Source organism: Suricata suricatta, chromosome 13 (assembly GCF_006229205.1).
Source record: "Suricata suricatta isolate VVHF042 chromosome 13, meerkat_22Aug2017_6uvM2_HiC, whole genome shotgun sequence".
NCBI classification, from domain to species: Eukaryota; Metazoa; Chordata; class Mammalia; order Carnivora; family Herpestidae; genus Suricata; species Suricata suricatta.
In genome coordinates, this window is record NC_043712.1 from 18,350,015 (window position 1) to 18,494,193 (window position 144,179).

At 44.9% G+C, this 144,179-nt stretch overlaps 1 protein-coding gene and 2 long non-coding RNA genes across 5 annotated transcripts in view; 1 reads left to right on the forward strand and 2 right to left on the reverse strand.

Moving 5' to 3' along the window:
• The first annotated feature begins 25,308 nt into the window (after positions 1-25,308).
• Positions 25,309-117,068, forward strand: TNC (tenascin C). The gene is made up of 28 exons (XM_029920877.1): positions 25,309-25,536; positions 53,358-53,949; positions 56,741-58,150; positions 59,458-59,721; positions 60,727-60,842; positions 61,783-61,939; positions 64,332-64,601; positions 65,578-65,763; positions 66,008-66,097; positions 67,634-67,897; positions 74,289-74,561; positions 75,346-75,618; positions 76,220-76,492; positions 78,909-79,181; positions 81,466-81,738; positions 88,909-89,181; positions 90,746-91,018; positions 97,006-97,128; positions 98,456-98,599; positions 100,957-101,076; positions 103,100-103,243; positions 104,010-104,140; positions 107,343-107,475; positions 109,121-109,272; positions 110,023-110,119; positions 111,035-111,196; positions 113,673-113,836; positions 115,831-117,068. The coding sequence occupies exons 2-28, from the start codon at positions 53,493-53,495 to the stop codon at positions 115,939-115,941; spliced, it is 6,606 nt and encodes a 2,201-aa protein (XP_029776737.1). The 5' UTR covers positions 25,309-25,536; positions 53,358-53,492; the 3' UTR covers positions 115,942-117,068.
• Positions 51,904-57,372, reverse strand: LOC115276772. Of its 2 annotated transcripts, none has more exons than XR_003902085.1 (3): positions 56,568-57,372; positions 52,809-52,900; positions 51,904-52,019 (listed from the first exon to the last, which is right to left on the reverse strand). It is a non-coding gene; the product is annotated as an uncharacterized LOC115276772 (long non-coding RNA). The 2 variants fall into 2 exon arrangements; XR_003902084.1 differs by having other exon boundaries at positions 56,564-57,372.
• A 21,423-nt stretch (positions 117,069-138,491) lies between the features above and the next one.
• The window catches only part of LOC115276417, a 45,254-nt gene continuing 39,566 nt past the window's right edge, over positions 138,492-144,179 (reverse strand). The window contains exons 6-7 of one of the 2 annotated variants that reach the window (XR_003901930.1): positions 139,736-140,244; positions 138,492-139,285 (exon numbers count right to left, since the gene is read on the reverse strand). This is a non-coding gene — a long non-coding RNA (uncharacterized LOC115276417). Of the gene's footprint in view, positions 140,245-144,179 lie in introns of both variants that reach the window. The other variant, XR_003901929.1, reaches the window with a different exon arrangement.

A 144,179-nucleotide genomic window follows, 5' to 3' on the forward strand; every position in this document is an offset into this window, starting at 1 on the left:
CAAGTGATTATTCGATGAAAAGTGTAGTGGGTACAGACTCCACAGGAATAAGTTTAACAGAGCCTGACACACAGTATGTGATCAGAAACATGGGAACATGAAAAGAGAGAGAAGGATACAGGAAAAATAAAGAGAAATATATATCCCAGGATGAGAAGAAAACACCATGCAGGGCACAGCAGAAGGACAACGAGGCTAAGGTTTCTATGTAACTCTTTTAGGTAAATTGATAGTTATGTATTATTCAAAGACATGTATCCATGAGTTAAGTTACAAGCCTGAAGAGAACAAAGAGAAGGTCTCTTCTCCCTCTGGACAGATTCTTTGCATCTTTGGCACATTTTCTATTCAGTCTAAATATTTATGGACACAGCTTTACTTGGACTTGCACCATCTCCTTTAAGGGATGTTAGCAACATGACAAAGAGCCAGAGAGAGAGAGAGAGAGATGATACATGTAGGATGCAAGTGGATGTGGTGGGTGTGGGTGCTGGGGACAGGGGTTCTGATCTCTCCATTTTCCAGAGAGATGTTTTGATGGAATCTGACATATTAGTTATAATCATAGGATGGATGATTAGAATGATTAATTTGCTGTTAGCTTTACCTTTCTCTGTGGTGATGTCATGGCATTGCCAGTGATGCCCACCAAGAAGGAAAAGGTTGAAAAGCCCTTCCCCATTTGACTGCGTATCCACTTACCTGTGATCTGGTCCTTTCTTGCATCTCTATCTCCATCTCCTCCAACAGTAACCTTCACCAGGTCCACTCTCCCCACACTGGCTTTCACCATTACTCAAATACACCAAACTGGTGCTGACTTAAGACATCTGTCCTGTGTTTTCCCTTTACCTGGGAAGCAGTAATCAAAGATAACTGAGATACATCTTCATCAGTTCTCTGGCCAAAAGACATCTCCTGAAGGGGCCTTCACTGGCTACTGTTTTGTTTGTTAAATCCCCAACCCCATATCATTGTCTAAATCTTTGCCATGTTATATTTTTCTTCATGATGGCTACTTTAAATATTTTCTCTGTTTACATGTCCCATCTCTCCCATTACATACAAACATATTTTGACTTTCTTAGTGCTGTATCCCCTAATATTTTAAAGAGTCCCTGACATAGAAGAGAGACTATTGAATACTGAAAACTAACCGTGGACTGAAGGGGGAGGGGGAGGGAGGGAAGGGGGGTGATCATGCTGAGGGGCACTTGTGGGGAGAAGCACTGGGCGTTATAGGGAAACCAATTTGACAATAAACTCTTATGAAAAAAAAGAAGAGATACCAAAAAAGTATTTAATGGATGGGTGAAATCATTAAATCAATTTCATTCATTAATTCTCCAAGAAGACCCCTCTGTTTTCCCAGGCTGGGGAAGGTGCCCTTCATCTCTGCTTCTATAAACCCTAGGTGTTTATTCCATATAATTATATAATGAATTAAAATAAAATGCTCTCATGTCTGGCTCTCCTACTTGTTACCAAGTTCCTAAAGCTCACAGCTGATTTTCCTTTCCCTCCCCAATGTGTTACACAGCATTTTGTTCACTAGACTAAAGGGGAAAGGTTTTATACACTACATGCTGAAAACTACCAGCCAGAAAAGGAAAAGTGGTACAGAAGGTGGATTCTTGAGATTTAGCAATGACTTGCCTAGGAAAAGGAAAGATTGTGCTGTCACGAATTACATTTTTAAAAAATCAACCAGCACAATACATTAAGTATCCATCTAGATTGATGTTCCTGTTTCAAAGGGAACATTTCTTTTTCTTTTTCTTTTTAATAGTTTATTGTCAAATTGGTTTTCATATAACACCCAGTGCTCTTCCACACAAGTGCCCTCCTCCATTACCACCACCTCCCTTCTCCCTCCCCCTCCCGCTTCGACCCTCGGTTCATTTTCAATATTCAATAGTCTCTCAGATTTTGCATCCCTCTCTCTCCCCAACTCTCTTTCCCTCTTCCCCTCCCCATGGTCCTCCATTAGGTTTCTCCTGTTCTCCTGTTAGACCTATGAATGCAAACCTGTGGTATCTGTCCTTCTCTGCCTGACTTATTTCGCTTATCATGACACCCTTGAGGTCCATCCACTTAACTGCAAATGGCCATATGTCATTCTTTCTCATTGCCATGTAGTACTCCATTGTGTATATATACCACATCTTCTTGATCCACTCATCAGGTGATGGACATTTAGGCTCTTTCCATGATTTGGCTATTGTTGACAATCTCTCCTAAAATTTTTACAGAACCACAAAAGACCCTGAATAGCCAAAGTAATATTAAAGATGAAAACCAAAAATGGGAGGCATCACAATCCCAGACTTTAGCCTCTACTACAAAGCTGTCATCATCAAGACAGTATGGAATTGGCACAAAAACAGACACATAAACCAATGGAATAGAATAGAGAATCCAGATATGGGCCCACAAATGAACTGCCAATTAATTTTCATCAAAGGGAACATTTCTTAGCTGAAGGTCAGCCAACCTCTATTCTGGCCGTGGACTTTGTGTGAGGATGGACAAGGATGATACCCGTCCCTTCAGGCTCATTCTCATCTTCGTAGTGAGAAGATTGGACCATGGGAGGTCTAAAAATGCTTTTAACCTTGATGTTCCAGGATTCTACACACCTTGGGCAGTGAATATTGCAATTGAGTGAGAAAAATACGTAGAATGCTTAACTCTGCTCTCAAGAAAGGCAACCATGCACAACTTGGAGTCAAATACACTTGAGTTTGAACTCTGACTCTGAACCTTACAACCCTTGTGAATTTAGTCAATTTTAAAATCGTCTAAATATCTATAAAATTGAAACAGTAATTCCTAGCTTACACGCAGTAGACTGTAGCTTGCTTTGCGCTTCTTCATATATCCCACAACTAGTCTTTTAAGTGGAGCTGATTGAAGAACTAGAAGGGTTTGGTTTTGTTTTTTGTTTTTTCAAAACACCTTCCTAGCTGGTTGGGTAACTCAAGCGCTCCTGCAGCTTTGAATGACCCCCGCATTAGAGTAGACAACCTCCATCGCGTGGCTCAAGTTTTCCAGGTCCCCCTTGGGGCCTCTGAGCAGACTCCATTTGTGTACCCAGGAAGTTTCTTGAACCATTTCTTTTGCTAGAATTCCATGGTAAACATTCTTACAGATGATTTACCGTCTGTCACAACACTCTGCAGCTCCCTTTCCAAAAGGAATTCCTACAGAATGAGGTCAATCACTTACTAACGTTGACTTCCTTTTTTTTTTTTTTTTCACTCCTTTTGGTCTTGCTTTTAGGATGCTGAGCAACTCCTCTGACTACATCGACAGGTCTCTATCAACAGCTGTGGAACAAAATGTTCTGGCAGTGTATGACAGGAGCCTGGAGGAACTGAGGAGATGAAGCACAGACTCTGGATTCACAGGGGAAAATTCCAAGTGAGTAGATCCAGTAAGCATGAAGTAGAGTTAATGAGAAGTTCTTAGATATGCTGTGAGAGGGTTTGGAAGTGGGTAAGATGTGAAGGTATTTGTCTTTCCGTAGACATACTTCATTCCTCAATGGTCCCATAATGCCAGGAATGATGTTACTTCTTATTATGCTTCCAAAATGTTGGAGACACTTTAAAGAATTGGGCCAAGGACACAGTAGAGGGTATGGAACTCCTTACTTGGCACACTGCTGACAGCTCCCTCTCCCCAGGCATGTGGGAGCACAGGCCAAGGGCTCTCAGGTAAACATCTCCCACTGCTCTCTTCAAGAGGAGCATGAATGTCTCCAGGAACATCAGAACATGTACACAGGCATGTGCTCACCCTCATGTGCTCATATAGCTAAATTATGAATAAATTTAATAAACCACTTTATCTTTCATCTCATATAGTTAATGCTTTTGTATGATGGGTGCAGAGGTAAGGGTTGAATAGATTGAAATGAAGATTCTTGGTCAACCTAATTTAGGAAACTTCTATTTCTATCTCTAGCAGATAATAATTTACCTATGACTTCTGATTAAAATGACATTTCAGAATCAGCAACAGAGGAACTCAATTTCAGTCAGTCATTCAACAGATCGTTGTAGACCCTCTAGAGAAACATAGGCTCTGATGCTGTATTACCTGCATTTCAACCCCAGCCTTTCAAGCAAGTTACTTAATTTCTCTGAGCCTCAGTTTTGTAAATCATATAGTGGAGATAATAACAGAACCTATCTCCTTGCCCAGAAGATTGAGTCCATGATGTAAAGTAGTGCTTGACCTTGAATAGGATCTCAACAGGTATTAGCTATTATTTCTGGGAGTTGCAGTAGTAGCATAAGAGTAGTAGTTGTAAAAACACAAAGGCAGCAGAGAACACGATGTATCCAGGGCTTTGGCTTTCTCATATGGTTGGAGGAAAGTGAATCTGCATGGGTTTGAAAGGGTAAATGGCAAGGAGATTCATAGATGACTTTCAAATATCCCTATAGTCCATGGGAAAGAATACTGGAGGGGGAGTGAGAGGACTGGAATTCAAGACCAAACTGACAGTTACACTTCAGGTGATCATATGTGGGTCACCTCACTTTTCTTGACCTTAATTTTCTCACATATATAATGTGGGCTGTGCAGCAGGTGGGTAATGAGATGAGAATAGTGGTGCCAGGAGGGAAGAGCTGTTCAAGATGGACTCACAGGTAGGGGTGGCCAGCAGGGAATGCTCTGCAGTACTCATGTGGCTGGTATTATAGACCATGAGCTCCCAAGAAGGGGATTCTATCTAATTTACTATTATGTTCTTCATACTCAGCATCATGTCTAACATGGAGTAAATACTTAATGAGAATTTGTCAAATTTTGGTTGAATGGACAAACAATGAATAAAGATCAGAATGCTTTGGAGAAACTCCCATTTATTTATTTATTTATTTATTTATCTATTTATCTATCTATTTATTTATTTATTTATTTTAGGGTTTTTGTTATTTCAGATGACCATTTCATCTCCAAATACTTCAAGTACCTCTTTGGGGCTGACTTTGTCCAAAACAAAATCTATAAGGCTTTTTTCTAAGGAGTTTTCCAAAGATTCTCAGTTTCATGGAGTCAGACTGGGGACATGTGTTTGGCATTTTATAGATGAGAGGGGCAGAAAGCAAATTCCAGAGAAGCACCAAGCTGAGCCCAAGTGATAAGAGAAATGACTAGAGAGGAACATTAAAAGAAACTTTTTAAAAATACTCAAAGTACATAAATCATCCCATAACCATGCTGTCCTGATTAGAAACCCAAAGTAGGGGGAAAAAATCATTTTATCCTCTGCTAATATTTCATTATAACTGCCAGCTCAAAACCCCTGGGAGCCTGGAGTTTGTGGATCTTTGAGTTGGGAGCTGGAAGGACTGATCTCAGAGCTTTACCTTACAGCCAGTTCTCAGGGAAAAATCCACAGCACTGAGTGTGGGCTTCCAGAACCCTTGTGGAGATCTCTCATTCCAGCACAGGGTTTCAAGGAGGAGACAGGGCTCCCTCCAGGGTCTGGCCAACAAAAGAAACAGTTAAAGGATAAAGTCATACCAGGCATGATGCCAAACCCCAAGTAGCCCTAGGGATCACTGGCCGAGGAGCAGACTGTTAGGGGTCTGCCAATGAGTCATTTATGCAGTACCCTCTGTGCCTATGACTGTCCTTGGTCAACTGAGACCATAGTCCCTGCCCAATACTCAGTGGCATGGTGAGCAGAAAGAGAAGAGGCTCTACAGATATAAAGCTGTAGGTTCAAGTGTTGGTCCTACTGTTAAGTATTGCTTACCCAACCTAAATCTCCAAATTCTTGTCTAAAGGAAGAGGAAGAAGGAATGAAAGAAGGAGGGAAGGAACAAAAGAGGGAGAGAAGGAAGGAAGGAAGGAAAGAAGGAAGGAAGGAAAGAGAAAGAAAAGGAAGAAAGAAAAAAGAAAAGGAGAAATGCTGTTGTAAGAACTAAATGAAATCACATATTTAAAGCATGACTTCTTGCACACAACATAACTTTGTAAAATATTGGTGCCCTTCATTACAGTCACTCATTGTCAACATAGCATCTTTTAGAGTGTCCTTGTTACTCAGTTCAGAGGTCCCAAACTCGTGCAAATTCATATAAATTAGCCCTACTGTTGTCCCCAAATGAATATAGATTTAATAAACACTTAATGTGCTGGGAATTGCTCACTGTGGTGAGGCCAGTGAGGACTATCTGCTTCATCATATTCACCTGGCAATGTCTTCAATGACCATGTCCCTTATTGCTTCCAAATGCCTTTAATGTTTTTGAGTTTAAACTTTCAAAAGTCAGAATCCCAGTGGCCTAGGAGATAGGTTTCAGGTCAGTCAGGACTAAATGAAAATCAGTTACCTACCAATTACCAGTTATGTGTTTCTGGAAGTGTTATTTAATCTCTGAAACCCAAAATCCTTAGTCACAAATGAAACTATTTAGACCTTCTTAAGTTTAAATACTAAATGGCATCACATGCCCAAAATTATGCAACACAGGAGGTATTCATTTGATTCATTTATTCATTCACTCATTCATTCAGCAAAGACGTATCAAGCATTTTCAATGGGCCGGGTGGTACTCTCGGGACTGATGATACAGTCATGAACTGAACAGGGCCTTGCCCCCCTGGAGGCTTTACTCTCATAATGGATCCAATCGATAAAAAGATAAACAAGTGATTTCTTTCAGCTGGAATGAGCACTGTGGAAAAAAAAGGCAGAAGGGTAATAAGATGAACAGTGATAAGGTGGTGGTGCTAGATATAAACAGTAGATTCTTTCCTCTGTTGCTCACATAGTTCTTTGAATCCCAAAGTCTGAATCCCACTGACCACAGGCCTCCAAAAAGGATAAACAAGAGGTTATAGTCTGTTGAATTGAGTTATCTGACATCCTTTAAATAAAGTTGTGGACACCAATAGAAGAGTCCGTGGTCAACAGGATGGACAATTTTAGTGTTGCTTTGGAGACCCTTGGAGACTCACAGCTATGCTGTCTCCGGGCTTGTCATGGTTGACACTGCGGAGGCAATTCTTGGGGAATGACACTTCCCCCAAAGGAGGCAGTCCTCAATAATGCCATTTTTGTTGCAGCAGAACATCAGTGACCTTGTTCTGAGCTGGGTCCAAGCTGAAGGGAAAGGCCAGCTGTGAAAAGATCAATTTGTTTCCAATCCACTCTTTCTCACCGTCAGAGCGGCTGGCTCCCCACATTGGCTGGGTCTGTCAGGAACAGAAGCCAAGTAGGGCACAGTGTGAAGAAACACCCCCTGTTCCCACTGAAGCAGGAGCATTCAGCCCTCTGAGCAGAGGCTGTAGCATTCACCATCACCCGTCCTTATTGCTTTTGGGAGACACAGGTTGGGGCAGCCAAGAGGGATGCTTCAAGTCTAATTCAGAACTGTTCAAATCCTCTTCTTCACATTTGAAAATACCTAGTGTTGGCTGGATGTGAGGGAACTGGCACTCCTATATACCATAATTTGGAGTGTAAGTTGGTATCACCTCTTCAGAAACCCATGTGACAATATGGGTGAGAATTCTCACCCATGTGAGAATTGAAAGCTTTGTTGCACCCAGTCCACGTCTAGGAACTTATCCTTCAAATACATTCTCAGAAACTCACCAAGATGAAATCACATGGATGTTTACTGTAGCACGGTTTACACTGTCAAAAGTCTGGACTCACCTGAATGTGATGTTATTGCTAAAAAGAATGGGGCACGTGGCGATTTATACGGAAAGAGGTCCAAAAGGGAAAGGAGTAAGGCAATATGCAATTCAGTATGTATGGTAAAAGCCATTTGTTATATGTGAAGTTAATCCCCCCATCAGGGTATAAATCCTGCTTGTACTTCTGTCTACTCTCACCCCAGTCCTATAATTTGATGATACTCATCTGGCTAGAGGACTTATCTGGAACACTGTGAGTGTGGGAGATGCTGGGGTGAGTGGAAACCTTCAGTAAAAGGCCTTGCAAGCCTGTGTTACCTCTACTCTGTGCCTCTGTTTTCCTGGGCCAAGGTGACATAAGGACAGTAGCCAGTTGAGTGGAGTGTTGCTGATATGGTTTTGATTTTTCCTGAGCTCCTTCTGGATGGGCAACTAAGACCACCCTGTATTTTCAGCATCCTCATAATGGTTGACCTATTTCCTTCTCTCAGCAAATAGCCATAGAGAACGAAATGTGAAGGAACCTAAAAGCTCCCTAAAAGAAACAACAGATCATATTTTCACAATAAGATTTTCTCCCTTCCAGGTTTAAAATATCCACTTTCCAGTTGCAAATACAACTAAATTCACAATAAGCACCAAATGATGAAGAAGAAATAACTCTTCCCATCCTGCCACTAGTTAGCTGTGGAATTCTGGCTTACATGCACTGTGTTACTATCCTGGACTATGAGAATAAAAGCATATCAAACCAGTGAGAGAACCCCTCTAGAGATGATTTTGGCCTACCTTTGGCTCCTTTGAAAGTGAGAGGGCTCTACATACATGCTCATAGACAATGTCTAAAGATGAATGACGCGGGCATTATGTCCTGTTGAGGCCAGGGTGACAAAGGAGTCTTTTTGCTGCTATTGTCTCTGTCCCTGAGCTGAAACTGCCAGGTTCAAATGGTTGTCATCCTCATTCTTCTCCTGGTCTCACTTCAGTAAATAGCATCACCATCCAGTGGGCACCCCCTCCAGGATGCTGCTTCCCTCTATTTTGTTCCCCACATCTGCTCAGTCACCAAACTCTGGCAAGCTTGTCTTTAATATCACTAAAACCTTCCACTTCCCTCCATCCCCACAGCTCCAACTCTGGCCCAAACCACCATCATCTCTTGCTTAAATGACTATGACAGCCACTCAGTGGTCTCCCGGACTCCATTTTTCCTTCTTCTTAACTCCACTTCACACTGTGACCAGGATGATATCTCGAAGGCATGAATCTATCCTTTTCTCTGCCTTATTGACATCCCAGAATGGCCTCCCATCACCTAGCTGGTGGAGAGATGAAAATCCTTCACATGGCTTTCAAGGCCTGCATGAGAACCTACCAACCTTGCCCTTCTCACAAGCCCACCCCAAGTTCTCCCTCTGCCACCCCACCAGCATTTCCAGAATGCAGGATGCCATTTCTCATCTCCACATACTGAGAAGGCAGATCCCTCTGTCCCTCTCCAACTCCCTTTCTTCTTTCCTTCCCTCTCCTCTGTAACTCTAAAGTATGTCCAAGACTCTATTCAGGTGTAACCCTCTCTAGAAAGCTTTCCCCACCTCCACCCCCGTAGATCATCTGCTTGCTCTATCAGGGCACTTACCACACTGGATTACAATTGTCACTTTACTTTTCTCTTCCCTTCTCCTCCTCCTCTTCAGGGCAAGCCCTGTGGTACATCTAAATTCCTCAGTTTCCAGAACAATACTAAATATAGAGCAAGTGATTATACACACACACACACACACACACACACACACACACACATATATCCTCATTATCATCTCCACCTTGTAATGGACACTATATGTTCTCATAATAGATGCTGTGTTTGCAAACCGAGTGATCACAGAAGTTAAATGAGCTTGAACTTTGTCATTAACTCATTATGGCCACCTCCAGCCTTCCTCTCCTGGGGGTAGTAAAGATGGCTTCATCATCTCTGTGAGACCATGTTCCCTTAGCGGGGGAACCAACTCATCCAGTTAATTGAAAACAGAGGCTAACAAATGCTTCCTCCACAATTTTAAAATGCTTTCTCCACAATTTTAAAAGTCTGAGCAGACCTTCTGACCATGGATGAGAACATAATGGATTTTTCACACCTGCTTTTCCAAAAACAGAAAGGAATCCACTCCAAGCTCTGCGAAAGAAGAGCTCTTGTAACATTTCCTTTTTGGGGGGGAATTTTCCATTACGATGGGCCCCAGACTACTGAATGGAAACCACCTCCTCACTTTTGCCTCCTTCCCAAAACACACACACACACACACACACACACACACACACACACAGAAGCAGGTGTTTAAAGATTTCCTTTAATCAGGGATTGACCCAAGGAAAGGTTGTGTTTCATAAGCTCTTTCAAGGGAAAGACACACTGGGCTTGCTAAAGGTCAAGAAAAAAGATGAAAAAGGGTAAGACATAGGGTGGCCCACATGCCCTAACCGTTTCCACATGGTGACACATAACTATTTTGGAGAAGTTTTGTAAGTCTGATCCTAAAATATATCACAACATCACTGAAAATTCTTTGTATCATGATGAAGCACAGAACAATACGTTTCCTATGGTAAATGCCTGGGGCAGAGGCCCAAGATTTAGTGCTCTGACTCCTTGGTTACACTACTGTTAGCGTTCCTAGTATTCGTTTTCTAATATAAAACAAGCCTTCGATGGATATTGCTTTACTTGGGAAGGGAAAAGAAGAATTCCAAGGATATTTGTTCCTACCACTTTCAGGAACTATTAGGCCATAGTGGTGGAGCATACAGAGTGAGATGAGGCATACATCTGTTTTTATTTGAGAGCAGGGGGGAGGATAAGCATGGGAGAGAGGCAGAAAGAGAGAGACAGAATGAATCTTAAGAAGGTCTGACTCAGGGCTTGATCCCGCAATAGTGAGATCATGACCCGAGCTGAAATCATGAGCCAGACGCACAACCAACTGAGCCACCCAGACACCCCTGTTTTTAAATACTCCAGGGCTTGATATCTAGGAACTCCCATTTACTCACTTTTAATATGGAACTAGTAGCATCTGCCCATAGTCAATTGAGAAGATTCCATGAAAAAAAATGTGTAAAACAATTATCCCAGTACCTGGCACAGGCAGGCTCATAATAAATGTGACATTATTTTTATAATCTCATGAGAAAGACACATATGGAAGCAATTATTTAAGATCCTGGCAAAGTGAGTAATCAAGGAACAGAGATACAAGTAAAATGCAGAGAGGCGTTCTGAGCAGAATATCAAGGAATGACTTACAGAGCAGGTGGCATTTGAGCTGAGCATTGGAAGATGAAATGGCATTTTAGATGAGAAAGCTGTTTTCCCAGAAGTCTGTGTGTAAGTGAAGCACATCATTTGAGTGAGGAAAGAAATGTTTCCTGGCTCAACCAGTTACTATTGTGTCATTTGTTAACATTATCAAATCTTTTCCATGTGTTTCTGCTTCCTATCCAACAATAGATTACAAACGAGAAACTGAGATTCTAGGTTCCAGCGCATCCTCATAACTTGTCCCTTTCATGAATACCAATGGCCATGAGGTGTTAAGACACTGTAGAGTGATGATACAATGACTCAATCTTCTTCTCTGGAGACTGGAAACAGTTATCAGTCCCCTGGGGATGGAGCAATGGAGGAAATCCTTTTACTAGAGAGTCCTTGGGAAAACCAAGAGTGGTACCCAAGTGGGCAGAGAATCAGTGCCCTTTCTGGCACATATGAGTCCTACAAGAGGCTAGAAAGTGTAGCAGAGATTGTACGTGGACCACAGATGGAAGGACACATGACTAGAGGAAGTCACTAGCCTAGTGACATGCATTTGAGTGTGCTGCTGGTGCCCAGGTCACTGTGGACAAGCAGCAAGTTCTCACTAGGGCCAGCCATCATGATCTAGTCCGGCCATATCTCTCCCTTATGGATCCTGTATTCATCCTCCTGAACTACTCACTGCTCCTGAATGTTCTTCCATGCCTCCTTGCCTTTGCACATGTTATGTCTTCTACCAGAACATCCTTTCTCAACTGCTTTGCTTTAAAGATGTTTTAAGACTCAGTGTAAAGATAAATCAGCTAATCCTCTGTCCAGCCTGGGTTAGATGATCCTTACCTAGCTTGTACCTACCTCTGCCACAGGACTCACTCTGCTGGATTGTAACAAACCCATTCCTCATCATTTCCACACTTGAGTATAAGCTCCTCAGGAGTGGAGACTGGATAGATATTTAGGTTCCTCACTGCCTAGCATTGCACATAGTAGCTCAAAGGAATGCTTATGGAATGAGTCAATGAATTAATTATGATGCGTAGATTCCCATGGAACAGATATAAGAAGGCCCCACTAATCCTTCTATTTTCTATTTTCTATTTTCATCCTATAAATTGTTCCAACCCCCAGGGGGGGATTTCTCACTACCTTGTCCCTATTGCCACCCAGGAGGGAGGTCTATACATAGAATGAATAGTCAACTGAAGGGTGAGACCTGAGGAGTGTGGCCAGATCAGTTAGCTCCCAAAATTTCTTCCATATCCTTGACCATCTCTTCCAAATGCAAGAACAAGTTTGTTGATCCCCACTGTGGCAGGGACTGTCTAGCTTTTCATAAAATTTGTTTTACTCACTTTGTCACTTAGTGGCTTTGTCACCTAGTATGTCTGTGCCTTTGGGTCACCCAGCTTCACTCACCCTATAAGAGCTCTCAAGCAGAGATGCTAATCCGCACATCACTGTTTCAGAGTTAACATGAAATAATAGTTGTTAAACACATAACATAGTATTTGGAATATTATGATCACTTAATATTAGCACCCATTCTTATTCTTTCCTGTGAAATACAAACTCCTTCAAGATTTCTATCATTTATGTGTTTCTTTTTTAAAAATTACAGACTGCTTAACACCTGGTGTGATAAATTCAAGAAATACACACAGAGAAACATGCAGTCCCCACCTTTGAAAGAGGATTCCAGCATCCTTTGCTTTTTTCTATTTCTTACCTTTCTCCCTTATGATAGATAGAACTGCAAACAGACCCCTCTCCTTGCACATCTTGGGATGCCTTTGGCTTTGGAAGGTCAAAGGCCAGCCCAGAGAGCACCAGGCAACTGTGGGTCTCTCAGAGCCAGAGCTGCTGTGGATGTAATCCGACCTGACCACAGAGAATGTGACTAAGCGAAACCCCATCTGCTGCGAGGCTTCCCATGTTCCCAAGAGGGACCAGAGCAGGATATGAGGCGGCGGCGACCGTGAGGTGAGGGGTCTGTGCGGAAATGGTGAGATCCCCCATGGGTGATGTGTCTCACCGCAGGCCTGTGTGGGTCTCCCCCAGCATGACATCATCCTGGAGCTCACTCAGGCTCAGGTCCCGCACACACTGTTCCCTTCACGCAGACAAGGGGTTTGAGGGGAGTGTGAGCTTCTGTGTGTGCACGCGCTAGAGGGTATAAACCAGGGCTCCTCAGTCTCAGCGCTCCTGGTGTGTTCGTACTGCCTAAGGCTTTGTTTGGGAGGTGGGGGGGACCTCTCCCTGCAGGATGTTCAACAGCACCCCTGGCCTCTAGCCACTAGCTCCCCGCCAAGTTGCGGCAGTCAAAAATATCTCCAGTCGGGGCGCCTGGGTGACTCAGTCAGTTAAGTGTCCGGCTTCGGCTCAGGTCATGATCTCACGGTTTGTGGGTTTGAGCCCCGTGTCGGGCTCTGTGCTGACAGCTCAGAGCCTGGAGCCTGCTTCAGATTCTGTGTCTCCCTCTCTCTCTGACCCTCCCCTGCTTGCGCTGTCTCTCTCTGTCTCTCAAAAATAAATAAAAAGCATTTTAAAAAATGAAACAAAAACTGCTATGGAAGTTTATTTGATAGTTCAAATGATGTTTATTCAATAAAGAGAAAAATCTAGAAGCAATAATAGTTACCAATCAACCCTTTCTATCTTCTAAGCATAGTATTAAGTGCTTTTAACCACAGCCCCAAATGTCAGTGATCTTATCCTCATTTCATGAATGAAAACACTGAGGCCCGGGTAGGTGGCCAGTCTTGCCCAGGAGAATGAAGCTTGAAAGCCATTGAGCTGGGATTTGAACCCAGGTCTGCATGATTTAAAGTGCAAATTCAGAGCCATTGGCTAATCTTAGTCATCATTTTGAAGTCTGTATGCAACATCATAAAAATTTCAAACTCAAAGATTTAAACCAGTGAGTACTTTATGAGAATTTCTACATTCAGCATCAGCTTAGACAGAGGTGGGTGGATTCAAGTGGAACTATCAGACTTCCTAAGCTCTTACTTAAACAAGACTAAACAACCCACATTTATATATCAGCATGAGATAGCATATAATTATCCCCTAAGTCAGCGGTACATGTTAAGGGCATATAAAACAAATAGCATGCTGAAGAGAAAGAGTATGTTTCAATGATTGTGTTTCTAATATTCTGTCCCTGGATGCAGTGGCCCATATACCATGAGGCTCCTCAGTGATGATGTGGAGCTGAAAGCTTGTACTTGGCATTGGACAGTGCAGGGATCTAATTCCAGCTCTGACACTTACCAGCTGTGTGGCTTTGGGCAAAGCACTTTACAATGGGGAGCCTCAGCTAACTCCTTAACAAAACAGAGATTAAAATACTCAGCTCTCGCACCAGTCAGATGGGCACATTTCAGAGCTCATTTGCCTTAGTAATTCCTCAAAGGGCAGCAGGATAGTGGTGATAAGCAGGGGCTCTGGGGACCACATGAACTGAATTGAATCCTGACTCTGCCACTTATCAGCCCAACCTTAGACAAGTTATCTCACCTCTCTGAGTTCCTGAGCTGTTTCCTTAACTGTAAAGTGGAAAAAATGATAACACCTCTCTGATAGGTTATAAGGATTAAATGAGTTACCATATGTAATGCACATAAGTCCATAGCACAAAGTAAATATTATAGAAACAGCTTTTGTTTTTTTAATACTTTTAATATTTATTTTTGAGTGAGTATGAGCAGGGGAGGAGCAGAGCGAGAGGGAGACACAGAATTCGAAGCAGGATCCAGGCTCTGAGCTGTCAGCACAGAGCCTGACGTGGGGCTTAAACTCAGGCACCAGGAGATCGTGACCTGATCCAAAGTCAAAAACCCAACTGACTGAGCCAGCCAGGCACCCCTATAAATATATTTTAAATGAGTCAAGTAAAAATTCACATCTCCATTGTGCAAATTGCAAAGAAAGCCAGTGTCATTAATAAAGAACAGGAGCTTATGTTATTTTTTTCTATAAATAGGAAGGCATTTTTAAGTGTCTTAGTATTTTCTGCAGAAATTAGTTTTGTCTACAAAGAATAATTAGATTATTTTTTATAAATAGAAGTTTTAAAAAATACTCAACCCTCAGGACTAAACTAAGTCCAGGAAATGAGAACTTCACAGCACTGAGTTCTTGTTTTATCACACTCATCACTGTTTTGTCTGTAATTATATATTTTGTGTGTATTTATATGTTGAACTGTCATCTCACCCATAAATCAGAAAGTTCAATGAGAGTGGGGATTGCACCTTTTATTCAATGCTTGTCCAGCACCCGACTTAGTATGTGGCACATAATAAATACTCTATGTCGGGTACATAGAGGACATTGATGCACTCTTTCTCCCTGCATTTTCTCGTAAGATCATGAATCCCCCAATACTGGAAGCATTCAAGCAGTGGAAAAAATTAGGTTCTCTATACCTCTGCATCATTATCATAGCCCCTCACCGTGACTTTCACAACAACACATATTACATTGTTCTGCAATTACCTGTTTCTGTATCTGTCTTCTTCCATGGGGCTATAAACACCTGCAGAACTGGGTGGATCACATTTTAATCCCTGTGACAGAGTCCCATTACCTGTACTCAAGGTGTGATATATGTCTGAGTCCAATAGATAAAATTTGTAAAATAAAGATATTCACATCTTAGAGGCATCATTGACCAAACTAGAACTCAGACAAAATAACCACTCTGATATCTTCCTACTCAATTCATCAATTCTAGGCTTCAGCAGTTCTAACTGCTACCAACTGTGTTCATTCAACATCCAACAATCAGGGACAAAAGATAGCAGTCATTATTTTTATTGCTACAGAAAATCATAGGCAGTCAATAATTCTGTATTAAATTGGCTATTTTTTATAAGGGAAAAGTGTGAGCCAGATTTTTCACATCCAAGCTTGTGCTTCAAAGATAATTAGATTCAGGCATCCATAAAACAAATATCTATAGAGTGCTTACTATGTGCCAGCCACTGGTCAAGGTGCTGGCTAAATCTCTTTGGGTCATTCGAGACCTAGGGAATGATTTTGCCATTGGGCATTTTTCTCAGCTACCCAAAGGAAATCAGATGTTCCTATTGCCTTGTTTGGCTTAGAGAGCACAAAAGGACTCAGAAGTCTTGGAGACAAACTCTCCATTCTCTAACCTCCACACCTTTGGAGACGGGAACACCTGATGCACAAAGGAAACAGTTAATTAAGCCACAGATACTTCATAGCCAGAAGGGTTAGCCTCCAAAGCAGGTGCCTGGGCATTGGGAAGTCTGGCAGACTTACAGGTCTCATCCCTCTGACCATCACACAACTCCCATGAAAAACAACTTCCTTCATTACTTCTCTTTGATTGTTATCCTTGGGAAGGAAGAAGGAGATTGGGATTTTCTGTGGCTGGTCATACACCGGTAGCTTTATGTCTGTAGTCCTGTAGTAGACACAATACTCTGCAATATTGGAGCATAGAAAACATCTCATTTTCTTATTTCTCATTTCTCTTAACTCTACCTTTCTGCTCTATGTCTTCACCCAAGTAACTGGTAAAATTTTAAAAAATAATAATAATAAAATAAAAGTTACCAAGTATTTAGTAAAATTCAATCTCAACTCTGCTGGGAGTTGTTCCTGGTTTATTCAGCAGCGCAGGGCATCTTACAGGTCCCAGAACATCTGGGAACCACTGAATGCTTCCTCCAGCTCTGGTCATGGCAGATATTGTTCAAGACTGCATTCCTATGACTAAGTGGCTCTGCTCTTTGCATCCCCAACTGTGGTGCTGGGATCTTAGCAAGACCTAAGTTCACTAGTTGAACAAATCTGTAAGTGCCATCTTTGAAGGTCAAATGTAGTCAGATACCAACAGTTTCACATAAATCATCTGTTGGGTAATGCAAACAAGATTGCAGCTTGCTCAAGAGCCAAAGTACTTCCGCTTCCCTTAAAAGCATCCATTCACTACGGATTTTTGTTCATTAAACAAGGCTATCAGAAGATCTCTCGTTGGCAACACTATACTAGCATAGACGAGCTACTGGCAGAGTATACTACTTCAAAGTAATCATCCCTCCACTGGTCTTCTACAATGCAGCTGTCCCACTGATTTATTCTGGCTCCCACCCCTCCTGCCCATGGGGGTTATCAAGGCTTCACCATAACTTCCTTATAAAGTATTTTCAGGGAGGAAGTCTTCTATCATCTGTCTCAAACAGTGAGTCATGTATCTATACTTATTGTAGAGAACTCCCTGTGTCCCATCCTTCTGCAAGTCAGGTCCAATCCTGGCCTGGACAGGTGTTCCAAAGAATTTAGAAAGCTTCGAACTTCCCCAACAGAGGCCATTCTCTGAGACAGTGTCTGAAAGATTGGCTTGGCACCTCACTGTGGGGCTCCTTCAGTCCCCAGATACTATAGCTCCGTCTGATGAGGTCACTGAGTGAAATGGACACCTGAAGGAAGCAGATAAGAGAGGACTTGCAGATTGTTGTGCCTGGCGAGTGTCCACTTACTCTTTTCCATCACCTTCTTCTATCTGTTCTTTCGAAGTCTACATAGACTTAGACTTCAAGCTCTGCGTGAAGGATTTTCAAAGATATAAACTCCTCCAGTTTCGGTGAGTCTTATAGATATCCAGACAACTCACTTCCTCCGTGTGAAACATTGCTCCAAGAATAAGGAGAGTTGGATTTTAGCCTCAGCCGACCACAATTCACAATGTGTGGGCAAAGCAGGCCACTGCTCTGAGCCTCCTTTTCTTATCTCTCCCTTCAGCACGATGATCTCTTAGCTCTTTCAACCTGACAAAGTATGCTGCAGACGGGTCCTCAGAGTTATAGATGAGCAGTTACCCAGATAAGCCTGACACTTATTAGGGTCAGGCTGACTCTGGAATGTTAAGGATGTAATGTTTAATTCCAGTTTTACCCCTGTCTCTGGGCTAAATCACTCAACACTGCTAACCCCCCACATTAAGAGGCCACTTCAGAACTGTCAGCCTAATGGGGGAGGTTGAGCTCCCTCCAATTTCCATTTCTTTCCCTGTCTTCCAGACAGTACCTAAAAAGTCATATTAAAAGAGGTGCAATAAGAAGGTATTTGGAAATCTAGTGGGATAGAGTTACCATTTTTAAGGTTCTGCCATGCACAAGGCAGAGACATCATCCCATTGAGACCTTGTGTTAGTTTCATGTGGCTGCTGTAACAAATCAGCAACAATATAGCAGCTTAAAAGCACAAAAATTTATCATCTTACAGTTTTGGATAACTGAGTCTAAAATGAGTTTTATTGGGCTAAAATCAAGTTGTCCACAGGGCTGGTTCTTTGTGGAGGCTCCAAGAGAGACTCTTATTCCTTGCTTCTTCCAACTTATAGTAGCGGCCAGCATTCCTTGGCATGTGACCACTTCACTATCTGCTCCCTAATCACACTGCCCTCTCCTCTTCTGCCATCAAACCTCCCTCTGCCTCCTTCTTAGAAGGTCACTTGTGATTGCATCCAAGGTGATCTCCTTATGACACAATCCTTAATTTAATTACATCTGTAAAGCCCCTTTTGCCATATAAGGTAACATTTATAGGTTCTGGGGAATTAAGTCATGGCTATCTTGGGGGCCATTCATCAGCCTACCATTGTCTTCCTGTCAACCCAATGAAGTGAATATTCACACCCCCATTTTAGAGACAGTGACACAGATCAGGCTCACAGCAGAGAAGGCGTTTGAAACACTTCATGCACTAATAAATGGCAGAACTGGGATTGAACCCATATCTGTCCAGTTTCAAATGATGGGCTTCTTCTCTTTTACCCCTGTACCTCATAAAACTGATAAAATAATACCCCATATACATGGTTTCCACTTTGGAAATCCCAGTATTTCACTTGGAGAGACTTTCTGTCAAACCATGTACTGGTTATAGAACTTTAAACAAGCCTCTTCACCTCTCATCACCTCAGTTTCCCAGCCTGTAGTATGGGGGTAACCTAGGTGTGAAAACAGATGTAACATTAATGCTTTGTAATGTAATTTTATATAGAAAATATAAATGGGTGTATTTGCCACCACTCCTGCTGTCAGAAAACGGTGGCATAGGGAAAGGAACAGAGGTAAGACTGCCCGGTTAGGACAAAGGTCAGCCCACAGATGCTCCCCAAGGAGGAGAGTGATCCCATTACTAGTCTACCAATGTCTAGGTCTTGCTGAGGCAGCTTCCAGGTCCGAAGGCAAGTGATAACCATCCATCCGACTCCAAATAGGGAAGAATTCTATAACATCACTGGGGAAACAGAATATGCAAAGACTCAGAAAGCAGTGGCAGAACAGAGGCCTTAATGCCTACTACAGAGGGGTAGGCAAATGTAGTTCCACTTTTCAAAGGAAGCTGACACTATTTCTCTCAGATAAATAATCTCTCAAATCAACATCAAATATCCCTTCAGAAAATACTCAGTGAACCTGTGTGTGTGTGTGTGTGTGTGTGTGCACGCATTGCATGTGCATAGCAGGAGGAGGGGGAAATCTATACAGACTGTTTGAGTAGAGTGATCAGAGTGCTCACTTTGGTCAACCTGGGAATCTCCAGGTGCATCTCAATCTCTGTATGTTCTTTTTGTTAACCCATTTCATTTCAGTACCTTTCTGGAACATGGCTCTGAGATGATCTTTCTGATAAAGATGAGAAAATAAAGGCCCAGGGTAGGATAAGTGACGTGTCTATAATAGCCAATGACCACCATTTTGAGATTGCTTAGAGTGTAACAAGCATAAACATTTGACTAAGTGTATTTCCTTAAATCCCAAGAATAATTCTGAGAAGTATCAGTTATTATTATACTCATTTTACAAACGAAAGACCTGTAACACATGAGTTAAGTCATATGACCAAGGTCCCACTTCTTTTCATAGCTAGTTAGTGGTTGAATTAGGATAAGAGCCAAACGCATGCCAGATACTTTCATAATTCCATCATTAGCACAGATGGGTGTGAAATTTCCCCTGCACCCTGCTGCTAGAGCACCCAGAGACACTTAACCAAAGCCCTTCTTGCCCCATTAGATTTTTTTGTGCACAAACTCCATAATCAGTCAGGGTGGTCCACCTGAGTCCAAGCATGTCTTCTTTGCCTTTGGGTAATTGTTAACTTAAATACACAAGGAAGCATGCCCAATAATAGGAAGTTGGGGACAGAGTTTACAGGCTGAGTTTGAAACTTTTTCCTGCTTTATTTATTACTCTTGTTTCTGGCACAACATACCTGACATCTCTGTACTTCCTAATCCCTATCTGAAAAGGAGAATAATGACAGTCTCTACCCAATAGGTTCATTGTAAACATCACGGAACTAAATGCATGCTAACTACTTACAAAGTGTCTACATAGCAGGAACTATTTATTTATTTATTTAGAGAAAGCAAGGAGAATAGCAAACAGAAAGACAATTCCAAGCAGGCTCTACACCCAATACAGAACCCGATGTGGGGTCTGATCTCAGGACTGTGAGATCATAACCTGAGCCAAAATCAAGAGTCATACATTTAACTGACTGAGCGTCCCAGGCTCCCCTAATGGGGACTACTCAATAAATGTGACCTACTGTTATCTATCGTTGTCCACAAACAAAGTCTAAGAAAAACCAAGATGCTAAATAAGGAAAAGAGATAAGTTAAACTTCCTCCCAAATGTCTCACTCAGCTGTGACGAATCAGTCAAGATATTCAATCTGCATTAACTTCAAAGTTGTGTATTCCCTCTGTCATCTGCATTGAACCCCAAGACAGTTTGGCTCACTTGTATCTGTCACTGCAGTCCAGGCTCAGACCAGTTAACATGCTCCAAACTGCTTCCCCAAACATCTGTAGGGAATCCACAATTCCAGACCTTCCAATGGGCCAATGCTAACCTTTTGAATCCTTCCTCTTCTCCTTGTGCCTCCAGCTAAGAAACTGTTTTTAGAAAGTGTTAGAAGATAAGACAGTGCCAGGTGGCTTCAACTCTTTTCTCTCCCCTAGTAACCCGGAAAAAAATAATTTAGATAGAAACTGGGACTCATACTTTCATAAGTCCAATACAGAGATGCAAAGTGTAAGCTTTTGATGGGATTTTAGGAAAAAAATCATTCATCATCCCCCAAATCTGCCTAAGTCATTACAGTTTCTCTTCCATTCACCTCCTTAATCTTTAAACCAATGCTGGGAGGTACTCAGGGTAGGAATCCATCTCACTAATGAGGAATCTGAGTTCTGAAGAAGGGACATGATTTCCTTGAGGTAATTCACCTTGTAAATGGTCATGAACAGATCTTTTGATAAGGAGAGGAAAAGTATGGTGCTTACCCTTAAAGTGTTTATGGTCTAATGGGGTTAAAATGCGCAAAAATTAAAAATGAAAGGCTGGATGAGAATAAAAGAGGTCATGTAAGGTTATGGAAATGTTCTTGGACATACAATGAAGTAAATCTTGAAAAACAATATAAGAATTTGCCATGTGGACGAAGTGGGAGGAGGGTTGTTCTAGGGACAGGGAATTCAATGTGCCAAGTCTCAGAGCCCTCTAAATTCTTTGTTTGATTTTTTTACTTAAAATTTTTAAGTTGCTAAGATCCTTAAGGGTTGCTCATTTGGTAACCAGGACACTGAGAGCCAAGGAAAGAAAGGAAGAGATTTACCCAAAGTCATACAGTAAGATGATGCACATCAGGACTTGAAGTCACTCTAAGCCAAAGCTCCATCCACTCTGCTATGCTGACCAGAAATTTTCTGTAGTGATTGATTATGCAGCTGATTTGCCCTATTCATTTGAGCAGGAAAACTTTCCTCTAGGTTGTAACTCATTCAAAGATGCCTTTGAGCTTTGCGTCCTTTGTCGTCTAAGGAAAAATCAGAAGAAATGGAGAAAAGCACTGAACAAAGACTTGCAGACAGCAAGCTGGGGGAATTTTGACTCTAAACAAATGCATCTACTTGAATGACCAGCCCATTGTGTTGGATCAGAGCTCCTTCGTTGCTTTGGGAGAGATTTCTGGCAATTGTAGAGTCACGTGGGATTTTTGGACAGGAATTAGCACACTAGATGAATCCCAAGAAGAGGAGGTTGGAAACAAAGGAGTGGGAAGCAATTGATCCCATGGGAAGTGGGTGCCACACTTCTCAAGGACATGGATACTTGCCTGCCTCAGATAACTCTAGTCCTGGCCAACATGCCATTCACTGGCTGATCTATCTGGAAAAACAAAAAAAGTATTACATTTGACAGACCTTCAAGGAAATGAGAATGATCTCACCTGAGGCAAACACTCATGCTCCCTCCAAACCACAGCCTCCACCAGCAGTGGGTGAGGGAAGGCTATACACAAACAACAACATCGGTCTTTGGCTGAGAACTCCATGCCGACGTGGTGTTTACAAGTGCTCACTCCACCCTCTCACGTGAAAAACACTGACAGTACCAAGAAGGGAAGACCATAAGAGATTTGATGCCAAGAGGTGTGGCCTCTGCCAAACAGGAGGATGAATGGTTATTAATTCTATAAACATCCTCTACTGTAATGTCTAGGGTGGAAAGCAGCCATGGTAGCCTTGGGCAAGTCATTTCTCTGTGGGCTCCCCTTTCTTCATCTGTGCAATGGATGTATTAGACACAACAATCTAGCTTTCCTCTCATGTTCTATGAATGAAAAAGGAAGAGCTAATGATAAAGCACAGCATCTCAAACATTCAGTTGCTCCTCCATTATGTCATGAATTCAATAAACGTTTACTGAGTTTCTGCAATACCCAAGGCTTTGTGCTTAGCACAGAAAAATCAGGTGTGATCCCTCTCCTCTGGAAGCCTAGAGTGAAAAAAGGAAAAACTAAACACACAAGTACCCCATACAAATAACGAGTGTCCTAACAGAGTTCCCAAATGCTATGGTGCATGGAAGCACTTCTTATGGAAGGAAAGTTCCATCATGAAGTTGGATCAGAACTAGATGATAAGCCTATGTGAGGAGGTGGAGATAAGGATTCTAGGCAGAGTACAGCATTCACCAAGGTTCAGGTATTGGAGAGCATATGCAGACCCATTTGCCTGGAATGGAGGCTGCGAAAGGTCCAGGGAGGGATGGAAACAATTTCTTGTCTGGACTCCTCTTAGTCAAAAGCCAAGGTGTGGCTCAAGATGCTACATAGGTTTTGGAGAAAATTCCTAAAACTCCTATCTCTTCTAAATATGCATAAATAAAGCTAGTTATGTCTTTTCTATATTATCAGAATATAGTGCTATTATAGTAACTTAATGCCTAGTAATATTCTTGTTTGTTTGCTCCACTGGCCTAGCCCTGCCTTGAGGGCCAGCCTGGTGATATTTGGCTGTGTTTTCGCTCTAATTGTCTAAGACACCATAGTAGACCCTGGTCAATGGTTGTGGAATGGTACGAGGGTAGGGAAGTCAGGTTTGGGACTTTCCCAGAAATCGTATTCATTACCTAGTTTTCTAGCATGCTCTCTTACCTCAATTAAATACATACATAATTGCAAATCTGTATGGCTGACATATTATATGTAAATATAATCTATATGCCATGTGATACGTATCCTATACTATGCTAATGTTTTAGCCGCTAACCTGGAACATAAACTTGGTAGGATCTGGAACACCAAGAAGCACGGAAGCAGTCACGACTCATTAAAAGACACGGCCTTGTGCTACTGCAACATACTTTGGCTAAGATACAGAATTTAAAACTTCCAAAACAACCAACATTTGAACCAGCCAAAATGTTCAGAAGTTCACATGGCTGTTTTATGACATGACTATTTATGGGCTTTCTTGCCTTCGGCGAACATCACTTAAGCAGAGAATCCTAGAATGCCAGAGCCATAAGGATCATAGGGATGACCTAACCTTGTCCCACTTTTTCCAGATGGAGAAACTGAGGCCCACAGAAATAATTACAACAGGGAATTAAAAATAGGCAGATAAATGAAACTTTCATTATTAGTGATTAATGAAAAAACCAAGGATCTCTTATTTAGCTGTACGGAACAAAGAAATATATTTCCCATATTTAGACACTATTATACAATAAGTGTTATAATTCAGTAGGGTATAAAACATTTAAATATCATCTACAATGTCCCTGGGCAGTGATGTGTAATAGAAAGAACTACAGAGCTCAGTGTTGTCATCTAAACATTTCCCTGGTAGAGTTAAGTTACTCCTTGGAACCTCAGTTTCTCCTATCTGTCAAAAGGGGATGACCGCAGCACCTATTGGACACGGTGTCTGTGAGCATGTAATGAAATAATATTCATAAAGTACCTTGCAGAGCATCTAATACAGACTTCATACAGACAGGTCCAACGATGACCACAGGTTAGGGGATGCCTCATCTCCCTCCACTCTCACAAAACCGCCATGAGTTGTGACAAGCTCCAGCGTGGGTGCCTGCCCTAGCAGCCTCCCCGCTGCCTCGGATGCCTGTGTGTGCCCCGAGGGTACTCAGTGCATGCTAACACCAAATAATGGATGACTCAGAGCTTGGAAAGAGTCCACAGCAGGCTGGAGAGCAAAGGCACGGTTTATGTCTCAAAGATTATGTTGTTCCCTTCCCCTTCCCCGGGGGGCTGGACACCTTTCCACGTTGAGAAGAAACTTCAGTGACCTTTCCCCAGGAAGGGCCATCTAGAAGACAGGCCTACTCGCAGGGCATGGGCATTGTCCAAAAGCTGCCCCGAGGTAGGGCAGTGGGGCCTCTGAGCAGCTGAGCAAGGCTCCCTCCCACACAAGGGAAGCGGGCAGATCTGCGCTCCTAGCGCTGCCCCACCTGCTAAGCACTAATCCTGGGTTATCTCTAGGCTGGTCCAGAGAAACCCCAACACCCCATGCTTCTGGAGGGCTTTATCTCCTCTTTCCAGGAACTGGGCTGGCCCCTTTCCTTCCCGAGGTGCCGCCGAGCAGCTGCCGCCCCGGAGCCCAGGCGAGCTCCGGGCGGCGGTGTCAGCCTGCCCGAGGAGCGGCGCCAGAGCCGAGGATCCTCCTCCCTCTCCCTTCCTGGGCTTCTGTCTAACAATTAGAAAATCCGTTTGGGGAGCACAGCAAAAATCACACCTAGCTAACAGCTGCTCCGGGTCGGCTTGGAGAAGGGGAGGAGGCGAGGGAAGCTGGAATTCCTACTTTCGCCATAAATTGTATGCAAATGGGTTCCTTTCCTGGCAGGGGGCCGGGCGTGAGTGCGTCTTTCATGAGCTAACCCCGTTCCGCTGGGAGGGCTGTTCCTTTAATTCACCAACTGAAAAAGTAGGAAAGGATGTCTGGAGGCGAGGCGTCCCATTACAGAGGAAGGAGCTGCTATATAAAGCCAGCCAAAGCTGGCTGCGCTGGCCACAGCCTGCCTACTGTCACAGGCTCTCCCGCGCGCAGACACACACCGGCCTCTCTGCACAAAGACTGTGCGGCTGGGGGTGACAGTGGGGGCAGCGCACGGGAGCCCCGCTGCTCGGAGCCAGGTACTTATTCCATGGAGCTGGTTCATTTAAGGACCTAGGTCTTTCTCAACTCCGGAAAGGTAAGTGCGTTTCACTCCCATCGCCAAAGATCATTGTGGTTCACTGTTTGCATTCCAGGTACCAAAGATGTTGTGGATTCGTAATTATAACACTTTTGCTGTATCTTCGCTGCTGGCAGATTTGGGGTATTTGTTATGATCAGATACACCTTGACTGTCTTCTACTTGCGGCTTCTAGTCTCGGAGATTTTTGTATGTGTGTGTCTGTGGGTTTGTTTTAGTTCTAGGAACAGCACGTGGAAGGAACTTTTGGTAAAGTTTTGATCTCTGCGTTCTTCAGAGGAAAAGTAAGAGTTTTCTCTTAGCTCCTTGCCTGGCTTTCACCTGTGAGTATTTTTGTTTGAGAGTTAGAGAGGTAGAAGCTGAAGGTGGAGATCATTCATGCCCTCACTTTCGGATGGCTTAAGGGAAGGTCGATAGAGGATTGTAGAGAGAACAATAAGATTGTATTTCTAAATGGCGTTCACCTTACAGTTTACAAAAGTTTGTATCCATCCCTCATTCCAAAGCATCCTCCCTGTGGTTAAGGTGGGGAAAAGGATGAGGGCCAGAGGGCAGAGGGAGGAGGTGACTCCTAGGGTCACATGAACAACTGTGGACTACAAGGTGGGAGTGGTGGACACAAGCTTCTATCCTGAAGGGCAGGGGGACTCCCGTGGAGACCTCCTGAGTCACTGATCCTTGGGCTGGGTACATGTGCGTGTCAGGGGTGCTTAGAGCCAGCAGTATCCTGAATCTTTCTAGGATCACCTCTCCCGCCTCACCTTGGTCACCGAAAGCCCTGACAAACACCTTGTCCCAGGGGTGGGAAGCTCTACCTGGAGGGGTGTGGGAAGAGCCCTGGGGTTCCTCTCTGTCACCAGTGTTGTAAGGGGATTAAGAAGAGCTCTGGATTTTGAAGCGAGGGGTCGGTCACTTTGGTATCCCCACCACCACCATTAAAGATGTTACCCCAATGACAATATATAACCTCTATGAGCCTCAGTGTCCACTTACCAAAAATGGAGACAGTAACTGCTGTTGTCATTATGAGGAGTTAACAAGACATAAAGCGTTTGGGATAGTGAGGGCTCAGTAACTGCAGGTTTGGATAATCTTTGTCATTATCAAAATCAGCCATCACCTTGGAAGTTAAAAGAGGCATTTAGGAAATCTTGGATTGTTTTTCATGTGTTACTCACCCCCTTACCCCTAACCGCCCCCCCCCCCGCCTTTTTTCAATCTCACGGGTCTGAGGGTGTCTCACTAGGCTCACAGATCAGAGAGTTGGCAGTCTTTTACAATCAGGACGTTGTTTTGGCCCTGGTCGGGAAAGGGAGCAGCCCAGGGGCTGGATGTACATGTCGAGTTCTGACTGCAGAATGCACAAGGTTTTGAGTTTGGGCATTTGCAGATTCTAAAGCTGTCAGCCATAAAGCACGATGCTGCCCGGGGACTCTTTGGAAATGCTTTCCATCCAGAGTGAGAGCAGGACAGGGGAGCCCCTCTTGAAGAATGAATGCCTCTTATTCATGTTTTGTGGACCTTTTCCCCTTTTCTATGAAGCTTTCCCATATGTGCTTTAGAAATAAAACCTGCTGCCCACCCCAGCCAGCTTCCCGCCTTGTCCTCCGATATGGTAAGCCCAGGTGAGGACTGGGGGGAGGTTGGTTCAGTGCTAAAGAAACCTGCGGAAAGTTTGCTGGCGTTGCATGCATCTGAGCCCATTGCCGTTGATGTAATAGCGTTTTGACCATATGTGTTTCGGGCAGGTGACGGCGTCTGGGGGAAGAAAAGGGTACGCCGCACAGTATGAATGTTTCTCCTGTTTGCTCAGAACAGTGTGAATCAGATAAGGATTGAAAAGGGGTATTACCAGCTTTACAGTCTTTAAAGTTTTCTTTTCTGTGCTTTGTTTGAAAAAACCTGGCTTCCCTCTCTCATCTTCCACTGAACTGCCTGAATCCTTCTCCCCAAGAAGTTACTGATCTTCCAGTCCTCCGTGACGCTGCCCATATACAGAGGATGGTGATCTCTATCTCTTGGGGCTCTGGTGGCATCCGAATGAGATAAGATATGGCAGACTCAGTATCTGACACATAGTAAGGGGTCAATAAATAGAGGGCTTTCTTTGTGTTGGTTTGGTTTTGGTTTTCTTGCTCATCCACATGTAAGGACTTATCTGAAATTCATGTCCTAAGACAGTGGTTTTCAAACTTTTATTTAGCTGTGGAAATATTCACGAAAGGACACTCATGGCAGAACTCCAATAGGAGAGGTAAATGTGGGGCTGCTTTGGTTGAAGTGGGGGGTGGCGGGTGCAAAACTCGCCCCTTTGTTCTCAGCCTCTGGGACATTTCCACAGAATCTTGAATGACACATAACAAGGTTTAAAATCCTAGAGCCAGGCAGTGTGCCTTCAGGCTCTAATTCTGCACAGGGACGTTTGCCCCTTAGGATCCTCACTGTAACAGGAACCAATGCAATTCTCCAAGTAGATCAGTAGATAAGAATATAGGAAGTTTAAAAAGCTTAACAAAGGATTGTTATTTTAATTAATCTTAATGATAACAAAAGCCAAGTTGTATGGAAAGGCCACTCTATCCTTAAAATTCCTTGTGCACATCATCTCACTAAATATCCACAGTATGTCTCTAAGGAATGGACCATGCCTATTGGACAAAGACATGGCTTGAAGAGGAGTGAGAGCAAATAATTTTTCCAAAGACCAAGAACACAGAGTGATGAAGCCGGTTTTCAGACCCAGGTCCCCGTGGTCCCCAAATCAGAAGTACATTCCACCGCGTTCCTTCTGAATGCTGCTGCTTCATGTACTGCCTTTAGAAGGAAAAAAAAAAAAAAAGCTTCCTTTCTAAATCTACCCCTCCAGCCAGACTGTGGCCATCCTTAAGTACAGCAATAGCCTGATCATATAACCAGAATGGAATTTGGAAAGGGAATTCAAGCTGATAGAATGAAAAACATGCCCCCTTTCATCCTGCCCTTTCTAATGCTCACAATGAACCAAGAACACCTAGTCCCTCCTTTCCCTGGATTCTATGGACATACAGCCATGTTTTCTTGCAAGAAAAGAATACCTAGCTGATGTAAAGCACAAGTCCCTTCAGACTGAAGTCGTTTTGGCTTGAAAAGTAGAAAGAAGGTAACAGACATTTAGTTCACTCCAAATACCCAATCCCTTTTTGATGAAAAAACACACAGTAATCAATACTGAGGGCTAACTATGTATCATGTATGTGAGAGGAGGGTTTGTCTATGGTTCTTCATTGAATTCTCACACTAAAATCACTTGCTCCAATTCATGACAGAGAACCAAAGCCCAAAGAAGGTCAGTGGCTGACATGAGGGTTTTCAATAAGTGAGGAGCATGGTTGGCTATGAACCCAAACCTTCTAAAACTCTACTATTCTTTCCACTGTGCTTTACTGAGTCTGGAAGTCAGGCAGGACTGACCTCACAGAGCCTTGAATGATGTCTTTCAGTGATTGGCCAGATGGTAGAGAAGCCCCCAACTGGCATTGGTGTCTATTGACTTTACAGAATAGTTCTGCCTATATCACTTTTCATGGTGCTCAGGAAAGGTCAGCTCTTGGTGGTGCACTTCTCTGCCTGGAAACAGAAAAGTTCAAATTTCAGCCAAGAGAGAGAGTGAGGGGAATGGGGGGGAGGGATGAGAATGACACTAAAAGTGGCAATTCGGTCAAGTACTGTTAGTTTTCATCCCCGGGAAGTAGGCATATACTTTGCTGGGTTCTGCAAGCTGGAGCTCACGGGTAAGGCAAGGCTGTCCCTGTCCCTGCACTCTCTTTGAGAGCCAGGTGAACAGCGCATCTGGTTTAAAAGGGCTGACTGGGGGCCAGAGTGAGATCAGCGTGCCCAGCCTTGGGGCAGGGAATCTCAGGATGATCAGGAAATGGTTGTAGGCTCCAAGCCACAAATTTCCCTGAGGTCTCAGACATGAGGGTTATGGGTCAATCACTTCTCACTTTGAGAAGATCATAGGGAATTCCCATGAATCTACACCCAGCCAGTTTGCATACCTTCAATATGTTGGGAAACATAAGATGAGGGCTTCCTTCCAAGGGGGAAAACCCCCTCAGAACCCTGTAATCTTCAGGCAATAATTCCATCCAAAGAAAAGGTCGTGGTGGTCTTACCTACTATAAAGGGGCCATACATACCTATGGCTTCTTGGTAGAGGAGAAAAGTCAGTGTGCCTATCTGATTCCAAACCTGCTGACTAGACTTTTATTTCAGTAATGCCCTTAAGCCTAGAATTTTTTTGTTTTTTTGTTTCCTTCTGCCTTGTCTCACATTTCTGTTCTCCATTTAGTAACAACCTGATTCAATACTATCATTGCATCCTTTGACCCTCCATCATGGAATAAAAGCAAAATGCCCACCCTGAACACCCTGAAAGCAGATTGTGAGAATAAAATCCCTTCCATATGCATTTCCAGTCTATCTGCAAATGGAAGTGGAAAAAAAATCATGTCACGTTGTCTCAGATTTTTGAAATTTCCTGAAATTCACAGGTTCTTAATTATACAGCCATGGTAACTTAAATAGTTGGTCCTTTAACACCTTCCCCCATCCAACACCCTGTGTCAAGAGCCAAGGAGATTTCTGTAGGCTCTGAAAGTAGACAACTTTGCTTCAGAACTAACCACTGGTTAACTCTTATCCTGGAGGAGATGAGTTGCCTACCACTAACTTCTGCATGAATGCGTCCAAAAAGTTCTTTTAACAGGGGCAGAGGGGGTGACTGTGATGGCTAACATTTCCTGAGAGGCAGTATGCCATTTAATCATCCACCATCCAGCAAGTGTAACTGCCCCCCATTCACACACAGGGAACCTGAGGCTGGAAAAGTTTAAGGTCTTCCCCAACACCACAGAGATCGTAAATGTCCGAGCCAGAACTCAGACCCAGCGCCCAGTCCTGAACGTGTGCTATAACCATGAGGATATGCAAGCCATACTCAACACCTTAATTCTATTCATCTCCTGACAACAAAGAGGGCTGGACACCACAAGGCTAAGAAAGAATCAAAAACTCATCTTTCAGACTCCCATGATCTCTTCAGCAGGGAGGCCACTGTTATATAATCCAACTTGCTCCTTCTGATTTCACTCCCTGTGGAAACTGTGATCAAATTATTAGCCTATAAATCCTAATGTAATATGTTTTCTCTAGTGGGCTCTAAGTTGCCTGAGGGGGAAGCCTGACCTACTCCCTGCGCCCGCTGCCAGCCTGAGACCTGAAGCATGAACACACACCTAAGCGATGAAGCCAGGCTTGCCCTGCAGGCTGCCTGAAATCGCCCTCTCCCGGGTTCCCGCAGAGCTCTCTCTCCCCCCACCGACATCTGTGTATCACTATCACGTATACTTTGATAATCACCTCCCCCGCCCCACCTGACCGCTCAGCCCAGAAGTCAAGATCCTCAGTGAGGCAGGAAATCTTTCTTGCTGGTGCTCATTTCCCCCAAGCCTAGCCACCTGCTGACAGGTACCAGGCCCCCAATAAGTTTTTGTTGAGGAAACTCTGCTGTCCCAAAGCAAATGGAGCAATAGCTTCTGAACTGCGTTCTATGGTTTATGCTGGATAAATTTTCAACAAAGTAGGATACACATGAATTTATAAGTGTGTAAGATAACTCTCCCATGCCTCTCTTTCAGAGGGTCCCAGACACTACATATAACTTTACAGATAGGTAAACTGAGGCCTGGAAATGTTGTCCTCCACGCAGAGTAGAAAGTGGTGGCACTGTTGTTCCTCCCCATGCCTAACTCCCACAACTGTGCCTCTTCCACCAGGCCACCTAGCGCTCAGGTGTTATTCCCATTTTTCAGATAAGAAAGAGGTTAGAGACCGCAGACTCCTTTCTAGAGGAATATTTACACCTTTAAAGTGTAGTTCAGTAGAGAGGGCAATGCTTGATAAATAAGAGAATTATTAGTGGTGGACTTCAGGTGAGGGGATGCTTGGGAGGAATAGGAGAACTCAAATTTTATCACCCAAGGACCCAGGGATGTGTTCAAGGGTGAAACCATACTGGGCAAATAGAAGAAAGATGGCAGAGACTCAATATTGAGTGCGAGTCAGTATATCTTTGTTCAGAATTCAAAGCCTCCAAAGGCAGCATAAGGAAGTCTTGGGTAATAGCAGTGCCCTGGGAACTTTGCTAGGCATGCAGTGCAGCATGAACACGGGTAGCCCCGCTGCAGAAGTGGCCCACCACAGCCAGAAGGAGAGAGCCTGGAGTGACACTGGATACTCTGCCAGCCAGACTTTCAGGCACACTGCATCCAGTGTAGGCACCAAGATATGAAATAAAAACAACTGCAATAATAATAAAGCGTGTGAGTGCATCCAGACAAGAAAGCCATGACTTTCCACTTTGGGGAGAAACAGTCTGGGAGAGGCAAATACCTAGGGAGCCTAGGTGCAAAGGAAGGAGCCCACCTGTTGGGGAGCTCAAGGAAGAAAAATTCAGCTTCTGCTGGGTGCTTGCACCTTTAGCGCTGCCCCCAAGAGAAGTGGTCTGCTTCCTGGGAAACTTACGCCTTGGGTCCTCGGATGGTCACACAGAGGTAGTTTGACGCAAAGATGTCACAGTAGAGCATTCTAAGTTACAAGCAGGTTGTTAAAAAGTGTTTTCCTTAGAACTTACCGAATGTTGAAATTAGAAGGGCTCTTTGGCAGCCTCCAAATCAGCTTGGAGGAGTCTTTTAAATCCAAGACTGGTTTAGAGGCTGCCAATGAGCGATGGAGAGGCCAAGCAGGGGCTCCCATTCAATCTTATTTTAACTTAAGCCCCTCCACTTTTATCTGTTTTGTACATAGAGCTTCCTCATGAAATGTTATTTGGTGAGAGTTTGTGGCAAAATAATAGTAATAATAATAATAATAATAATAATAACTTTTTGCAAATTTTAACTCTCCTCATTTGGAAGATGGGAAAACAGACTCAGAGGAGAGAAAAGTCCTTCTAAGATCTCACGCCAGTTGGCAACAGGCTCAGGACTCAGTCTGAGGTCTTCTGACTCTTGCTCTTGGAAGCCAGGGACGATATAAAAAAAAGTCAAGGTTAATATGTTATTTAAAAAGGAAAAATTACCAGTCTGATTCTCTGAGCAGCTTTAGTGCACACGGGTTGAGGAAAGAGTCTGCTGTATTCGGCATCTCTCACTGCATAACGAATTGCCGTGAAACTTGGTTGTTTAAAACAACATCCATTTGTTGTCTTATAATTTCTGTAGGTCAGGAATCTGGGCATACCTTAGCAGGACGTTCTACTTTCATGGTCTCTCATGAGACTCAATCACAGTGTTGGCCAGAATTGGGGTCTCATCTTAAGGTTTAAATGCGGAATTATTACCTTCCAAGCTCACTTACATGGTTGTTGGCTGCATTTGGTTTCTTGAGGTCTGTTCGCCCACGGCACCCTCAATTCTCTGCTACATGGACCTCTCCAGCATGGCTATCTATTTTATCAAAGCCAACAGGAGAGAGAGAGAGCCTGCAAGCAAGCAGACATCACAATCATGTGCAGCTTAATAGCAGAACTGATACTCAACACCTTAGCCATATTTTGTTTGGGTTAGAAATAAGCCACTAGCCCATCCCACACTGAAGGGAAGGGAATTGCACAAAGATGTGAAGAGCAGAGGCAGTATCATTGGAGCCCATCTTAGAGCTTCTCTGCCATTCCAACACTCCAATGGTACCTATTTCTGACAATTTCTTTCCAACAAGTTCACCCAACCCACCTGCACTTCTGTTGATGATCAGCCAATAATTATGGCAGCCACTAGAGGGGACTGTGTCTTAATTAGGCTTTCCACACATTTATAAGGCAGAGCCAGGTGTTTTACATTAGATGTTCACTGGGGAGCCAAATTCATCATGAATATCCCAGGACAGGATCTGCTAAGACAATGACTTCAAATGTATTTCATTCAAAGACAAGACATTCAAAGTGACAAAAACTGAAACTCATCCATTGTCCCATCCCCCCTGCCCCCGGTATATTCTTCTGTTAGCAGATATAATGAAGACTAAAATTTGGAATTAATTCTTTCTCCTTTTCCACTATGCCACCATATTCCAACCCTTGTGGATTCTATTGCCTTAACAAGCAAATCAGCTCACTGCCCCCCCCCCCAACCACTCCCTCTTCATCCTAGTTCAGGTCATGCATTTCACAGATGGACCACAGCAATGATTTCCCTATTGGCCCCCATCCCACCAGACTTTCCTTTCAATCTGTCCATCAGCCTGGGTTGTAGGTCAACATTCCCAGGCTTAAAGATTTCCAAATGGTTCTCTTCTGGACACAGGAAAGATTCAGATCTCCAACCTGGCATTCAGTTTCTTTCATGGTATGGTTTCCAGCCTCCAAAAAGACATTGTACTTCAGCTATAATCCATGCTTTCAACAGCAAGTATTTCATGCTTTTTATGCCCTGGCAAATGTCACTTCCTCTTTCCTAGAATCTTTCCCTATGTTTTTCACCTACTCATAATCTCCTTTTAAAATTCAGTTCAGGAACCATGTCCTTTCTCTAGGTTGATGTGATGTCCCTTTATTGTCATCCCCTTCCACCCCATGTTTCTTTCTGTCATCACCCTTATCATTCTGGAATTGCCTGTCTGCTCATAAAGCAACTCTTCCTGTCAACTCTTGAAGGGAGAATTTGTATCTCGTTCATCTGAAATTGAGCACAATTAGAATAAAATTAATCTTCAACCATAGACAGGAGTCCTTGCTGTGTCCCAGATTTGGACTTCCGCCATCTGAGTTTATTCAGAAAGCCCAGACCTTGAAGTTGTTTTCAAGCCTTGTCCTCTAGGCTCTTAACTGGGCATAGTGATGTCATAACATGGGACAGGAGGGAGCCAGCCCAGTTCTGGGACAGGAAACTGTCTCAGGATGCAGAATTCAAGGAATGCCCTTGCTTTCAGAGGAGGCCTCTGGGATCAAAGCTTGCCCTGCCTGGGATTTGGAAAAACCAGTACCAAGGACAGAGGAGGCCTGTCTGGGGATTTGAGACTGAGTCACAAGAGATCCAAATATCTGGAAGTTGTAGCAAGGATCAGTCTACAACCAGTGGGAGGAAGGAAAGGACTCAAGGGAGGGATGGAGACAAAGAGCTCTCTGTCTTAGGACATGAGGAAATTCACAGCCCGACAGCTAGGGGAGTATTGACTAATGGTTAAGAATATGGCTTTTGCATTCATTCTGGGTTCAAGAGCTTGATATATTCTTGTTAATGTAATCTTGACCAAATCTTAATTTCTCTAACCCTCATTTTCATCCATACTAAAGGCATAATAGTAGCACCTACTTCATAATGTTATTGTGATGATTATAATACATAAGGGAAAGTTCATTGCTTAACACAACTCTGGTACTCGGGCATAAATGTTTTATGGTCATTGTTACCTGTTGTCACAATGGTTGTTGGTAATAAGGCTCCATTAGACAAGCAATTCCCCAGACTGTGGCCTGTGGAGCACCATGCTTATGAGATGCACCTGTAAAAGTGTTCTGTGGACAAAGGGGTTTGGGGAACACTTGGCATTATGTCCTATTCTTGGGAATTCTTAGTGGATATTCAATACATGGTTCTAAGGGTGGAGTAGTAGGAGATAAGGGAACATGCAAGACCCTTTTAAGCTCTTCATAGAGCTTATGTTACAATGGAAGAAGGTAGATGATAACAAGGAACCAAACTTCTAAGTACAATTTCAGGCAGGTATTTGCTAAGAAGAACCAGAAAACACAGTAAAGGAATAGGCAATGACTAGTAGTGAGTGGGATACTCTTTTCAATAGGGTGAGATATGAGGATGGTGTTTAAGCAGAGAACTGAATGAATTAGGGAAGTGAGCTCTGTAGGTAGTGGCTAGGAGTTTAGATTTTATTCTGAGTGTGATCTGGGGCACCTGGTGTAGCTCTGTTGGTTAAGTGGCCGACTTCAGCTCAGGTCATGATCTCATGGTTCGTGGATTCGAGCCCCGTGTCAGGCTCTGTGCTGACAGCTAGCTCAGAGCCTGGAGCCTGCTTCTGTTTCTGTGTCTCCCTCTCTCTCTGACCCTCCCCTACTCATGCTCTGTTTCTGTCTCAATAATAATAAACATAAAAAGTAAATATGTAAATAGAAGAGTACATGATCTGAGAAATCCTATAGCAGTTAACCTATTCAATAGCTTTGTTGAACTCAATACCCCCCAAGATATTTGGCCACAAATGCCATTTTCCACAGGACATGTACCTAAAAACATCTTGGAATATAACCTGGTAAATTCTGCACTAGAGCACAAAGCTTCATAGATTTTTTTTTAAAGGACTATAAATTTGCTCTCACTCATCTAGACCTGTAGTAAAAATCCCAACAAACCACTTGGGCTGAAACAGGCATGTCCAGAGCAAGAAAGCCTAGCTCTAGAGGTAAAAACATGCAGGGTATCACCCTAATTAGCAACTCTTTTTGGCTGAGATGATCGATGATCACAGCCAGGCTTCAACAGACTCTGGGTCCCATCTCAGGCCAAAGGAAACTTGCCAATGTCTGCCTAAAAGTTAATAAGTGTTTGCAAACAGTACACCTTGGCTTAAGCATTCTCCAAAGGGGAAGTGTACAAAACTTGAGGTCCAGCCAGAGGCTCTGGGAGAAAGAGGTCAAATATTTCGCTGCTTACACACAGACAGCCACCAGATTGCTGCTAAAAATCTAGGAAATGGAAGGTGAAGGTGTCTGCTCGGGCTCTGATCTCTCTATTAAGCAGTGCTAATGTAAATTTTCACCTGATATGAACTGCAAGAAGGTGCTTGATGAATCAGCCCAGCATAGTAGTTGAGAGCATGCATTTTAGAGTCACAAATTAGGATCTAAACACTGACTGTTCCTCTAAACCAGTCATTGAATCTCATTAAGTCCGGATTGATTTAACTCCCAGACATGCATAATAATACCTATCTCACCAGGTTGTCACGATAAATGACAAGACAAATGATAGCATGTACAAAAATCATCTAGCATAATGTATGGCCCAAACAGGTATATAGTAGGCTCTCAACAAAATGTTAGTTTCCTTCCTGTCCAGTTCAATCTGTATTTGGTTTTATAATAACAACTATCATGTTTTAACAAACTGCTGTGTTCCAGCAAGGGTCAGGAAACCACCAGGTGGTGGCCTATTTTTGTAAATAAAGTTTTATTGGAACACAGCCATGCTATGTCTACTTTCTCTGCAATAGTAGTCTTTGTAACATAGAACATCTCGCTGCAAAGCCTAAACTATTTGCTATTGGTCACTTAGAAATAAATTTACTGACTCCTGCCACTGTGCTAAATTTAGATATATAATTTCCAATCACCACATCCTACCAAGGTATATATTATTATACTTTTACATATAAAGGGGTTGAAGCAGAAATAAAGGCTCATCTAGTAAGTCCCACTCCAAAACCATAATGCTGAAGGAAGGTTCAAAGAATGACAGAAGAGTGATTCATTTGTATGATTCAGCCTCGATTTCCCCCCAGACCACCTTTGCCTTTTATCTCTCTCAGGCTAAATTTCTTTACTTTCCTGCCATATGCTGAATTAAGTGTTGCTGTCCAGAAGGGATCCCCTTCCCCTTTTGCTTATTTGTTTCTTTGTTAGTATAAGCTCATTCTTTCAAAAATGAAAGTAGTAATTTCTAAACCTTCTGGAAGACTCCATGCCTTGACTGATTTCTTAGAAACAATCCTCTGTTTTTAGTTGTACATAGCATGAGGGCCAGTTTTCCAGAAAGGAGAGATTTGTTAAGCTCCTCTGTCTGCTACTTCTCACCTTATCTTCCTCTCACTTACTCACTTTCTCTCCAGGCCAGACTCAAAGAGAGTAGGCTGTTTCCAGGGGCTTTAAAGATTTGCCTGACACATAGTTATTATAGTGCATTTGGCTCTGTGCCTCCCCTTAAGTTCAGAACTGCACGTAAAATGGCTATGTGCACTCCGGCACCCCAGACCTACCCTCTCAAAGGGCCCCATTTGAGGGATCCAACAACTCTACTTGCATCAGTGAAGTTGGATGTCCCTCTGATATTTATTGCATAAAGTTTAAAGAGACTGAAAAAAAAAAAGAATCTTGTTTAAAAAGATAACTTGGTGTAGCAGAAAGAGTATAGGATTTGGAAGTCTAGGACTGAGTTCTTAATTCTGATTCAAATAATTACTGCCTGAGCAAGTTATTTCACGTTCTGAAGCCCTCAGCTTTCATAACAGTAAAATACAAACAGTGCTTCCTAACTCATAAGGTTGCCGTCATAGTTAGCTGGCATCTGTAAAGTTCCAGGCACAGGATACATGTGAAACTATTGTCTCACTCATGGTTTACATTGGCAGAAAGTCTCTATGCAGGATCTTCAGTCACATTCAGAGACTGGCCGTAGTCAATCATCACTCCCATCTAATGTGTAAGGAAATGGAAGGAGAGGGTCTAGATTTGTTCCAAATCTGCACTTACCCTATTTTGTGCCATCCAGCCAAATCCTGTGATGTATTTCAAACACAAATAATCAAACAGATTTGGAAACCACTATAAACTTTCCCCATTTTGGAGATTTCCAATGAACACAAACACATTAAAGTCTCTGGAAAACACTGAAGTAAACAAAGCTGTATAATTTGTTTGGTTTAAAATAGCATTTGGTTTAAAATAGCATTTTCCAAACATGTTTTTCCCTTGCATTAATATTTGCCAACATGTTGTAGATCGCACTTTAGAAAATGTTGTCTATGGTTACTTGGCTAATTAAATGCAAGTCAGGGGTTAGAAATATCTCCATTTTTCAAGCTCATGTACAGCTTCTCTGACATTATCTGGAAGTCACAAAGGCCCTTCATTGTTACTGTGGACCCTGACCACTGGGTTTTTTGGAAGTTTGCCTTTTTACTTTGGTTGTGCAAACCACTCTTTGACATCAATGAAGGATGACAGCAAAGCTGAGGGTTAGGAATGGGGTTTCTGACACGTGAGAAAGTCCATATGTATTAAATCCCTGCTCCCCCTTTCTACCTATATGAGCTGGAGCTATGTAAGCCTCAGTTTCCTCATCCCTAAGCTGAAAAAATAAAGGTAGCTACCTCATAGCTCTTGGAGAGAAGTCAATGAAATAACCCACATAGGATACACATAAAGCAGTTCTTGGCACCGATGTGTTCAATCAACATTAGCTATTATTGAAGTATTTAAAAGGCCTCATTAGAGTAAGAGAAAGCAGACAATTAAAGTATGTTTCCTTGCATGGAATCACACAAGTTAATTGCTGGAGCAGTGTTAGTTTTTCCTAAGCATTCACTTTCTTGCTTCCAATCTTAGAAGCATAGTATCAAACTTTATTGCACCTGACTCATACAGGCTTTTCCAAATGTCAGAGAATCCATCAGGCTCCCTCTGACTCTGGCCTCAAACAGCATTCCATACATTTGCATATCAGCATATTGGCTTGGAAAAGATTGCCAAAGCTATCTAGTCTTGCTATGCCAAATACTTGACACATATCAACACTCCCTCACTTTGGTGCCCAAGGCATTCATTGCTAGGCCATCACAGCACTTCTTCCCTGTGAGTCCAAAGGAGGCCATGGAGTCTGTCAACACAGTGCTGGGTAGGCATGTCAGCTCCCTGAGGTTGACATGTAAACTGAAACTTAATTGTTTTCCCAAACCTCTCAATCAATGCTTGAACCATCTCTATAATATTACTTTTTTTTTCATGTATCTGATGTCATGGAGCTCTCCTATCAAGAGAAGCCACAGAGGAAGAGAGAAAAAGAGAATAGATACTAACATTTGGATAGCATTTATAGTCCTATTGTTCCATTCACGATCTCCAACAACCCTGGAAAGATCTTTATTTTACAGCTCAAGAAGCCACAATTCAGAAAAGTTATAGGACTTTGTCTAAGGCTCCCCAGCAGGTAAGCAGACTTTGATCTCCTGCATTTCTGCTCATCACAATGCCTTCTTAAGAATTTTCAGAATCTTTCAAGGCTACATCTCTAGCATTAGGTAGCTAACAACAGCTTCACAGAGGTCACGGTGTCACAGAGCCCTTTTCAGATGGTCTCTTATTTAACGTTAAGGTATGAGTCCATCTATAAATCTGGCCTTCCTAAATAAATTTCTTTTTTAAATTTTTTTATGGTTATTATTTATTTTTGAGAGGGAGAGACAGTGTGAGCAGGGGAGGGTCAGACAGAGAGGGAGACACAGAATCTGAAGCAGGCTCCAGGCTCTGAGCTAGCTGTCAGCACAGAGCCTGGCGTGGGGCTCGAACCCACAAACCATGAGATCATGACCTGAGCCGAAGCCAGACGTTTAACCGACTGAGCCACCCAGGTGCCCCCCTAAATAAATTTCTAATCTCTCCACCTTGGCTCAAGAGCTCAAGAACCTACTTCCAGTACTTTTGAAAGAGTCCACTAGACTCTTCTAGATTTTCTAAAATTCTAGATGAAAGCCAGAAGAGATCCTTGTTCCAGGAAATGAACTGAAATTTATATTTGAAACAATTTTTCCAGAATTTTAAAGGAACCTATATTGTTGCCACTTGGTCAGACCCACTTTGTATTTTCCTTTCTGTACAGGAAAGAAATAGGAGAGAGAAAACAAGTGCTCTGCAGAATTTTTATTTCAAAAATTGAATCCAGACCACACCAGGGAAGTCTGTGGTCTGAATGTATCAATGAATCTAGTCATATTTCATCTGAGCTTTTCTTAGGTATACTAAACCACAAATATGAATCTCATTATTGTGTCTGGATGGAAATATTTTATGCTTATAGATTCGTGAGCTTAATTTGGTTGGTAATGAAACTTCTGTTTGGGGGATGGGAAGAAAGAAGCCACAAAGCACCACCAGTGCTTAAGCCAAACAACTAAAGAAAGGCACAGTATTTGGGAGGGGGCTGTGTACAGAATATTGGCTGCTTGACATGGGTCCAAGATGAAATCCAAATTTAAGTTCAGCGGAAATATTGCCAAATTAGCGATGGGCCACAGGTCCCTAGAACCAAAGAATCAGGGGCTGGGGATACACAATCTTGCTTATTTGACAGCAGAGAGGATGTGACCTGCCCAAGGTCTCACAGCAAGAAGTTGACAGGACTCAGCTGCAGCCCTTTAATCTGCTGCACTCCCTGCTACATGGTCCTAGGAGAGCCTCAGATTTCTGGAAGCTGAAAAATAAAAGTCAGAATTTGAAAGGAGAGAGAGAGTGATCTAAATTTAACCAACAATGAATACTGCAGCACAATTTGAAGAATTGCTAATACCCCAGGATGCCTCATTCACATTGGAACCAGAATTTTACACTGAGTGTATCATAGGCCTAGTCGAGTTCACCTCCTTCCTAAGGTCTAGTTGAGTTTACTTTGATCATAGAGAAGGTTTATCTCAAAGAGGATAGTACTGGGTTCTCAAGAACCCTTGAGGTATTGCCTGGAATCTCATGGGAAAGGAGCCCCATGTGTCTTGGCCACTTTTGTAACCCCTGTGCTTAGTGTGATATCTGACATGGAGTACATACTCACTGACTATCTAAGTGAATAAAAATTAACTAATTCTGGGAGTGCAGCTCTGATGAATTCCTTGATACATCTTGTCTTAGAAAAGCTCATAGGAGAACTAATTCCATTAGGGCTAACAGAAAAATAAGCGTGTTTATTCATTCATGAATTCCATGAATATGTGCCTCCTCTATGTGGAAGTTGAAACCAAGAAATATATTCAGCTTTATTTCATGCAAATATAAACATATCATGCCTTCACTATGCTGTAGATACTGAACTTGGTATTGGGTATTAGGAGGTGAATGACTCAGATATAGTTCCTGCCTTCATGGAGCTTAAAGATTCATACAATCTAATTCCTTATAGTCTGACAAAAATACAAGACAGAATTAGCCTATGCTCTAAAAGAGGAAGATATACATACATAATAAAATCACCCACAGTCAATTTTAGAATGACATGTGATTGAAATCATATCACATTAAATACTCAGAGAATTCAGAAAGAAACAATTATCCAAGAAAACTTCTAATGATAGATGATTTTTTTTTTTTTGAGCTCTATCTTGAAGGACAAATCCACTAAGAGATGGCAGAGGGGTTCTTGAGCAGCCTTCAGGGGATCCGGTACCCACTCTCATTGATAACTGAGATACGATAGTGTCTCCGAAGATTTTTCTCTTTTGAGCTGGGTGTTTGAAAGTTATGGAGGCAATGCTTGGGACTGGTCTTGCACTGTAATTTTTCCTTTGGCCCTTCAGCACAAAATACTAAGATTGTGGTTCAGAGCACTTACTTTGGACTCAGATAGACTTGTGTTCAAATCCTGACTCTACTTAATGAATATCTGAACTTACATAAGCCACTTAACTATCCTCTGTCTCTGTTTCCTCACCTTCAAACTAAGAATAAAGATACTGCCTCATATCATTTTGTGATATGAAACACATTTCATTTCATTTTTTTTTAAGGAAACACATTTCATTTCAGTCTCACATATCATTTTGTGAGAATTTAAAGTTGGACATATAAAATGCTTACTGGCAAAATAAGCACACAGTGAACAGTAGTTGGTGATATTTTTATTACTTTTATTATCATTGTTATGATTTCAGCCTCTTCCTTATCTTCTCAATCAATATTTGGTGGTTCTAAACATTTCTTCTTCCAGGAAATCCTCTGGGAACTTCCAAGCTCAGAGTGACACTTCTTCCTTCAATTCCTTCATTCATACCAGCACTGCTACTGAACTCTGCTTTGTATTTCCTAGTTTCTGAGATTTCTGGAATCAGAGAGTGAATCATTACCTTGCCTAGTTTCCCTACCCTTCAGCACACTGTGCAGCCCATAGTAAGTGAACAGCAAGTGGCTCTTAACAGAATCTTAACACTTATACTCTTGCTATCAGCCATGTTCCCAATGTGCAGTGACACTTAAGACTAGCACAAATATTAAATCCAGAGTACATGGCTTTAAAATCAACTGCATTTGTGAGCTTTTAGGAGGAAATTATAAGCTTTATGATTAGAACATGCTGATCTTCTTCATTGTCGTAGCCTTCATGGCTAACTCAAGGCTTGGCAGATGGTAGGTATTTAACCAATATGTACTGAAAAGATGTACAGTTGGATGGATGAATGGGTGGATGGATGGATGGAAGGAAGGAAGGAAGGATGGGTGGATGGATGGATGGATGGATGGATGGATGGATGGATGGAAGGATGGATGGATGAATGGATGGTGGATGGATGGATGGATGAGTAGATAGACAGAAAACTGAAAAAACCTTACAGGGCCAAAAAACCTGGAAATCTCTTAACACGGGGTCTCCCCAAGATCCTATTGCTGATTATTTTGCTCTGGGGACCTTTACAATGACCTCAGACTAATAATTACTAGAAGCCTTTCCTATGCACTTATTTTTGAAAGGCTCTCAGTAGCCTGGGGGAACCAATAAACCTCCATCAAATTCATTGACCAAGAGGGAAGATCCCTGGGTTTTAATATCAGCTTTTACCACTAATTAACTGCTGACCTCTGGTGTTTCTCTTCAGTTATTCCCTTTCACGGCATGTACCACCTCTATTTATTCAGATGTGGCTGCCTGGAGTGATGTATTCATAACAATTTTGAAGTAGGGCTCTGCAGAAATGTATAGGTGTTGATCAGCAATGTCTGGCACGTACACTAAAAGGACGTGTGTTGGTGCCACGGATTTGCTGTCCCAGGACTCAGTGATCTCCTACAGTTGCTTCTAAGCCCTGCTCAACTCTGATTTTGACTCTATAATCTGATGTCCGTCTGTGTCTATGGAAAATGCCGAGAACCTGAGCCAACCACTTCCCGTCATGAGTGATGTCTTAAAAGACTAAACCACAAGCAGCCTGTTCTGGAGAAATCCCTGGCAGAGCATCATGGACAACCATCCCAGTAGCAGCACTCCCTCTTGGCCAGGATATTGACCTCCCAGAAAAAGAGCTCCACCCTAGGCTCACAGAAGTGCTTTTCTTGCTCCTGAATGAGAATAGATTGGGAGGAAATCCCGCATTATAGCCTCAGCCTCCTCACTCCCCTAAGGATTTCAGAATATCCCTGTCACTTGACAAACTGAAGCAATTGCAAGGAAAAAGCAATAGGGGCGAGAGGGGGCTCCTTCACATTCCTTTACAAATCTTTCGACCTTCAGAAACTAACCTTTCACTAACTGCCTTGTCCAAACAAAGGGCACAAATTGTCACACAATAACAACATACATCAGTTACTGAGATCTCTCTCCTGTTAGGCACTATCCTAAATATTTTCATAGATTATCTCATTTAATCCCATTTTCTTATTGTAGGGTTGGTATTTGTGGTAATTTTTACAAACAAGAAAGTTGGGGCTCAGAGAGGCAGTGTTACATATCCAAGGTCATAGTTACTGGATGCAGCCATGTGAAGTTGCCTCTATCCAATCATTTGTAACCTACAAAAATATGGCAATTCCATATGTGTCAAATTGATAGCAAGTGACAGAACCAGGGTTCAATAGTATCTGATTCTAGAACAGATATTCTCAAACATAGCACAGACTCTCCTTGAATAGTTGTCAATTGCTAAAATTGACATTTAAAAAAAATCATTTTCCCTGTAATTATCTGTTTACATGTCTGTTTCCTTTACTGGACTGTGACCTCAATAAGAGCAAGAATTATTGTCATGGGTCTCTGAAACACGTCACCATCCTTTGGGTGATCTTAGCACTCATTCAATTCATTTCTGTTGAATGCAAGAATGAGTTAAGTTTTTTTTAATGAATTAATTCTCAGGCCTCTGGGATGATTGCTGGGTCCAGTAGCATCTGAGTTGGGCACTAGTTAAGCCAGGGTGCTACCTGAATGGATAAGTGCTTTTCAGTGCTGGAATTCAATCACCTAGGGCTTGGAGGTGCTTTGGATTGGCAGTCAGAACTCTCTTAATTCTTTTAAGACAGGTTGTGCTGGCCTCACTCAACTGTAAGGATCAGATGTCCTTGGAAAAAATCCACACTTAAGGCTGTTTCCTGGCTTCTCTCTCTTCCTGACACATTCCAAGAAGGAATTTATGGATGTTGGGAAGGACAAGGGGTGAAGAATTTCTAGAACCTTTAAGAACGCCCATGTAAGCAGCTCCATGCTTAACTGACTGTGCACAATAAAACTTTCTTGCCTGTAAGCAAGAAGAAAAATTTGGTGTGAGCTGCCTCATATGTTGCCAAAATGATGTGGAAAGAGATTCATCTGCATTTTTAAACAGTAAGAATCCTCCTCATTGCCCCCAGCCCCGGTATTTCATGTACGTGCCCAAGTCAACAAGATAGATAGATTCAGTGAGCCACTAATAATGAAGTCATAAGTAACGCATTCTGAAATGTGATCCCAGCCAGTTGGAAGTTTAATCTTTATCTAAAAATGAAATTGTTTATTCTCCAGCTGTGACCAGGAAAGAATTCAAAGATTGTTGATTCCTTCATCTAACAATGGTCTTTGTCCCATGGCGAGGTGCCTAAAAATAACTGATAATTTATGTCATGCTGCTTCCAAAAGGTTACCTACCAAACAGCTCTACTTGGGGATGGGGTAGGGATAGATCTGATAAACAGAAAAGAGGTACCTTAAAGTATAAAATTATTGACCAAAAGGTCTTTGGAATATGGCTCCCATGATACTGACTGTGGTTTCCCCATCTACTAAATCAAGTGTTATATCAGAGTAATGTTCTGAATAAATATCTGTAATGCCAAGCTTTGAGAAATCATCCTACACTGGCAGCATCTAATCCCAAAGAAGTTGAATGAAGAAACCAAGAACTAATTTTTATCTTTCAATAGTAGTGAAGTCCTATTGGTTTAATGTCCTCCTCACTTAAAAAAAAAAAAAAAAAGGCTTCAGGACCATTTCCATCTTTTTAAATTTTGAGGGGGAGGGGCAGGTACCATAAATATGCCAGGTATTTGGAGACCAAGGGACTGAAGACAGAAGCCTGTGTTCTACCTACTCCACTCAGCAGAGGACTCTGAGCAATTAGACATCTATTCTTAGAGAGAGACAGCACTGCTTCCTGGGCTTAGTGCCAACTCTTCACTTTGACCTTCCATGTACTCCTTACTGTGGTTCTACCAACCCCATGTTCTTGCTCTTTTCCGCTCCCCTGAATGTCATTGACACTCCCAGAAGAATGGACCTTCAGTATTCCATACACATTACCCCACCTTTGCCTCTATCAGGGAGCCACAAAGGGAAGCATCTGTTATTACTGTCATCCTCTCTTTTTAATTAAATGTTTATTTTTTTAAAACATCTTTTTAGTGTTTATTTCTTTTGGGGGAGCGAGAAAGCGACTAAGCAGGGGAGGAACAGAGAGAGAGGAAGAGAGAGAATCCAAGCAGGCTCTGGGACATCAGCACAGAGCCCAATGTAGGGCTTAACCCCACAAACGTGAAATCATGACCTGAGCTGAATCAAGAGTCTGACGCTTAACTGACTGACCCATCCAGGTGATTCTATTTATTTATTTTTAAAGAGAGAGAGAAAAATAGAGATAAAGAGAGACTGGGAGGGGGGCAGAGAGAGAGAAGGAGAGAAAGGATCCCAAGCAGGCTCCAGGCTATCAGTGCAGAGCCTGATGCAGGGCTCAATCCCACAAACCTTGAGATCATACCCTGAGCCAAAATCAAGTCAAATGCTTAACCAACCCACTACCCAGACACCCCTAGTGCCTCTTCTTTATTCTCTTTATCAACCATGAATTCCAAGTCCTTTTCTTTTCTCTGTTCCCTTTCTAAACTTCCATAGGCTTCAAATTCTACCCACCGACTAGTTATAATCCATCCACTTTCAAAATGCCACCCATCCTTCAGGTCCATCTCAGATGGCATCTTTTTCAAAGTGTTTTACTTACGCCCCTCAAAAAAATGCAGCCTCCATCCACTTTCAACATGAATAGAGTTCGGCTGGCCAACCTCTGTTGTTACCTATTATATTAGGATTATAATCATGATGTATCTCCCTGATTGTCTCATCCTTTCTAGGTGCAAAGTTTTCTTTCTGATCCATTCTCTATTTGACCAGTGTTATCACTGCTTCTATCATCATTAGCCACTATTTATAAAGTACCTACGGTATGCCGGACACTATGCTAGTAGCTTAACATACATCTAATTTCACCCCATTCTCCCCAAACACTATGGAATAGGTGTACGTATAAGAATCTAAGGATGAGGCAAGTGAGACTCAGGAGAAAGTGAATGGCTACAGTAGCAACTACTAAGTGAAGAGCTGGATTCTAATATACATCTATTTCCAAAGACCAGGGTCTTTCTCTCACACCCACCTGCTTCATCAACAGAATAGTTTATATTGCTGAAGTATATGAAATGAATCCCCTTGTAAACTTTGGAACAGAGTTGTGTATGGTCAATCTAGAAGAACCTTAAGTTATCTTTGTTTGACAAATTCTACCAGCTTTCAAGAAAAGGGTGACACAGAGCAGGACAAGATGTTAGACATGGCCAAAGGGGTCCCTAGAGTAACTAATCTTTGGTTTGACTTGAGGAAAAGAAACTCATGGGGAACTTGGAGCTGTAAGGGATGTAGAAAGAGGAGGAAGAAACAACTTCTTATCCCAAAGGGTAGAATGGGGGAGGGGGGATAGGAGGGAAAGATGCTGAGGCAAAGTGAATGTACTTTCAGATTTGAAGACAGTAGCCATTAAGATCATATGTACTTGGATATGTTTGAACATATAAGGTCCAAAAATGTAATGGAAATTATAATCATATACATATTTGCTTATGTTTAGCTGAGTGACCACAAAAAATGCCATCTTCTCTCACTTGTCTCCTGCCACAGGTTCTACTTGACATAGTCACCCATCTTCATTAGATAGGACACTTATCAACATCATATAGTCTCTCTTTGACCTTGCTGAGCTTCAGTTTTTTCCTTTGTACCACAGACTTACTATCACTAAGCACCCCTCTAAACGAATACTACTCAGTAGAACTTCCTGCAACAATGGAAGTGTTATCTGCACCCATATTACAGTTACTAGCCACGTGCCATTGTAAAACACTTGAAATGTGAGCATTACACCTGAGGATGGAAATGTTAATTATATTTTATTTTAATTCATTTTACTTTTAACAACCACTGGGGACTAGCGGCTACCATATTGGACACCTCAGCTCTAGACCAATAAATTCAAATTTTTCTACTTCTTGAACCTTCTATCTTATAGGGAAATGTTTGTGGTAGTTTTTTTTTCCTCCAGATTAATTATGCTTTGAGAAATTAACAAGAATGGAGAGACCTAAGGAACCTTATCAAAATAATGTGCAGGAGTTCATTTGGCTAGCCAAGTTGTTTTTGATAAAGATGCACAGTAAAATGGGATCTGTGCATGTACTTTTCTGCACCCAGAGTATATGTTGGGACAGGCTAAAGAGCTGGGCAAACACGAAAAGCTTGGAAATATCCCATTTGTCCTAAATGTGTGACCACAACAATCTACAGTGGACCCAATACAAAAGCTGTGTCTCTTTCTGCTTCTCTCCTTTGAAAATATTGAGACTAATCTTAAAAGATAAACAGACCTGTATATATATATATCTCCAAAGCATATTTTTCTGGAATCTCTGAGAAATCTCCACTTCCCTGCAGAATTTTTAAACCTGCTTAAAAAAACAGATTGATATATGCCAGGGGAGGCATTTCAAGAGTTGAGAGAAAGCAAATTCTAGGCAAAATATTAATTGAAGTCCATACTTTTCACTCCAGAAGCTTCCCTTTCATGAGCTCTTGCTGCTGACAAAGACTGTGGCATCCCCACTACCCACATTTTCTCATGCACTTTTCACAGCAGTCCTCTGACAACACCTGTATCTCATTTTAATGATGAAGTGACTCTGGCTTAGGATAGTAGATACCACTTTGCCCAAGAAAAAGAAAGGTGAACAGTGACTCAAACCCAAGGCAGTTTGTCTACAAAACCTGTGTTCTTCAACACTAGTCTACATTCCAGTGCCTTGGAGCATGCTATATTCTCAAAGAAGCCCTTTCTGTTGGAGAGTTCCAAGTAGAAAAATATTTCTCCTGGTGCTGAAATTCGCCTTCTTGTAACCAGCCCTCCTCCCCACCCCCGACATAAACATGCATTGGCTCTTGTTCTGTCATTGAGGGCACAAAGGACTAGCCAGCTCCTGCTTTATTCGGAGTTTTACATAGTCATTCTGTCTTTCTCAACCCTGGCTTTTTCAACTACAAAGTAAACACACACAGGTCTGCACTCATTCCTCCTGCAAGATCCTATCTAGACTTTCCATTGCTTGATCGCTTTCTGTAAAGCTAATAATCTGCTTGTGCTTTTTAGAGCGTCTCTATAGTTAGTCGTTCATTCTGATATTTTAAAAGCCCCACTCTCAGAACATGATCTTTCATGTCTAACCTAAATGTCACCAACTACAATCTAAAGTAATTATCCCTAGGTCTCTCCTCAAAGGAGACATTAACTAGCCAGTTGCCTGCATGACAATATTTTACATTTTTAAAGGTTATTCTTTGCTGACTATATTTTTCCTCTCTGGTTCCAGTTCTAGAAAATTTATCTTCATAAGGCTTACCTCCTCCTGCCTCAACAATTTCTGCAGCTCCTCTTTCCTCTAGATCCAGGTGACTGCAGAGTTTAAGACAGGATTCAATGTGGAGGTCAAGCTCAAGGCTAAGCAAAGGGAATCCAGTGCCCTGAACTTAGGCTTGGTTTTGTTCCTACGAGTGGAAGAAATAGCTGCTACTTTTTAATGTTTGCCTGCTATGGGCCTGACACCCTGCCGGGCGCTTTCTGTACAGATTTCTGATCCATAATTCCCTCTGGAAAGACTGACTCCCACCTTACCAGTAACATCATGGGTTAGAGAGGATAAGTAGCTTGGCAAAGCCACAGAGCTAGCGAGCAACATGGAACCCAGCTGTGTCTAATTCTAAAGCCTGGGCGTTTTCCTCCACACTGGAGATGTGATGGGTCTTTTCCAAAAGTACAAATAAAATATCCACCTGTCCTCAGGCCACCACAAGCCAGTGGGAAATACACGACCCTCAAGAATCACATTTCCTTCCTCCAAACAATGTGGCATTGGGCTGTACCAGGATACGGTTCTTACATACACAGAGAAAAATCCTCACTCAACCCATACTCTGGTCATTATTACCCTAGACTCATTGCCTCAGAGTCTCAACCAGCAATTCTAATAGCCTTTTAGATGGAAATTTAAGTCGTTTAGCAACACACAAAAAGGTGCTGGATAGAAGTCCAAAAGCATTTCAAACTTGGCCCATGGCCCTTCCTCATAAAAAAAAAAAAGAAAGAAAGAAAGACAGACAGAAAAAGCTAAGAATTGTTGGGAAGAGGGTGGAAGCAAGGACTTTGTGGAAGGCAAAGAGAGTTAAAGCAATTGCAATAGAGTGTGCAATTAATGAATATTTGTCCAGTAAACAAATAAAATGGGCTGTGCTGGTTTAAAAGAAAAGAACTTGCCAAGTTTCTCTTCTTCATAATAATTTTTATTCAGTGAGCTGGCCCACACCACAGATCCACAAATTCTTATTTAGGAAACTAATTTGAATAAGAAAACATACTCAAAAGAAGTGTTGTTTCCCTTTTTTGTTGCTGTTGTTTTTGTTTTTTGTTTGGTTTTGCCTAACTAGGGAGTAGATGCCCTAAGGAGATGTTACATGGATAATTGGTAAAATATCAAGCATGAATATAATTAGGCTGTGGTGGGGATGTGTAAATAGGAAGTTCTTGATTAAATGCATAGCCAATGAGGTGCCTGGATGGCTCAGTCAGTGGGGTGTCGGGCTCTTGATGTCAGCTCAGGTCATGATCTCACCAATGGTGAGATCATCCTTCCTGACAGGGCAAAGCCCACTTGGGATTCTCTCTCTTTCTTTCTCTCTCTCTCTCTCTCTCTCCCTCTCTCTCTCTCTCTCTCTCTCTCTGCCCCTCCCCTGCTCACACTCTCTCCCAAAATAAATAAATAAACTTTATAAATAAATAAATAAATAAATAATAAAGTGCATCGCCAGTGGTTTTTAGCTCCCAGGACCCCTGCTCAGTCCTACAGAACGCTTCTCAGTTCCATTTTCCCTGCCATAATCCCTCTCCAGAGTTTTGCAAAGATTTTCTGTTGTGGCACAGGAGGCAATCATGTGATATCATGTTGATGCATTCTATCATGGGATAAGATCTTTCTGGAAAAAAAAGTTAGAAAAACCTCTGTAAGATAAGCATCCCAAATACTGCATCTAATTGACATAAATAGCTAACTCAGAATGAGCAACTATAAGACTAGCACGGGTAATTGAAAAAATGCCAGTTTCTGAAATGACTGATTAAAAGGCAAATGGCTCTCAAGTACTTTTTTGATCTACACTCAGGTGCATTTCCTAATTAAAGAAGTGAGTGAATGACTTCATAGCCTCTATATATCATTCCCACATGCATCCATAGCATATTTAGGCCAATTATAACCACCTAAGGTTTAGCCATGTCTTCCTATCTATTTGATAATTTCTCGGGGTGCCTAGGTGGCTCAGTTGGTTAAGTGTCCAACTCTTGATCTCAGCTCAAGTCATGATCTCATGGTTTGTGAAATTGGGCCTCGCATCGACTCTGCACTGACAGCACAGAGCCTGCTTGGGATTCTCTCTCTCCCTCTCTGCCTCTCCTCCACCCTCTCTGTCTCAAAATAAATAAATTTTAAAATTTTATTTAAAAAATAATGTCTCAATGACCTTTGACAACAACCCTTTCCTCTGCTTCGTTGATTGTCCATGCTGGTAAATAGTCATAAGACAAATGGCTATGACAATTTAGCAAGGTAAGAACTGCCTCCCAGTAGCATACTCTCCTCCATAATCTGTTGGTATCTAATGCTTTTCATTCCCTAAGGCTCAGTTTAAATTCTATCCCTTCCAACTACCACTCTTTTGACAATTCTTTTGATTTTTTTCAAATTCCATAAGTAACTATAGTCTATATCACAGTATCAGAAATGTGCATTCCTTCTTGCTTTGTTCCTTGAGTACTCAATGAGTGATTCCATTTTATTTATAATCTATTGTTAAGGCCTCTGAGGGTAGGCACTTGGTCTTAGGTTTCTTTCTGCCTCCAAAGAACTCTGATTATTATAGAAAACTCAGTGTATTAGTCTGTTCAGGCTATTATAACAACATACCACAGACTGTTATTTTGGCTTAAGCAACAAAAATTTATTTTCTTGCATGTTCGAGAGGACGGATGTCCCAATTCAAGGTGCTGGAAAGTTCAGTTCTGGGGAAGCCTCTCCTCTTGGCTTGCAGATGGCTGTCTTCTCACTGTGTCCTCACATGACCTTTCCTCTGTGCACAAGGAGAGAGAGAGAAAGAGAGAGAGGGAGACGGAGAGGGAGAGATCTGTCATCTGGTGTCTCTCCCTCTTCTTATAAGGATAGGAGCTCTAACAGATTAGGGACCCACTTGGTGCCCTCATTTAAACTTCATTACCTCGCTAAAGCCCCATCTCCAAATATAGTCTCTTGGAGGTTAGGGTTTCAATATATGAATTTGTTAGTGGGGAGACAAGGACAAGATTTAGACTATAACGCTCAGTAAGACTCCTACAAGTACTTAGAGATCGGATAAAACATCAGAGCCTCATGGATATCTTTTCTGAGCTCTCTCCTGTCCTCCATCCTGGTTTGGACAACTGGTTTAGAAACATTGTGTCTGATTCTTCAAAAGAAACCCTAACTTTTTAAGTTTTTAGAAATAAATCAAGGAAAAGAGAAACTGAGGCTCAAAGAGGTAGGTAGTATACTCTTCCTACCTGGAATTAAAAATCACCTTGCCTTCTAGTGTTCATCATTCGAACCTCTGCCTCCTATAGCAGAGAGAACCAGTGAGTGCTGCTAAATGCAGAATAGAGGGTCAATAATAAGAGACAGGAGTTCCTGAGCATCTACCGGGCCCATGGCCTTCCTGTCACTACGAGGGCTCACTCAGTGGGCTCATCTAGTAAATACGGAAGGGGTTCATAAATCAATGAAAGACTTCTACTTAATATTTTTACAGTATCATTATTTGAACCCTGACTTTAGCCATTCACTGTATAGAAAGTGAAATGGGACACAGAAAAATTACATGACTTACCCAGAGGCACAGAGCTGGAGCTGAAACCAAAACCCAGGTCTGGTCTATAACATTCCAAAATTTTGGCCTGTTCTCTATTCTCTGCTGTCTCCCTATATTTCCAGAAGTATAAAAGTGAGTGAATCATGACTTTAAGATTGCAATATTCTTTTAGTTTTTTATAAAATTTTTTAATGTTTATTTTTTTCCTTTAAAAATTTTTTTAACATTTGTTTATTATTGAGAAACAGAGAGAGACAGAGCATGAGCAGGGGAAGGGCAGAGAGAAGGGGAGACACAGAATCTGAAGCAGGTTCCAGGCTCTGAGCTGTCAGCACAGAGCCCAAAGCAGGGTTCAAACTCACGAACCACGAGATCATGACCTGACCTGAAGTCAGAGGCTTAACTGAGCCATTCAGGTATTCTTTTAGAGACCAGTTTGTATCAGCACTACAATGAATACTGAAGGAATACCAGGAGAACTTCAGACACAGGGGCTAGAAAATCAAAATTCAACAGATATTATAATAGGCACTAACAAGCTTGTTGTTTGCCCTCATTTGCTTGTAGAAGAGAATTCCTTCAAGATCGGGAACAAACAGATCTGGATTCTACTCTGTGCTTCAATATAGCCACTTCTGCCTGAGAGTCAGACACCCTAGGATCCAAGAACGCAGAAAACACCCAACCAAACCCACCTCCACCATGGGGGCCATGGTGATGTTGGCGGGCATCTTCTTAGCTTTGCTCACCCTCACTACTGAAGGTGGGGTCCTCAAGAAGGTCATCCGGCACAAGCGACAGAGTGGGGTGAACCTCACTCTGCCCGAGGAGCAGCAGCCCGTGGTGTTTAACCATGTCTACAACATCAAGCTGCCTGTTGGTTCCCAGTGCTCGGTGGATCTCGACTCAGCTAGCGGGGAGAAAGACCTGGCCCCTCCACCATCAGAACCCAGTGAAAGCTTCCAGGAGCACACGGTAGATGGGGAAAACCAGATCGTCTTCACACACCGCATCAACATTCCCCGGCGGGCCTGTGGCTGTGCCGCGGCCCCTGATGTCAAGGAGCTTCTGAGCAGACTAGAGGAGCTGGAGAACATGGTGTCTTCCCTGCGGGAGCAGTGCACCACGGGAGCAGGCTGCTGTCTCCAGCCTGCCGAAGGTACGCCCCGCCCCCCACCGCCCAGTCGGGAGAAACGATGGGCGTGGCCAGATCCGTCTCTTGTTGCCAAAGCGGGTTCCCTGGGGGACCTAGCCTCACACAGTGTTTGTTCATTGGAAAGAGATCTGTGGTCAAATAAATGTGGAGAATGTAACCATGTCTCTTCTGCTCTTGGGAAGTCTTGATGACAAATGTTTCTCAGAGGAGTTTCTAGGCTTCTGAGAAGTTTTACTTGGAAAAATCTTGTTTCATGTTAATGGCCAGTTTCTTACATTTATTTGACTGCAGGATCTACACATTCTCTACCCCAAAAGCTATGAGCTTATTTATGAAATTTCTATCCCAAGATCACTCCCCGAAAAGTGCTGATCTGGCCTTATCACCTCCTTGTACAGGATGGAGACAAAGGTCCAGAGGAGGATGGGATTCCTCAAGGTCCTGCCACAAGTGGCCGAGGTAGGACTTGAGCCACAATATGCCACACCCTGGTGTTCTTACAAAGACACAGTGCTGCCTATGGTGGCACGAAGTCTGGAAACTGGAAAATAGTCCTCCAGTGTAATGGCAATAATAATGATGATCACAATATGCATTGAGCCCCCTTTATGTATCAGGCACTAAAACTCATTATCTCACTGAACCCTCCCAACAACCCACTGAGGTCTGGTTGACCACTCCCATTCTACAGATCTGACAACTGAGATTCAAGGAAGTTAACCAACTAGCACAAAAAGGGCACCAAGAGTAATAAGAAAGAAGAGCTCTGAGTGTGCTTGTGGGCTCCAGAACTCATACTCCCCCTGTGATACCCTGTCTCCTGGGAATTCCCTTTTTCAGGAATTTTGCCACTTCGAAATTGTCTTCATCTCTACTCCCTAGAGCTGACAGAGCAACGGGACTTTCAGTAGCTTCAAATCAGAGCTGACCTCTTTATTTTTGCCACTCAGAAGAAATTACCAGAAAGCACTTTGATAAGTTATTTCAAGAGTAGACCTAACTGAGGTGTCTGGGTGGCCCAGTCAGTTAAGCATCTGACTCTTGACTTCAGCTCAGGTCATGATTTCACAGTTCATGGGTTTGAGCCCCGTGTTGGACTCTGTGCTGCTTGGGATTTTACCTCTCTCTGCCCCTCCACCACTCATGTGCTCTCTCTGTCTCTGTCTCTCTGTGTCTCTCTGTCTCTCTCTCTCTTTCCCAAAATAAATGAATAAAACATAAAAAGAAAAAAAAGAGTAGGCCTAGTCACCATAAATGGAGGGTACTATAGGACATGCTCTAGGTTTACAAGGCAAAAAAATTTTTTTTCTTTGTACACAAATTATTTTATATTCGATTTCTATCAACTCGCTGGCAAATGCAAATGGGAGTTACACAATAGGATTAATGCTAAAGACTGGGTTGGAATAATTATTTGGCGCACTGCTGTCCACTGGAAATATAACATGAGCCAGATATATGTATTCTTAACTCTTCCAGTCGTCACACGAACGATATGAAAAAGGAACAGGTAAAAAGAATTTTAATCAAAAAAAAAAAGAATTTTAATCAACTGTTTTATTGTGTAACCAAATTATCCACTTTTCAGCCTGGAATCAATACAAGAATCATTGATACCAAAAAAAGATATTTTATATTCCTTTCTTTAAGCTAAGTCTTTAAAGTCCCATATGCATTTAACTTATATAGCAAATCTCAATCCAGACTAGCCACAACCCAATTGTTTAATACCCACCCATGTCTAGTGGCTACCATACGTGAACACATATATTTAATTCTCAACTTCCAAGCCATTTTATTAATCGCCTGGCTCCCTGCTGTCAGAAAGGAGACACAACGTAGCAATACAACTGTGTTCGGGTGCAGAGAAAGGGGAGTGAGCTCTGTTTCTTCTCTTTGGCTCCATGGAAACTACTCCAATCACTCCTTCCAGCTGGGCCAAGAGGTTGTGCAGACTTCAAAGAGCTGGAGTCCTGTCAGCCCTGACCATGTATTCCTCAGATCTACTCACCCCTGCAGCTTTCAGGATGGAGAGGGAAGAAGACAGAGGCACAAGAGTGTTGTGGGGGCAGAGTCTGTTCTACTGACAGAATTAGAAAGCCACTCCTGAGTCACCCCATTTCAGTTATGGAAAATTAGAGAGTAAACCCACATACAAACTTGAGTCAACCCCAACATCTCTGCCAGAGAAAATCATCATGAGAACAACAGAAGGTTGCAATGTCCTCCCTTAACCCTGATAAGCCCCAGGGAAGTGGGTTATTGGTCCCACTTGACCCATGAAGAAACTAATCTTCAGAGCATCTCTCTTTCTAAATGCGGCACAGCTATTGAGCCAGAAGCAGAATTGAGTTCAGTTCCACAAATATTTCTTGCATGAAACAATTATTCTCCTATGTGCCTGACCCTGGCTAGGTGCGGGGGAAAAATACCCTAGCCCAACATAACACATTCCACAAGGTGGTGCTCACTGGGGTCATGGGAATAGTTAAAAATTCGATAAAAACTATAGATCCTCTCCCCAGGGGGTGGAAACACACAGGCACACTCCCCTACAAACATTAACACAATCTTGCATATGTGTCCATTTCAGGGAGTATGGGGTAAGAATTCATACCTACTCTAGTTGGATGTCAGTCCCCTCCGCTTCCATACACTAAGCAACTAGTTTCCAAGCCAGGTGGAGCCTGAGGGTGCCACCCTCTTCTGGCTGAATTTGAAGCTGGGTTTGGCAGGTGGTGGGCAGAAATCAGCCGCTTCAGCTCAGCGGTCTGCCTCTTCTCTGCTGTTGTAGGCCGCCTGGACACCAGGCCCTTCTGCAGTGGCCACGGGAACTTCAGCACCGAAGGCTGCGGCTGTGTCTGTGAACCCGGCTGGAAAGGCCCCAACTGCTCTGAACCTGAATGTCCCAGCAACTGTCACCTGCGGGGCCAGTGCCTTGACGGGCAGTGCGTCTGCGAGGAGGGCTTCACGGGGGAGGACTGCAGCCAGCTGGCCTGTCCCAGCGACTGCAACGACCAGGGCAAGTGCGTAAACGGGGTCTGCGTGTGTTTCGAAGGCTACACGGGGGCCGACTGCAGCCAGGAGGTGTGCCCCACGCCGTGCAGCGAGGAGCACGGGCGCTGCGTGGACGGCCGCTGCGTGTGCCAGGACGGCTTTGCAGGTGACGACTGCAATGAGCCCCTGTGCCTCAACAACTGCCACCGGCGCGGCCGGTGCGTGGAGAACGAGTGCGTCTGCGACGAGGGCTTCACGGGCGAGGACTGCAGCGAGCTCATCTGCCCCAACGACTGCTTCGACCGGGGCCGCTGCGTCAACGGCACCTGCTACTGCGAGCAGGGCTTCACGGGCGAGGACTGCGGCCAGCTCAGCTGCCCGAACGCCTGCAGCGGCCACGGCCGCTGCGAGCAGGGCCAGTGTGTGTGCGAGCCGGGCTTCGCCGGGGCCGACTGCAGCGACAAGAGGTGTCCCGCCGACTGTCACCACCGCGGCCGCTGCGTCGACGGGCTGTGTGAGTGTGACGCCGGCTTCACGGGAGCTGACTGCGGCGAGCTCAGGTGTCCCAATAGCTGTAGCGGCCACGGCCGCTGCGTCAACGGGCAGTGCGTGTGCGACGAGGGCCACACCGGGGAGGCCTGCGACCAGCTGCGGTGCCCCAACGATTGTCACAGCCGCGGCCGCTGCGTGCGGGGCCAGTGCGTGTGCGAGCCGGGCTTCCAGGGCTACGACTGCAGTGAGATGAGCTGCCCCAACGACTGCCACCAGCACGGCCGCTGCGTGAACGGCATGTGCGTCTGTGACGACGGCTACACGGGCGAGGACTGCCGCGACCTGCGGTGCCCCAGGGACTGCAGCCACCGGGGCCGCTGCGTGGACGGGCGATGCGAGTGCGAGCACGGCTTCACCGGCCCCGACTGCGCGGAGCTCGCGTGCCCGGGCAACTGCCACGGCCAAGGCCGCTGCGTGGACGGGCAGTGCGTGTGCCACGAAGGCTTCATGGGCACAGCCTGCAAGGAGCGGAGGTGCCCTGGAGACTGTCACGGCCGGGGTCGCTGCGAGGACGGGCAGTGCGTCTGCCAGGAGGGCTTCGAGGGCCCGGACTGCGGGCGGCGCTCCTGCCCCAACGACTGCAGCGGCTGGGGCCAGTGCGTGGAGGGCCGCTGCATCTGCAGCGAGGGCCACGCCGGGGAGGACTGCTCCGAGGGTGAGTCCAGTGCTGGAGCGGCGCGCATTCGCCGTGACTGAGCGTGTGTGCGGCTGGTGCGCCTTGGAGAGCTCCGTGTAGTATTATGATGAGCACGTGCACGGGCACACACACGCACGCGCGTGGGCGCACACACACACACCTTTGCAGAGGCCCTGGTGATTCACCTGTCACGGGGCTACCTATTTGAAGGCTCAGAGGCTCTGGAGGTCATAGAATTGTCCCAAGGACACCTAGTCATACACAGTGGAGTGGTTGGGTTTACCTAACTCCTCTACCCCAAGTTTGACCCTGAGTGCCCCTGGTGAGGTAGACAAATGATTGTTAACAGCCTTTTTGCTACATTTGAGCCTTCTCTCCTACTCCTCATTGATACTGACCAAAAATAAACTAAATCCCTCTATTTGTTTGGAAGCAAAAATTCAGTTCAATTGAATGGACAGTGAGATTACATAAAACTAACTGTTTTAAATGCACACTCAGCTAGAGAGAAAGTGCTAATCACTTATGAGGCAGACCTATCTCTCAAATCAGTTTCTCATAATAGTCTTTGATCCCAAGGATTATGAGCTCCTTAAAGGAACACTGTCCTGACAGCACAAGGCATAGTATACAGTAAGTGCTCAATAAACTGTGAGAGAAAATACATCAAAGAATGATAATGCTCATGTTCAATGAGGGAGCTTTTGTGCCCCTCCTGCACCCATCCTGTACCTGTCGTAATAGACAATTCCTGCTCTGATTAAAGGTATTGTTGATATTAATAAATAAATGTGTTTAATGCACCCAAGGCAGGGAAGCCTGATTGCAAAGAATAGCAGGCTGGCAAGGATGAGGTGTTAGTTCAAGTTTGATGAGATAAGCAAAGTTGGGCAAGTTTCTCTGCCTCACTCACATCTAAAAAATGAAAGAGTTGAACCAAATGAGCCCCAGATCCCCTCTCAACACTAACAGCGTATGACCTCAACTTCAGAGCCGGGAGCCAAGCTCAGGCTGCAGGTTCCCATGTAGATGGCCTGAATCTGAACTAACATCCAGACAACAGAGAATTCGGAGGAGCCAGGTCACAAACTAGAAGGCCATGTTGCAGGCCCAGAACTCTAGCCTGAAGGCCTCCAAAGGTTTTCAAGTTGGATCACAGCAGGGAGTCCTTGATAACCTTTTTCCGTTTAGAAAACAGAAGGTGGATTTTAGGCCTCTGTGATTGGCCATGGGAGGGGCAAGTCAAGGGAAACAAACCTGGGGAGAATTACAGAGCACCTCACTGACACAACCCGACCCAAGCTGTCCTTTCTCATTCCTGCCAGTGTCCCCTCCCAAAGACCTGGTTGTGACAGAAGTGACAGAGGAGACCGTGAACCTGGCTTGGGACAATGAGATGCGGGTCACCGAGTACCTCGTCGTGTACACACCCACCCATGAGGACGGCCTGGAAATGCAGTTCCGCGTGCCCGGGGACCAGACATCCACCACCATCCGGGAGTTGGAGCCTGGCGTGGAGTACTTTATCCGCGTGTTCGCCATCCTGGAAAACAAGAAGAGCATTCCCGTCAGCGCCAGGGTGGCCACTTGTGAGTGAACAGAGCCCACCCCCACTGGCGACAGCCTCTGCTCCCTCTGCTCACCCAGTGCCCCGCCACCACGCCCACGAGTTCCTGCTCCGCCTTTGCACCCATAGCTGTATAGCTGGCCTGTCAGAGTTGTACCAATTAAGACCCTGGGATCCAGTTAAGCCCACTGAATATTCTTTAGGAGCCCCCTCATATACTAAATCACTTAACTCTCAATAATCCTGTAAGATGGGGGCAATGATTAACTCATTTTACAGATGAGGAAACTGAGACTGAATGGCTAAGCATCTCATCCCAAGTCAGACAGTTTCTAAGTGGTAAGGATTTAAACCCTGGAGGTCTGGTTGTCAGTTGATATTCTTAACCATTCTATTCTACTACAACCTTTCTATGGAGCTCATTCTCCTTATATGATTTTAAAAAGTGGAAACTTTAGAGTTCAAGTTATTTCTTTAAGAATCCAACATCAGTATAATTATCTTGATACCTTAAAAGCAAGTTGTGGCTAGAAATCGGTCCTTTTCTTCGATTAGTAATAACATTGGCTGCCACGTATTAAATACATGCCACGTGCCAGGAGCCACGCCCAGCAGTCCGGATGATGCAGTATATCACTCAGCCCTCATGTAGTTCCCTGAAAGGAACAGGCATACTTACCTCCCCCTCCCGAGTGGAGGAGGAGCTGGGGCATGGGGCTCTTCATGCAACTTGCTCACGCACACAAAACTTGTAGTGGCGGAGCTTAGATTCGAGCCCACGTCTATCTGATTCCAAACTCTTGTACATAAAAGGTTTAACCATATGAAATTACCAAGGTTTAATCATATGGTGGGTCCTCACGTTAATTTTCACATGGCCTTCTCAGTAGATGGCATCCCTGAAGCAGTCAGAGGTAGCCTCCAGCCCTAACGAGGTGGGGCATCCGCCAGTGGGGTGCAGGGGAATCACGCGGCATTGCTTCCCACACACACATGCAGCCCTCCTTCCCTCTGCTCTTCCTGACAGACTTGCCTGCACCTGAAGGCCTAAAGTTCAAGTCCATCAAGGAGACATCTGTGGAGGTGGAGTGGGATCCTCTGGACATCGCTTTTGAGACGTGGGAGATCATCTTCCGGAACACGGTAAGGCGCCCAGAGGAGTGGGCATATTCGACCTCAGGGATCTGAAAGATGGTCCAACGCTTCTAAAGACTTTTATTTGAACTTTATTTCATAGCTGTTGGTGGAGGGGCAGCCCTGTGCTTAGCCCCTGCGTGTTTGCATATATATTTTAAGTTATTTGAATCAGTCAGTAAGCATAGCCCTTAGGGCTGTGAGCTCAGAGAGGTGCTAAACCATCTTTAGCTCCTCCTGGTCTCTGGCAAATCTCTACTCAGAGGCAAAGAAGAGAAGAAATGCCCGCAGGCATATCTGAGATTGAATATCCCTTCTCTCTGGGCCTAAAAGCACACACGAGGCAGGGAAGTGGGTTCATGAGTCCAAGCCCAGACTCTGCTACTAACTAACTGCATGGCTATGGGACAGTCACCCAACTTCTGTGACACCGGCTTCTTGGTCTATCAAAGGAAGGATTGAGTCTGTGGTTCTAGAACTGCTTTGGCTCTCACATTCTGTCACTTGACTTTAGTGTCAGTGGAGCGAGCAGATTGGTTTACAAGAGGGAGAAGCAAACTTGAGGAATGTCCTTTTCATCTCTGTGTCCTCAGCACCCGCCAGACTGGTCTGATGCCTAGTGAGCACTTAGTGAAGGAATGGATGCAGGGGAGCAGATCATAAAAAAGAAGAGGCTGGCACCTCCTTTAGTTATATATATAATGTTTATTTATTTTTTGAGAGAGAGAGAGAAACAGAGTGCAAGCAAAGGAAGGGCAGAGATAGAGGGAGTCACAGAATCCATAGCAGGTTCTAGGCTCTAAGCCAAGCTGTCAACCCAGAGCCCAACATGGGCCTCAAACACATAAACAGTGAAATCATGACCTGAGCCGAAGTCAGATGCTTAACCCACTGAGCCACCCAGGCACCCCCCTCCTTTTGTACCTACCAAGGTGCTCCTGTCTTTCAGAATAAAGAAGATGAGGGAGAGATCACCAAAAGCCTGAGGAGACCAGAGACCACATACCGGCAAACTGGCCTTGCTCCTGGGCAAGAGTATGAGATCTCTCTGCACATCGTGAAAAACAATACCCGAGGCCCAAGCCTAAAGAGGGTGACCACTACCCGTGAGTATCGCCTTTAATAGCACTGACGCCATGGCAAAGCTGACTGTACCCCATAGCGCCTCTGGATGATAACATTTCCCCTTATACAGCATCTGCATTAACTAGATTTTGCTACATGAAAAAACAAATGCCCAACTTGGTGGAATGGAACAATGATTCTGCACCTGGGTGATTTGGAGTTGGGCTCAGCAGAGAAATTCTGTTTTTGAGCGGGCTCACTTATGCATCTGTGCAGGCTGGGGGCTGGCTGGCCTACGGTGGTCTTAGCCAGGATGGTGCCTTTCTGCTTCTCCTGGTCTCTCAGCCTCAGTCCGCTAACCTGGGTCTTCCCCGGCTGCTGGGATGGCTCAGAAGTGGTGCTTATATCACTCTGCCCAGGCAAATCTCAAGACCAGTCCAGATTTAAGGGGTGGGGAAGCAGATCCTTCTCTTGATGAGAGGAACCTCAAAGTGATATTTCAAAGGGGGCACAGGTCCAAGATAGGCAAGACCATTGGAAATAATCTACTACATCAGCTAATCTCTATGCCAGTCTTGTGAGAGAGGTGGGTCAGATATTATTGTGACTAGTAAAAACTGAGGCTTAGAGAATCTAAATCAATTTAACAAACACCACATGGTTAACAATGTCGGGGTCACAACTGTAAGCAGGGTCCGGTTTTGTCATTTCAGCCCCCTCACCACTAGCATGAACTAGTATCTGGCTAATGTAGAATGCCGATCCCATATCTCCAACAGGAACAGAAATTAGATGTCACTCAGTAATAAACATGTCAGAGCTTCGCGGGGAAAGAATAGAATTTGGCACTAGTAGATCCTTTGGTGAGGGGGAAATAAATCTGAATTTGAAGTTGTTCTACCGAGAAGCAAATTTTTTCAACATCAATAAATAAACAAATAAAATTATGTTGCTTTGCCATTTGAGAAAACCTCTTGATCTTCTTTAAGATAGCATATGTGCCAACTGTTACAGGAATTGATTCTTTTTGGCAGGAGATTGTTGGAAAAGTTCAATCTGTTGACTAATGACAAGAAAGAACATCTTGCATTTAAATATTTGCACATTCTGCCTAGCTCCGAGCCAACTCCTAGATTGTCTCTTCTGTAAGCAAGTGTTTTCCATCATTCTGACACCATCCTCTGTGGTAGGTAGAAAGCAGGTATCAACAGGACAAAATCATTAGATCACCACAAAGGCATAGAAAAGATCAAGCAAATGCTTACTTGCTATAGAGAAGGCACACAGAAACTACAAAAAAAAATATCTTTTGTCTGCCCCTTTCTTTTTAATTTAATTCTGCAGATTGGCTACTTTAGTCTTCTAAGCAGGGCAAACATCCCAATGCCTGAAGTTTCTTAATCACATAAATATCAACATGGAGAGGCCGACATGTATGTGTTCATTTTGCTAATCCCCGAACTTTATCCAGGCTTAAAAGGACCTTAAAGTTTGGGTGACAAAGCATTTTGGGCTCCTTCCCTCTAATATCTGTATGAGGCTATATGACAACCATTTCTGGCATCTGGATGCTTTTGAGAGGCGTTCACATTTAAAGGAGAAAGAGCGCGGACTCTGGACCCACACACACCCAAGTGTGAATTCCAGCTTCACAGCTCACGGTCACCTCGTGCAAGGCGGCTTCTTTAATGACCCTACCATTGGGAGAGTGGGTTCACAGTGTCTTTACAGGGTTGTCACGAGAGTGAAGACATACCCAATAAGGCACTGTGCTAGGCATGTAGTAAGCGCTCGTGTCCTCTGTTCATGGGTCCCAGATCTGTGGGCAATCAGTGAGCTTGACTCAATTCCACTTTCTTACGAAAGGGCTGCTAAGGGTGTAGCAGGTGTGGTGTGGGTGCCTCCTGGCACCTGCAAGAACATGGGGAGGCAGCTTCAGGGTTCAGTTGTAGCTTCATTTTCCTTGTGTGTTCTATGGCTTCATCACCCAGAAGCTGAGACTGATGGATCAACGCTTCAGATTCAAACTATGGACTCTGCAGTTTTTGCACAATCAGCTACGACTTATTCCTCTGTTTCATTCCGATAAAAAACTAACGTTCCTCTCATTCAATACTGTTTCCTCAACCAAGGCTGAAAATGCAAACTTAGCTGTTTTTAAACTGAAGAAATAAACACTAACTAAATGTCCTAATATCTTAATTTTAGGCAGTTAACCGAATGCCCAAACAATAAACCCTTCAAGGTAGCTAGTATCATCCTATTTATGACTTGTTAAATAGGAAATTGAGGCTCAGAAAGACAAAAAAGGTCAGAAGGTCAGTTTACACCTACCTGTTCAGGAATGGATCTGGATGGCTCCAAGCCCCTCTCCGCTCAGCCCCTAGCCCTGGTCCCAGTCTCTGAAACTGCTCCATCGTCTGGCTGTCACAGGTTTGGATGCCCCCAGCCAGGTGGAGGTGAAAGATGTCACAGACACCACGGCTTTGATCACGTGGTTCAAGCCGCTGGCCGAGATCGACGGCATCGAACTCTCCTACGGAGCCAAAGACGTGCCAGGTGACCGCACCACCATTGACCTCACCCATGATGAGAACCAATACTCCATCGGGAATCTGAAGCCAGACACTGAGTATGAGGTGTCCCTCATCTCCCGCCGGGGTGACATGTCCAGCAACCCAGCCAAAGAGACCTTCACAACAGGTAACGGGCTCTCACCTGTGAATAGCCAGGGATTGTGACTCCTGTCTCATTCCATGCTAAGGTGACTTCCAGGCTCCTTTTTTTTTTTAACTTTTATTTATTTTTGATCGACGGAGAGAGACAAAACATGAATGGGGGAGGAGCAGAGAGAGAGAGAGGGAGACACAGAATCAGAAGCAGGCTCCAGGCTCTGAGCTGGCAGCACAGAGCCTGATGTGGGGCTCAAACCCACTGACCGTGAGATCATGACCTGAGCTGAAGTCAGACGATTAACCAACTGAGCCACCCAGACGCCCTCAGGCTCTTTTATAGTAAGACAATGGAAAGGGAAATTTCATTCCCTTAAGTGTTTATTCTAAAATATTGTAGAGAGTAATTTTTTAAAGAAAAAAAAAAAACTATGCCCAAATAACCTTCAAAAACCAAAAGGCATACATAGAAGATGCTTCTGGTCTGAAAAATCTCAAACAAAAGAAGTCGTGATTCAAATAAAATTCAAATAAATATTGCATAATAAAATACTGTTTATGGAAAGTGTGAATGACAAAGAGGCCTGTAGCCTGTTTGCCTGTGGCATTCTTTTAAAAGTCCCAAGGTGTCAATCATTGATCCAATAAATATTGTTTTCGGAGCTCAGTCAGCTCTGTATGAGCTACAAGAAATACAGAGATGGGCACAACACACCAGTTCTTACACTCTTGACCTTATTTGTAAGTTTCTGTTTAGTTTTTTTTAAAGCACAAAATCTGAGGAATGGGTGCATGACTAGAGCATCACACACATCAATAAAGGGGAGAGGTACAGATATGCAGTATTTGTTCACATCTCTGTATCTGCAATAGAGGTGGGTGTGGGGGAGATATTGTCATTTTTCTGCCAGGGCAGGTGCCTTTCATGTCCCAGCTTGAATCCTCAGACTGCCACTCTCCTGGTGCCTGGTGTTTGCGATATAAATGTCCCTCCCTCTTCCAAACAGGCCTGGATGCTCCCAGGAATCTCCGTCGCATCTCCCAGACAGACAACAGCATCACCCTGGAATGGAGGAATGGCAAGGCAGCCATTGACAGTTACAGAATTAAGTATGCACCCATCTCTGGAGGTGACCATGCCGAGGTCGAAGTGCCACGGAGCCAGCAAACCACAACCAAAACCACGCTCACAGGTGAGCCGTGCCATGTCACACCCAGCAGGACCACAGGGTGCGTGTCCCCAGTTTGCAGCCCTCCTCATGGAGAAAAGAGTTCCCAGCGACCCTTCTCACTCGGAATTCAGTGAGGAAGTCTGTAGAACTATCAGACACTGAGAAATCACAGCCTCCAGCGACAGGCGGCTCAAGGCCATTTTTATGATCCTCTGAAAGTCTTTCCAGTTTGGGGCTGAGTATTGACCTGAACGTTCTCTCTTAGGTCTGAGGCCGGGAACTGAATATGGGATCGGAGTGTCTGCTGTGAAAGCCGACAAGGAGAGCGATCCGGCCACCATCAATGCGGCCACAGGTGAGAGGCCCGTGGATCCCCGCCACCACTGGGCTGGTGCAGACAGACATGCAGGACCCAGGAGACAGAAAGCCTACTTTGAAAGAAACAGTAGACGCGCCGAGGAGAAAGAGGCCCTAGGATCATCCAGCCCGGATGTGTAATTCCAAAGTAACATAAGCGTGCCACATCTAAATGATACTGAGGGGGAACAAGAATTTTTTAGGAGAAATTGAAACCAGATTTTATAAGAAACCTACAAACTTTTTAAAGTTGGTCATCGGTTCAATTTTTTTTTTTTTTTTTTTGGTAAACCATAGACGAATCCAAATACAACTGGGGTGATTTCTCTTAGGACACACCTGACTTTTATTATATACCCTTGTCTGATAGATGAGAAGCGGCAGGAACATGGTTTTAGACAGACTTTGCTCTTATCCGTACTGTCCTGAAGCTCCAGCCTCGGGAGCCCCAAGTTTCTGCCCCACTCCCCAGAAAATTTGTTGAAAGAAAGAAAGGAAAGGAAACTCTCCCTCTACATCTCCACCAGCCTCCTCCTTCCTTCCCCCAGGCACCATGAAGAAAAAGGGTCAGGTGCACGTAGAGAATATAAATGGTGCCTCAAGGAGCTTCCTCCTTATGCAGGATCCAATGCTAAGCACTTGCCCACATGCTCTTTTTTATCTGTTTTATTTCCAGGTAATTGTCAACTCACATGCTATTGTGAGAAACAACACAGAGAGATCCCCAGGGGTTAACAGCTGGGACATCCTAGAAGAGGGTCACAACTAGGAAACTGACATTGATACAGGCTCTCAACTTTATGTGCATTTCACCAGTTTGCATGCACTCACTTTTGTATGTGTGTGGGGTTCGTTCTACGTAATTTTATCATGAGCAGCTTTTTTAATCCACTGGTGTCGTTAAGACACAGAATAGATCCATCACTAGGATCACTTCTTCACCCCCCCACCCCCTTTTTAAAAAATGTTTATTTATTCTTGAAAGAGAGGGAGACAGAGCATGAGCAGAGGAGGGTCAGAGAGAGGGAGACACAGAATCCGAAGCAGCTCCAGGCTCTGTCCCCCTTTTTTTTCATAGCCACAGACACCTCCCTCTCCCTCCCTCTCCCTCCCTCTCCCTAGCCCTTGGCAATCCCTGTTCTTTCCTTCATCTCTGTAATGTTATTTCAAGAATGGCACACCTAAAGAACCACCCAGTACGCAGCCTCCAGAGACTGGCTTTTTCACTCCTCATCATTCTCTCAAGGTCCATTCCAGTTATTTAAAAGTCAGTTCTTTCCAGATGCTTTTAAATGAGTAGTACTTCAGGGTATGGGTATACTAATATATTATTTTTAACTGTAAAAATCCAAGGAGGCAACACTCAGCAGCAGTTTACAGAGGTGAAAGCCGAGGCTCAGAGGGGAAAGTCACCTGCGGCCAGCCAGCCCCTGCGTGCAGAGCTGCGATTGGAGCCCAGAGCTGCCTTCCAGCCCCCGAAGCAGCCCAGCCTCCCAGCCTGAGCCATGTTCATCTCTCTCTGCTTTGCTTGCAGACATGGACGCACCCAAGGACCTCCGGGTCTCTGAGACCTCGGAGACCAACATGACCCTGCTGTGGAGGAAGCCTTCAGCCAAGTTTGACCGATACCGCCTCAACTACAGCCTTCCCTCGGGGCAGCCCATGGAGGTGCAGCTTCCAAGAGATGCGACGTCCCACGTGCTGAGAGGCCTGGTGCCCGGGCAGGAATACACCATCGTCCTCACGGCGGAGAAGGGCAGGCACAAGAGCAAGCCTGCGCGGGTGAAGGCATCCACAGGTGAGGCCAACCTCTGAGCTCCCTCCAGAGCCTCTGGTGACCCTGAGGTTTGCAGACCCCTAAGCCGGGCTGTGTCCCTAAGGGAAACCAAGTGAGAAAACACACAACTTCCTCTACTCGAGCATCTTTGACGTGACCCTGTGAAGGAGCTCCTTCCTCCTCTTTTCCTCTATCAATTGACTCAGCTAAGTCTTCCTGCTGGGAAATCACCAGTGCTGTTTAAACATTTCTTCCCGGGAGAACTTAAAGCATCAGGGTTTGTGTTTGTCTTTGGTTCTTCCTTTTTTTTTTTAATTAATTTGGTGCATTTTACTGACTCTTTCAAATTGTTTCTGGCTTTTTTTGTCCCTCCCTCTTTAGCTTAACAATAACTACTTTGCTCTTTATTTTTTTTTTTCGAGATGGTCATGATGCTGGTAATAATTCTCTGGTTATTTCTCACTAAATGTTTTTTTTAACTTATTTATTATTATTGTTTTCAGTAATCGCTCTACCCAACGTGGGACTCGAACTCATGGCCCTGAGATCAAGAGTTGAATGCTCCACTGCCTGAGCCAGCCAGACGCCCCTCCCACTAAATGTTTTTATTCCAGGTTTTTTGCTTCCCTCTAAGGTTACCTGAAAATTTGCATGTGGTCCTTTGAGCAGCCTTTTTCAGCGCCCTTCCCATTTTCTCTTTTCTCCTAGTCTTTAAGATGTGAACTTGGTTTGCTAAATCCTGACCAAGAGCCCAGTTTTGGCATCTCAAAGGCTCCATGGTTTCATTTCCCCAGTCACGCATCCCTAATAAGGTTTCCAAAAAATCATGTTGTCTATTTAAAGATGTACTTCATTTCAGGAAAAGTGGGCAAAGTTCCTTTTATTGGCTCTTCCACCACAGTCTCCAGAATATTTTTCCCTATGGTATTCTCCATAGAACAATTTTATTTTGTTAGAAGTGAGGTGGGCCTTTCTTTCCTTCTCTTGAATTCTATCTTTTCAAGTCTCCTACATTTACTGAATTAATAATGTACTGCCACTGGGCTCCAGGAGTTACATTCTTTGGCCACTGGATCAGTTAGGACACGTGGGCTTCCAAGGAACTTGCTGATAAGCAGATTGACAGACAACAACTCTACACTCTGCCTGCTAGTGTTGGGAGTGTGGGAGGTGCAGCAGAAGCACATGGTGACTCCTGGGCATCAGGAAAGGCTTAAAATGGGGGAAAGCTTTTGCACAGACCCATAAACGCCAACAGGACTGGGTTGAGGAGTATGTGTAAGTACAAGTATAGGCACTTGGCCTTGTCCATATGGGAAGAAAATACATATGAAAAGAAAAAAGAAACAGATAAAGTGGGTGCCTTTGGGCAAGTGTTCCATGTGGCTGTGAGCCCCAAAATGTCAAAGGGCTTCAGGTTCAAACTTGAGAAAAAAAAGAACTCCCAGTTCGGAAGTCTGAGGTGCCATTCATTACCTGTGGGTTTTATGGAGATGTGGAGTTGGCTGCCCCTAAAGCTTTTTTTCCCAGGAAATACCAGAGCTCTGGCCATGGAATTTTATGCAGCACCAAATTAAAAGTATGCATAAGCTTGCTGCCCATCACACCTGAAATATAATCCAAGGACCCACGCCAGCCCACAGGGCCCTACAGAATCTGGCCCTTCCAATCTTTCCGACCTCAGTCCTACCACTTGTCCCCTTATTCATTTCACCATGGTCACCTGGGCCTTCCCACAGTTCCTTCAGTATGCCAAGCCTGCTCCTGCCTTAGGGCATTTGCACATGCTATTCCTGCCGCCTAAATGCCACTCCTCTCTCAGTTATTCTTTGGCATCTCCCTCATTTTATTCAGCTCAAGTGTCATCTCAGTAGACTTCTCTGGCCACCAGTCTGAAATCATGTCTGCATCCCGATTTGTCCCTTGATGCTGCTCCAGGGTTCCTCATGACACTTGCCTGGCTTGATATTATTCAGTAGTTCATTTATTTGCCTATGACCTGCCACCTACTACCGAGCAGAATATAAAGATTCTGTTTCCTTTTACCCAGCGCTGTATCCTTAGTGCCTTAGACACAGTCAACTACATTGCCTGCACTTCGTGAGCCTTTGGGGTCCCAGCTACTCCAGAGGGGTAGTGTTTCCATTGGACCCCTTGGTCTTTTCCTTCCACCTCTGTATTAACAGCCCAAATGCTATCTCTTTAGGATTAAGGGAAAGGAAGCTATTCTGTTGTCTTCAATTAAGCTTACTCTGGATAGAAAAAAAAGGAAAGAAAGGAGAGAGAGAGAAAAGGAAGGAGGATAAAGGAAGGGAGGGAGGGGAGACATAGAAAGAGAAAGGAAGAGAAAAGAAAGAGAAAGGGAGAGATGAAGGAAGGAAAGTAGGAAGGAAGGAAAGAAAGAAGACAGAGAGAGAGAGAGTGAGGGAGAAGGAGGGAAGGAGGAAGAGAAACATACTGTCCCTGTTAGTGTTGAAGAAAAGCAGTGTGTTCAAGGCCTCTTCCTGCATTTATATTCTGATAAACTCAGAATATAATGTGCTTAATCTCAGAATAAGAATTTGCTGTAAGCAGTAAAGGACATAAAGCAGACAGAAGAGGAAAATCACAAGGCCAGCAAAGCATCTTTCCATACCAGCATAAGACTCAACCATGATACCCCAGTAATTCTCAAGGGTTTGTGAAGCAGAAAGGTGGGGTTTTGCTTATAGTCACAGCTAAGTAACAGAGAACATTCTGCTGTGATGCGATTTTTATTTTTTCATGGAGCAAACCAAATTTATTCAAATATTTAACCACCCAACAAACATTTATTACCTGATGACTACAGGTCAGGCAGTGCTGGTATATAGAACAAGAAGACACAATGCCTCTTCTCAAGAAATGATGCATGTTGCAATGAGAAAGAGAGAACCAAAACCCAAATTATAAGAATATAACTAGTCTGTTTGAGAGGGAAGTGTGGAAAGCCATGGGAGCAGAAACAAATACCCATTCCAGATCCGAGCAAAAGGGAGGAAGGGTGTCAGAGAAGGCTCTTCAGAAGATGTGATACTTGGCCGAGTCCTCAAAAAGGAAAAGGAGAAAGACATGCAGAAGGGGGTAATGACATTTCCAGCAGGAGGAACGGCACACATGAAATTCAAAGTCATGAACAACTTCATGTTAGGGAAACACAAGCTGTCCAGTCCTGCTGTATGATGGAGGCATCATCAGAGACTGTCTGCAAAGGACAGTGAATGTCGTGCGGAGGGACTCGGGCCTCATTCTGACAGTGATAAAGAGTCACGGAGAAGTTTGAAGGCAGGCAAGGCTTTTAATTTTAATTATCTTGACTTTTCATGATGAGATCAAAGCAATTAAATCTACCCTTTGGGGTCCTCAGGCTTGAATTTAGCCATCCCCCTGCCCCCGCTGTGGGAGAATCACTGTCTCCCATTAGTGAACACTAAAAGTGAATTCCTAATCAGCTAGCGCTTGATAATTACCATCTTCAAGATGGTGGAAGATTTAGAGTTGGCACATCTAAAGGTTTAAAGTTGGCGCAGCCAGAAATTCCTCCAGGCCAGCTGGTCAACCCACCATAAGCATAGAAATGGGATTTCGAAATTTTGATTTCCCAGGCCCACTGACATTGTTTAGAGGGTAGATGCCAGTGCACAGCTGTAAGAAGAAGACAACAGCCTTTTCATAAAGAAATGCCAAGAAATTCAGCGTGCAACTCCGCATCGGAAACACCCGGCTTCTGGGGCGGTCAGCCCACCAGTATGTCGTTTGCTACTGAAATGTGGAGTTTGCATTTATGTGAAGCCTCTTGGTCCCATCTCGATGGTTGTTTGCTGTATTTTTATTGATATTTCTTCCTCCAATTTCATAATTATTATATCTCTCCCTTTCATTTCTCTATCAAGTTCCTTCAGTGAAGTTAACAGCTTTTACTTATCTGACTGGCATTGATTTAATGAGAGGATGAGAATGCACGGATAGCGCCCATTACAGAAACAGTCTCAGCACTGCTCGGTGAAGATAAACTGATACTCTTTCCTGATTTGCTTAGCAAAACAGAAAAAAAGTGGAAGAATAGACATTTTGGTAGAAGTATTATCTGCGTGATTACTACTATTTACTGAGCAACATGACATTAGAAAATTACCCTGTCAACTGTATGAAGAGATAAAGCAGGATGCGAGGGGCATTGTGGAATAATATCAGTGGCATATAAAAAAGGCAGTCCAAAGGGAAATGACGGTTCTCCTCAGGAAGAGAAGTTCCCCACGGTGGTCCCCTCCTGTGCTCTCTCCATCCCTCCTGACTGCGAGAGCTTTCACAGACACTGATTCCCTCCTGCCTGCCTCAGGGAACTCTCCTCACCTCTCCTGCAACCTGCTCCCTAACATTGCCTCCGTGGGAAAAGAAAAGTCTTATGTCAGAGTTAGAGAACAACTTAAAAGCGGTTACTGAGAAGGAAAGACAGCGATTTAATTAATGTAAAGGGGAAATTGTCAATGTCAGCTAAATTCCTGACAAGCAGTTTTGACAGAAGGGGGATAAAGATGGAAGTAAGATAAGAGGGGGGCATTTATGGGCTTTGGACTAATTTCCTTAACCTTAAAGTGCTGCTTAGATTGTTTTTTATGCATAAGGACTGCTAGAATATTTGAAAAGCACACATACTTCTGATTTTAGTTGTGCTTAAATCCCAAGGCCAAGGACACAGCTGTTTTATCTGTGGAGTGCTGCTCCTGGCCTCCCAAGGGCCAGTGGGTTTTAGGATGGGTGACTCTCCCTTTCTTTCCCCAAAACTACATAGATCACTTTGAGTTTTAGGTCCTCTCTGTCTCATCAAGATCATGTTTTTGTGGTTAGGAACTGCTACGGGGCTCTGGGTGAGCTTCAGGGCGTGAATCTGGGTTAAACGAGGAGCCCATAGAATGTAGTTCAATATCAGGTATGGCAAAGATTTTCTGTAAGGACCAGATGGTAAATAATTTACACTTTTCAGGCCATAAGATTTCTGTCACAACTATTCAAGAGTGCCATTGTAGCACAAAAGCAGCCATCACCAATATGGGAATGAACAAGCCTGGCTGTGTTCCAACAAAACTTCACTGATGACACCAAAGTTTGAATTTCATTTGTGTTTCCATAGGTCATGAAGTATTCTTTTTGGATTCTTCCCCCAATAATTAAAAAATATAAAAACTGTTGTTAGCAGTCCATTACCAAAATAGGCAGCAGGCAAGATTTGACCCTCAGATCATAGTTTGCAGACCCCTGTTCTAGAACAAACAAGATTCAAAGGAGGATCCGCTTTGTCAATATGAAACATTAGGAAGCACTTTCCCTAGAACTTGGAAAAGTCTGAATTAAATAGATTCTTGAAAAGAAACGTTTTTCCTCAGAAAGGATATCTTCAATCCAATTTCAAGCTAGGATCTTTAGGTTAGAAGTGTGCCTTATTGGACACATAGCGCTCATTTGAAACTAGCATCCAATGTGAGGCACAAATACAGAATCAATTTGTTCTTTTAAATGAGCTTAAGGCAGTTCTTGCTCCGTTCTTTACATGATCCATTTCCAGAGAAAACCCTTTCTTCCTAGGTCATGCAAAGGCCATTTAAGCTCAGCCCTGGGCATATCAACACCTTGAAGGCGTATTCAGACAGGTGCATTGTTACTGTACTTGTTGTGTTCAGGAGATGAATGAAGATGGCAACTTTGATTTTAATTGAGCTTAATAATGAGCTCCGTTCCTCTAAGGCCTCAGCCTTTTTATCCAGTGAGGGACAGTTTTGCAAAGACTCCTCACCTTTCTCAGTATGGTCTTACTTGTACTATGGTTCACTTATCTCTGATCTTTCTGAAGTAGTTTTTGTAAACTGATTCGAGCTGCAGAAACAGACAAAAATTCCAACATAGAGACTGTAAAACAGACCTTCCAGAGGAGATTGGGGGAGCATGAAAAGGAAGGGAATCTAAGAGGAGCCACTTTTCTCAAAATACAGAAAGCTGAGCAGCTCAGACCAAGAATCCCGAGAATAGCAGAAGGCTGTTCCTTATGATCTCATCCTTAGGATGAGAGACACTTTCCAAAATGGAAACCATAGCCTAGAGCACTACTAACGTGGATGTGTAGAACTTTCTATATTCACAGGACAGCGGTCAGTAGGAAAATACCATTTTGTAAGACACCCTTATTATGCCATAAGGCAAAATAAGTATTACATTGATTTTTCTGTTGATGGTTTGATGGTAACAGCTTCACTCAGGGTTGCAGAAACTTGGCATTCGGCCCCGCCCCGGCCCCCACCGCAGGACTTTCAGCATTGGCAATGGCTTTGCCATTTCTGGATTCCCAGAAGGAAAGGGATTTGAGGAATGGCTTAACTGACCCATCTCTGTCATTATTCAGAGCATGCCCCTGAACTGGAAAACCTCACCGTGACCGAGGTTGGCTGGGATGGCCTCAGACTCAACTGGACCGCAGCTGACGAGGCCTATGAGCACTTTGTCATTCAGGTGCAGGAGGCCAGCAGCATGGAGGCAGCTCAGAACCTCACGGTGCCCGGCAGCCTGCGGGCTGTGGATGTCCCGGGCCTCAAGGCCAACACCCCTTACAGAGTCACCATCTACGGGGTGATCGGGGGCTATAGAACACCCGTGCTCTCTGCTGAGGCCTCCACAGGTACCTCTTATCCTTCTGTCTCTAGATTCTGTTTTTCCTAACAGGAAACTATCCACAGGTAATCAGACACAATTTGTTTTAAAAAAAATTAAGTTTATATTGAAAGAGAGTGTGAGTGGGGGACGTGAAGAGAGAGAAGGAGAGAGAGAGAGAGAGAGAGAGAGAGAGAGAGAGAGAGAGAGAGAGAGAGAATCCCAAGCAGGCTCTGCAATGTCAGTGCAGATGACCTGAGCCAAAATCAAGAGTTGGACACTTAACCGACTGAACCACCCAGGCGGCCCAGACACAACTTGCTTTTGAATAGATTTGTTCTGCCCCAAGTTATGGCACTATGGTGTCTAATGGAGGGAAGCCATCAGGCTACATGGTTCCAGGGGCACCTTTGACACCACACACCATGTGAACAACACCCTTTGGAGTTGTGCACAGCCCTGCCTGGGGACCATACACACAGCCCCTAAGGCAAGGATCTTCATCTTCACAAAGAGGCTCCCTCCTGGTAAGGGATGTTAAGGCATCATATTTAAAAGGGAAAAAAAATCACAAAATTAATCTCCTTGACCACTGAAGGTTGGGGCAGTTCTTTAGTAAAATAAGATGACAAATATTTTTCTATACCTCATGCTCTTTGCTCTAGTACCTCAAATTTAGGATGCTGCATGATGCATGTTTACTAAAGACAGTCATATATTCTTAAGTAACATAAAGTCTAATCTTGTGTTCAAGATTCCCTGGATCTTGCTGTGTGATTTGATCATTAAACTAGTTCTTTGTCCTTCTCCAGGGGAAACTCCCCATTTGGGAGAGATCATGGTGTCTGAGGTGGGCTGGGACGCCCTCAAGCTCATCTGGACTGCTCCGGAAGGAGCCTATGAGCAGTTTTTCATTCAGGTGCAGGAGACAGACACGGCAGAGGCTGCCCAGAACTTCACGGTCCCGGGAGGACTGAGGTCCATGGACCTGCCCGGGCTCAAAGCAGACACTCATTATCGCATCACCATCCGCGGGGTCACGCAAGACTTCAGCACGACTCCTCTCTCTGTTGAAGTCTTGACAGGTATTCGAGACTGGTTCATCACTTTGCTTCCTCCCCTTGTCTCTGCTCAGGAGGGATTCAAACTCTTCCTGCTGTAAGCTGGGCTCAGCCCTTGCCACACTGGGGAGCACCGATGAATAATCCCTGTTCCCATCTGAATGTCGTATCCCTTATTTGGCCAAGTCCTAGCCTAGCATGATAGCCAATTCCATGGAAAATTCTACCTTCTCTTCCCTTAAAAAAGTGAGAGGTGACTTTCCTTTCAAAGCAAGTTTTCAGTCATAATAGCTAAGAAGTTGGAAAGCACAGTTTGCGAGTGGAAAAAAAAATTGGTCTAAGCTCATTTCAAGAACACACGAAAAGATTCCCCCAAAGCCCCATTTATATGTTACGAATGGAAGTTATGAACAATTCCTAGAACTATCTTTCATTCCCGGAGACTGAGCAGAAAACCCCTGGCTTTAGTGCCAACTGAGTGTGTTCCACACCTACTGTAAATCTTGCGTCTATAATCAACACTAACCAGACGACTCATCCCAACCTCAGCCAAAATGTCATGTCACCTGAATCCAGCATGCAATTACCTTTTTTAGTAACTCAGCAACTCTGTGTCCTTATGCAGAGGAGGTTCCAGATCTGGGAAACCTCACAGTGACCGAGGTTCGCTGGGATGGCCTCAGCCTGGACTGGACGGCCCCCGAGGGGACCTATGAGCAGTTTATCATTGTGGTCCGGGAGGCTGACCAGGCTGAGGAAGCTCACAGGCTCGTGGTTCCTGGAAGCCTGCGCTCCGTGGAAGTTCCAGGCCTCCGGGCGAGTACCCCTTACACGGTCACCCTGCGTGGCGTGGTCAGGGGCCACAGCACTCGACCCATTGTTGTGGAGGCCATCACAGGTACAGGACCCTCCTCCCATGTGGGGGGACGACATGATTAAACCCACCTCTCTTTGGAAGAGAGAGAACATTCCCCACGTGTCAGAGTGTGGTCTCAGTGTTCTGATAGGCAGTATAAAGGGAGGCTCTCACTCAGGAAGGGCTGGGTTGGAATCCCACCTTGCTAGATGTTCTTGGGTCTAGCGTTTTACCTTTCTGAGCCTTCTTTTCTCACCTTCAAATCAGAGATAATACCCTACTTCAGAACATTGTCCTGAGCAGTAAAGGAAACAATGACTGAAAAATGCTTAGCAAAGCTCTCACCCTGTAGCAAATATTGAACAGCAAATAGCTAAATATATCAGATCTAGTAAAAATAGCATAAACAGTACGGCCTTGGTGGCACCAGAATTAAGTCAGAACTTTCTAGAGAAATTTTATCATTAGAGGCCTCAGAGGCCCTAACGTTGTCCAACTTGTAGTCACACCTCTATAGGATAACCTTTGAAGTGATCTTCTGCCGAAATTGTTCCCGTCTCTCTCTCTCCTTAATAGACATTCAGGGCAGGCATATTTCCAAGAAAGAACAGCCACATTTGACTTCAATGTTTTTCATTCAGTTTAGGAAGGAAAAACAATTTATCTCAATTTATCCCCTGGAAATATGCTGTTCCATCTGTTATTGGAAACTCTGTGCTGTTCATGAGTTTTTAGAAACCGCTTTATAAAGGGGACAAATGGGCCAAATTTTTGGTAATCGGGTTCTTGCGCTGGGCCCTGAGTCCATGCCCTTCTCTATCGATCCTGTGTTTTGATACTACCACCCAAATAACCTACTTCCAATGAATTGTTCCTCTTGCTCACATATACCAAGTAAAGTTGGTCCTTGTGAGAAGCTACATACAATTCCAAAAATGAGGAAGGTGATGTTGCAATCCAGCTCTGCTGGCTGGGTTATTGTTGTCCTGTGCTGCCTGGAATATCTTTCAATCCAGTGAGCTAAAGAGGCTTTTGAGGCACCTGTGACCTGGATGCAGGATGCTAACAGTATCTATCTGTAACAACAGAATTCGTTCTGCACATGAAACGTTACCGGGAACCCCACTATGTGGACAGATAAATGACAGCTCTTCTTGGTGAGCTAGGAGGGCAGAGAGGACTGCCTTTGCCGATACCCCCACCAAAGGACCAAGGAGGACCATATGAATATAGCCCCTCTGGAAGGCTGAGTTTGCTCAGACTCACAGGCACCAAGAATAAGTGTCTCAGGTGCACCTTTTTTGGCTGGAATCCTTATAGATATTTTCTTTTTCTAACTTCAAATCCATGGCCACTTCAGCCTTTAAAAAGAGTCTGAGAGGTTGCATTTAATCCTGAGAGGCATTCCAGTAAGCAGTGAGTTTTCCCGTATTCAGAATCCAGACTTTCTAGAATTAGCAATAAGAAAAACATTCAATCTCCTTGCTACGTGATAGAAAGATCAGTAGTGGGCCCTGCTCTGCACCATTGACTGAGCAAAATATAACCACTTTTAATTAAAAGCAGGCCCTCATTTTGCACAAATGGCTTTGCTTCATGATGCAGCCATTCTTTGTTCAGGCACAAAGCAGAAGGTAGGAAGGAAAGAACCAAGCCGAGAACCCAGCACAGAACATTTGATCCCTCAAAGCCAAGTAGAGCCCAGAGATAAAACATCAGACATGTCCAGACTGAGACAACATACACTTTCTAAAGCCTGTCTGATAACAGGTGGCTCAGGAATGAGACAGTCTCTCCAACATGAAGTCCTGAAATGAGGCAGATAATTCTCTCCAGTGTGGTTGAGAAGTTCCAGCTAAACAATGATGTATTTGTTGGAAAGCCACTTATTGGGCACTCAGGATGGGTCAGGGGTTTATAAATGGTGTCTAACCATCACACAGTCCGATGATATGGTAGTGTCAGCTCCCTTTATAGGTGAGGAGGGTGAGACTCAGAGATGAGCTGGGTGAGGGGCCCAAGATGACCCGGCTAATAAAGATCATTGTTGGAATTCCAACCAAGACCTACATGCCTCCAAAGCACCTGCTTTTAACATCCTTACCTCCCTTACCCTGACCCACAATCCCACTTTTCCAACTGCCCTTTCATTTCTGGCCATGCATGTGCAGAGACCCCTTCGTGGGTTGGGCAGTAATCCGGATAGCATTGTCATCTCAAGGATGAACGACGCAGATCTTCCCCTTTCTGACCATTTTCAACTCCTGACAAAGGGCGGTGGTCAGATTACCACAGTTCAAGTTGGAAATAAATGCCCAGAAAGCAAGAATGACCACACTTGCATGCAAAAATTCTCTCACCTCTTTCTGTCTTCCCTAGAGCTGGGCTGTGGGATGTTTGGTTTCCTCCTTTTTTTTGGTTTGCAGAACTGACAAATAACGTCTCTGTCCTTCTTCAGAAGAGCTCCCCCAGCTGGGGGACATAACTGTGACTGAGGTTGGCTGGGATGGCCTCAGACTCAACTGGACCACAACTGACCAGGCCTATGAGCACTTTGTCATTCAGGTGCAGGAGGCCAACTGGGTGGAGACAGCTCAGAACCTCACGGTGCCCGGCAGCCTGCGGGCTGTGGATGTCCCGGGCCTCAAGGCCGACACCCCTTACAGAGTCACCATCTACGGGGTGATCGGGGGCTATAGGACACCCGTGCTCTCTGCTGAGGCCTCCACAGGTACCTTCCTCCTTACTGTTGATGCCCCTCCCCAAGCCACCCTGCTTTCTCTCCAAGGAACTTTGCGGAACTTCAGCTTTTCTCCATATGCGAGTCCTTCCCTTCTGCCCCTTAATATCTGTCCATGCATGCCCAGAGACCTCCCCATAAGCTGTGCCTTGGTCTAGATGCCGTTGCCAGTTTGAGGATGAATGACAGAGATGTTGCTTTTTCTGACCTTCAGCCTCTAGCCTCTCCCAGACTTCCTACCACTACCTCTCTTTTGAATGATGGCTTTCTGTTTCTGGAGACAGCCTGATGGTTTTAATTCTCTTTTCCAGTGCTGGGCTATAACCAAAAGCCATCTTTTGCCATGTGTGCATTCTAGTAGAGCACAGATTATTTACTTTAGAGAGTCTTTTTGCTAGTTGGAAAAGGCTCTTTACTATCCCAAATCCCTCCAGGGGAGGGGCACTGCGGTTCTTGCATTTAAAAGATATGTTTTAATTTAAGTGTTTCTTTAAAATGCAGAGTATAATAAGAGAACTGACTTACCCTCCTTCGGGCAATTCTCTCAGATACTGAGTCATTGTTAGAACACCAAATTAGCAAATAGCTAGACCAAAAAGGAAAAAAAAAATCACACAATTATGACTGGAGACAGTACCAAAGAAAAAGCCATTCATTCGGAGAAGTACACACAGCAGCATTTGAAACAAGGAATGTCCCAGGCTATGAATGTCAAAGATCTGATGCCCTTTTTGCTCATTTAATCGAGAGTTGCTCCCTGGAGTGCTGGCCTTTGCGTATGGCTCACTCCTAGTGCTGACCCAGGAGGGGGCGCTGTGCCTTACTCCCTCCCCTCCAGTGACCAGCCAGTCAGTGTTTCCCCCAGGGGCCTGCCTCAGTGAGCAGCCTCCCCCAGCACTGTCCTCCACTGTGCATCTTTCTGTATGTCTCCATTGGTTTGAAGCTCAGTAGAGGCTGTCTTGCTTAGTTTTGCATACGCCTGCCCCATTTTTAGATAATTACTGCAACCAAACTTTCATGCAAACCTAAATGACCTCATTGATTCCAGCCAAAGCATAGATCTGCATTTTAGCCTCCATCATTTCAATAACCCTCTGAGATCAACAGAATACAGATGCCCACTGTATGAGCGGTGACCTTGAAAGGCCTAGAAATTGCAACTGGCAATGTTATTGGACATACATACATAGATCATCCCTTCCCAGAAGGCAAGAGAAATCACCTGCCACTTCTGATCTTTCCTGCAGACCTTGTGGTTGGGTGTCCTTCATATTTTTATGTGTTTTTTTTTTCTTTTTAATGATAGCAACATTCCTGTTTCTGATGAAATGGGATGAGGGGAGGAAGGGCCATGATCCTGTCTGATCTGTGTCTCACCAAATCTGATGGGGTGGGAAGGCCTTCCCCTTCCCTGCTAGAGAGGCACTGCTTGCTTCTCACACCTTGCTTCTGCTTGCCTGCTGCATATTTTAGTCCGATTGCATGGAAAAGCACTGGTAGGACCATCTCCAAGACACAATGTTATTTCTTGGCCAAACAGGGGTTGCCTGACTGCCTTGCGTCGGCTCAGCTCTCTTGGTTGGCAATGCGAGTAGTAGCTTTCTTGGCCCACGGAGAGGCAGTTAAGAGAGGACGAGCTATTCTAACAGAATATGAAAGCAGCTGGCCCTTGTCAGAAGTATGATGAAAATACCAAGAGTCACACTGACAAGTTGCCAGTTCTCTTTAAGTCACAAAATCAGAAGCCTCAGGGTACCACCTTGGGGAGGGAATGGCATCAGAATTATTTAGCCTTTATTTAAATAGCTGGGAGCTCCCTCAAAGCAAAGGTTGCCTGCAGGAGGGAGCCAAGTAACTGTGGTCTCCTGAGTGCAATTCCAGAGACTAGAGGCTGCCAGCACTCATATCTCTTGACCGATGGCCAGCATCCCTATGGTGGGGCTCCCGGAAGCATCTGAGCTCAGGCACCAAGGTTTCTGCTGACATCATTCAGATGTCTTCTCACACGCAGGATCTCAGCCAGCCTGATCCTGTATGGCTGCTCCGGAGCAGGGAAATCCCATTGCCAGACCTTCCTCTTTTCTTCTTTTAACAAATCCCCATTTTCTGTCTCACTGGCACTGACTGGTAACACTGCTTTGTTTTCCCCTAACCCTAAACTAACAGGTCTTTCTACCCAGCCACGGTTCTCTTACCAGCCCATCTTAAAACACATGCCAAATAATCAACCCAAATTCATTTATTTTTTTCTTCTCTTCTACCCCTCCTTTTTCAGCCGCAGAACCTGAAATTGGAAACCTAACTGTTTCTGACATAACTCCCGAGAGCTTCAATCTCTCTTGGATAGCCACCGATGGGGCCTTCGAGACCTTTACCATTGAAATTGTTGATTCCAATAGGTTTTTGGAGACGATGGAATATAATATCTCTGGTGCTGAACGAACTGCCCACATCTCAGGGCTACACCCTAATAATCATTTTATTGTCTACCTCTCGGGACTTGCTCCCAGCCTCCGGACTAAAACCATCAGTGCCACGGCCACCACAGGTACATCTGCCTTCTCCCATGTCTGACACCCTCTCTCCAGAGTCTTCTTTGCAGGATGAAGCTGCTCCTTCATTCCTTCTTTGCAGGGTGAAGCCACAGGGCATTAACTGCTCCACAATGCTAGGTGGGAGCACTACTTAACCTAACTCTCTTCCAGCAGCAGCCCAAATGGTGGATTTCCATTAAGCCCTTTGCCTGATCTGTTACTGACCAGGATGTTTGCAGCATAAAATGTAGTTTGGTCTCGATTGCCATATGGAATCTGGAGAAAATAATTCTGCCCTTCCATACCTAAAAAGCAAGAGTTGTCCTTGATTTGGAAAGATGTCTGCATCAGAGAGGTCTTAAAAATTATGCTTTGTGTTACCCTAGTATCTTTGGCCTCCTAATACCTCAATATCCCATTGATTTAATGAAATTGTGTTGGTGCTGTTATTTTTTTACAACTTGGAAAGAGATTTTTAAAAAAGGAGCAGATTACTAATCAGATGGGTACACAAGAAAGTTGTGCCGTCCAGACCATTCCAAGTCCAATCCAACCTCTGGGAGAAAAGACCTGAACAGGCTATCTTGCCACCAGAAAAGTGAATGGTTGATTGCAAAAACAGAAGTAGTCATGTTTATACAAGGACTTGGTCAGCCAGAGTATAAGTCGCTCTCACTTAAATGTGTGGTGTCTGTGGTATACATCCTATGTGAGGTCCTCTCTGGCATGCAGCAAAAGAGAATTCTCTATCTGAATTTGAAAGGAGAAGCTTAGCCATTCAAAATAACATTGTTAGCACATTTTGGATAGTGAATCCAAGAAAAAGGCTGACACTGTAGCATCAAAATCATCTAACACTTCAGTCACCCATGGCTGAGGGAGGGTCTGACCTCAGTCTGTATGAGACTATATATTGTTAGCAGGGTGGTCCAGCTGTCATCTTCACCATATTAAAGTACACAAAAACCTAATGGAGAAAATTATTCAGCTCCATATACTTGTTTCTCATGGCTCAAACTGGGTTTCAACAAAGGACGAGTTCCTTGACCAAACAGTGAAGTCTAAAACTTTATGGATTTAGTCTTACGTGTTTTGGGTTTTGTCTTTATTGCAACAGCATTTTTAATTGACACACTGTCATATTTTTTTTCTGCTTGCTTTAGTGGCCGAACCTCTCCTTAGCCACCTCACTATCTCAAATGTGACCTGGGCCAGTGTGGCCCTCTCTTGGAAAGCCCATGAGGCTACCTTTGATAGCTTTCTTATCGAAGTTAGGAATTCTGACCACGGCCAGGAGGAGACGGTGGTGCTTTCTGTACCTGCAGCGTCTCACAGCTCTGTAATCACCAACCTCAAAGCTTCTTCTAATTATACTGCCCACCTTCATGGGCTGATTGGTGGGCACCGCGCTCAGACTCTGATGATCCAGGCATCCACAGGTATTTCCCATGATGACTTCTTCACCCTCCATTGAACTTCCTCTGGGGAGCATTCCCCCAAAATCTCTCACTACGCATTTTTCATCCTACTGGTTCCTCCAGATCTTTCTCAAAGTTGATAGGGCCACCCAAATCAGAGCTTTAAAACTTAAAAACAAAAACAATCACCCAAAGTCAACCTCTTTTTCCTAAATGTGTGCTCACATCTGGAGTTGCTCTGTTGGTTTGTATAGAGTTAACCTGACTTGCGTTGGTTGAATTTCTACCTCATCCTTCTCATCTGATCTTGAATAATCATTTCCAGCTCCACCCATTATCATCTGCCTGTGGTCTAATCAGAGTTTGCCTATGACATCTTCAAAGAGGTGTATGCATGCCAGCTCGGGTTCCCTGGTCAGAATGATCTACGTCCTCTTTCTCTCCCCCAGTAGCATGCAAAGAAAAGACCCTAACACGCTTCCAGAGCCAGAGGACCCAGTGGTCTCATCTTGTTCTTGACACGTTTATTTGCTTGCATTCCCTACAAACAGACTGTTCTCTTTTGACATTTACCCCACCAAGCATGCTTTGTCATCTGCTGACACCTGTCACAGAATGTCAGTCTTTTTTCATCTGTCATCTTGCCCAAGTCCTGGTGCATGTGGTGAACATTCAGAGCATTACATTTTTGAAAATATCTGTGTTTCCTGGAAGCAGATGGCATGTCTGAGAATTATTTCAAAGCATTACAAGTGGTGAGAGGAAGAAATCTCAGCTGGCATGGAACACTGGTTTTACCTTTTCTCTCACTCTCTCTTGGAGGGTTTCCTTGCACCTCACTCCTGAGCTTGGCTGCACCCATAGGGAGACAGCTGGAGGTCAAGCTGGCCGTGAGAAGCTAGGTCTTACTCTGTCTGCATGGTGAATGTGTTCACCCTGTCAGTCTCTGTCTTGTGGCATGAAAAGGATCCTGACACGCATTCTTAATCTGAGAGATTGCTGTCACAGCAAAACACAGGGAAAGAGCAAACAGAGGCCCATTTGGAAGGTTCCACATTTAGTGTGGTTGAAATAATTTATGCCAATGTTATGGCTAAAAATTATAGCGTCATTATCTTCTCACACTAACTGCTAAGTTGGAAATCCCATGCCATTACTTATGGCTATCTTCTGCTTTGGGAGCAGATTCTTTTTGCCCTTAGAGACTTTATGGCATCAAATTATGCTGTGCAACTGTCCAGTTAAAGTTTATTCAGATGAGCCTTTTCTTTCTTCCTAATACTGGAGCTTCAGCAAAACCGCTCCCGCGTCCTTGGAAGGAATAGCATGCTTCTTCCCAACCTTCAGTGCTGACCCTGGTACCTCAACCCTCCAGGACTGTTACCTCTTTATAAAATAAAGTTTGAGTTGAACTTACATTGAAGTTAGAGTTACCTGATAAATGTGTTTTGAGGAGGCCAAATCGTATACATCCCAGTGGACCCCGGAAGTACAGGCCCCTTAAATTACAAAATGAGTTGCCTTGATAACTGATACCCTAGTCCTTCAGGGATTAGAGAATATTAACCTCCAGGGGAAGCACTTATCATTCTGAATGATTCGGTAAGTGAATTTTCTAGTCAGAAAATGTAACACCTAACTTTAAATTTTCCCTTAACTTTTGCATACACCAAGAATTTTTTAATGAAAGCCACTTTTACCTTTACAGTATTTAGGGTAAGATGCAGATTTTATTATGGTATATAGGGAAACTTTTGGATTTCTGAACATTATGGAGAATTTCTCTTGTATGGATATTAGCCTTTAATTTGTACAATCCAAATAGATCAAAAGAAAACTAAATAAGGAAACTTCAAAGTAGCATTTCCTAAGATGTGCTCTGTGGACCACAAGCTCCTTGAGATGTTCAAAGAATACCCCTTGAAAGGGTATCCATTGATCAATAAGTTTATGAAATTCTGGGCTGCACAAAATTAAGTAGTTGTTTTGTTTTATTTTACAGAACCAGCATTTCAGAGGTTATAAAACATTCGTATGCTTTGTGAATCTCTAGGGTGAGATGGAATACCCATACGTCCTTCACTATAAAGCTACTTTTCTTTGAACATCTTACAGAGCTAGTGCCCCACGGCACACCCTAGAAATGCATCCTAAATATTTTCTGTTGCTTCTGTCTACCGTTCTAATGCCTTGTTCACTTTTCTTCATGTGGCCAGCAAGTGGTCGTGTCTAGATGTATAAAGAATGCACATCCACACTTGCAGAGAAAGTATAGTCTCTAGAATTAGTCAATGCAGGTATAGCCACAGCCTAATATACTACTTTTCTGCAAATATTTGGAGGGATTGGCACTTTTATGTCCTATGTCTATATTCTGGAAAAATCAACTGCTTCCTCTAATAATGTCTCTCCTTTCTCTTTTGCCCATGTTCCTCTCCCTTCAGAGCCAGAGCCACAGTTGGGCATGCTAATCCTTAGCAATATTACTCCTGACAGCTTCAACGTGTCCTGGACCACTCGAGCTGGGCCGTTTGCAAAGATTGTTGTCAATGTTAGCGATTCTGACTCGCTGTATGAGCCCCAGCAATTCACGGTCTCAGGAGACACACAGTATGCTCACATCACAGGCTTGGTGGACAACACTGGCTATGACGTTAGTGTGGCAGGGACCACCTGGGCTGGGAACCCCACCAGACCCCTCACTGCCTTTGTCGTGACAGGTACTTATTCAAAGGTTCTCACTTGTCCATTTAGAATTTTGAGATGGGGAACAGCGGAGAGGAAAGGTGATAGGCATTATAAAGTGAAGGTCAACCCCCGGTAGAATATTCATTCCATGTTTAAGCGTCTACGTTAGGAGAGAGCAGATCCCATTTCAAAGAGGGATATTTTGCAGCTTTACATGGGACATAGAGATCATGTACTCAATAGTTGCATAAAGCTTCCAAGGATTTCCCTGTCTAGCTTTATAGGCTGATCCATATTTTAGCAATTCTGGCAAAAGAGTGAGTTCTAAGTTACCAACAGCCTAGAGCAGGAATTTTGACCATAAATTATGTTAGGTAAAGCAGTTTATAAACCACTTGCCCCAGAAATATAATAATTTATCTTTTTCTTTAAAAACAAAACACTGTCTTAAGTCCGCATCCACAAAAAATTACTGAAGGTTTGACCTAGAGTAGCAGATAAATCCAAACTTAATTGAAGCTTACCCATTTGTTGAATTTGACGTCCAACCTCAGAATTACTGAAGAATTACATAAAGACATGGCTTTCCATTTTCTTTCCTGAGATTATCCCAAATCATTGGCAAAGGCTGCATGAAAGCAGCCATTATGACGTAGGAGCCTGAGGGTTTCTGAACTTCCCCCACATCCTCTTATCTGCATAATCTTGGCTAGTTCTTAACTTCTCTGAATTCCAATTGCCTTATATGTAAAGAAGGGCTCCTCACCGTCATTTCTGTCAGTATTTGTCTCAGGAATTAAATGGATATGATTAAGTTTAACAGCTTGGCATTCAGTAGGCATCTTACAGATGCTGGGCTCTTTCTGCTGTTTCCTAGCAGTAGGAAGGAGGTAGCATTCTTAAAAATAAGCAACAAGTCTAGATAGAAACTTAGCAGCCTTTGTTATGAAATCATGACTTTCTTATTATTTTAAAGAAAACACTGGATGTGTTTTAATGTGAGATCACAAAGTGGTTATATTTTCTGTCCTGTAGCCTACTGTGAATTCAGTCATTCAGACCAGTCTTCAAATGCAAAACAGGGTCATTTCTTAGTGAGGCATGGGAGGGAGTGGTGGGGGCTCCCATTCTCTTGCCTTCTGAGGCACAGGAGGAAGGAATGGCCAGCCACAGACCTCATCAGGCCCTGGCTTGTAGCCTCCCCGCAGGACCTCCCGCAGAACTGAGAGAGGTAAGGCAGTCTGGGAGGGCTGGTCTTGGGAATCCGAGATCTGGTTACAGCATTGTCTCAGCTAATCCTTAAAGTGAAAAGACACTGAGTTTTAAAAGAAGCATGTTTTAAAAAAGAAAAAAAAACTGAGCATGAATGACTAAAAATAACAAGCCTTTGATTGGCTAATTAGCCTGAATATCCTCCTTTTTATGGAAATCCACTGCTTTGATGGTGCGGAGGTGCACAGAGGCTAGCTATCCAAATAAGCACCACTTACCTAAATAAACTCAGCAACAGAACATTGTCCTGCAGACAAAGAAGCCTGTTTGTGCAGTATAAATGATTTCATCTTTGCCTTCAACAGTTATGATTTTCGGGAGATCCTTACCTGGAAAAAAATAGTCTCAAAACAACCACCAAGTATGTTAAATCAGTACAGGAAGTCCAAGCCACAACAAAATTTAAATCTCTGCTTTGGGGTTGAGAGCATTCATTCACTTGTTCATTCAGTCACCAATGACTTTTTTGTAAAACATTTTTCTTTACATCCTGTCAATTAGACTCTGGGCATTAGTGTAAGGTCAATTATCTCTTTGAAAGTTTCCATTTAGAAACAATGGAAAAGAAGGTTGTAAACAAGGTGTAGCTGAAGCAGCCTTGGTCATGGAGTTCCCAGCCCCATGCCCCCTCCGATAATAAATACATTCACTATGACAGTGTTTTGTTTTGTTAAAGGGGGAAGCCCTGGACCTTCTCCACCAATCCTACTTATGCCTCTGGACTTTCAGGCCCTGAGGGGTTGACTAATTAGACATTGGCTTAGGGTGTGGAAAGAGCATTAAGCTTGGAATTAGATGGCTTGAGTGGGAGCCCAGTTTAACCACCCAGTTGATTTGGAATCCTGTATATAAATCACTGACCTCTGTTTCCTTAGACGTCATGGGGGAGAAGGGGCAGGTAGCAGTAGCTATTTCAGTGTCATTGTGAGGATTAAATGGGAGAATAGACATGAAGCCTTGTCGATTGGGACTTAGAACTTAGTACTTAGAAACTCAGCTGATATAACCTCACTGTTTTTGGAATCCCAGTGTGTAAAAAGGTGCCTTGGTGCCTAAGAAATAACAGTGCCTGGGACACAGATGTTTGGTGAATGAATGAACAGATGACAACAGAACTTATTAAAAATCTAGACATGTCCTTATCTCCTACTTTATCCAGGAAAGCAAACTGCAAAAAAATTAGTGAATCCTAGTATTCCTTACTGGACCATAACCCTAATTTGTTAATTCTGCCACATGAAATAAATCTTACCCCCTCCCCCTATTTTGGCTTATGAAGAAGTATGTCACTAATGGGCCTCATTAACTTGATTCAAAATGTGAACTAGAAGTGAAATGGAAACATGAAGTATACCTAAAAGGAAGTATATCAGTATATTGGGGAGAAAACATAAGAGCTGATTTCCTTCAAGACCAGAGGACAGTGGGAAATAGAGAAAGAGGTCCAAACCCAACACAAGATATCCAATTATATAGGGGAAAATTTATGGCCTTTGGAGTTAGACCCTGATAAAAACCTTGATCTATCACATATTAGCTCTGTGACTTTGGCCAGGCCAATCAACGTCTTTGAAACTCGTGCTTTTTTGCCTGTATAATGGGAATAATATCTATCTCATAGGCCTGTTGAGAGATTTACACAAGATAATGTCATCTGGCAGCCAATGAGCTCTTACTAAATATTTGTTTTCTCAGAATTTAACACAGTGTTTGATTGGGTATCTCTCAGTATCGGTGGAGACTTGTGCTCTCCCTGCAGGGTCAGTGCTGCTAACCTGAGTTATTTTCACTCCTCCCTTCTTTCAGAGGCCCTGCCCCTTCTGGAAAACCTAACCATTTCCGACATTAATCCCTACGGGTTCACAGTTTCCTGGATGGCATCGGAGAATGCCTTTGACAGCTTCCTAGTAGCGGTGGTGGATTCTGGGAAGCTGCTGGACCCCCAGGAATTCACACTTTCAGGAACCCAGAGGAAGTTGGAGCTTAGAGGCCTCATAACTGGAATTGGTTATGAGGTTATGGTCTCTGGCTTCACCCAAGGGCACCAAACCAAGCCCTTGAGGGCTGAGATTGTTACAGGTATTTGGATTCAAGTGAACCATTTTCTCCTCTCCTTGGTTCCTTTCCATGTAATCCATCTACCACATCACCATGGTCTTAACATCCTTGTCCATTTTCTCTGCTGAATCCATAGATGTGGCCTGTTCTTTTGTGTTTCCCCCATCACACTCTCCCTTGTCTTATATCTTTACCGAACACTCCTCGTCTCTCTCTCTGGAAATGAGAAGGTCAAAATGTTTGCCACTTGGCAGACCAAGTCCTTTTAGACCATGTCTTGTCCATAGTTCTTGTGTGCTTATTCCACATCACCCTCTTCTGTGTACATCCTGACTGCTCCTCAGTTATGTTTCAGCCTTCTCAAAAGAAATATACCAATGAGTATATTTCGGAAACTTATTTATAACATTTGCCATCTCAAAAATGTCAACTGTGATCTGATAAGCTTATCAGGTGGGCTTGTTATTGAAAACCCAACTGCAGACCTATTATACTGGTAAACACTAATGTCATAGAGATTCCTCAACACAGACTAGATCCATAATTTTCTCAAGACAAAAAATAATTTCTAGAGACATATAGTATTAACAACATTAACAGTCAAAAATCTGTGTTTCCCAAAGTCTTTCTCGATTTTACTAGTTCCCTAGAATATTCAAAAGTCCTACTTGGTGAAGAAGTTCCGTGTTCAAAAAAGTTTCAGAACCACTGAACCTAACATAGTTTAACACGATCCTTGACAACAAGGCTTTACAGAATATCTCGATGTGCATGTGTCTCTCCAAGAGGGACTTACCCAGGCAGTATTTGACATTGGGTGCCTTTTAAGGAAGAGGAACAAAAGCGAATAGTTTGCTCTGAGTACACTTTGGGAAATGCAGCTCTAAATTTACCTTGACATTGAGTTTTGTCTGGTTAAGGCAATCTAAGATAATACCTTGGGTCCAAAGTATGGAGCACAAGAGGTTTCAAGCCTCAGTTCTACCCTCTGAACATTTATCTGATGGTTAAAAAAGCAAGCAAAAAATTCAAGAGTAGGATCATTCTTTAGTATCACAGTTCCAAGAAAAAAGCAAAGTGACCATAACATTTATAACATTTTAAAAGCCATTTTGCTCAGGATCAAGGGAACTATAATCAGCAGTATCATCATGGGCAACACTACAGATCGTTAATACTGGTTTATTTGTCTTTTCAAAAAGAAAAGAAAAAGGTCTCACAGAGGATGGGCACTCAGCCATTGGAAGACAGAGAGCAAATGTAAACAAGTTATTGGCTTTGAACTTGTTTAATAACACATGGGAGGGGCCAAAACTGAGTCCAGATGTGGATTTATAGAATTGCTGTTAGACAAAACTCACATATGCAAGCATGCACTTGGCTTGTATTGAATGTGTGAACTTCATCTTTCCCTTCTCCTAGATCTACTTTGTTTGTGTTGAATAATTTTATTTTTGGTATCTCAGGACACTTCTATCTCTGAGAGCCAGGGCCACTGAATATTGATACCCCCACTGGAAAAGAAGATTGCACGGGCTGGTAAATGATGTTCTCTCTCCTCCTCCCACCATTTTCTCCTATCTAGAAGCCGAGCCAGAAGTTGACAACCTTCTGGTTTCAGATGCCACCCCAGACGGTTTCCGTCTGTCATGGACAGCTGATGACGGGGTCTTCGACAGTTTTGTTCTCAAAATCAAAGATACCAAAAAGCAGTCTGAGCCACTGGAAATAACCCTACTTGCCCCCGAACGAACCAGGGACATAACTGGCCTCAGAGAGGCCACTGAGTACAAAATTGAACTCTATGGAATAAGCAGTGGAAGGCGGTCCCAACCAGTCAATGCTATGGCAACAACAGGTACCGTACACAACCAGGAGATAATGAAAAAAGTCATGCTTTGGGGATCTTCTTTCACAGGGCTGGGAAATTACAAGATCTTTGAATGTAGCCAAGCTTTTTGAATTATAGACAGTGTGACGGTGGACAGTTTGACTAAGCCTTAATTCAAAAAGAGTGTGATGCCATTTATTGAATGGGGTTGTGAGGATTATGTGAAATAATTCATGGAAAACCCATAGCAGAGGATCTGGCACATCACAAAAGCACAGTAAACTAAAGCTATTTGGATTTTCATTGTTTTCATTAATACATCATCATAATTATTGCAATTTTTATTTTTTTATTTTTTAAATTTTTTAATGTTTTATTTATTTTTGATACAGAGAGAGACAGAGCATGAGAGGGGGAGGGGCAGAGAGAGAAGGAGACACAGAATCTGAAGCAGGCTCCAGGCTCTGAGCTAGCTGTCAGCACAGAGCCCGATGCGGGGCTCGAACCCACGAACGTGAGATCTGACCTAGGCTGAAGCCGGAGGCTTAACCGACTGAGCCACCCAGGTGCCCCAATTATTGCAGTTTTTAATTCCAAGGACCCTTCTTTAAGACTATTATCCTATCATTATTTTACGCAGAAGTATAATTCCTTGTCCTTTGGTCAAATGTTTGACCTTAGAGCATGCAGGGGATAATGGAGAAGTGGTACCTCCACCTACAAAAATGAATATTTATCAGATGCTGTGTGTGCATAATCAGTACCCTGATCAGGAAGGATCAAAGGAGGGAGCTGACAAGGTCAACAGGCTGCTCTTCACGAAGCTCACTGATTTGATGTGATACTCATAACAACTCTAAACTGCACTAGAGGGGCAAATGCAAACGCTTTTCCATGTGAGTTGTTTCAAGGGAAAAAAAAGGAAGTCGATTGATAATGGACTCTTTAGAGAGAAAGACCTATAAGAAGAGGTGCGGTGAATTCCTTCCTGAAATTGAGGGAGAAAGAGAGACATAGCACTCCCTAGAGACAGACTGCTTCAAAGAGGAATCAGGAGCATCACAAAAGTACAAGAAGGGGTAAAAGGGACCAGAGGAATGGTATAGCCCAGCCTCTTCCGTTTGTACATGAAAAATCTGTGGCCCAGAAAGCCAATATGATTTGCCTAATGTCACAAGGCCAGGTTTGGCGTAGAGCCCAAATGCCAACTTATTTTAGTTACTACTAAATAAATATAAACAGGCTGGATGACAGCTAACCAACGAATGTACATACATGCCGCCTCTGACAGGCATTGAGCACAACATTAGCCAAAACCTCCTCTTTGTCCAGAGATGGGTATTTTATTGTCAAGTTTCAGGACCTATTTAACTAGGAGACACCACCTACAGAAACCATAATCAGTATTTGTAGGCGTGGAGGAAATGCCGAAATGCAGACAGCAGTTCAGTCAGAGGAAAAGTCCTGTTTCTTATTTACTTGGACACCCTATCCCTGGGATGGGGGTCCTTGTCTCCTCCCTGACTGTGGCTGCCCATAAAACAACTTGAGATCAGAGACGGGGCCTGATTTTGACCTTGGTTTATAAACACTCTCTTTCAAAGTTTACTTCTGATCACTGATTTTGTTTTGCTGATCTTTTTTTCTAGAGGCCCTACAGTGCTAAAGGAAAAAAAAAAAAAAGAAAGAGAAAGAGAATGAATAATCAAAAGGGATTTTTTGGTCTTTTATTAAGAACAAAAGCAAAAAAAAAAAAAGCCAGACCCAGCGCTTCAGAAAATCTTTCTTTGATTTCTTTTGTTTTGGGCTTTGTATTTCATAGCCAAAGTGTGTGTGTGTGTGTGTGTGTGTGTGTGTGTGTGTGTGTGCACACGCCTGTGCACATGTGCATGTGCGTGTGTGTGTGCACATGTGTGCCCAAATCCTCTGCCCCAGTACTTGGAGAGGAAAGGACAGATGACTCCATTAGACAGCACATATCTAATTTCACCATAGCCTCATCAGCTTTAGAAAATTTCCCTTCTAGGGGTGCTTGGGTGGCTCATTCAGTTGAGTGTCGGACTTCAGCTCAGGTCATGATTTCACAGTTCATGGGTTCAAGCCCTGCATTGGGCTCTGTGCTGACAGCTAGCTCAGAGCCTAGACCCTGCTTCAGATTCTGTGTCTCCCTCTCTCTCTGACCCTCCCCTGCTCACACTGTCTCTCTCTGTCTCAAAAATAAATATAAAGCAGTAAAAAAAATTTTTTAAAGAAATTTTCTCTTATGTTTTTCTATCCTTCCTCCTCTTTCCTCCCCTACACAGTAGTAAACCCTTCTCTGAGATGTTCTGTTCCTCTTTATCCTCATAAAAGCTGCTGCAGGGTCCCCTCCGGCTCCCTGAGCACAAGGTGCTCTAGCACCAAGTGCCCAGTGGCAGGGAGGGCTGTCAGGGGTACCCGAGTGCTGTGGCCTGGAACCGCTGGGCAGACTCCCTGGAGTCTAATCCTTGCTCCACCAGTTGTGTGATCTCGGGCAATCCCTTTCTTCTCTGAGCCTCGGTCCCCTCATCTGGCAAGTAGAATTGAACTCAGGATTCAGCCATGAGGTTTAAATAAGACCATGAATGTTGAGTATTCTGTTGCCTTGCCCTTTGTAGCAATATTAGCTATTCTTATGTTTGGGTGATTTCAGGTAAATGTTATTTTTTAATGGGCTACTTAGCTCAAAATTCTAAAATTAAAAAAAGGAGATCTAGCAAAGTCTCTCTTCAGCTATGTCCCTGCTACCCAGTTACTCTATGTAGAAAGCCAATATTACTACTTTCCTGTCTATACAGATAGACAAAATTGACATCAATCTAAGCTCTCTTTTTTAAATTGTATTGGGGGAACACTCTTGCACACGCTGGTGTATGTGTGTTTCTGGCTTATTAAGCCTGAGGGGCAATCCCATGAGCCTCCTTTACTTAACCATTCCCCTGCTGGTGGACACTTAAGTCACAGGTTTTAGTTTTGTCTGGTGATCCTGCATCTGCGATGGCTCCGCTTCCTTTCCGTGGTTTGAGCCACATCTTCACTGTAGCCATGGCCCTCTTTGAAAAGCCCAGAGTTCCCAGAAGCTGTTTTTGCTGCAGGGGAGTTAAACACCTGTATTCCCAAATACAGGGTCCCCAGAATAGACAGAAAATAGTTAAAACTCCAACAACAGAGTATGACGGCTTCGTCCGTCTCCTCTGGAGTTTCTAGTGCTCAGTGAGGAGCCTGAAATGCTTCCTTAGCCTGTCCCCATCACCACCCCCAGACAAACACGTCCCCAGGACTCCCTTCCTCCCTGGAAGCCAATGGAGGGGAGTCAGTGTCCCTTCTCCCAACTCCCAGAATGTGTCCCCCATTCCTCCCTAACATCCCTTTCCCAGCCAGGCAGCCCTGCGAGTCTTCTGCTCACTTTCAGCTCAGATGCACTTGAAACCACACACCAGAGTTGCAATGGCATTGAGCCCGGGAGCCTGACTCAGCAGGTCTGCAGAGACCCTTGCTTGGCAATCTTTCCTCCTATACGAACCAGGCTCTGTAAGCTTGGTGCCTCTGACTCTGACTCCATGAAGCATAAAGATAGTGACCACCAAGTATAGAGCATGATCTCCATGCCACATGCAGCCTGGCAACGGGCACACTTTAATCCCACTGAATCACCATGACCCAGCCAGAGCGGGGAGGGCCACAGTCAGTTCCACTTCACAGAAGGGAAACTGAGACCTCAGGGGGTAAGGTGTTTTTAGTAGTCAGGGCCATAATAGAATTCAAACCCAGGTTAGTCTAACTCAAGAATCCTTGCTCTTAAACCATGCTGGCTACAGTAGCTGTCCCCTTAGCTTAATATAGGACCTCGGACATATGAAGTATTCAAAAACAAATATGTTGAAGGAATAATACATTTTTAAAGCTGATAATCAAGGGCCATGTAATTAAAACAATGGGCATTTGCTCCCTATTTGGGGAGACAACTTTTTATACAAATTGCAGATAAAAGCCCTCTTCAACCTCCTTATCCGTTTTTAACAATTCCCGACGTTTCTGTAATGGAGTTTTTATTGAAAAGCAAGCATCCACTTGGGAAGAGACAGAGGCATTGCCTTGCTTGGGTCTTCCCACCTTTTAATAGTATGATTTAGTTGCTGTGGGAGGCTTTATCCTCAGCTTCCCGTTGACCATCTCCTCTGCTGCGGTCCTGGAGACTTTTGGGCACTATTTATGACAGAAGGAGATATGCTAAAATGATAAATATTCCCCCACACCTGGGAAAGCCTGTGGTCCCAAACTATCACCCCCCTGAAATTCTGTCAATACTGTGCCGTTCTTCCGGGTTATAATACATGCTATTTTTCTGCCACTCTGATCGGACACATCCCTCAGGTGGGTACGGTTAGGAGGCTGCTAATTCTTATGGTTTCTGGAACACAGCAGATAATTTTGTGTTTTGTAGAAGAGAAAACCCGAGATCTAGAGAAACAAAAGCCGTAGCCACAAAAGTACATTTAAAATGTGCTAGGACTTGCACCAGTGAGGTCTGCAGTCAGCGTGGAAGGTGGTGTGGACCCAGGCAAGCTGCTGGAGAGCCACAGTGCCTGCGTCTACACACCTCACTGGGGTTTGTTGGTTTGTCTTCAGCCAACCTCATCTGGATCTTTCTTGGGAGTTATTTCAAAATCCAGGGTAGCCCATGGGGAAAACAGTTACATGAGAAAGAAAGAGAGAGCAATCACATTCACTGAATTCTTACTTCATGCCAGATTCTGTTAGGGGATTTTATGTCCATTAGCTCTGCTAATCCTAAAAATATTCTTGTAGGTGGGCATCATTTTCCCCACTGGACAGATGGAGCAGCCAGGGCTCACAGAAGTGAGGGGACCTGCCCCCAGGTTGCCCAGGCCCTCTGTGGTATTTGGACAACCAAGATCTTCCAGGCTCTAGAGCCCCTGTGGTTTCCAAAGCTTTCCAAGGAGAGGGCAAAACACCAGTCAACCCCTTCAGAGTTTGGAGGTGCTACCAGGTCATGGGAGAAAGCCAAAAGAGGAGAGAAAAAGTAATGGAGAAGGAAAAAATCATCTCCCCACAGTGGGCTGTGGGTTTTAAAACTTAATGATCAACGTGGGTTGGAGAGGGAAGAGATGAAAAACAAGCTCCCTGGAGGCCTGAAAATTGTTTCCTGACCTCTCTGGTTAAACATGGTCAGCTGAAGAGGGCAAAGAGCTCAGCCAAGAAATACACAGAGCAAAGCCAACGGAAACTGGGTTTGGGGGGAGGGGCAGGTACTGATGTAGCAGAAACTGTCCCCCAGGCACAGCTTCCCCCCCAGGTAGACCCAGTGTGTGTGAGGTATTTGCTTTGTCTGCTCTCCTGGTTCTGGACCCCCATCCAGTTCTGGGAATGGGTTTGTCGAGGTCAGTTTCCATGTGAACATTATTTCCAGGATTCCAGCCCACTCTGCTGCCCAGTCCTGGGACCCAGAAAGGTCACACCACAACAATGTGCATTGGAAAACCATGCCTCAGTTTACTCCTCTGTAAAATGGCCACGACTACACCTTCTCCTTAAAGGTTTTTAAATGAGGGTTAATTCCAATCAATCGCAAAGAACCATACCATTGCAAGGCTTAGGATCTTTTAATAAAAGGAGCTACAAAGCAAAGATTTGGGAGGAAAAATGCCAAAACTGTAAAATAAGAGGATGGCATTTTCCAAGCTGTGAAACCAGCCACCCTCACTTCCTTAGGTGCCAGCTGTGGTGTTAACATTCTACTGAAATGAAACCTAGCGACTGCTTTACAGCCCTACGCCCACATACCTGAATGAGAGGACAATCATTTCTATCAAGTCACCATTTGACCCCAGACCACCCCATTCTCCATCCTAAAGGCTTGGCTCAGCCACAAACTCTAGGGGCTGTGTTTTCCTGGATAAGGAATCCAGGAAGAATCACTGATGAGCAAGATTGTTGACTGTTTCTGGGTTTCTCCTGTGCTTTTTCCTTGACAGCTATGGGCTCCCCGAAGGAAATCAGTTTCTCAGACATCACTGAAAACTCGGCCACTGTCAGCTGGATGGTGCCCTCTGCCCAGGTGGAGAGCTTCCGGATCACCTATGTGCCTGTTGGAGGAGGTAGGGCACTCGAAAAGATGGGAGGAGCGGCCTGGAGGGTCTGAGTAGGATAGTGGAGAAACCCTGATAATTTCCATCCTCCCCAAATATGACCAAAGGAAATTACTTCCTTCCATTTGAGACCATCTCCTTAGGTTTGATTTGTAAAGTGCTCTAAGATGCTTAGGAGAATTACCTTGTGAAGGGTCATTTTATGAAGACCCTCTCCAGCCTTGAAATTCTCAACTTCTGTGAGAAATGAACCCTGGGCACCTGGGTGGCTCAGTTGGTTAAGTGTCCAACTTCTGCTCAGGCCATGATCTTACGGTTCGTTCAACCCCCATGTCGGGCTCTGTGCTGATGCTCAGAGCCTGGAGCCTGCTTTGGATTCTGTGTGTGTGTGTGTGTGTGTGTGTGTGTGTGTGTGTGTGTGTGTGTGTCTCAGAAACAAACATTACAAAATTTTAAAAAGAAATGGACCCCCATGTTGTTTTCTCACAATGGCAGAGACCAAGGACACCAGCCTTTTTCTCTCTGAGCACACTTACCTGAAAAGTTAATCTTGACCTGGATATATGTGAGGTTTTACCCTTTGATTTCCAAATCAAAGAGATGGGGAGTTGTGATTTAGTAGAGCTGAGAGTTATAGTCCAGCACAGAAGGGGCCACACCAAAGACCATGCTTGGTGGGAGGGGCTGGGGGGATGCACAGTCAAATCTGCCTAAAGACATTCTGGCAAGTGGACGTGTATACAGAAAGGATGGTTGATACCTCTTCAAAGGAATGATGTAGCAGCCCAGTGGGAGTTTGGCCAGCTGGTATACAAGCTCCTCACCAGCCCTGAAATTCTAAGTATACATTTTGGCCTTTTTAATAAATATAAGAGTATGAACTTGACTATGACCATCTTCTTTTCTTAAAGAGTAGGATCTCTGCTCGTAAGGGAGTCTATATATTCCAAAGCTAAGACAATGGGTTAAATGTATCAGATATACATTACAGAGTGAGTTTTTCATATTCTTTGTGAGAAAAATAAATAAATAAAATGTGTACAACATGCCAACTCTCTACTGAACGGAAACTTGCCATTTTTAGCACAGTGTGATTTCATGTTTTTTCCTCTTCTGGCTTGGTTTTTGGCGTCTGCACAGATGGAAAAAAAAAGCATTATACAAAGAGTAAGACCTCTTCTCCTATGCCAGAGGGTAGGAGCAAATGAGAGGAAGTCAAGAAAATGGTACTGGATGAAGGCATAGATTCATTTCCAAAGTGGATATGCCATTCTTGGGGCAATGGTATGTTTCCGTGTGGCTCACCATTCCCGATCTTGCTTTTGCCATGTTCCAGGGACACCCTCAGTGGTAACTGTGGACGGAACCAAGACTCGGACCAGGCTGGTGAAGCTCTTGCCCGGAGCAGAGTACCTCGTCAGCGTCATCGCCATGAAGGGCTTCGAGGAGAGTGAACCTGTCTCAGGATCGTTCACCACAGGTGTTTTCCCACCTTTCGTATTATTGCTCATGACTCAGCATCTGGGAAACTTTCTTTTATTTGGAAAATCCTGGTGGAAAATGGACTGAATTTGGAGCACAAGAGATCTCATTTCCGGCCCATCCCCAGCCTTTTAAGGGCAGGGTAAACTTGACTTCATCTTTACTCTGCCTGGGCCTCCATTTCTTGGGTTAGTGTGGAAGAAAGAGTTCAAGTTTGGGAGTCATACTGACCTGGATTGAAATCCCAAGTCTACCACTTCCAGATACATGAGCTGTCAGTTAATTTTTCTAGGATCTAATTTCCTTCACTGTAAAATGGGTACCATGCTGCTTTCTTTGCAGGATACTGTAAGGATCACATGAAATGTAAAGCACCTGGAAAGCATCTGTAAATGTAAATGCCTGTGCACATTAATCCACCTCCCTCCCTCTCTGCCTATTGAGAGGGTTCTCCCAAGCAGGTGCTTCCCAGTGCTGTGTAATGGGGTCAGCCATACAGTAACGACTCTTAATTGGACAGTCACTGTATTCCAGGCACTGTTACTAAACCCTTTGCAGTTAAATCATTAAAATGGCTGTTATCATTCCCATTTTGCAGAGGACACAACTAAGATCCAGGGAAATTAAATACCTTGACCAAGGCCACAGAACTAGTGATGACTGAAGCAAACTTGAACTTAGGTCAGCCTCACTCCAAGCCCCGTATTCTTCTAAAATAGATGATTATTGTCCTATTATAACCTGATTTGTATAGCTTGCTGTAAGGAGGGGGAAATAATGAATTGCACTGAAGGAGAATGAAGTGGAAAATTTCTTTTCAGGCAGCCATGTCCCTGAACAATTTATCCTTTGATAAATGAGCAATTATCCCATCTAATCCATTAAGGGATCCAAAGAATGGGCCTCATAGGAAATTTAAAAAATATCCTAATAGTCTGTAAAAGTTGATAATATGCAATTAAAACATCCCCACTGAATCCAGAATCCTGTCCACCCTGCCACACAGACCCTATTTCCCCCATAGAAATCTTTCATTCATGGACTTTCCGCGGCAACAGATTGTAAGAGCTGGATGCAGTTCCTCCTGAGGCTCATTGTCCTCAGCATTTAAAGGAGATTCTGTACAGGCTGAAACAGGAAGGAACTCAGAGCAGACTGTGCGGGCGTCCAAAATTAGTCAGCCTCCTCCTGCTTCTCAGGCTGGTCATCACATCTCTTGGAATTCAGAAACCTCATCTTTGAAATAAACTAATGACCACTGCCGTCCACCCTCCCAAGGCCGTTGTCCTGGAATAATCAAGTTATAAATGCAAATGTAAGGGGCAACAGTCATATTTAGATTAGTTTCTGAGAAAGGAATGTTGGGTAGTAGGAGTAGTCAGTTAAACAGGCCAAGGCCCTGAGAATATGCATCCTTTGTCAGTACAGGTCATTTGGGAATCATATCTAAGATATGATTATGTCTAAGAATCATATCCAATAACTTTAATAGTCATGTTAATAATAGAAGCTGCAGGAGCAGCTGGGTGGCTCAGTTGGTTAAGCGTCCAACTCTTGATTTTGGCTCAGGTCATGATCTCAAGGGTCGTGAGGTCAAATCCTGCTTCAGGCTCTGCACTGCATGTGGAGCCTACTTGGGGGTTCTCTCTCCCTCTCCCTCTGCCCCTTCTCCCCCCTCAAAAAAAAGTAATAATAGCAGCTGCAGTGAGCTACTGCTACCCCAGCACATTTCACACACATCATCTAGTCCTTCTTGATAATAGCCACCCTCTGACACCTGAAGAAAGTGAGTTTGGAGAAGGGCACACAGATACTAGGGGGGGAAACCTTGGTAGAATCTGAGATCGCAGCCTCCAGGGCCTGGCTCCACATTGCCTACGAGCCACCTAACTGGAGCTATCATTCAAAGTCCAGAAGAGCCGCCAGCAGCCTATGGCCCCTGTTTTTGTAACAATGGATATGAACTATAATGATAACCTTTGCCATGTGTCCAGCCCTTTACAGTTTATATAGCTCCTTTCCACTTCTAATAGCATGCGAGCATCAAAACAACACTGAAGATAAAGCCAGACAGAATCAATATCCCCATTTTACAAGTAGAAAAATAGAGACCCAAGATAACCTAACCAGCAAGGGAAGGAATCATGATTCCAACCAAGGTGGTCCTGACTCCAGACTCAGGACTTGGAACTGTCCACACAATGGGCACTGTGTCCCAACCCCAACACCAGGAGTCCAGGAGCAGGGAGATTGCAGAGCAGCTGTGTCTGATGTCCTACCCCATGACTGCCTGTCTCTCCAACACACATCATCTAGTCCTTCTTGATAATAGCCACCCTCTGTCTCTCTTTGCAGCCCTGGATGGCCCATCTGGCCTGGTGACAGCCAACATCACCGACTCGGAAGCCTTGGCCATGTGGCAGCCAGCCATTGCCCCTGTGGACAGTTACGTTATCTCCTACACAGGAGAGAGAGGTAAGGTCGTGTCTAAGACCCTCCCCACCAGGAAGTGTGTCTGTCCTCCTATTTTCCCTCAAACCTGTCATGTCTGGTCTCAGATGGCAACAATGGGTAGGTTGGAAGGCCAGTGATGTCCTTGTGACTGTCGATCTCAGAATAGACTCATGGGCTGAAGGCTTGGGCTGGATGGGTGGGTGAGGAGGGCCTGGCCAGGGTGGGGATAAGGGAGACCTTGCCTATGCCCCTCTGCTAGTTGATAAGTAAAGAGCTCAGTGTTGTGGTTATACCAAGGAAGCCCAGGACGTCATTTCAAGGAAAACAAAGAACTCATCTCCAGGCTGCATGTGTCTCCCCAGCCTGTCCCTCCTCTTCTGCTAGTCTAGCCTGTCACCATGAGACTCCCTTTCTGAGCATCAGCTCTCATCTCTTACAAGTTCAAAATCTTGAGTCTTAAACAGGCCATTTCAGGGGCACCTGGGTGGCTCAGTCGGTTAAGCGTTCAACTTCAGCTCAGGTCATGATCTCACAGCTCATGAGTTGGAGCCCTGTGTCAGACTCTGCCCTGACAGCCCAGAGCCTGGAGCTTGCTTCAGATGCAGTGTCTCCCTCTCTCTGTGCCCTGCCCCTGCTCATGCTTTGTCTCCCTCTGAAAAATAAACAAACATTAAAAACCTTTTAAATGGTCAGATTATTATAAAAAAATAAAATAAACAAGCCATTTCAGGAGGTGCTGGGAGCTTGGGATTCTTAGAGGCCACAGAGGGGGCCAGTTGTAACAGGTGTGATTGAGAAATCAGAAATGATTTCTTCTGGTCTTTGCAGACATCTGTGCTAATTCATTTACTCAGTTGTAAGACTAAACACCAGGGCACCAGCACACCATGGCCACTGAAACGTAAGATCAAATGCAAATAAGAGAGAGGAGAAAGAGATTTCTTTTCAGTGAGTGAATTCGTGCTTCTGTAATGAGCTACCCTAGAAAGAGACTTTCCTATCTTCATACATATGAAAGGTTCGTATTTTATGCTTCAGTATTGTTTCACTTGCAGTGATAATGTGAGAGGCACCATAACCATGCCTGGGGCCTCTGAAAATCTTAATTCACCCTTGGCCACTACCTAAGAGAGTTCTTTATAAGCATAGAGCAACTTGGGGGGTGAGGGAAGAGAGATTCTGGGATTTATTCTTTTTACTCTTCTATTCATTCGTTCACTCATTCATTCATCTCTTCAATTCTTAAACATCCCCTAAGAGCAAACCCCTCCAAGCCAGGGAAGCTGGTGTTCTTTCACCTACTTGAGCCTAAATCAGAGAAGAGTTCACAGCAATTACGGAACTAGTAGAGGCAGGCCTGGAAAAGGGGGTTTCATGGATGACAGACAGGATGACCAAATCATCCCAGTTTACCCAGGACTTTCCCAGTTTCAGCACTAAAGCTCCATACCCTGAGAAACCTCTCAGTTCCTGGCAAGCCAGGGTGGTCAGCCAACTATGATTCAAAAATAAACACACACGCTTGGCACCACGGTTCAGTATTTGTCACTGGACTTGACCCAAAGGGGCCTGGGAGGCAGTAACCAGGATCTGGTGTGTCTGCAGCTGCCCAACTTAGGGGCTGCCCCAGCCTCATGATTTGACAACATCTGTCAAATTATAAAAGGACATGACAGTGAATGAAAAGGAGGTGAGAGCAACCAATGGGACACAGTAAATCAGGGCAACCCGAGCCTCGGGGACATTAGCTCCAACTCTCCTCTGGCTCATTCCCATACTTCAGCTGCAAAGCTGCCCCAGCACCACATGGAAAACCCTGTCCCCCTTACCCCCTTCCTTCTGGAAAAATCCAGTCTCCGTGTGATAAATCCTTTGCATATGAGGTGAGTGCTCAAGAGAAAGAAGAGGGTGTGTCATTTCACCTGCCTTTCTACAGGATCACTGAAAATTTTTGCTAGAAGTAGATGTGTGTGCCATGTGCCAAGTGTGCTGACGGCTCACACGGGGAGAGGTAACCACCTCGGTGTGTGTGTTTTATGTTTAGTGCCAGAAATTACACGCACAGTGTCTGGGAACACAGTGGAGTATGGTCTGACCGACCTCGAGCCAGCCACAGAATACGTGATGAGGATCTTTGCAGAGAAGGGGCCTCAGAAGAGCTCAGTCATCACGACCAAGTTCACAACAGGTACAAAGACTCTGGGAGCAGGAAGACGCCCACCCGCCCAAGCCTCCATCTTCCGTGGTCACGCTCTCCAACCTCATTTCTTAAGTCAGATCCTTGCAATGTGATGATGTCAGCATCAGCTAAACTCACCAGTGCCCACTCAATAGGACCTTAAGAAACACGCCATTTCCTTTTGAACTGAAATGACCTTGTTCTCCCCATGGACTAGGAAACGGTTTAAAAAGGAGGCTTTTTTAAGTGGAAAACCAGTCCCCACTGGCCCCAAACCCAGTACTTAATGATCCATGTTCTAGGCAGGGAAGTATTTTTAAGAGAAAGATTTTTTCAGGCACATTTCCTAGATGTCCATTGGGTTTTTATACATTGAGATCTTCTTACAGACTGTGGCAAGCAGGAAAACAGAAGCATCCTCTCAGTAGAGGTGAATGCCAATATCAGCATTCATCTGTCCTATTACTGAAGAGCAAGAGAGGTTGGTAACTATGTTCACAGCCGTGTCTTTCTCCCTAAATCCACCCAAGGCCAATCAAGAGTATGTTAGGCTCAAGAAAATCTGGCCCTTAAGATGAGATGAACCACAGAGAATTATGTCTTTAGAGATCACACGACTCAACTGCCTCATTTACTAATGGGGAAGGTTCTGCCCAAGGTCATACAAGTCAATGGTAGGGAAAGGACTTGAACCCAGGCTTTCTGATAACCCAGACAGGGATTTCTGTCCTATAGTTGCTGATGTATTTGATAATAAATGACTTATCTTCTGCAGACCTTGATTCTCCGAGAGACTTGACTGCGACTGATGTTCAGTCGGAAACTGCTCTCCTCACCTGGAGACCCCCCAGGGCATCTGTCACCGGTTACCTATTGGTGTATGAATCCGTGGATGGTACAGTCAAGGTACTTAAAGTATATAAACTCCCCACTGCTGTTTGAAACATGTACGCGATCCTCAGAAGAGAAAATAATTACCCTGGGGCTGTTTCTCCCCCACGCAGCTAGGGAGCTGAGAAAAAAAACCCAAATTAATAGACTGGATATCATGCCAGACCTTCTGAATCATATGCTCCAGCCTCCGTGTCTCATTTTAACCAGACTTCAGTTTTGATAGCCCGCCAAGATCAAAATCCACTGCTCAGAAGGCTTGAGGACATTTTAGGAGCTGGATTCGTGGTCCTTTAATGTTTTATTAAGCAAAAGCCAAGGACTTCTTTGGCACATTTACCATATTTACAATGTCACAGACGGCATCATTCCATTAGATATAGAAACATACATCATCATGTTCTTAAGCCATCAACATTAATACTATTTATAACAATTGTTGTTTATATTCTCTGTTCTTTTCTTTTACTTTCCAATTTGAAGTAACTTTAGCTTTCCTTTAACACAACAACTTTACCTTTAAACTTTATTTTCTAAACTTGTTACTGAATTTTTAATTTTGGTCATCACACTTGACATTTCCAAGATCTTTTGCTCATTCCCTGTTCATTCACCCTTTTCTCACATATTGTTTATATTCCGTGTATCATCGTCTTTTTATCTCTAAGAATATGCGTTACTGTTATTTTATTCTACAATCTGAATATTGTCTCTTCCAAGTTTTTTTTTCTTGCTTGCTTGTTTGGTTTGGGTCTTCTTTCATGTTGGAGACTTCCACGCAATGCCTGGTGGTCTTTTTGTACTTGAGCCAAGAATGAAACAGACAGTTTATTGAGAGTTCCACATGCATACATAGGTCTTGTCAACTATGAGGCTCAACATAGAGTGAGTAAGCAAGTACCCACTCATTTTGTTGGGGGCTCACAAATAGTGGTACTATAAGCCTTTTCTCTTGAGCTAGTCCATCTTTCTAGAGGATCCTCCAACCCCTTCAACCAAGCTGCCAGGAGCGTAGCTGGAGGAAGAGCCTGGGCTCCTGTGTGAACAAACTTTCACTTCTGTTTCCACTATAGACCCACTGGGTCTGGTGGATTTCAATCCAGAGTTCTCTCTCTGGCTCGGTCTCTCCAGAGAATAAACCTCAGCCTTTCATCTGTATTGGGAAGGACAGTCCTCTAGACTGTTGGGGAATCGGGAGAGCTTGGAGTCTGCTCCTTATTTAAGCTTTCAAACACACTTTTGTTCAGCCATGCCCCTCACTAGTCTTCAAAGGCGCCTTTGCTTTTGTAAGCATTCCATTCCTGAACTTGCTGGCTCTGACTGGCCCCGCCCGCTTAGCCGGTTATGCCCCAGCTCTCTCTGCTCTGCCCCCTCACCTGTCACTCCACAGTACCCCTTCCCATCTGTCAAGAGCCTGGTATTGCATGCCCATGTCTGTCTCCTCTGTCCTCCACCTCATCCTCATGGGCTGACACTTTATATCCCTTTACCCTCATTGTAGCAGGTTTCAGAAGAAGATAGAACTAAACTGGCACATCCAATCTGCCATGTTTAACTAGGAGGGGACACGCATTTCTAGTCACTACCATGGCCCTTCTTTGAGTTGGAGTAAGAATGAACTAACTCCCTGTGTGCATGGAAGCAAGTCCTTTACACAAGTCCCTCATGTCAGTGTTCACAGATGTAAGGTGAATGCATTGGACTCACCAATCTTGAAGGTCCCTTCCCAGCCAGGCATTCTAGGACTTTGTTTACCTGAAGTCCTGAGCCTCATTTTGATTTACCCTGATTGCATAGAAAGCAACTTTGCACAGCAGCCAAGAGAGCTGAGAGGTAATTGTATCCCCCAAGTAATTCAATGAACCCAGCTTAGTACTTGATCCTTCCCTAGAGACCAGACCTGGGGACAGCACAAAGGTCACTGGGTCACTGGTGTCAGCTTACTGACTTAGTTACCTGCATATCCAATCCCTAACTGTATGTTTCACCCAAGAAAATCAACCTGGTGAAGGAGGAAAGAGTCCTGGGCAGGATGTTGGAAGACAGGATGCAAGACCATCTTCTGCCACCAATAAGTCATGGCAAGAGAGGAAGTCTCTCAGCTCCTCTGAAACTCAGCCCCCACCCTCCATTGGAAGAATCAGGGTAGCCTCACCTGCCCAGTGTGACAACATGAGAGAACCTTCCAGGCCCCTGCACACTGACTCATTATGGCCTACACCTTGTTGGCTGTGTTGGCAGGTTGTAGGCAGCACTGTTGAGTTTGGTTTGCTAAAAGCGTAGGTTGAATTTCAATTCCAGACACCAAGGTCATCTGCTAAGAAATGAATTTTCAGGCACTGGAAGCTAGAAGGAGTATTTGAAAAGGAAGAAGATCTGAAAGCTGAAACCAGCGTCCTGTGGACAGCAGCCCAGTGAGCAAACACACAAACCACAGGGGTAGAAGGAGAGGTCTGGGAGTGGAGACACACGTATGCCTCTCCTGGACAGTTCTGTTCTAGGAAAGGGATATGCGGGCTCAGCTGACTTCCATTGTGCCATGCCTACTGAGCGACCGCAATTATCCCCCGACTCAGGACACCACAGAGACTGCATCAGAATCATCCGAGGAGCCTCTAAATATGCACCCGGCAGAGCCCCACTTCTGGATCTTATAATGCAGTCAGTCTGGAATGGAGCCCAGGTGTTATACTATTTTAAAGCTTCCTAGAGGACTATGGAAAAGAGACATAATAGGGACCACTAGTATACCTGGTCTCAAAGTCTAAACCTTTTGCCCTTTGTGTGATTCATCCTGCCACCAAATTAAGCTGGGTTCACATCATTCACTTGTTCAAAAACCCTTTTGGGAATGTGCATTTCAAGTTTATCATGATAAACTTCAATTTCCATAGTGTGGCACGTAAGGCCCTTTGTCATCTGGCCTTTTCCCACTTCTTCCACCACTCCATCACCCAACCAAGTGTGGTCGAGATCAATCATTACCTCCTCATATTATTTTAATTTGCTCACACCCTCTGGCCTCAGGACCTTTGCTCATGCTACACTCTCCCCTGCTCTGATGTCCCAGAAGTAAGCATGGAGTCTGACACAGAGTGAGACTCAGTGGAGTCTTCTGAATAAAGAAATGACTGGATGGGCGAATGAATGAATGTATCGTCTGTACCCTGATGATTTATGTGGCCAAAACCTTTTATATTCTTTCTTTTGCCCTTAGGAAGTCATCGTGGGTCCAGAAACCACCTCCTATAGCCTGGCGGAACTAAGCCCATCCACTCACTACACAGCCAAGATCCAGGCATTGAATGGGCCTCTGAGGAGCAAGCTGGTCCAGACCATCTTCACCACAAGTAAGAGGCTCAGGGTATAGCTGGGTCCTGAGATCAAACTTTGTGAGGCTAGACCAACCCTCCACTTCTGTGACTCTGACCAGATTTTTCTGTCAAACCCCTTAAATGGATCAATAATGCCTTGCTACTACTTGAAAGCCTGATGAATGTGGGTACAGAGGTTAAGGACCTCATGACAAAGGGGAAGGGGACCCAGTAGGGAGACACTTGGATTCAATCCCTATCTCCACCACCTGCTCTTGTGGGATTTAGGAAAGTTGCTGTCACTCTACAAGCCTCAGTTTCTTCATCTGTACAATGGGATCAGTAAGCATCCCTTCCTCACAAGACCTTGAACTCCTTGGTCCATGGTCAAGGCTCATTGTAAGCTGTGTCCCTTCTTTTCTCCTTCACCACATCAGCATTTACAAAGCCTGTCCAAATTCAAAATCAAAAGCAGTCCTCCCACCAAGCTGGTAGGATTATTATGCCCAGTTTTCTGTTGGGGTGGCAGAGCCTCCAGACACAAAATAACCTGCTCAAGGCTACAGCATGAGTTATCTGATCTGTGCTCAGATGTTCCAAGCCCAGGGAACCACCCCTGCACACTGGACACTGGCTGTCTTTGGCAGATGGAGAACATGCAAGGTGTTTCATTGGTGAACAAAGAGGAATCATGCCTTCCTGAGGGAGGGGGAAGTCAGCCTTTGGAAAGAACGTGGGGTACACAGAGTGCATTCCTGTGCCGCCCCCCACCCCTCACATTCCCCTCAAATCACTCTGCACACACCTGCTGAGGAAGGTGCAAAATCAAAAGTTATCCCTTTGCCAGATCTCATGCCGAGTGCTGGGAGCACAGAACTTTGAATGTGCTTTAAAGATGCTCCCAGACCAGAGCCAGGAAAGAAACAGGGAAACAGCTAAGGATACAACCTCCAGTGAAGGTGCAGTACAGGGAGGTCAGATCAGAAAAAAAGGACTGTGGTGACCATCAGGTCTCTGTCCCACCTGCCTAGCACAGCCCCAAGATCCTCCATGTCTATCAAGTTCTACAGTTTTTGCATTACATTCTTGCACTTGGAAATTCCCTGGGCGTTCCTGTTTGGTCCCTCTAAGACTCCCAGGCTCAGAGCAGTTAATGACTTCTCCAGTGTCCCGAGACAAGGAAGTACAAGTTCAGGACTAGAATCCCTGTCTTTGGCTTCTGAATCCTCTGAAGAGATTGGGATGTGTCATTATTAGTTGCCCAGTAGAGTGTCCTAATCCACAGCAAGCGCCTGCTGCTGCTGAAGACCCAGCCATCTGGCCAGGACCTGGGTCTTCAACAGGTGCTGCCTGGCTGCTCAAGGTAGATCAAGGTCAGGATCAAGGTCAGCCTAAATCACACTCCTCACAGGGGCTCAGCTCTCCTCCCACTGATATCATTGGTGGTTTCCATGAATATAAGAGACTGAGTTGGGTCGCTCAGATCTATAACCTCTAAAGCCTCATTGCACCCCCACAAAATGGGTTTTATGCTCATCTTGCACATGAGAAAGCAGAGCTGCCAAGAGATTAAGTTGCCTGCTCATAGACATTTAGCCAATGCACAACAGAGCGGCCTTTTGAAAGCCCCTAACCCACTCCTCCTTCCCTAAGAGGGTCATGCTTCCTTCTTATCCCGCAGTTGGCCTCCTGTACCCATTCCCCAAGGACTGCTCCCAAGCAATGCTGAATGGAGACACCACCTCTGGCCTCTACACCATTTATCTGAATGGTGATAAGGCCCAGGCTCTGGAAGTCTTCTGTGACATGACCTCTGACGGGGGCGGATGGATCGTGAGTATCACTGAGCCAGGCTCCAGAGCTCTTGAGCAGATGCCAGGGGTGCAGAGGCGGGAGGGGGAGGGGGAGGTCCTCCTCATGCACTCAGACATGCGTGAGGTTTTGCAACACAGTGCCTGTCACACAGGGACACTCAGGAATTATCTCTTAAACAAAGGAATGGGAAAGAAACTGGAAACTAAAAAAAACAGGAGAAAATAATTTTCTTGTAATTTATCTCATCTGATCCTCAAACAGCTCTGTGATCCATTAAAATGACGGTGGTCATGGAGCCTCTCATGTGAGTTAATTAGCATTTGCTAACTACGAGGCACTGTGCTAAGAGTTTCACATGAATTATTTGCAACCCCATTACTGTTTGAGCTGGGTAGTATTTTTTTCAACTAATAAACTTAATTTTTCAGGGCAGTTTTAGGGTCATAGCCAAAGTGTGCATAAAGTGAAAAGAGTGCCCATATACCCCGATCCCCACGTGCCTGGCCTCCCCCCACATTAACACCATACACCAGAAGGGTGTATTTAAAACCTCTGCCTTGACACATTGTAATCGTCCAAAGCTGGGTGGTATTTTTAATCCTTGTTTCTCAGGTGGAGGTGGACTGCCCTGAGTTACCCAGCATATTAGTTTCAGACAGAGCTGGGGATGGGTGCTTTTCCCGCAGTCCCATGTTCTTGCTCTCAGAAAGGTGCCTTCCCTTTCTTTCACTAGCTAAAGTGCACCCTGACTCCTTGATTATGCTGTAGGTGTTCCTGAGACGCAAGAATGGACGTGAGGATTTCTATCGCAACTGGAAGGCCTATGCTGCTGGGTTTGGGGACCGCAGGGAAGAATTCTGGCTTGGTAATGCAGCGCTGCATGTTTGTGTCCCAAATGCCCACTTCTGCCCTCCTTGTCACTTGTCCTAATTCACAGCAACCCATGGGCGAGAGGGAGACTAGGAGAGAACAATGGCTGTGGTAGTAGACTCAGAAAAGCAAATCTTCAGTGGAAAAGATGTTCAATTCTCTAGGTCATTAAAAAGAAAACTCTGGTCTAATCTTGAGCCTTGTGGCACTCGGGCAAGGTTCAAAATCCCCACCGTGCATGTAGGCGCGGGAGAAGACGCTGCATGCCCACAGAATCTAGCCAATAAGCAGTTGAGCTGCCACTTGAAATTCCCCCAAAACAACACCACAATGCCATCCCTCGGCGCATGCAGCTCACACTCTCATGCAAGAAGCTTGGGAGTTGAAAAGGTGCTTTCTCCACTGTCTCTCCTTTGATCTTTTGTAAAAAAAATGTGTATTTACTTATTTATTTATTTATTTATTTATTTATCTAGAGAGAGAGAGAGAGAGAAGGAGGGAGAAAGAGGGGGAGGAGGGGTAGAGAGATAGGGAAAGGTAGAATCCCATGCAGACTTTGCACTGTCAGCTCAGAGCCTGACTCGGAACTCGATCTCACAAACCATGAGCTGAAATCAGTAGCCCCACACGCAACCACTGAGCCCTCCAGGCGCCCCCACTTTGATCTTCACGATGCCCTAGGAAGTTGGCAGGGCAAAGATGTCAGCCCAGGTCTGCCTGAGGCTCTGAGACATCCTCTGTGTTTTGCCTGGTGTTGTGCCGTCGAGGAGTGGACCAAACCACAAGCCCAGGTCTATGTGACTCCAACCTCTTTTGGGAGCCTAACCGATGCCCCTACAAGGGGGATGGAGTAGAAACAATGGGCTCGCTCACTCGTGCAGCCGCGGTAACCCTTGCGTGTCCGCCACAGGGCTGGACAACCTACACAAAATCACAGCCCAAGGGCAGTACGAGCTCCGGGTGGACCTGCGCGACCATGGGAAGGCCGCCTACGCCGTCTACGACAAGTTCAGCGTGGGAGACGCCAAGACTCGCTACAGGCTGAAGGTGGAGGGCTACAGCGGGACCGCAGGTAGGCGCCCAGCTGCCACACTTCCGGCCTCCGTAACCTCAGAAAGCCTTCCCAGAGCTTTTGGCTAATTGCCTCATCACTCCTTCCTTCATTAATGCACCCACTTATCAGATCCACCAAAATATCTGAATCCTCATCAGGTACTAATCCAGAGCGGCCGCTGAACAGAGCAGGTTCGCTGTTTGGGTCACCAGAGCACAGAGTAGGTTAGGAATCAGAAGAATATGTCTTTTTCTTACCCATTTTTAGATAGCAGGTTTAGATGGATAGAAAAACAGTCTCTTGGGAGCCTTAATACTCATCTAATCAAGTGCATCTAAGTTTCTTGGGCACATGTGACCTTCAGGGGCCCTATTAATGTGCTGGAGCTGACACCCCCAAGATTCTGCATGTCTTACAGGTTTCCTGGGGGTGCTGCTGGTCTGTGGACCACACTTTGAGTAGCAGACACTCCACCCAGCACTAAATGCTTGAATCTCCTCTAAGACATCCCTGCCACGTGTTATCATCCAGTCTCAGCCCACACACCCCCATGACAAGAAGCTCACAGCCTTTTTCTTTTTTAATGTTTATCTATTTATTTTGAGAGAGAGACAGAGAGTGCAAGCAGGGGAGGGGCAGAGAGAGAGGGAGAGAGAATGCTAAGCAGACTCTGCACTGTCAGCACAGAGCCCGACACAGGGCTTGATCCTTGAGATCATGACCTGAGCTGAAATCAAGAGTCAGTCACCTAACCAACTGAGCCACCCAGGTGCCCCTGGCTCACTGCCTTTCAAGTGGGCCTTTCATTCCCTATCTGGTACCTAATCTAGCTCAGATCTTGAAGATTTCATCGACTTGCAATGGCCTTGGTGTGGTTTTCCTGGATCGTTGGTAGAGGAGAAATTAAAGAAGCACCACGCATTCAGGCCTACGAGGTAGCATCTTCTGTAGATGTTCAACCTGCATCAGTTCTCACAGAAACCCTTCCAGGAAGATATTGCTGTTATACAGATGAGGAAACCCCAGAAAAGTTGGGCAATTTCCCCCTGGGTGAAGCAGCTTGTAGGAGGTAGGCCGGAGCAGGCCTGGCTGTGGACAAGTGTGCCCGGTAACGAGGAGGGACCGGGTCCAATGGCAGGACCACCTGGTAGCACCCTTACCTGCTTCAGGCTGGCGTCCAGTTACGTCCATGAAAACAGAAAAGACAGAAGCTAGAGTATGTTCCCAACCTCCCTGAGCCCCGTGGGGAAACATCCGAGATGCGAAGAGTCTCCAGGTAAAGATTTGCTGAGAGCCAGGCTGGGTCTAAGGAGAGACCAAGCTTTTTTGAGATCAGTCTGGTGATAGTGAAGAGAGAGAAGCCCACGGCCACAGTTGTTCTCTGAAAGCTTGAAGAATCCTGGCCTTTTATTACCTGCCAATAAATACCTCTTTGAGTAAAGTGGCTTGAGGCAAGAAGGATCCGTTGCTGGGCAAAGCCAAGCCCCCAGTGGGCAGGAATGCAGCCCCCACGCGTCTCTCTCTGCATTTCCAGAACCCTTTCACTAAGGTGACCCTGGTAACGCTGCATCTGGTGGCAGCTGACCCTCCCCAGGAGGGTATCTTATGTCTTCCATACCCACCTGCTCAAGGTAGCTTCCTGTTAAAAAGGCCTCTGAGACCCTTTGTACTTTGCTTCAAGATACCAGGGCAAAATGCGTCAGTGTCTTGAAATGTCTGCGTGCTGCCTTGGCCAGAGCTGGGAGTGCGGGGACACAGAACGAAATGGCACTTAAATGTCTCTAAAAAGCCATATATTAAATGACAAACTGGATCCCTAGATAGTGCTACAAACAGATGGGCATCTTGTCTAAGAATCAGGGAACACTGGCCCCATAAACAATGAAAAATAACTGTATGATTCACACGCTATTTGGTGGCGTCTGATATCTATGGGTTTAATTACTAGTGTGGCAATGAATACCTGTACTTGCTGGGGAAAGCATACCGTTATTAAGTACGGGTTCCCCGCCTTACTCTCTGAGCCCAGTTACGTCAAGGAATGCGAGAAACAATGACAGTCACAGCGATCACAGCTATCATACATCCTACTCTACCCATTTGGTGTATGCTTTCAAATCCATTGTCCAGACAGCACCCGTAGGTGGACAGAATCAGTGTGCTAGCCCCGTTCTGTGGAGGAGAACACTGGGGCTCAGCAAGAGGCTTGACGTGTGCACAGTCACACTAGGGAATGAAAGGGACGGGACTCAGAGCTGGACCTCCAGAACCACCCACAACCTTCTTCCTACCACCTTATGCTGCTCCTAGGAGAAGTGAGCCCCCAGGATGACTCTCATGTCTCCTCCAGCCCCATGTTTGACCCTAACTCTGGGTTCAGTGTTTAAGGCCAGCTCACCCCAGGCCCTTTGAGTGGCCACTCTGGTTCTGCCCTTCGGAGCCCCCAAGGACACTCCAGCTGGGATTCCTCAGATCCATTGTTTTCTCTCTGCAGGTGACTCCATGGCTTACCACAATGGCAGGTCTTTCTCCACCTACGACAAGGACACGGACTCAGCCATCACCAACTGTGCCCTGTCCTACAAGGGGGCTTTCTGGTATAAGAACTGTCACCGTGTCAACCTGATGGGAAGATATGGGGACAACAACCACAGTCAGGTAAGCAAGGGGTCTGGGGCAGGGCTTGGGAAGCCAGTTGGGGTGACTGGCAGGCACTCCTGCCCCTCGGTTCTGGCTGAGATGGCAGGGCGGGGGGTGGGGGGCAGCTATCTCCAGGAGGTTGTGACACCTCTGTCCCCAGCAAGGAGAAACCTTAGGGACACTGCAGGTGAGGTGAAATCCTAGAAGCGGCCCATGTGATCCTGAGGAGAACCACCAGTCACGTGGATTCCAAACACGGAAAGGTCTCCTTGGATGGAACCTTGGTCTGCAGCCCAGAAGGAAAGCAGATAAAATGGAGGCCATCTTCCTTCTCTCTCTGACTCTATCTTACTCATGCTGTCTCTCTCTCTCTCTCTCAAAAATAAATTAGAAAAACATTAAAAATTTTAAAAAAAGGAAGCCATCTAGGCAAAGCAGGGGTGAAAGCAGGGTATTCTTTCCACCTTCTTACGCTGCCTCAGGGATGCTCCCATGAAAGCTTTCGTCCACCACCTTTATGTCCTTGTCCCCTGCCAGCACGGCAATACAGACTCCTCCTGGGGGGAGGGGGGAGCCAACCCAAAGCTGCCTGCCCAGAAGGAAACTTTTCTTTCCACCCCACTCCCATCCAATATTGGAAGAAGAACGAGCCGACAGAAAAGGGCCACGAGGAGTCGGCGCGAGTCCCGCCCCAGCTCCGGCTCTGCTCTGGCCACCGCGTGGACTCTGTGATGTCAGTCTCCCTCTCTGGGCTCAGTCTCCCACACAGAGCGAGGAAGGCTTGCTTCCAGAGAAGAGGGGTCATCTGTTACGTTTCTCAAATTCCACATATGAGTGAAATCATATGAGATCTGTCTTTCTCTGACTGACCTAAGGGAAGAAAAGCAAGATAGAAACAGAGAGGGAGGCAAACCATAAGAGACTCCTAAATACAGAGAACAAGCTTGAGGGTTGTTGGGGGGGGGGCATTAAGGAGGGCACTTTTCGGGATGAGCACTGGGTATCACACATAAGAGATGAATCACTGAGTTTTACTCCTGAAGTCAAGACTACACTGTATGTTAACTAGCTTGAGAATAAAAAAAAATAATAAAAATAAAAATTTTTTTTAATTTAAAAAGAGAGAAGAAGGGTCGGAGAATGCATTGGTGGCCTCACAGGAGCATGCCTGGGAGCAGACACCCCTCTCCAAGTGGGGCAAGGGCAGGTTCTACTATCTGCAGACTGTGTGGAAGAGTCAATTATGGAATTAGGAAGCCCAGACAGAAATATAATCTTTTCTTGAGAAAAAAAAATCTTTGGCCAATTTTCCAAGGATATGTCTCCCTATCTGACATCAGGGAGGTAATATTTACTTCACACCTGCAAGCCGCCCAGTACTAAAGTTGTTCCTTTACAAATTCATTTACTTTTCATAGCACCCTTTCAAGGTTGGCATTATCAGACCCTAAAAGGAAAAAAAAAAAGGTAGTGAAACCAAGGCCCAGAAAATTTTGATGACCATGTAAGACCATTTATGCCTCAAGTAAGAACGTTAAGATTGAACTCTCTCTGTCAGGTTGTACAATTTGGTTCCACCTGTGCTCTTGCTGCCATTCCATACAAACCCTTATTAAAATAGTCCACAAGAATCCCGTGAATTAGAAACCCCCCCCCCCGCATATAGCTACTCAACTCTGTAACCTCCAGTCATGACCTGAATTCCTTCAGCACCTATTTCTACCCATGGCAAGTCTCAAGAGCCACCATTTTGTTTCACAAAATCGCAGTTCAAAGCTCAATGCAAATGCAGGTGACTTCTGACTAAAATTTTAAAAATGGAGTCAGATTCAGGCAGCTCCTTTGAAAGTTTTCACCACACAGACCAAGAGAGAGATAGACAAGAGACAGCTGTTAATCCACCAAATGGTCAGATTGAAACAGAACTTCTTTGGTTTCGTCAACTAAGCAGTAACGATCAGTGACCACCTTGCCTGTCCAAAACCCACCTAGAGGTCTCCTCTCTTTTACAGGGCGTTAACTGGTTCCATTGGAAGGGCCACGAATATTCAATCCAGTTTGCTGAGATGAAGTTGAGACCCAGCAACTTCCGAAACCTCGAAGGCAGGCGCAAACGGGCATGAGTTCCAGGGACAACTGGGTGAGAGAGTAGGGCCCAGAGAAAGAAGCAAATTTTACCAAAGTATCAACACAACCAGTCCAACCAACAAGCCACGCCCGGGCATTTGGCAGGAGTTAAAGTTGACCACGGATCATCGGGGCCAATGGCGGAAGCACCCGCCTCACCTACTCTGCGAGCATTTCCTTCGCACCAAAGACAATGATCTCCACAGGTTTCTGTTTTGTTGTTCGAATCAGCAAAAAAAAGTCTTCCAGTGACAGCATCACAATGATTGTCCTTCTCTTGGGTGGCTCTGCGAATGCGAGAGGGGTAGGCTGTACAGTGGTAGTCAGTGTTAGAACCAACTGTATGTTACACAAAGCTGTATAATTAATTATCACTCTTTTTGTCCACAACGAATCAGTGTGTGTCATTGGAGGCCGGCCCCATTTTTTTTTTTTTACATTTCATACAGCAAAAACCAGAAAAGCAATACCGTTTTGATTTTAAGAATATGATTAATATGATTAATATAATAATAATGATGATGAAAACTAAGGATTTTTAAAGAGATCTTCCTTTCCAAAACACATCTGGACAGTACCTGATTGTATTTTTTTTTAATAAAAGCACAAGTACTTTTAAAATGGCCTTTGTTTTGCCCTTCACTGTTGAGCCTGAATTCCACCAAAGCCAAAGTATTTGAAGAGAGGGAGGAAAAGTGAGGAAGGATGGCAGTCAAGTCAGAGAGGAAGAAGGAAAGGGGAAGTGACGAGCTGGGAGAGAGGAGAGCACCATTTTGAGCAAAGTTGAACAAGGTTGGAAAAAAGGTTACCACCTAAGATTCAGCCTCTTGCCCAAAATTTTCCAGACTAATGGCTTGTGGTTTCAGAGATGCTTTTATACCCACCTTCTAAGGTAACCTAAAAATTCCATGATACAGATGAGGTGACAACTGTCATCTACCAAGGATGAAAGTGCCCAGAGGCAGACAGCCTGTGTTCAAACCTCGGCTCTACCATCCCCTAGTTCCCTTGCCTCTTTGTGTCTCAGTTTCCTAATGGGTAAAGTAGGGATGCTCACACTTCTTCATAGCGTTTCTGCCAAAAAAAAAATAAATAAATGATATCATCCAGATGAGGTCCTTAACATGGTGCCTGGTGTATATTAAGTGCCACTAAGTGTTAGCTGTCCCTGCTATCACTTTATATATGACAAATGGGGGTTCACAGACATGGAACGACTTGCCCGCGGCTACCTACCCACTTCATCAAAGAACTAGGATCTCAACTCAGGCCTCAAAGTTCTTGCCCTCCCTCACGACGCTGGTGAAAATCCCTCCCTGCCCAGGGAAATGTGTGCTGTGAGCACACAGTACAGACTGACTGAGAGTGAGGAGGTTCAGGTGGATCCTTCCTACAGCCCTGAGGTCTTAGAACTAGAACGTCTGTTAGGAATCGCCCCAGCTCCCCGACTCAGAGCCCTGCGCCCCCAGCCTCGCCCTGAATGCATCGAGTAGTGGAGGGAACCCACTGCCCAGCACAGCAGCTCTGTTTGCACTTGGCAACTACACATTACACCGCTGTCTGTTAAAACATGGTGAGCTGGGGGGTGGGGAGCAATTCCCAGTTGATTCTCGCTCAGTTTTCAGCCCATGGACTTATTTATGAAAACGTTTGGGCTGATAGTCCTCATTCAAATGGAATGTGATGGCTCTGAAGCGAGGAAGAGAAGAATTTGTGGCTCCAGCCAGACCCTCTGCTGCTGAGTTTATCTTGCTCTAATAAATGCCGTCATGTTATATACACAACTGCCAGGTCCAGATCATAAGACTTGTTGCCTGCAGTTTGGCCATAGCAGCGCTCACCTTGCCGTGTAAACCCCAGCAGACCCAGCCCCTCCGCCAAGGGCAGATGTAACTAAGCTGGTGAGGTGCTTCCCAGAAGCCACACCAGAATCAGGTCTGGTTGCTGAAGAATCCCCGTCAAATGGGAGTCCTTGACCTTGGACCTGGGAAGGGGGCAGATGCCCCCATATGGGCATGGGTTGGCAGAAGACACTCAATGCTGCGTAGTCGGTTTCAAACTGCCCACATACCAGTCAACACATGAGCTCACCATGCCTCAACCACGTCCTTCAGCCGCTGACTCTGGCTTTGTTCAGGTAACCTCCTCCCTCTCAAAAGGTCTCCTGGGGGCACCTGGGTGGCCCAGTCGGTTAAGCCTCTGACTTCGGCTCGGGTCAGATCTCATGTTGGTGGGTTCAAGCCCCGTGTCAGGCTCTCTGCTGACAGCTAGCTCAGAGCTTGGAGCCTGCTTCCAGTTCTGTGTCTCCTTCTCTCTCTGCCCCTCCCCCTCTATGCTCTGTCTCTCTCTGTATCAAAAATAAACATAAAAAAATTTTTAAAAAAGGTCTCCTGGAATTCTAGTCCACCCTCAAAGTCCAAGGCCACGTCTGCTTCCCATGAAGCTCCCCACGGAGAATGAATTTCCAAGCAGCCTGGCCTTCCCTTTGCCCTTCCTCCATCTGCTCCCCTCCCTCGTCCCAGCTGTGGCCTTCAAAGCCACCCCGCATGAATGACACCTCAGGTTTCAGGGGAGAAATCAAAATGGGAAGTACTGGGACACTGAAGGTAGGAGGCTGGGCATTTAGGGGGTCAGGGTACTGCTTTTCCAGCCCCCATTTCTACAGTGTCACAGGGCGAGTAACTGTTTCCATTCTAACAGAGGCACAATGCTGGTCCACTGGCCGGACTCCCCAGGTTTAGGATAACTGCTCGCCCCACAGGCCCCTTTGGGCACAGGAGGGTCCCTGTACCTCAGCTACTCTGGACTGCAAACTGTGTTCCCCCTAGTGGCTCTCCTCCGCACTGTCCATACCTTTGGAGACAGTCCCTCAACTTCCGCCTCTCCCAGGGACCCTGGCAGATATGGCCACACTCCAGGATGCTGGGCACCACTGTTACAACCTCCTACTTGCCTTATACCAATATTTCTACTCACACCTCCCACCATAGAAGCCACCGGGGAAATAATCTTCCCTCCGCCCCGTGGGGGCCAGGACATACAACGTGAGCTTTGCCCTCTGAATATCTGCAGAGGGACTTTTAACCTTGAGCAAAGAATGCAAATCAAAGAGCCTATGCGGCTGGCTTCCCCAGTGCCACCACAGTGCCCGTCCACATATCTCCATCCTTTTGGACAATCGATCCCACCTTCTCCCTATCTCAGCTTGGCCCTCCCATACCTTTCTTCTTCCCACCGTCCTTTGCCAGTTCCAAGTATGGGGGATCCCTGTGGGCTGTGCTGATTGGGTCTCTTCTCCCAAGATTTCTCTCTTCCCTTTTCATTTAAAAGGCAGTACTGAATACTGCCTATGTGTGCAGCACTAAGTGCACAAAATAACCACGGGCCCTGGCCTCGTGCAGCTTCCGTGCCAGGGGGAGGCTGGCAACAGCCACCACATCAGACAAATGAATGTATAACTGCAAACAGAGTGAATCTTACTCACATGTTCTGGAAGTAAATCCAAGACACTCTGAGAACATCTACAAGGACCTGACCGGGAAGGCTTCCCAGAGGAAGTGGATCTGAATCGTCACCTAAATGATAGGTAGGAGTTAATCAGCCAGGAAGGCAAGGGAGGCAGAGGGCTAGTACCCCTAGAGGCCCTGAGGCAGCCAGGCATGCAGAAAAAAAGCCAGAGGCAGCAGCAAGAATCTGGTTCCGCAAGTTCTTTTGGTCCAGATAAGGATTTTGATCTTTTTCCTCAATGCAATAGGAAGCTGCTAAGGAATTTCAAGCAGGGGAAGATGATGATCATATCTTTTCTTTAAATCATCTTTTTGGTGCACTTTGAACTTGGGCCGGGAGGAGCGTGATGGGAGGTGCTGCCGGGGCCCAGGTGAAAGGCGGTGGAGTCTGGGTAGGTCACTGGAGATGGAGCATACAGTTCTGAGAGACATTTAGAAGGTAAAACCCATAGGAAGTGGGGGCCCAGAGCGCGCTCCACGCCCACACCCCAGCTCCTGAATGACTCTCAGTTCCTGCGGGTCTCTTCCAGAGGCGACTCCACGTCTCCTTAGGGAAGTGCAGAGCCAGAGTCAAAGACCCATCAACCTCAGGAACCAGAAGGGCTGCAGGGTCCTGAGCACTAGGCATCGCTCCTCCTCGCACTTTGGTTGGTGCGGGGAGGGGGAATCGGGGAGGCTTCTTGGGGATTAAGGGGTTAGAAGGAGGAAGGATCTACGCCAAGGGGAGTCTGTGGCTGAATTGCAAAGGGTGAAGGTGATGGCGGGGGGCCTCGCCCTTGGGGGCTTTGTGTCCTGTGAGTGCAGTTAAGAGATGCTGACGGTGTCTAGAGTAGGAGTGATAAAATCAGCGTCGCTCTTTAGAAGGCTCAATCCCGTACTAGAAAGGCATTTGCTCAGGCTCTCCATTCCTCTGGCCTCAGTGGGGTGTTGGGCGAACCCTCTTGTGTCCCGGCCAGGATTGGGGCAGGTGTGCTATGCCCGTGGCCAGCAGGGGGCTCACTCCCTCGCCCTCCTCCCTCCAGGGCCAACCGCGCCAATGAACTTAAAGTTCAGATAGGAAGCAGGAAAAGGCTCTCCTCTTGAAAATCACTTGAATTACACCAAGACTGGAAAGTAGATTTCAATGTGTTGTGGAAAGACAACACACACACACACACACACACGCACGCACACATACATGCACGCACGTACAAAGTGAGTAGTTCCCGTGTTAGCCCAACGCTTGCAAGTGCTGGTGAAGCTGTTTCAGAGCCATGAGTTGACTTCTCCAGGGTTCCCTTGACCTTGAATTGCCAGAGTCAGGACTCAATCCTAGGTCTTCTGACCCCGTAGGCCTTGAGGAGCATCTATTGGCATACAGATTCCTTTATCCATTCTTCCATTCGGTGTACAAGGGACACCTGCCATGCCAGTTCCTTCATAACACGTTACAGTTTACAAAGCCAACGTGATCATAGCTTTGCAGTCAGAACTGGGCTGGCATCCCGTTTCCCAATTACCAAATGATCTTGGCCCAGTCGCTTAATTTTTCTGAGTGTCCCTAAAAACTAGAATGAAGGAGAAATACCCTGTTGAGAAGTGTGATGATTTGAAGGAGAGAAGTGGACAGCAGCTGGCCTGGAGAAAATGCCAGCACACATTTCTTTCTCTGAAGTTGATAGGCAGTTGTCCGGAGCTGAGCATCGGGATACAATACTCAAGTCAGCCAGCAGATGGCAGTCTCTCCCGGCTTTCTGAGGGCACTAAAGGAGGCGCTCCGCCCAGAGGTGTTCACAGGGCTGCAGTGATGACCCCTGGGCTCCCAGGATCCTAGAAAGCTCCAGGAAAACCCCTGCCCTACTGCTTAACTTTCCAGCACAGAGTGAGGCTCTTCTGGAGATGGGAGCAAGCTGTTGTTGCTATTTTACACCCTTTTCTCAAAAGTCTGGCTTAGCTGGTGACCTCTCTGGATTACTCTGAGCAGCTCTGACAACCCTAGAAACACAGCCAAGTGCCTTGCATCCCAGTGCTTGGCTCCTTGCATCAGTCTATACCACAAACAGGCATAGAATGATCCTCTTAAAATGCTGACTCAAGCCGTCTCATTCCATTGCCCCAAGCCCTCAAAGCTTGCCTTCTGGCTTACAGCAAAGCCAGAGACATGACCGTGGCTTTGGAAGCCCTGAGTGATCTGTCCCTTGTTACTTCTCTGAACCCAATGCCTGACTCATGGAGATCTAGGTGCACTGGCCTCTCCACTGTCTTCAAACCCAGCACTCTCCCACTTCTGAGCCTTCCCCCGGGATGCTGTTCCCAGCAACACACACATGCACATGCACGCTCGCCTTCTCACTTCCTTCAGGCCACCTCCCAAAGTCGTTCCTCAGTGAGACTTTCCCTCACGGCCCCACATACACACACACACACGCACGCTGCACGCGCGAATGCATGCACACTCACACGGGCCCACCGGGCCCCTGCACCCTCCTTTATTTCTCTCCATAGCATGTGTTTCCACCTGACACGCCGCTGCTTTACTTATTTATGGGTCTGGTTTCTAGAAATTCAGCTCCTTGACGACAGGGACTTTATCTGCCCCCTGTTGTATCTCCAGCACCTCGAACAAAGCCCATTCCATTGTCTCTCAGTCCTCACGTGTTAACTCAACATGAGACCAGACCTATTTTCTATTTACCTGAGTGTTAACTCTGTCTTCAGATCACCATGTTAAGCAGAAGCAAACTCAGAGAAGTGATTTTCCCAAAGCCCTCATGCAACCAGCATGCATTTCTGTTCAGTTCCTGCTCCCCCACACCATCACCACAGTAGGTCAGAACCTGACCGTGTGGTTTAAAGAAACAGCAGAGGAAAGGCTCTATCGAGGGCCCTACGCGGCAGCTTCTCTTGGGAGGGATGGGCTGTGGGCTGAGATTGTCTCCCAGGCACAGAGGGAGAAAGCCAGCCGGACATTTAGAGAGAAAAGCACCATAAATATCGGTCCTTTCAAAGACAGAGCATGGTGTGTGTCTTACCAAAGTCGCTTGTCCAGGGACTTTCCACACTTGTGGTCCCTCAGAGAGAACCCTCCCAATTTTGGACAGAGGCCCTACCATGGCCCCACACCACACTGAGAACCATCGTTTCCCAGGGGTCGATGGGGAGTGAGCAAAACTGGTGACCCCTCGAGTCTTTTATTTACATATATTAACTTTAAACATTAATGAGGTGAGAGGGAGAGAAAGAAAGACAGAAAAGGAAGGGAGAGACACAGGGAGTAAGATGGAGGCAGAGATGCAGACAGAAGGAGAGACACAGAGAGAGAGACAGACGCAGAGAGAGAGGCAAAGACAAAGACAGAAACAGAGATAACTTTTCAGGTACGGTAGAAACATCATAAACTAAATTCACCTAGTTGTGCATTCAAGAATTTCTCCAGGGGCACCTGGGTGGCTCAGTCGGTTAAGCCTCCGGCTTCGGCTCAGGTCAGATCTCACGTTCGTGGGTTCAAGCCCCGCGTCAGGCTCTGTGCTGACAGCTAGCTCAGAGCCTGGAGCCTGCTTCCAGTTCTGTGTCTCCTCCTCTCTCTGACCCTCCCCCTCTATGCTCTGTCTCTCTCTGTATCAAAAATAAATAAAACATTAAAAATTTAAAAAAAAAGAATTTCTCCAAAAAGAAGTCTATCTATTTCCCAACCATCAAGGCCTTCTGAGTGGTTAGCAGAGAGGGTGGAGCAGGCCTCAGGTGTGTGGAAGGGGTTTAGTCTACACAGGAGACCCAGCTCTGGGGACTCGACAGAGGAGCATCAGAGTTAAGCTTGAAAAAACATCTGTCTCTCCCCAAAAGCCCAGTAAGGCAGCAAAGAACTTCAACTGAGTTTAACACAGGACTGCTCCAGGGCACGAGGTTCCCTCCAGGACAGGCTACAAACTGCATGAGGGCCTGGCTTATTCCACTGGGTCTCCAGCACCACATCCACGGTGCAGAGTGCTGGAACACAGTAGTTGCACAATTAGGACTTCTCCTCCATCTTCTCCCTTCTATCAAACTATCAATTTCTATAACTGCCTGGAAATTATTAAGAAGGGCATTGAGGTCACAACCAGGCCCAGTGTGGGAGAAAGTCACACTCAGTTACTAGATGTCTTATTAATCTGTTCATCATCCTTAGAATGGTGCTTACTTAGACAATCTGATGGTGAAAAAAACTGAAGGCACCGGGTCTTTCAAGAAAGAAAATGAGATAACAAGGAGGGACACAATCTCTGTCTCAGAATCTCTGCAGGCTCGTCCTGGAACAGAGGAAGCAGACTTCCCTTATTCAGCCGCAGAAGGTAGAACTGGGATCCCACGGTGAAATCTACATGGGGAAACGGTACCCAAGTAAGAAAAGAACGTGTGACCAAAACCATCCAGGGAAGAAGCAGGCCGTCAGAGAGGCCATGAGCCCCTGGTGCCGGAGAGGTCCTAGGTGTCAAGGTGCACACGCTAAATAAAGTAGTGCTGTGCGGTTTCTTTTAGCCCTAAAATGGACTTATTCTGCCTGCCTGGCTCAGTCAGCTGTCACATACACGCTGTCCCAGTGCTTCTGCTCCCGTCTCCAGCCTGGGTCTCAAATGCAGTGAAAGGAAAGGTCACATGACAGAGTTAAGACACCACGAAACACTGATATTATTTGAAGAAGCCAGCCTCTTGGAGAGACAGGAGATAAACACAGTGTTGACTGTTCCTCAGATTAAACGGAGCAGGGCAGAAGGGGCCACCCTTGCCAGTTGGCAAAACCTTTACTCTTCTAAAAATTCTAGGTTTAATGAGTTTCTTGGAAGCAAGCTTCTTACAGAAAAAGAAACCTGTAACCCCAACCATGACCCACAGCCAGAGAATTTCACGGTCTCCCTGCGCCCTACCCCCACCCTCACACACACCGGGGATATTTGCTGCAAGAGATTGCTCAGGGCCAAATTCCACTTTGTACTTTCACTTGAGACGTTACAGGAGGCTTGCACAAAGTAGCAGTCTCTAGAAAGGAGATCTTGAGTGTGAACAGGGATACAGTGTTATCATTCAGCCTCCGATATCACTCATCCCTTAACCTCTTCTTCCCACTTAATCTGAATACCAAGAGCATTCAAGTGGAATGTAAACAACTTCACGTACATCATATGATATATGTTTTTAAGGCTAAGGCTTGAGACTCCCCCACCCCCAGACCACGGAAGCAGGACCAGACAGCAGGCGTGTTGGAGGCAGGACCATCTCGTAGCAAACTCTGTATCGGCAACACCTGCTGGGGAAGACAGCACTATGTTAGATCCCTGAATGAAATCAATGAATCGATTGATGGCTTCAAGCTCTGGCTCTGCTACAGAACTAGCAGTGTGACCTTGGTTGGGTTGCAGAACTTCTCAGAGCTTTAAACATTTTCATCTATAAATCAGAAATGCTGGTAACTACCTTGAATGACTTCAATAAATGCAGTGACGTGCATAAAGTGTCCCAGAAAGTGCCTTGCTTATAGTAACTCGGTACATTATGCCCTTTCTACTCCCTAGAACCATCCTTCACACACGGGAAATAATCAGTAAACATTTGCCTGGCTGATCAATACTTGGAACTAAGATGAATGGAATCAGTTAATTGAGGAGGAAGCACAGACAGGCGAGGTCATGTGTGCTGGGTTTCACAGCTGCTCCCTGGAAGAGCTGGGGGCAGAAGGCGAGAAGGAAATCCAACCTTTAGGCAGATCTCTGCTGTGGAGACAGCTAACACTTGTATTTGTCTTTCATCCTCACTGCAATTTTGTCTGAAGCATTTCGGCTCCTAAAGGCAAAGTTTCCAAAACTTCTGGAGGATTCACAGAAGGCTCATGCCTTTAAAAGTTTTTCGTTAGTACAGCTGGACATACAGACATGAGCAACTGTACCCAAAGCCATATATCCTTAAAGGACCGACATCATAATAAATTCCTACTGCGTCTAGTCCCCCATCCCTCCCCTCGAGAACTCATTTCTGCAAACGAATGTGTATATGATGCCGTGATCAGGAAGCGAAATATAGGTCATCCAACGTGCCTCCTCACTGCCTTAGCTTCAAAGACAGCAAGAGCAAACTCATTGCCCACTTCTTTCAATCATCGTGGCCCTGGGCTGTGGCAAATCTATTCCTTCTTGTTTCTTCCACCGGTTTCTGTTCTCTTTTTTATCCCGATGGGCTGCTTTTGCTTCCCGTTTAATCTGTAAATCTTTCTGGGGGGAAAAAGGTAAGCAAGAAGAACACCAAAAGATAAAAAATGGCACCCAGATTTCCCAGTTTGGACTTTCCTGGTCTGGAAACAATACCTGACTTCTCTTCCTCGCTGTCACCATCTTTAAATGAGTGATTTTCCCAAAACAGTAAGAGCCCCGCACCCCTGCAATAGCGCTGGCTACATGCCAGGCACTGTTGGAAGTGCCTCCTGCGTCGGAAATTCATGCAATCTCCCCCCCATATCCTGTGAGGTAAGTAATATCATTGTACCCATTATACACAGGAGGAAACTGAGGTATGCAAAGGCTGGGGAACTTCAAAACCACACCATTGTTCTTTATGTAATCCAATTAGAATTATAACGGAAAGCTTTAATTTAGAATCTCATCATCTGGGACCAAGAAAGACAGCTGTGAATAGAATTAATACACTCAAAACACTGGTAAGGGAGCCAACCCACACAGTACAGGCACCAACTGTCATGATGAGGAGTCTACCATTCACACTCCACTCTCATGAACTGCAGTACCTGAAGGTAATCAACAATGAAGCCAAGAGGCTATTTATTGCTGTCACTGGGTTGGAAGGAGAGAAGACCCATAGGTATAAGGGCACACACCCTAATGTTTTCTCTGACCGCAAGAAGCAGACACATTACTCCGCAAGTTCTTTCTGGCCTCACACCTCTCCCGCAGGGGACAATCGGGACAGGGACGTGATGGGGAAAACCACGCGCTGTAGGGTGATTCACTGCGTGCAGGCAAGCAGGTCCTGCCCAGCTGGGTCTGCTAGGGAGGGGAGGCGTTCTCACCTGTGGCTCAGAAATCTGCCATCAACCGAAGGGACTACCCTGCTGTTCTGCATTTCAGAGTCTCCAGAATCCCAGGCGCCCAAACTCGAAAGGAACCCCCTTCCAAGCCCTAGAATCCTTTCACCATCGGGGTTTCAGAAAGAGCTACAGCCGACTGAAATGCATCTTCTTCGGGGTGTGCGTCAAGTCACTACTTCTCCCAACCTTTAATGACATCATCTGCGTGGCCACACCGAGGGAGCAGAGCCCAGATACACAGGAGTGCCCTTGAAATGGCAAAGCAGGACCAGAAGGTGAAACCTGTCCATTCCCAAGAAAGTCTCCTGCCAGCCTGACGTCGTTCGCACAAATCACACCGGACCTGCTGGTCTCCTCACAAGTGCCCATTTCCTGCCACCTGCTGAAGTCTGCGAGCTGCTTGCCTTGCCTGCCGTGTCTGACTCCAACCCCTGCTACTCCCACACCTGGTCACCAGCCGCAGCTGTAGCACTCTTTGGTGCCTGTTTCCTGGACTGGCAATGGCATTGGACCCTCTCTTTCTGTAGTGAGCCCAGCCCATTATAAGTCTTGTTTGAATGGATCCCAGCACCAGGGCACGTGCACAGCCTGATAGGATTTAAGCTACAGCAGACAGGCTGTCTGAGAAGGTTCTCGTAAAGAAAACCATCAGAGAATTGACCGCAGGTCAGGCTTCTTCAGCTGGGTTGCAACCTTCTGCACCTAGACCTTGCGTGTGGCACAGGGCACCCTCTGGTGCAGAGAGGCCCAGAGCAGGAAACTGCTTGCTAAGTCAGGTGGCCTCGGTAGACCCGTGCGCTCCATGGTCCCTGATGTGCAGCTGCAGGGATCAGGCTCTCCCGCAAGCACGCTTTGCAGTCTCTCCACTTCTCTTTCCTCGGAGCCTGAGAAGCCACTCCGATCTAACACAAGGACATTTTCCAAGTGGGAGGTGGGACATGCCCAGGGACCCTCAGCCAGTGAAGGACAGGAACTCTGGATGAACGCCCCAGTTCCTCTCCTTTCACGGAAAGAAGGGTGCCTTATCACGGGGCCTCAGTGGGACTGAGCCACACTTGTCCACTGTAGGAACTGAGCAGCAACGCTCACACCGGCTGTCCCTTCCTCCCTGTCCCTACCTGCTCTCACCCTTACTCCTGCATCTCAAAATCATCTCCAAAGCCCTTGCCTCAGGCTCTACTTTAGGCCTCCTGTGCGAGGCAGAAGCTCACTGATGTTATAGTGAGAATCAGGAGCGTTATCTAGGATCAAGTCAGTAAGGTTAGTATGAGCCAGACAGCGAACAGGCCATGGAAAAGCTTTAGATTTCAGACTCTACTGCCTGGATAGTTAAGATGATGGAGCCCAGCCTGAAAATCCAGCCAGCGGGACTTTGGGGGAAGGGGTGATTAGAGATGGGGGTGTAGTGATGGCTGGGGACCTGGCCTCACCAGGGCTAGATGGAGTCTCTGGGCCTCTGCTATGGTGGCTGAGATTCAGGGAAAGAATTAGGATGGCCAGGGACACTGATGCAAAAAGCCGCTCACCAAAATGGGGCCACCAGGGAAGCTGCAAGGTCAAGGTCTGACTCAACCCTTCTGCCAGGGCCCAGAACTCATCTCTAGCGCATTGGATTTGGCATGAAAATAACCACAGCTTTCCTGAGCACTGCCTACTTTCAACCCGCTCAGCAGTTTTCATAATGAGCTCATCTGGTTCTTAAAACAACCATATAAGTCATTCTCCCCATTTTATAGATGAGGAAAGTGAGCCCACTATGCCCTTGAACCAAGACTTGAATCCAGAGTTCTCAGGATTTCAAATCTCAGTCTCTGGCCAACCAACTACCCTGCCGGGATCCAATGGTGCTACCGTCCAGGTTCAAGGTCAACAACTGACCTTGCAGAGGTAAGCTCGAGGATTTCAGGCAGGAGGACCTGGAAGAGGTAGAAGCTGATTCTCAGTGTCAAAACCCACACACAGCACGGGTTCACCAGCATTGCCTAGGGACAGATGCTGCCTGTGCCTTACACTCACGGTGACAGTTACCGTGTCCTGTGAGGTCACATTGCAATTCTCCCTCCGTTCATGTACAAGGTTGCTCAGATATATCACCTACTTTCAGGGCCTGAAGGGAAAAGGCTCCAGGTTGGGGTGGGCAGGATGCTTTGTCATTTAGAAAAGAACCCACAGCCAGGCTTCTATCTGCAGGCCAAGCTCCCATTTATAAAACATCATCTAGTCCTTGAAATCACGATGTCGAGAATGAGTAGAGAAGGCCATAGGACTCCTGTTCCAGAGAGGAGCCAACAGGATTAGAGATGCTGAGAGGCAGGACAGTGTGGCAGAAATACCATCTACTGACCAGGGAGCCAGGAATGCCCAAGCCCTGCCCTTGAGTGGCCTTGCCTTCCCACCAGCTCCCTATTTACGTCAGACACTGATTTTGCAGGCTGTGTGTTGGAGAGGAGAGGCTTCAAAGGTGGAAGGAGCCTGATTCCCTGAACCACCCCACAGAACAGAGATCAAATCCACTGGTGGCACTGTTCCGTGAGGTGAGCAAGAAATCTATTTTGATAGCATTTTGCCACGGACTGCATGAAGCTGTTTGTCACAGCAGTTAGCCAACCTTGGCTAATACAGTTCCTTGGCAGTCTAGGTGGTTTTCTCTCTGACCTCAGTCCAATGGATTCAGCATTATTTGGAGCTTCCATCCATTTTCCAAGCTGGACTTCACTGACTTCTCATTTCTTGATCTCTGTGATTTCTATTCTTGATGTCGATGTCAAGAGCCCCCTGCCCTTGAAACCAGTGAGGCAGCAAAGCACACACCACCCAGGTCTCTTCCCTGGTGGAGAAGCGCCAGCCTCATCAGGTAATCCAAAACCCAGATCAAAGGGCACCAGACCAGTCACAGAAGACCTGGTACTGACCTTAGCTTGACTTCTAATTCACTGTGTCACCTTGGGCACATTTCGTCGGTTTTTGGTATCACTTTCCCATCTCTAGAACCATGGGGTTTCCCTAAATGATACCAAAGCAACTGCTAATGCTTCAGGATTCTAACATGTAGAATCAAGACCTGAGAGAGAAAGATAGAGGTTAATTATTCAAAGCTGTGGGATAATTAATGAAGGTGATTTCCCCCAGACTCTAAGGGAAAAAAGATTTTGCTAAAAAGGAGAGAATTTTCAAGGCTGATGTTATGTCTGGGAAGGCAAACAATCAGACCATTTCCATTTTGAGTCAATCCCACCGTTTGAGAGGTAAACTAAGAGAATGGAGATTTGGAAAGACATCAGTTCAAATTTCGCCATTTATCCTAATGACCGTGTGTTGGCAGGAAGTCACCTCTCTAACCCTCCATGCTGCCACTGGTAAAGCGGCACCACTCAGAAAGTTATGGTAATCAAATGAGACAGTGCAAGTAACACACATCGTTAGTTGCCACAGGGAGTTCCCCTTACTGTCCTCATGCTAGGGTGAGCGAGAAGCTCCTTTGGGAAAGCAGGGGGAGGGATGGAAATGTTTCCTTAATTTGTGGAGCTAATCATTTATCTCTACATTGCGTGTTAGGTGCTTGCATATAGAGATGAATAAAAGATAGCCCTTGACCTCAAGGATTCAACATCTAAATGGAAAGATAGACGCAGGCACAAGTTACTGATCCTGTAATATGATAACTGTATCACACATGTATAAAGAAGCCTGCACCACCCCTTCTAGAAGATGCCCTAGAGAGACATACATGAGTGCTCATGGAAACATGTACAGAGATGTCCACTGAAATTTTGGCTACAAATTTAAAAAGTAGAAAAACATTAAATGTCCATCAATAAGAAAAAAATATAATACACCGGGTAAATAACTAGAATTATTAACATGTAGCCTCATTAAGACTGAGTGAAAATGTAGTTATCAGATTATATGTATAGTTCAATACCATTTGATTAGATTTTAAAACCATACACCAATTGCTCTGTATTCTCCATGGATGTGTGCAATTGTGTGTATATAAGGTTTTTATTTTTTCCACCTCATTTTGAGAGAGAGAGACAGTGGAGAAGGGGCAGAAAAAGAGAGGGGAAGAGAGAGAATCCCAAACAAGTTCCATGCTGTCAGCATAGAGCCCAACTCAGTGCTCAAGACTATGATCCGTGAGATTATGACCTGAGTCAAAATCAAGAGTCAACTCTCAACTGACTGAGCTACCCAGGGACTCCAATGTGGATAAGTATTTTTAAATGGACTAGAAGAATCCAGATCGAACTCATGAACCTGGTGGCTTCTGGGAAAGGAAGGCAGGAAATGGGTCTAGGCCTAATGCTCAAAGGGGACAGTAATTTCATCTGTAATGTTTTCTTCATGATTAAAAACTCTAGAAACCAATGTGGTAAACCTTAGCATTTATATTTTGCTAATAGTTTGGATAGGGTTCATATGTGTGATATGATTCTTTATACCTTTCTGTATTTTTTAAAGTTCTCAAAGTAAAAGTAATCAAAATATAACAATAGGTTGTACAAAGAACCAGGAAGAATTCCTTCCCTCAGTTAACCTACTGACCTCAGAGTAGGTAAACGCTTGAAGGTAGTGGCCAAAAAGCAAGATCAAGGCTGGTAGGAGTTGGCCAGTGATGGCAGAGGGTCATAGAGAGTGTCAGTCAACCCTTGTTGACACTGTCTGGGAGTCAGCATGAAACTTTGATTTGAAGAAATGAAGAGCTAGTTTTTTCACTCCTGGATTTACCCCTTACTAATATAACAAGGTCACACGTGTAATCACACATCAATTCTGAAATCTATTGCTGTCTCTAAAGAAACTAGTTCTTCATGCCAGTTAACAGATAAAAGGTGGACTTTAAATTCTATGTAATTTATACTTCATTTCAGCCAATAGTTTAAACAGTCTTTTTAGGAACCTCTCAGTCTCTCCAGGAGAAAAAGATCCAATCTCCAAAGGAATGGTTTTCTGCTGGCCCTCCCCCAACTCCTCTCCAAGATGGCACCTGGGCATGGTTTATGCCCCTTCATGGCGGAAGGGAAGCGCTGGGGCCCGGAGCCAGTTCGATGCTAGTGTTAGAAGCAACATCCTTGGTCTACCTAATTTCAGGCTGACCTGCTGGTACTTGCATTTGCAGTCTGCAAGTGGTGAAATGAGGTTGGCTAGGTTTCTCTCTCGCTCTTTCTCTCTCTGCTCAGGCAAAGTCTGGGTGCTCCCTGGTTGATTCAGGCCCCCCTTCTCCAGACCTTTCTGAGGCTTGGCAGTGAATCCGTTCAGCTTCAGTCCAAATGCAGTTTATCTCTGCAGACTTCTCTATGGAACCACCTTGGTCCTGCTGTGATAGACCTTCTTACCTAGCTGTCTACAGCACATGGGAACCAAACCCAGCTCCAGAAGGCTGAACCTCTAAGCTTCTCTGGGCTGCAAAGACACTGCACTGCCATGTTTATTTTGAAATGGCTATTCTGACATTACTAGGGTGTCATGTAACATGGCTCTGTTTGGTGGCTCTCCAAGCAGAGAGTAGAAGCAAGAACTACCCTCTGTTCTGAATGTTTCTTCTGTTTATCTAAAGTGCTTTTCTTTTCTTGGTCAAATGTTCTCATAGGACATTTCCCATCCCCTTGCCTTCTTTCCTCCCAATCTTCTTTCCATAAAACTCTCAGCTGGTGGGATAGTTAATTTTATGTGTCAATTTGGCTAGACCACAGTACTCAGATATTTGATCAAACATGTCTGGATGTTGCTGTGAAGGTACTTTTCAGATAAGATCAACATTTAGACTTTCACTAAAGCAGATTGCTCTCCATAATATGGGTGGGCCATACCCAATCAGTTGAAAGCCATAAGGAAAAGGCTGACATCCCTCAGGGAAGAGGGAATTCTGCCAGCAAATAACCTTCAGACTCAGGCTTCAATGTCAACACCTCCTTGGATTTCTAGCCTGCTGGTCATCCCTTTCTTCTCTGTAAGGTTCAGTTTGTAAGACTGTGGTCTTACTAAGGAGGCCAAGTACCTGTATTCTAGGATAATGACTTTGAAGGAGGTAAGAGGCTGCAAGGAAACCATGGCTAAAGAGGAGAAACTTATGTTATTATAAATTTTTATCATCATTACGGTGTCAAGTCTCTTGACATCTGAGCTTCTCTCTGTCTCACAAAGTTACTCAACTAATCAAGATATTATTACTACCATAGGTAGTAGTATTCACTTTTGGAGATTTTCCAGGCACAGGGCAAAGTTTAACTGAGATTGTGAACATCGGGATTTGAGGTTTTGCAGGGGTGAGGGTCAAGTAATGAAGTCAGTATTCATGGGCCACAGTTAGGGTTGTATGGAATTGATGTGCATAAGGTAAGTTTTAGATGACCAAATCAAGGCTAGGTTATAATATCCAGGTAGAAGGTTGAGCCAGGACTAGCATGTGGTCAGCTATGATAGGATCTGTGATTTGGGGGCAGTGGGATCACAGTCGAGCAACAGAGAATAATACCAGCTACTTCTTTCCACAGCTCTTGTCCCAAATGATGTGATCAGAGCAAGTTTGTCTTTGATTTTTAAAAAATCCATGCTGGAGACAGCTTTACCTTCTGCCCTGCCAGGAAAGAAGCAAACCTTCTAGCAACCTCACCCTTGGAGTCCGAGAAAGACGGGAAATTCCCCTGGAAGCCCAGAGAGAACAGAGGCCAGACTGGGCTTTTTCTGAGCAAACATTTTGAGAGAAACCAAAGTGATGATGATGTGGAAGAGCGAGCGGGGCTGTCCCCTCAAACAGCAGCAAAGCTGATGAAAACACAGGGATTAGTACCGATGAATCATTGCCAGTCCTCTCCCTGATAGCGCTTGCTCATGGCAACCCAATAAATACCGGATCTCCGAAAGCGCTGACAAGTTACCCACCAGGCCTGGGAGTTAGATGGTTTTCGAGATTGGTGGGAGGAGAAAGCGAAGAGTCGAGACACGGGGGCGTGCCTCCTTCCAGAATTCACATTCTTCCTTTTGGTAAGATCATTTCCTACTCTTTCCGAAGTGTGGGTGATTCTAGAATCTAGATGAATGGTGCCTAATCCCAACCTTCCGTACTTCCGGCGGGGGTGGGAATTCTTGTCCTTCGGTGACTCTGGACCTTGGACAACCAGGAGGAGATGGTTGGAGGCAGGTTTCCTTGCTTTGGGTTATTAACAGTGAGGGCAGACTAACGGTCGGTCAATGGAGCACTGCTTCAGAGTCTAGGGTGAGCCATGCTTTAAAAGAGGCAATATTTCATTCAGTGTCTTGATGGTACTGGTGGATACACAGAACTAGACATGTGATAAAATGTGTAGAACCAAACACACACACACACGCACGCACGCACGCACGCACACAGATATAAGCACAAGAAAATGAAGAAATCTAAATAACATCAGTGGATTATTTCTATCTCAGCATCTTGGTCTTAGTATTCTTCTATCTTACTGTAGCTTTGGAATATATTACCTCTGAGGGAAACTGGCTAAAGAGTACACAGAACCTCTGTATTATTTCTTTTAAGAACAAAAACAAGTTGATTGAGATATGATTCACATACCATACACTTTCTTCATGTCAAGTGTACAATTCAGTGGCTTTTGGTACATTCCCAATATGCGTCATTCATCTCTATCATTTTAAAACACTTTAATTATCACATGAAAGAAACTCCATTCCCTTTATCATCTCTTAATCCCCCACCCCCCATTCCCTAGGCAACTCCGAATCTCCTTTCTTCCCCTATGGATTTGCCTGTTGGGATATTTCTTTTCATTGAAATCATACTGTAGGTGCTCCTTGGTGACTGGCTTCTTTCACTGAGCCATTATGGCTGGGGGTATCGATATTTTCTTTGCTATTTTTTTTTTGACAAATAAGATTCTGCTCCATGGATAGACCACATTTTATTTCTCTTTTCATCAGTTGATGGGCATTTGGGTTGTTTCCACTTTTTAGATCTTTGCATAATGTTACTCCAAATATTCACATACAAGTTTTTGTGGAGACAAGTGTTTTCAATTGTCTTGAGTGTGTACCTAAGAATAGACTTGCTGAATCATAGGGTAACTCTATGATTTACCTTAACCCTGGGGTCTTGGGAAGGTCACTTCTCCTTCTTTCCTGCTAAACAGGCATCACCACACGTCCCTCACAAAGCTGGTATGAAGATTACCTACGTGACATAGGTTAGTGTTTCCCAAGCTCCAGTCACTCCTGCACCTGCGTCCTCATTTCGGCCAAATTTACTTACCATGGCAATTGTCATTTATTTACTTTGTTTTCACTAAATCGGTTCTCTTCTTTGCTTAAACAACTTTATGCATTAAAGGAAACAAAAGCGGATGCTCATTTGTTCACATGTTGACATCTCTGAAAGCAGCATGTTTCTTATCCTGAGTGATGGAAGGTGGTTTAATTAGCAGAATTCTTTTCCTTTCTTAATGGAATATAGAATAATGTTGTTTTGATAATCAGCAACATTTTCAGTTCTATGAAATATGGAATGTCATTTCTTTAAGTAGAAAACCAGGATTGCTTATTAAAAATAGAAGGAGCCATTTAAACAACTGCATTTTATTAAATTATATTTTAATTAAATTTCAGCCAGAGCATGCTGCCTGCAAATATTGTTAGCCTGAGGTCTGCTCCTGATCTATTAAAAAAGGGAAATTTAGCGAGCAAAGAGGGTTAGCAATATAACTTACTAGCACCAAACTGATAGAATCTTTATGATGCAATAAAGCACCTAATCCCATGTTACTCAGAGTCACACTATGCACCATCTAAAACCATGTCCATTAGCAGCAATTCTTCCTTTAAAAAGCACTGGGGAAAAGCTGTGTACCCTAGCAGCTGAGACTTGCATCCCTGCTTCTGGGAATTAGGGGTGATATACTTGGAGTCCCTAAGGGAATTAAAAGTACAAAGTAGTTATCAACTCTGAGATATCATGAGGCAGTGGGAAATGTCAACCAGAAGCACACCCACTAACTTGGATAGAGTCTGAAAACTGACAGTTTGGCGAACTCGGGGAAAGGAACACCAAGATGGCTGACAGACCTCCATCGCAAGGCCTTCCCCCAACCAAGAATACCAAGATGACTAACGGACCACCATTTTGGAACTTTCTGCCCACTGCTGGCTTCCCGGAAAACACTCATCTGCTCTGGCCTCATCTCTTCACCTCATAAGGAGGTCTTCTCCCCTGGACACCCCCGCAGAATTATTGCCCTACATAAGGCCCCACTCTTTGCCCCCTCCGTGCGACTTCCCTGGCCCATTCTGTCCAGACCAGGGAACCTCGCCAGAAAGCACTCCCAAAAAAGGCCTTTTACATTTATTTCTGACTTCGGATTTCTGCATCGTCTCTGTGACTTCCCTGGCTCGTTCCTTCCGAGCCACAGAACCTCGCCCAAGAGCTCTTTAATAAAGGGAGCTCTGGTCTCTTTTCCTGGTCTCTCTGTTTTGTGACTTTCTCACTTCACTGATTTGACCTTACAAAAATGTTGAGTGAAGGAAGGAGAAACTGAATGAGATACACATCATGGCATCACATATATAAGTTAAAAGTTTACCCATTCACCATAAATGCTACACATGCTAAAAAATATACACATATTTTTAGGATGGGTATAGGAAGAATGGAGAGAGGAAGAAGGTGCAGGGAAGAAAAATAATATTGATAATATAAAACAAGAAAGGTTGTTTGGACCAAAGATCATACTGTACCTTGAGATAAAGCATTTGAGTGAACTCAACTATCCACATAAAAAACATGAATATAGTTGTAAAATTCCTATCAGTATCACAAAGGTATACAGTAGATACTCAATGAATATCAATGGCTGGGCTTCAGGGTAATCTACAAAGGCTGTCTAGAGTCTTCAAGAATTCAAAGTTGTGGGGAGCGGCAAAGATCTCAGCTGCTTGGCCAGCAGCTGCTTGGCCATTTGCTAGCAGGATTTGTCACTCCCGGAGGGGAGTTGCAAAATAGGCAGGGGAGCGCCACTCCCTGTCAGAGAAGCCAAAAGACCAAAGATCAACCGCCTGCAGGCAGGGTGGTATCAGCCCCTCAGGCGCTGTGCTAAAACACTTTAGTCTGGTTCCCCTTTTACTCCAGTCTTAATCCCTTAACCCTGTTTCCTAGCAACTGACCTAGGTCAGCTGCCTTGTTTTCCCGCCTTGAAACCTTTATAAGAGACAGTTTTCTGAATAAAGCTCTCTCTCTTTCTTGCCTGATCGGAAACCGTGAGTTGTGTCTTTACTATCTGTGCGTCCCTTTTCCTGCCCTTTCTCTCCCTCCCTCAGAAAAAGAACCCACGAGGACTCTCTACCCTGCCGGTCAGGGTGGACGAGACAGGTACCGCCGAACGCCGGGGACGAGCGCGCCGGGACACAGAGTGGCACCAGATTCCCAGTGACTGTCCCTAGGTAGATGTCTCTTAGCAGACCCCTGAATTGGTCATGGTCCCTCCATCCCAAATGACCTCCCCCCACATTTTGGGCCCCTCTAGTTCCGGATGACCCACCATCAACAATCAGCCCTCCCCCCAAACCATGGGGTATTTAAAGCCAGGCTGATTCCCCTGAAACAGACTTACAGACTGTAATGAGTTGGTTCAGGTAGACACTGCTTAGGAATTGAGTTTCTTCTCCATCCCCATATATAGATGAGAAACTGAGGCCAGAGAAGGGCAGAAACCTGATGGAATCACACAGTGAATTGAGGCAGTTCCATAACTAAGACCAGATTTTTTTCCCTTTCGTGTGTACACATATCCTGCCCCTCCACATACCGTCTGTAATGCCCTTTATCTCAGCTACCAATAAGCCAGTGGCAAGGTTATTGAGACAGGATTTCCGTCCTCAGTGGGGCAGATATTCAGGTCTAGAGTACTTCTCCCCAGCCCTTGGGGCACCGAAACATCAGGAGGCCAAGAAATTACTCCGAGGTCAATGAGTGTCTTCTCAGAGGAAACAGAAGTGATGAACGGCCAGTGGTATCGTTTCTTAATGCCATTATCACTAAGGTGATTTATTCTCAGGAAGATAAACAATAGAAAGTCAGGCCTGTGGGCTGCTTCGCAGTTTGGCCTCAGATAGAGGGTGGGTGGAAAAGATAACAAAAGTCACGAGAGGGCAGGGGCATGAGCCATTTTATGCGAATTGTCTCGTATTCCCAAAATATATACTATTATATCCTTTTCATGATACTAAAAGGCCAAGTTACTTTCCAAAATTCACCAAACTAGCAAGAGGTTCCAACAGTGTGTCTGTTTCCAACACCCTGGTCTGTCCCTTGCACTGCTTCCTGAGACCTGAGAAGAAAATAAGAGGATCTGTGGAGACTTAGAAAAAAAGAGAGGCTTAAATTTGAAAGGGAGCATGAATCCTGGCGGATTTCATGTGCCTCTAGCACTTGGCATAGATCTTCAGTGAAGAGAATGATTCCCACAAGTGGACTGGGGGAGGGGGTTTGGGGTAGAGAGAGTGTACAGCAGGGGTACCAGGCTGGGAAAGCACAGTGCCTGCCTGGTGGTACCAGGTGGATGTTTGGGTCAGAGCTTCAGGTGAATGACCCAGAATAGAGGCAGGGCGGTGTGATGGACGGCTCCCTGTGGCTGGACGGAAGCATGGGTCATCAGGCTCAGGGGTCTATGTGCACCACAGCAGGCACTGTAGAGCTCATGGAAAGATTTAAGGTAGAACATGGCTAGAAAAGTTACCCATCACCCCCAGAGCCTTTGTGACTGAGGAAGGGAGGGGTCAAGAACACAGGTTTGGGGTCAAACTGACTTGAGTTTGAGTCCTAATCCAGCCATGAATTAGCTATAGTCGTGGGCAAGAGGCTTATCTTCTTACATCCCACTTAGAACAAGCCCGGCACATAGTGAGTGCTTAATATAGATTAACAATGATAATGATAAGGGTGACAATGATGAAGGCAAAGACAGCAACAAAGGAGGAGGAGGAAGAGGAGAAGGAGGAAGGGAAGGAGAATTCATTGTAATATATTTGTTGTAATACAGAGGAGAGGTGGCTCCACGAGTCAAAATTCACTGAAGAAAATGGAGTCATTAAGTCTGTGCAGCAAATAGGATTCTGGAAAAGTTCTGCAGACATGGTCAGGAATCTCTCCATGGCCAAGACTCTTGTCTTCTGCGTTGTCTGTTTTCTAATGGGCCCCAGTACCTCGTTACAGCTCTAAAAGAATAGCAACCATAACATGCATCAAGAAGCCCCATGTGCTAATCACCATGCTAGGTGTTAGAGACCCGAAAATGAATTCAGTCCATCCCTGCCCTCAGGAGTTAACAGTCAAAAACATGGAAGCAGGGGAGGGCACAGATATATAGGCAATGACTTAAAGCAGAAAAGCCATCCAAACTTGACCGCTAGGATGAGCTTCAAGCAAAGAGCTGGGTGCTGGGGGTCAGGGGCAGGGGGAGGTGGGGAGGAGGGCTGGGTAGGGGATAATGGGAGCAGATGGCACTTCTGACTGGAGGTATCTGGGAAGAGAGAGCAGAGGTTTTGGTTTCCTGAATCTGAGAGAAGATTAGGAAAACCAGTGTGAAAAGAACACAAAATAGGCAGTCCCGGCATCCTGGGTAGCAGATAAAATAGCGCATCATTTTGACCATGCCTCCTTAGAATAAATGTACAACTCTCGTTCCAACTTTGTCTCTTTTGCTCAGGATTCGAAGACTTCAAGGTCCCTTCTTCAGTTTCAAGGAGGCCAAACACCAGGAACTCCCATCACGGGAGCAGATTCCTTTCCAGAAAGAAAATCTGATCGGTGTTGCCAAAAAAGAAGAAAAGATACAGATTACCAGAAAGAAATCAATACTGCCTACAGCTCAGGCAGACACAGCTAGTTGACCCCCCAGTCTCCTCTGAATCCGGCCAAGGAGGCAAAATGCCCAGTTTGAAATCCTGCCTTCCCCGGGACATCCTTTCAACCAGGAATAATGAACTAGGAACAGGGGATGTTGGCAGAATCCAGTGGGTGGAGTCCCTGGGGAACCTCTTGGAAAGAAAATGCCCCCTTTGGGGTCTGGTCCTTCTATTTTTTGCACCTGAAAATAGACAGTCGCGAAGCCGAGATGAGCAGCAACGTTCCCATTACCTGAACCCCTAAGCGGTGTTTTAGGGCTGCAGATGGGAAGGTAGCATGAAGGATCCTGGTCCTCCAGGACTCTGCAAAACTACTTTAGAGCAGAGACACAAAGAGAAACTCACGCAGTCTGCCTTCAGAATCCATGTTACAATCAGTGTCACAGGTGTTTGTGGTAGGGGGTAGGGAGTTGTCCGTCTCCTTTCATTGGAGCTCAGCTCTCAAATGACGACATAGGAAGCCTGGCCTGACCACCAGAATAAATCAGACTTCCCCCATCCTATAGGTCTGTGGTTCACCAGTCAATTCCCTCTGGAAAGTTACCACAATAATTTGTGCCTGTTTATATAATGCCGTGTCCTTTACTGGACTCTGAGCTTTGCAAGGGCCCAGTTAAATCTGTATCTATATATCTATATCTCTGTCCATATCCATTTCATCTATCATCTATCTCTCTGTCCATCTATATAAAACCCATATACCCCAGGTACGCAGTGCAGTGCCATGTATAACGGAAGTCCTCAAATCTGTGCTAAGTAAGTGACTGAGTGAATGAATGAATAAATGAATGAGTTGAATGAAGTTCAGCCATGAGTTGAAACCATATCTTCAGACTCCTCCACCACCTTTATTTCTGCAAAGAACAAGACATGAATAAACAAATTAGGGATGCCTCAGTTCTTTATAAGAGCACACCTCTGAAGATTCAGGGGCTGATTATTTAGTGTGTTGTGTCTCCAGGGATTTCCTCTGAGTATTGCTTGGCTTCTCAAAATGCACACAGATTCTAAGAGCACGTCTCTTTCCCTCTTGAGGAGAGCTGTGGTGGAGAAGACGTTGGTCCTGCCTGGAGGAGGCTGGGCATCATGTGGGGTGTGATTATTGAGTTTCACACTCTCTGCCATTTTCCCAATGGACCTTCTGACGGTACCCCACCACCACTGCAGTGGCCCTGGGGTCAGTGCCAGAGAGCAGCACCCCTTTCCGCAGCTCGGAATCAGGGCTGCTTGTGTATGATGCACAGTCAAAGCCACATCAAAGGCTAGAGTTGGGTTGGCGGGTCTACACTGAAAGCCCTCAGGAGCCACAGCTCAGGAGGCATAGGGCTCCTGAGGCAGCCTCTGGCTCCCTGGGTGACCAGGTACTTTCCTGAAGAGAACACATCATTCAGCTCTTCCTGTGCTTTTACTGTAAACTCTTGGTTTATTACGCACCTAAGAGGAAGGACAGAGGGGAAAGAAAGAGAGACAGAGATGGAGACAACAGGGGAGGTTTGATCTGAAAGAAGCACGGCAAACAGAAAGAGACACATTCAGAGCTCTGAGCCACAGGCCCCATCTGAGAGGCAGAGACAGAGGCCCAGACATGGCAAGTAACTGTCCCTGGAGCAGGGAACTCACAGGGCAGGGATGAAAATCAAACCTCCTCATGCTGTGCCCAGGGCTCTTTCCATACATCTGGACAGCCACTGTTCCTGAGACCCCTTTAGAATCCAGGGCCTTCTGGATAAGGGACACCCTCAGGAAGAGGAGGGGGGGGGCATTCTATGTACTAAAGGTCAAACAGCTCATGACACAAAAGACACACTTAGATGTAGTCCTACCTGCGGATGTCAGTCACTTACACCCGGCATCTTAGAAAACACAGAAATAAAAAGCCAAGGGCTGTGCCCTCGCAGAGCTCCTAGGCGGGTGGGGGAGACATGGGCAACCCCAGCCAGCTGGAAGAAGGGCTAGCCTTGTACAGAGGAGAAATCTGAGGGTCAGGACAGGAGAAATGCAGTGAACCAGGCATCAGCAGAAGTTTCCTGGACTTCGGGGTGAGCCTATGTCCACCAGAGGAAGGAAGGTTAGCACAGGCAGAGAGAAACCCAGAGCAAAGGCCTGGAGGTAGGGAAGGATGTGGTGTCATCCATGTGAGTCACACCTGTGAGGCTTAACTTGTTGATAGGGGATAGTTGAAGAAAATGGACCAGGCAGGTAATTTCAACCAGTTCTGAAACCCTTAAAGCTGGGAGCCTGGCCTTGCCCATGTCCACGCACCCAACACAGGGCTGGGCGAGCCAGTGGGTCCCAACTGGGGAAACACTGGGCCTTAACGCAGTGTAAAATGTTAATCACATTGACTCCTACTACCTGGGAGTTTGTGCAGAAACTACCTCTGCCCCCACCAAAGACCACCTATAAAGCAAAACCTCTCAAACACCCCATCTTCTGAAGCACAGAGGTTCCATGTTAAGACTTGAGGTCAGGCGGCCAACATTGCCCGGTCACTCACCTGCAGGCTTTGTGAAAGAGTTTACAATCAGTTCTTCTGGGGGGAAAAGAAACCAAAGAATGAGGGACGTTTTGGAGAAAGAATTTGCCAGGTACTCTCTTTGTCTTGACCCCCCTCCCACCATAGGGAAGGGCAGAAGATGTCATTACCCCCACCCCAACACCAAAGAAGAATCTTCAATAGGCAAGCGGAGAGCTTGCCCCGTGGCCCCTGCCATGTGATGGTTTTGACATCTGATAGAAAGGGGAAGCACTGGAGTGCCTGGGTGGCTCAGTTAGTTGAGCGTCTGGCTTTGGCTCAGGTCATGATGTCACAGTTTGTGGGTTCGAGCCCCGTGTCAGGCTCTGTGCTGACAGCTAGCTCAGAGCCTGGAGCCTGCTTCAGATTCTGTGCCTCCCTCTCTCTCTGACTCTCCCCTGCTCGCGCTGTCTCTCTCTGTCTCTCAAAAATAAGTAAAAAACGTAAAAAAAAAAAAAAAAAAGAAAAAGAAAGAAAGAAAAGGGAAGCACCCTCTCCTGGGTCCTTCAAATCCCAGCATCTTTTACTCTCTGTGGGTCTAAAATTGAACATAAATAGAACTATTCAGATCATACCTACACCACGCTTTTTTCACTCATCAAAAAGTTTTGGAAATTTATCCTTGATGTTGTATTTACATCTAGTTCCTTCCATTTTAACTGCCAGATGTATGCCATTGTGTTTGATTTATGTGTTCCCTGCTTTACTTTCTAAAGCACAAAAGGAATGCACGATCAATGCAGAAATCTCGAAATACACACAATTGGATACTTTTTTAAAAGCCTGTCACACGGAGCAGTGATTTAGACAAGTCAATCTGGCTGCGGCATGGTGGCTGGGTCAGTGATGGGGAAACAGGAGGAAAGGGGAAGAGTCCTTGAGATCACAGTATTTTGAGATGACAGTAACTTGATCACACAAGTGACGACTGGGTGCTGGCCTTCAAAGGCCAACCGCTCAGACCAAAAACCCTAAGCTTTTTTTCACACATGTCAGGTAATATGTCACCAAAAGAGTGTTGTCAGGACATCAAACAGGGTATCTATCGGTTGAAGGGATGGATTTATTTATTTATTTAATGCTTATTTATTTTTGAGAGAGAGACAGACAGAAACAGAATGTGAATGGGGGAGGTGCAGAGAGAGGGAGACACAGAATCTGAAGCAGGCTCCAGGCTCTGAGCTGTCAGCACAGATCCCAATGTGGGGCTCAAACTCACAAACTGCAAGACCATGACCTGAGCTGAAGTTGGATGCTTAATCTACTGAGCCACGCAGGTGCCCCAAAGGGATGGATTTAAACTTTATGCTAGTCACTCTTCTATTTAGATCTGGACAAAGAAAAATTATGTTCTGGGCTTCCTGAGTTACATAAATATAGGCGACACTGTGGGGCAGGGCAGATCAGGAACAGAATCTTGTATTATCACGTCAGTTAGTTATGGAGAATGATTGTACACAGAATAGCTCAATAAGAGCGAGGGAAGTCAGTTCATCTAAGGAATACAGGGCAGGTCTTCTGAAAGCAGAGGGATAAGAGGACCTCGTCGCTGCTCACCAAGATTTCAAAGTGAAGAAGGACTCTAACAGGTGGAAGGTAAGGACCAGAGGGCTCATACCTAATTAGAGGTTCAGAGAAAGGCAGCAGGCACCAGAAATAAAGCCATGCTTAGGAAAGTGAAACACATCCGAAGTTAACACAAGGAAAGCTGGTTCCGGTGTAGCACTCAGGCAGAGCATAGCGATGTGGGCAAAACTGCCTAGGCTGTGGATGTAAATGAAAAGAAATGATTCCCCTGGAGACCACATAACATGTGCAGCTGGACAAGTAGTTGGAACAGAAAGCCCATTACTACAGACAAGAAAAGCCACAGCAAGGCTCTGCAGGACGGAGCTACCACAGCGCCACCGTGAGGCAGGATGAAGCAGAGGCTCAGAATCCAACTTTCCTTCCAGATTTGGAGTTTAGAACAAAGAACCAGTCCTCTCGAATTGAATAGGCATCTGGGGGAGTCTGAAGAAAAAAATAGGAAGCACTACATTTCCTTTTGGTGGGCATGTGGGCTCACAAGCAATAATGACAGTGACCTTATTCATATCCTCGGCCTGTCATAGGGATTTTAGAAAAATCTTTCCCCAACCTATCAGACCCTGTTTTTACAGAGTTTCCCCACTTGAATTTCAAAAGCCAGAAAAAGTAGGAAGTTACTACTTAGACTCATCCCACCCACCTCTCAAAATTAAGTTCAAAAAAAGAAGAATATTTATTTTGATG

Bases quoted from the DNA above. Each gene is read 5' to 3' on its own strand.
- TNC (XM_029920877.1), top strand. From the start codon at position 53,493: ATGGGGGCCATGGTGATGTTGGCGGGCATCTTCTTAGCTTTGCTCACC. The intron at 60,843-61,782 runs GTAAGGCGCCCA...CCTGTCTTTCAG, and splicing joins AGATCATCTTCCGGAACACG to AATAAAGAAGATGAGGGAGA. The intron at 101,077-103,099 runs GTAAGGTCGTGT...TTTTATGTTTAG, and splicing joins CTCCTACACAGGAGAGAGAG to TGCCAGAAATTACACGCACA.